The sequence below is a fragment of the Miniopterus schreibersii genome, assembly GCF_964146895.1.
Source record: "Miniopterus schreibersii genome assembly, chromosome: 4".
NCBI classification, from domain to species: Eukaryota; Metazoa; Chordata; class Mammalia; order Chiroptera; family Miniopteridae; genus Miniopterus; species Miniopterus schreibersii.
In genome coordinates, this window is record NC_138105.1 from 89,863,189 (window position 1) to 90,007,367 (window position 144,179).

General features: G+C 39.8%; 1 protein-coding gene across 2 annotated transcripts; it reads left to right on the forward strand.

The window, feature by feature from the left end:
• Positions 1–20,823: 20,823 nt before the first annotated feature.
• Positions 20,824–95,080, forward strand: GABRG2 (gamma-aminobutyric acid type A receptor subunit gamma2). 2 transcript variants are annotated; one of them, XM_081134738.1, is made up of 10 exons: positions 20,824–21,445; positions 43,051–43,202; positions 44,669–44,736; positions 47,041–47,261; positions 50,252–50,334; positions 53,082–53,219; positions 86,620–86,772; positions 88,517–88,722; positions 91,183–91,206; positions 92,626–95,080. In XM_081134738.1, the coding sequence occupies exons 1-10, from the start codon at positions 21,339–21,341 to the stop codon at positions 92,899–92,901; spliced, it is 1,428 nt and encodes a 475-aa protein (XP_080990864.1). In that variant the 5' UTR covers positions 20,824–21,338; the 3' UTR covers positions 92,902–95,080. The 2 variants fall into 2 exon arrangements, with proteins under 2 accessions (XP_080990864.1, XP_080990865.1); XM_081134739.1 differs by lacking the exon at positions 91,183–91,206 and having other exon boundaries at positions 92,626–94,600.
• The last annotated feature ends 49,099 nt before the right edge of the window (positions 95,081–144,179 follow it).

The window sequence follows — 144,179 nt, forward strand, 5'->3', positions numbered from 1 at the left end:
ATTTTCTAACTATCTTCTAAATTAATTTCTAGTCTAATTCCACTTTGGTCTGAGAAGAAACTATATAATTTCTACCTGTTGAATTTGTTAACGCGTGTCGCGCGGCCTAACACCTGGTATCTCGGTGGCTATTCCATGTGAGCTAGAGAAGGGTGTTCCACAGGGGATTACTCCCCAAGCGTCAGTTATTCCAGCCTGACTGGTAGCGCTGTGCTCTTCATTTATACTCTGACCAATTTTCCATTGGCTTGATCTATCAATTACTGACAGAGGGGAGGTGGAGGTTTTCAACTATAAGAGTGGGTTTGTCCATTTCTCTTTTTATTTCTGTCAGTGCCACCTCCCGGAGTTTGACATCTGTTGCTGGTCATACACATTCAAGACTGCTATGTGTCCTTGGAGAATTTACTGTGCTTATCACAGGCAATGCCCCTCTCGAGCCCTGATAATTTCGCCTACTCTAAAGTCCTCTTGTATTAAACCAGCATAGCTACTTGAGCGCTCTTCTGATTGTCAGCATGATGTATCTTCCTCCATCGTTTCACTTTTAACACAGCTAAATCTTCATGTTAAAAAAACGGGTTCTTATTAGACCAGGTATAACTGGATCTTGGCATCTCTGTTTTTGTTTTTACTCACTCTGACACTCTCTGTTTTTAGACATTCGCATTCAAAATGATCATTGCTATCCTTAGATTAATGCCTACTGTATTTGAAGCTATTCTCTGTTCTTCGTAACTATTTTTAAAAATAATTTAAAATTTCAATTACAGTTGACATTCAATATATTACTTTTAGGTGCACAGCATAGTGGTTAGACATTTATGTAACTTATGAGGCGACCCCCCAATAAGCCTAGTCCCCACCTGGCACCATACATAGTTGTTACAATATCACTGACTATATTCCCTGTGCTGTCCTTTCCACATAAAGTGTGTCATTCAATTAAAACAGAAATAAACATCACTTCTACTGTAAGGCTCAATTTCCTCCTTGACCTCAAAGGCAGATTTGAGGCATAAAGTTTAGAGAGGGGGTGGAAACGAAGGCAAGTGTAAAAAGAGGTGGGGGAATCTTCATTTATTGTTTTGCTTCAACCAAACAAGTCACATTGTCTCTGTCTCATTTATGTGAACAGCAAGTATTTTTGCTCAGGGCTTTTTAATTTGATTTGAATCATTTCTCATTCGATTAACAGCACACCTTGGATGTACTCTAATCAGAGAAATATATAAATATCTCAGAGCAATATATAAATAATTTGAAGCTTGCTTGAAGTTTGAAATTCTCTAAAGTATTTCCCATTTCCATTAACATATATTATTAAGAGGTACTTGATTGTTAGAGGCTGGGATAGTCTCTTGATTTTTTTCCTACAAAAAAAGAGTGTCTGTACTTAAGAAAGCATTGGAAATATGCCTTCTGAGAGTGTTCTGTTCTCGGACTTAAATAATAACGTTTCAGAAGAAAAGTTACTTAATTCAGTTAATTTAAAGCTCAAATATTTTAGGATAGGACTTATTTTCTTTCAGAAGAATATTTCCTAAACCCAAAGAAAAGAAAAGAAGAGACAGTGTTTCCTAGGTAGTTAGCGAGTATTGGGAAAATAACCCACAAAACTTAGAGGCAATATTTATGTCTCAAGGTCATGCAGACAGTCGAATTCTGACTTAATTCAGCTCACATCCTTCCCTCCACTTGGAAGCAATGTCTGTGAATGTTAAAATAAAGCCAAGCGCTTTTGTTTACCAGAATTGCATCTGTAAAATCACAAACCTATTGCAAGTAAATGTCCTTGATTTATAATTTACTTTCAGTGAGCTCAATCCAATATGAAGAACACTAACCTGGCACACCCAGACATTCCCCGCTGCAGCTGCCTGAGGTATATTCGTGCAGAAGAAAGCTCCGGAATGTTGCCAAAATACAGGCGGATAAATTGCCTCTGAGAAGAAAGTATTTAGAATCTCTCTAAGTATCATGTCAGCTCCTTGCTTGTCATATAACTGATGTTCCCATTCTAAATATAAACTCTGACATGCAGAATTAAAGCTTAAAGGACATGAAGAAAAATCCTATTTGACATTTGCTGCAACTGATAACCTATGAACAGATGAATGCTCTCTGCACAGGAGGAGGAGCCCCACAGGTTTCCTTCTAGAAACCCCAAGAGTTACAACTTACTGAGCACTTCAAACAGTGTCAAACACTTATTCCATAGGTTACTGTTTTAACTTCCCCAGTACGTTATAAAGAATCACCTCCATTTTGTAGCAAATTAAACTGATACCCAAGATGGTTAAGTAATTTGTCACAATTCTGAGAGCTAGTTATCGTGAAAGCAGTGTTCACCCCAGGTCTCTCTGAATCTAAAGTTAAGAATTTCAAGGCCTCTGCCATTTTGCCTCCAAGCTAATATGACAGGTATGCAAACTTAGTTCAATAAGTTTTTGGACCAGCAATTAAAAGATACGCTTAGAGAGAGAGAGAGAGAGTCTACTTCTAATCTATCTCAAAGTGATATTCATTTCCATTACTTTATTTGGGCATTTATTAACTCATTTCACAAATATTTACTGCATTTAGAGTCCTTGGACATTAGAAATTTAAAAAAAGACAGATAAAGTTCCTGCCTTATGGAAATCACATTCTAGTGAGGATGACTGATATAATAAAGATGAAAAATAAATAATATCCAATAGTAATAAATTCTATGGAAATAATTAAATATAGCAGAAATGGAGTTCAATTTAACTAGGGTCAGCGAGGGAAGCACCCCCCCTTTTTAATGGAATTAACATTGGAGTTGATAAAACACATAACTCACTCTCAACATTTTGAAGCCTGGATTCCATACCTGTCAAGAAGCCTGGAGACTGGTTAATTCAAATTCAAATTTGCTCTCCATTTCTTTAATATCACCTCCGAGGAAAGGTTATTGAGCTCCTCGGATAGAGATGCATCCTTCTGTTGCTAATATCCTTTGTAATCACAGATATTGCGTTAGAACAAGAACATTTTTTGGAAAAGAATAACTGGCTCCTGTGATAGTGTAACTTGAAAGAAAAGGCTCCTTTTCCATTGCTGCCCCTCACCTTTCAAAGGGCCGTCTCCCTGTTAGTCACTGGACATGTTCAGACGGTGAGCGATCTGCTCTGGGGGGGTCAACTCCTGACACGGTGGGGAGCTTCCCTCTTACCCAGTATGTTAGGAAGAGCCTCAATCAGCCAGGGGAAGGGGCACTGTCGCCAGGACAGCCAGCAGACATTCGGGTACCATGGTTTAGTGGGTTTTCCTGAACCGAATGACCGTTCACAGCTTGTAGGAACCGAACACTTCCCCAGCGTTTACCTACAATGCAACCAAAGACAACAGAGGCTAAAATTACAAAAGTTAAAAATGCCGCAAAACTCCTATCATCATGACACACTGCTCTATTTATTGTCTGCCCACTTTATTAAGGTAACCTTTGAGTTACATTTTTATTTGCAATGCTTCCTGATAGCATCAAATAAAAACTCTGTTTCTAGAGGCAGTGAGAAACCTGCCTAACACTGGGAGAGACGGACCACTCTTGAGAAAGGCTTTAAGAATATTCTTTGTTTGGAGGACAAGATCTCCAATGCCTATTAAAACCCTGAAATAGCATTGTAAATTGTAATTACATATTGTTTTCCTATGGCAAACTATGATTAAAAGAATATTGATATTTTTATTAGCAAAAAGGTGCAGCACATTTTTCTTTGGCTTCTTGTTAATTGAAGTGATATCATCTCTAAAGGTGAGAGTAGAGCCATCTGCTCTCTTCGCTCCCTTTAATTATTTTGTGTTAGCAGAGACAAAGTGTTATTGGAGATTTATTGCAAACAATTTCACTTCTCTGGAGCTTAGGCCTGACTGTGTAAGCGTGGCCAAACCTGAACTCTCGGTGGCTTCTGTATATCATTTTGAAATAGCTGTATTTCCTACACAAAGCTCAAAATCCATAAAAAGGACAAGATGTGACAGGTGCCATATACAAGGCATGATTACTGAAGGCAAGATTTGGTAACCAAAGTTCCTTTTTTGTTAACTCTTTTTTATCTTGGCTGAATAATCTTTCTATCTCCCTGAGTTTTCATTCCCCAGATGTTCAATCCTCTGTTTCTCTTACGCCTTCTTTGCAAAGTCCATTAGGGATACTTATTGGAAGAATAAATGTTTCCTGCCCCGCCCCCTGTCATATGCAGTCCTGAACTTGTATCCTTCCACCTCATTAAAAATGAATTATGCACACATTCACAAATTATATTGAAGCAAAGACACTATGATCTCAATCCTGTAAATACAGTGAGAAATTAAGGTGCTAATTTAAATGTGTTTATTATTGTGGGAAACAACTTTTTATTTTTCTGTGACTTCATTATGAGAAATTATGAATTTCCTTATTATTTAAATAAACTGAAATCAACACTCTGTTAATTTGCAGCCCCAAATAGCCTGATACTATATCTCAGCAATTTTCAACGAGTGTGCCACAAGAATTTTTAAAACATGCAATATCTGGCTATTTAGTCAGGGGCACTGACCTCTTTTCCCATAGATTGTCAGTTAAAAAAAATGACAACAGCCAACACAACAATAGCAATCTGATGTGAATGCCCTGTATTGATCCATAAATCTATAGGTCACATAATAGAGTTGGATCTTATCAGTCATTTTGCATAATAAGGTTGCATCGAGTTGGTTAATTGTTGGTACCAGAAATCCTTATATACAAGAATAGGCACATGATTTTTTAAAAAGTCACTTTGGAGCAAAAAGTGTAGGTAATTACTATTATTATTTTTTTGTAAATCAATCAAAATTATACCTATTTTTTTGTCAGATTGGCAAAAATATATTTTTGGTGTGCTGTGGAATTTTAGTAATTAGCTTATGTGTGCCATGAGATGAAAAAGGTTGAAAATTGCTGTTCTGTCTCAAACACTATCAATGTAATGTAAGTCACTACGGCACTTTTTGGATAATTTTCAGAAAGCAACTTTAAATATTTTAAAACATAGACCTCCTTTGACCTTTGAACTACTAATACCAGAAATCTATCCTATGGAAATAAAGTATAAAATCATACACATACATATAAGTATACATATATCATATATAGGAATATTTGTATGTATAAATGTTCATTGTAACTTGACTTGTAAGTTGCAGGTTTTTCCATCGCTTTTGATATAGTGCATCGTGAGGGTGGTTGGATAAATACCCATTTGCCCACCTCCCATCTGTCGAGGTCTTTCAGCTGTACCAGCTGCCATTAGTTGGTACATATAAAACATTATATGTGGTATAATAACAGATGGGTCTTTAATTTCTTCAACAAGGAGAGATTATGTTGCATTATGGTATGTTTTATGAACATCAGAGAGCAAATCCTCTCTTTTTGTAAATGAGAAAAATAGACCTTCTAAGAAGGAAAATGATGCACATGAGACTTATAGGGTTTTGGCTACACAACCAAAAAATTATGATTGAAGGTCAGCATATTTTAGATTCCTTCTCTCCATCACTGCTTTTCTATACAGAAAATTTTAAAAAGATATATCAAATATGTATAGATTTGAAACATTAAGTAGATCTAGAATATGAAAATATTTTAAAATAAGCACTTATTTATATTAGGATCTAGGATAATACCTAATATTTAGTAAATCACTCAATCCATGGAAAGAAGGAAGGAAGGAAAGAAGAAAGGAAGGAAGGAAGGAAATATTCTTAACATACATTAATTATAAGGTATACCAGCTATAGTTGAATCATTACTTCATTTAAGAACATATCTATGGCTAAAAAGACTTAAGAAAACTTTAAAAGTATCAGCTCTTTTAACCTCATTTTAAATATATTTGAATACAGAGGTCTTTAAAGCAAATAAATACAAAGGAATACTAATTGATTGTGATTTTTCCCATGTTAAGTATACATGCTTGCCAACCTCACATTTTCATTTCTCAATTTGTGTCTTTTGATTTTTAGGGCATATTTACTGATCAATAATTAAATATATCTCAATCATTATATATAGTACATTCATTAAATGAATGATACGTTATGATAAATCAAATGATACATTAAATGAACAAAGGTTATACATGTATCATGGGAAGTTCGCTCCATGCACTCACAGCAATTTCTGTATGAATATTTTGTGAGGAACGTGTGTTGATGGATGTAAATGTTTTCTAAATGAGGGGACAAGGATTATGTTCTTAATCACTGATTAGAAACTATAAAGAGTATGTACTTAATCATGGCTTAGAGACTATCAACGGGTAATCTTTTTTTTTTTTTTTAAATATATCTTTATTGATTTCAGAGAGAGGAAGGGAGAGATAGAAACATCAGTGATGAAAGAGTCACTGATCGGCTGCCCCCTGCACGCCCCTCACTGGGGATCGAGCCTGCAACCCGGGCATGTGCCCTGACTGGGACTCGAACTGCTATCTCCTGGATCCTAGGTCGATGCTCAACTGCTGAGCCACACCCAGCCGGGCTCAATGGGTAATCTTAATACCTCTTTAAAAAATCCTAAGTAGATAATATCAAATTTCAGCAATAGTATTGAGCTACTAGAATATATACTGCTTGTGGGAGAATAAATTGATGTAATAACTTTGAAAAATAATTTAGTAAATACTTGAGAAAGTTGGATTTGCACATGCCTTGAGGCCTAGCACTTCCATTCCTAAGTATATTATCAATCCTTGTATATGTGCACCAGAAAAGTCTTTAAGGATGTTTATAAAATAATAATTTGAAATAGGAAAAAAACAGTGAATTATCCAAATAACCATCAATATTAGAAGAGGTCAATGATTTGCAATGTATCAGTTCAAAGGACTATTCAACAGCAAGACAACAACTGTATGATAGCTACATAAAATAACATGGATGACCCACAATATGTAAATTGAGTGAAAAGTACAGAATACACAGTGTAATCCCATTAGGATATATTTCAAATGAAACAGAAAATGTTTAGGGATATAAACATATACAACTAAAGAAAAGCAAATAAACAATAAAGAAATCCAACACAGTGGCTATCTGAGGATGTACAGAAGGTGGAAAGGGATTGGGTACAGAAGGAACTTCAGACGGATGAAAATAATCTTTTAATTAAACAGAGTGATGTGCCCACAGGGGATTAGCATATCTTTATTCTTAACCCTTTACATTTATTTTGTAAGTATTCTTTTGTATGTACTCAAAATTTAATTTAAAAATCATTTAGCCCGGCCGGGCGTGGCTCAGCGGTTGAGCGTCGACCTAGGATCCAGGCAATCGGGGTACGATTCCTGGTCAGGGCACATGCCCGGGTTGTGGGCTCGATCAATGACTTTCTCATCATTGATGTTTCTATCTCTCTCTCCCTCCCCTTTCCTCTTTCTGAAATCAATAAAGATATATATTTTAAATAAATTAATTAAAAAAAAGAAAAATCATTTAATGAAGAATGAAAGAAAATGGTGTAACAGTTGTGTTTAAAATGGGTATTTATTTTATTAAATAAGAATTCAAACCTCAAACAAAAATCTAAAAGAGATAAAACAAACAGTATTTCTTGATATCCCTGGTATTAGCTACTATCATTATTACCTCTTTGTTACACGTGATGTGGTTGAGGTGAAGACTCAACCTTTGCCTATCTAGATCTTATTTCTGGCATATACTACATTAAAAAACAAAACAAAACACACACACAAAAGAAAACAACTGTTAAGAATTAGAATTGCTGCCCTGGCTGGTGTGACTCAGTTGAGTGTAGTCCCAGGCACCAAAATGTCACCGGTTCGATTCCTGGTCAGGGCACATGCCTAGGTTTCGGGTTCAGTCTCTAATTGGGGTGCATACAGGAGGCAGCCCATTGATGTTTCTCTCTTTCACATCTATGATTCTCTCTCCCTCTCCCTAAATCAATAAAAATATATATTTTTAAAAAGTAAAAAAAAGAAAATTCACATAAAGCAAGCTACACACACACACACACACACACACACACAAATAATTAGAATAGCTATCATTTTGATCCTCACAGAAGCCAGGTTTGTAGCCAAGTTTATGTCTGTATTTTTAATTGGCTAGATGTGTGTGTGTACACACGTACGCACGCACACACATGCACTCACACACCACAAGCATGCAAGGCACTGAAAACTGTAACAAGTTCCACACTTCGATTCATTAGAGAAGCCAGCCTTCCTCTCAGGAGCTCTGAAATATGTTTGGTGAATTGACTGCAACCTGATTGTTTGATGGTGTATCACTATTGCATTGTGAACTGTCCCTCACAAGGGAAGTCTACGCAATCAGGCCCCAAAAAGAGCTGCAGGAAGTAGAAAGTAGTAACTTGAGCTCACAGAAGGTTTTCTTCCTATATTATGTGTGAAACGCCCAAGGGCCACCTCACTGCTTCTTCAACACCCAGGAGTAGCCAGGGCTCAGTTCTTTACCATAAAGTTGGTTCCATCTAACACTTTCTGTAAAATACGTTTTCATGAGAAAATAAGTTTGGGAAATACACTGTCAAACAAAGATAATAAGTTTACTACAGCACAGTTTAGAGGATGTGAAACCCTAACCTGCAATTTGATTTTCCTCTGAGTGGGAGACACTGTACACGTTCTTTCTGAAATTCATTTGATGATGATGACATTTTACCTCCTTGGGGGATCATATTATGGGATTAGTAATTTGTGTAACAGACTGAGAAATGCTGCTCAAATTTATTCTGTTCTCTACCTTTTCCTAAAAAGGTATGGTCATTAGACAACTTAGGCCATGTCAATAGATGATTAGAATTTACTAGGGATGGCAGAATGGGCAGAGAAGCCCACTGAAATGAAACCGATTATATATATACTCTTATTAGAAAAAACATTTTATTAAAGCGTACTTCATATATTTGAACACATAAGGTGTTATTAAAGGTTGCCTTTGCCTTTTTATTTAATATTACCTTTTCATCCCATTTACCCCCCACATCTAGATCTTAAAGTGATTAATTAAATTTAATCTGGCCTCTGGAGTTGAAAAAGTAAAAACAGAAATCTTTGGATAGACTCACCTTCTCTTTGATCAGGCCAAAGAATTTTCATTTTAAATATAGAAGTGTGTCTCACTCAGGCTTCTTTACAAATATCATGGGACCCACTTCCTACTTGGTTGTTTTTAGATTCTTAGTTCTCATAAAAGGATATGACCAAGAGGTGAGAAAAGTCAGGTGAATGTTCTGAATGGAATGGAATAAAACATTATTTTACACTCCATGGAACTAAGCTTTATGTAAGTGTGAAATTAGGCTAAAAATAACCTATCATGCTTTTATTATGACCTTATGAGCTCTCAGAATTTTAAAGTTATTTCACACCCACCAATTTCCTCCACAACTTTATCAAGGCCATGTATATATAGGATTATTATTTTGGTTTCTATATAATGACTGGAAATGGGCAAGTCAACAAATTCAGATAACCTGTAAAAAGTCACAGGGCATAGTGTGACATTCATAAAATGAGAGGGTTGGATTAATTGAACATTAGGAGCTGGTTTTAGATATAACACTATTGGATACTATACTGTAATAATGCTATTTCTGGTCACACTATAATTCAATAACACAAGGAAATATGACAATAATGAATACAACCAAGATCATATCTCAGGAATTAGTTCTTGATACGTTATACTAATCATTTATCACCTTGATTAATTTTTAAATCAGCCATTGACCTTCTGGTCAAATGGGATAGCGTGTGCTGTGTTACCTGAGGTTCATTTGCGCCCTACCTGCCTGAGAATGGGTAGGCAGATATTATAAACCATTGGTCTACAGTAGGTAGAATCCTGCCTGGTACAAGTGCACAAAACAAAATAAAATGACATTCAGATGCTGGAAAGATTAAATATATTAAACAAATATAAAAAAATAAGGCAAATAATGGAATGCCTGATTCCATGATTCACGGTTTATTAATCGGATGAGATTTATAGTGTTGCAGAACCAGAGAACTATCACTCACAATGGTTCTTTTGTATTTTACCCATCAGTCCAAGTTTGTGCTATGAAGTCTCCAGGAAACGAAGCTTGGTGGTAACTTCCCCCTGAGAACCTGAAGCGAATCTTTGGTTGCTATGTGCACCTCTTAAAGAGATGAGGTGGACACTGGCACTGCAGATCCGCAGGGTGGTAAATTCCAATGTTTCCACATGCTTACATGTTACTTAAGTCTTTGAAACTGTAGTTACAGAATACGCTGATGGTGATGCCCATTGTATACAACAGGAAACAATACCTCAGGCAGGCTAAGGGGTTAAGTAAACTAACAGAGACTTAAAAACCGGCAATGACCAAGCCAGAATTCCAACTCAAATGTTTTTGATTCCAGCACCCCAGATCTTAAGCATTAAGGCATGATGTCTCTACGGAAACTAGAAGCATCCCCTAATGTAGAAGAGGTGTTTTCTGGAACCCTGAAATAATATTGCTGTGGTCTCCCCCTATGTGGAAAGCCAGTCTGGCCTCACTCCCACATGTCTCTCACCATTACGGACAAATTTAGCTGCACGTTGTCGATGTGAAATTCAGGATGCTGAGATCTGAGGCAAGTCATATAACCGGTGCAGAACTCAATTTCCCCATTCATATAATAGGAAGGTTGGAGCAGATGATCTTTAAGATTCCCTTCAGAGTAGACCCTGTTCAAAATTCCATCACAGTTTTCCCTATAAGCCTAAGATTTAGAAACTCTTCTAATGCATGATTCTTTTGGGAAATGGGATCATGCTACAAATAAGTAAAGAAATAAATGTATTGACATTAAGAGTTTTCGCCCTAAATATTCATTTTAAACTTTGTATAGTACCCATGGAACTCTATGGTATTCAATAATACACTAAGTTTATTTAGTTATATATCTATATGAAATCATATAATGCACACCTCCCTAATCCTGTTTACTTATTTAGCAAAATATCACCGACATTTTCCATGTCTCTTAATATTATTAAACAGTCTTGGTGAAACATACATATTTCCCTGTTTTTAAGATTATCTTACCTCTTTTATCAATAGTGGATTGTGCTCATTTTATTTTCTTGTCACTTAACCTGTCTCAACACAAATTAATATTTTAGTTTCTCTAAAAAACACACAGAAAAGCATGGCATTTTACCCAAGAATTATTCATAAAACAAGTCAAATGTGGCCCTGAATTTAATTCTGTAATCATAAATTAAGTATAAATTTATGAATACATAATTCATTTAAAAAAAATAGTGCCTTTAAGTAGCTACATATCACACAGAGTTTGGATTTTTCAGGAACATTTCATTTATTTGAAACTGAAGCTCAAAGTCTAAAATCAAATGATAAATGACTTAAATGGGTTCTCCTTGGGCAGATGGAGGTGACAAGGTCAATATGATCTAAAGACAAATGAAAAACGTTGCAAAGCGTGAATTATTTTTGTTACGAAAGAACATTTTGTTTTTCATTTTTCTTTGCTCTTACTTTATGCCAACCTAGTTGAAATGAAACTTGTCTCAAACAGAAATAAAAATTAAAATCGCTGCTTACATTTCTGTGCACGTAAGGCACACAATGTACCATTTAAAAAGTATGCAAAATAAAAGGGTTGGCTGTCAGTTCACTAATTACCTGGGCGGAATCAAGATTTCAGGAAAGAAATGAAAGAAGACGGTCTGAAGGGAAGAGCAGGAGGCTGCGAGTGCCCCCAACGCAATGGTTCAAACCAAGTTGTCTCAGGAAGCCGAGCTGTAGGCCCAACTCCACCGACCAGCCCCCAGGCCTCGCGGTAGCGCTCCCTGCTCCTGCGACCGCAGTGTCCCAGCTGACAGCCCCACACTGCTCTGTGGACGAGTGAAATGGCAGGGTTCAAATAAAGTGGGTCATCCCTGACGCCGGATGGAAGAAGCAGGGGACTTCCTCACATACGGCAGGTAAGAGCTGCCCTGGCCGGGTGGTCCGCTGGCTGGAGCCTCATCCCATCCACCAAAAGGTGGCGGGTTTGGTTCCCGGTCAGGGCCCAGGCCAGGCTGCGGGTTCGATCCCCGGTCGGGATGCATAGGGGACGCAACCGATAGATGTTTCTCGCTCACATTGACGTTTCTCCCTTTCTCTCTCTCGTTTCCTTTCTTTCTCAAATCAATAAAAACATATCTTCGGGTGAGGGTTTAAAATAATAATAGTAATAAAAAGAACTGAAACATAAATACTTTAAAGCGATCATCTTTGCCTTTGTAATAAACTACAAATTGAAATTTTCATGGGGGTAAGAGGCTGTGTGTGGGGTGGGAGGTAGATGAGGCGAGAAGACAGAAAATCTGCATTTCCCCCATCCTGGCTCTGTTACTAATTAGCTGAGCAACTTGGGATCAGTCATTAAATATCTCTGGACCTAAATTCTCTTTTTTGTACAAAGAGAACCTTTGGTTGAATGTTTTCTAAAGTCAGTATCAGGTCTAACATTATAACGTTTTCACTGAGTAATTAATTTGATATTGATTAATGGAAATGTGGGGAGAGTAACAAAAGTATGCAAGGATCTAATTTCACAAATATAAAATAAATGATAGTAATTTCAGAAAGTTTTAGTAGGTATTCTATTCAATACCAAATCCCACAACCAGCCATGTGTAATCTCTTAGAATGCCAACAAATATTTCAGCATCTTAATCATTTTTCAAAAATGTGCATATAGCACCTTAAAAGTGAATACCAGGTGGCCTTCCTCATGAAACTGTGTGAGGCTTGAGGACAAAACTCATGCCTTAGTCACTGTCATGTCTCCAGCACCTGGCACAGTGTACGACACCGTAGTCGACAACTGGCCGTATTTGTGAAATGAGTGAATGAATGAATGGATAAGTAGACTTGATTTGGTTTGCCTAGGTTTCTGGACGTTAAGTTCAAAATGATTTCTAGTGGAAATAGCAAGCAAGTAGAGAGAAACTTTATAAAAAAGTGAAGTCAGCAGCTGCCTTACTAATATGAGTTGAGTTGATGACAAAGGAATTCTCTCTCCTACTTGTCATGTGTGTAAGCATCACCATCTTGATAGAGTCCACATGAAGGAGAAAGATACTGAGATCTACTCAGAGATGCAGGGGCTGAGGGAGGCCTTCACCGCCACTCAGGTGCATTGTCAGCGCCAGACACTGCTTTTGGTGGCCTGCGGTGGGCATCTCCTAGGAACTCTCAAAAGAGCCTCACAAGAGAGACACTGACAGTGTACCTGAGGCCCTGACACCAGGTAATGTACCAGGCAGGGGTCTCTTCTCTCCTCCCCACCGTTGTTGAAGAGCAGCTATAGGGTGTGTACGTGTTGGGTGTGCATGTGGCAGTGGAGGGGAAGGGTCCTATGTTAGGGACAGAGTGAGGAAAGGTATACAAAGGACACGAAGAATGGTCACTTATTTCCCCCTTCCCTTATCAGGTTTCTTATCCTGAAGTAAATCTTTTCAGTGCCAAAGGCATGTCTTAAATTGCAAAGTGTTAGAGTTTTATGCTACGTTGAACTGCACATGTTAACACTTGGTAGCCCGGCCGGGCATGGCTCAGCGGTTGAGCATCGACCTAGGATCCAGGTGATCGGGGTTCGATTCCCAGTCAGGGCACATGCCCGGGTTCCGGGCTTGATCAGTGACTCTCTCATCATTGATGTTTCTATCTCTCTCTCCCCCTCTCCTTTCCTCTCTCTGAAATCAATAAAGATATATTTTTTAAAAAATACTTGGTAAATAACCTATTCATTTACTAGAGGACAGGGCCAGGCAGAGCTGTGGGATATGCCTGGGATCTCATGAGGGAGAAAGAAGAATCAGTCCACAGAGAGACTTGAGATGACTTTTCGTGAGAAAGATCTTGTAAGATCTGTGTCTTAGGGATACACTGAGTTAGTTTTTCTGGGAGACTTCTAAGGGAAGGGGTCCACTGGGCAGTTGGATATTTGTTTACGAAATACAGAAGAGTGTTGGAAGAGGGCTTACTTTGTGCTCCCTTAAAAATGAAGATGGTAGAAAATTAAGTTACTAAACTATTATCTCTTCAAGGGCAAGAAATATGTTTAATGAAAGTTTAAATGATGCCTAGAGAGGCCTGGTAACAATTAGGTACTAATAAATTTTGCTGAATGTTGTTAAATAATAGAACAATAAATAATAATAATAAATAATATTTTTTAACATTTCATATGAGCCAGAAATTTTATAAATTATTGACATATATTAATTCATTTAATCCACAGAGCTCTAAGAGCTCAATATTATTATTATTAGGCTATATGCAGATGAGACAAATGTACAAAGTCTTTATCAGTTGTGACTCAAGATACAACATTAAAATTTCTGATAAGACTTAAAAAGTGAATCAATTTTCTTGCTGAAAACTTTCACTTTTTGACAGAGTAGAATTTTTTAACATATTTTCTATAAATTTAAAGAAGTCCTGTTTAAAGTATTAATTTGAGATGTTGACATTAGTTTCTGTAATAAAATGGCCTGATGGTTTTAAACTGAACGTCTTCCGACGTTTGGTAGGTCCATATTGTATTTTCTGTTTTCACATTTGTTTTCTGCTCATGCCAACTGTGTCAAATAAATAGAAATGGTTGCAATAATGATTTTATATATAGTCATATGTGTTTTTTACCACATTTAAAATTTTTAAAAATGAAAAAAAATCATTTAAGAACTGATTCACCTTTCAGTTGAACTATAAAAAGGGAAATTATTTTAACGTATTCCAGGAATATTATAAATTACCACTATAATAATTTGCTTTCATTTTCATGTGTCCTTTATTTTATGCTGCAGTTTAAAATCCTCTTTTAGGGAGTATTTGAAGGGATCCTGAAACCAGTAGAGGAGGGAATTCATGCCATGGTTCCGGGCCTGTCTGTCCCACCAGTCCCATCCACTAACAATGTCACACTAAATGACACTCCTGTGACTCCAAAGCCTAAAAGAAAGTCCCTAGGAGGCATATTATTAGCAATGAGAGACATTTGCCTGGGGAACGTCTGCTTCACCATGTCATGATTGCCTAGAACATCTGAGGATCATTACAAGATAATTCACAGCCTTGATGAAGTTCTTACATCATCTCTAAATGTTGAGAATGCCTGCAATTTCCAGACCATAATTTGACATTTTTAAAAAAACACACAAAAGAAACTATACCTAGTGATTTCAAAAGATTGGTCAAATTAGGATCTTAGGATCCATACACTGTTATTGCAAATGTATAATGACATGCTTCTGGAAGATACCTTATAAGATTGAACTTTTAGATTTCAACAAATTTTCAATGAACATATACTGTGCCAGGTCCTCTTCTAGATGCTGGGGAAAGTGCATTGAATAAGGCAAGTAAATAGCCTCTTGTCGTGGAGAACTGATGTTCTTACATGATAGCAAGAGCATTAAAGAGGACTGGAGATGCCTTTCGAGGTTCAGACTTCAGAACTCACACATACATTCATTCTACTGGACAAAGCAAATCGTCAAGCCAGTCCCCATTCAAACCTGGGGAAACAGACCCCACCTCTAGTTTGGTTCATCTAGTATCCTGAGCAATTAGGCATTTTCACTCTCCCATGAGATCTAAGATTAAGACAGATAATTAAGCCGAACTTTTTTTTTCAGTTTAGATATCTCTTCCCAAGTCACTCAAAAGGAAATGCCATTCAAAGTATAGTCACTGACTGTTAAAAGTGAAATGTATCTTCCATCATTTTATTGAAGAGAAAATAAGACAGAGAAATGAAGTAATTTCCCCAAAGTCACAGCGTTGGTGACACAGCCAGGATTTCTGACTCCACACTGCATGCTCTTTGCATTACATCATGTTGCCTCTAAAGGTTTATCAAAGCAGATGATTAAAGAAGTGGATTAATAACTATGTTATTTATTAGCAGAATAATATTATTGAGAAATGGTTTACAACCATGCTTAAGAGTTCAGTTTCTTATATCAGGTTGCCAGGATTTAAAACCCGCTCTGCCATGAACTATATAATGACCTCTAAAGGCTATATTGGGCAAGTAACGTAGCCTTTCTAACTTTAATCTTCCCATGTGTAAAATGTTGATATTAACAGTACGCACCTTGTAGTTTTTTAATGAATACCCGGTAAGGCCTGTCACACAGCGCTGTGCCCGACAGAGATTATGCTTAGTGATAAGGATAATATTTATTTTATCAATGGAATTTTTACTAAGGTGAAATTAACATACAGTGAAATGCTCAGATTTTAAGTGTATAGTTTCATAAGTTTTATCAGTGTATAAGGCTGTGTAATTAAGTTATAGAACACTTAATTTACTCCAGAAATTCCTCTTGTGCCTCAGCTAGTATAGGCAAACTCTGGTCTTAATCACATAGAATTCTTTTGCTCTCCTTGAAGGCAATATAAATGGCATCATCACACAGTATGCACCGGTTTTTTCCTGGCTTCTTTTGCTTAACATAATATTTTTGAAACTCGATCATGTGGTTGAATGTATGTATGTATATGTATGTTATATATGTATATGTGTGTATATATTTATATAAGCAAGTTACTCATAACATTACTGCTGAATAATGTGTTTTTTTAATTTTCTAAAAATACCCTGTATTCTAATTATCTATTTTTCTATTGATGATATTTGGATTGTTTCAATATTTAATAAATCTATACAGAATTGTTTCGGGCTTTCTTTGGGGCACACATTTTTATTTTATTTTCGTATATTTGTTGAGGTTCCCTATGGTACACTCGTTGATCATATAAACATCATAACCATTTTCCTTGAAATCCTTGAACTATTTAAAATAGTTAACTGAATGTCTTTATTTGTCAGTTGCATTTCAGGTTTGGTTGGTTTATATTGACTGCTATTTTTAATGTCTTCTTATATTGCACTTTTTATATCTCATTATTTTTTTTACGATGTGTCAAACATGTTATATATTATCAACATTCTGATTTTTAATACTCTTCATAGAATATCAATATTTGTTCTAACAGGAGTTAAATTATTTACAAATCACCATGATCTTGTGCAGGATTAGTTTAAAAAAAAAAAAATCTTTATTGACTTCAGACCGAGGAAGGGAGAGGGGGAGAGAGATAGAAACATCAATGATGAGTCACTGATCAGCTGCCTCCCGCGCCCCCCCAACTGGGGATAGAGCCTGCAACCGGGCATGTGCCCTGACCGGGAATCGAACCCTGATCACGTGGATCCCAGATCCATGCTCAACTGCTGAGCGGCGCCCGGCCAGGCCATTATTAGTTTTATACCCCTTCCAGGTTAGTTTCAGTTTTGCCCTTAGGCTTCCAGCAGATTCTTAGCCCCAAACCAGAGAAGGATTATGGTCCTTCTGGGTTTTAGAGGAAAGTATGGCATGCTTATTACCAAGACCCTCTGTTGGGATTCAAACTCCAATCTCATTAGATCCTGCAGTGAGTGGCTGCTGAAATGTTGGCCTAGCTTTTTCAGTATTTCAGGTTTTGCCTTCTTCCGGGGCATCTTAGTGTCTTTTCCCTCTTTCCACCCAGAAAAAATCATCTAAGGTAAGTTTGCATGGGATTTTGGAGTTTCACCTCTTCTTACTTTCTTTGTTTCTATGATTTGTCCCGCAATTTGAGCTTCCCTGGCAGCCCCATACTCTCTTAACACTCAAACCAGTAAGATTGCTGCCTTCTGCTGATTCTAGCCATCCCACACTTCTGGGACTGAGGGGGTCGCAGGGATGTGGGATTTTCATACTAAAACCAGGAAAGTTTCAGGCAAACGGGAAAAACTTGGTCATCCTTGACGTGTTCTCATGGGAAAAGCTACAAAATCTTAGGCCTCATGCAGTTCAGGTTTTTCTTTCGATGCTCAGATTTTCCTCACTTTCTGCATGTTTTTTGGTAACTTTCTAGTACTTCAGTAATTTAATATTTTGTCCATCAGTTATCATTGTTATCTGCAGAATGATTAGCTTAGTTCATAACTGCCAAACCAGAATCTAAGTTGTATATTTTAATTTCCCAAATGATAAAAGATCTGGTATCAACAACCAAACTGGTCAAACTTTTGACCTCATAATTCACTTCTGGGTATAGTAATAGTAATAGTAATAGTAATAGTAATAGTAATAGTAATAGTAATAGTAATAGTAATAGTAATAGTAATAGTAATAGTAATAGTAATACAGTGTCAAATTAAAATTAAAAATAAAACTTTTTCCTGAGAAAAATAACCTGCTAACCAGTTCTCCAACACATTGGCAATGGCTAATTGGATGATAGGATATGAATGGTAGGTTTCTTCTTTCTACTTTTGCATATTTTTAAAAATGTAATATAAATAAATACACCTATATTATTTAAAATTAAAATATAAGTATCATTTTTATCAAATAATGGTAATTTAAATGTTTTATAAACATGCCTTCTTAAAAGTGGACAAGAATAAATATAGCTAAAAGGCGATTATAAAAGAAATTTAAAGGTTAGGTCTCTTATGATTAACAGTGAATACAGTACAGGGTGGGGCAAGTGGTTTTACAGCTGAGTGCACGAAACACAGAGACTGTTCTTATATTATTATTCATTGATTATTGTGCTATTTTTCATATGGACAACTGTAAGCCTCCTTTTGCTCCACCCTATACATGTTGAAAAATCTTAGCAAATATATTAAAACACTTTTTTTCGGAGATTAAGCAACCAGAAGGGAAAGACTGACAAGAGACAAACTGAAGCTTACTAGTCAGGATCAAGCAGCACAGTCAGCATTGCACCTGGATGTGATAAACAGCTAACTTCCCTCTATGGATTGTATAATATGCTGGGAGCTATTCTGTTATTGACATTGATTATAATTCATACGATCACTAGGGTACTGATAAGGGACCAGTATATGAATCACTACTTTGCCAATGCGATAGCCTTTATTCTCACTTCAATATGTTTGTCACTAACTCAAGGAAAAGAAACTTACTTGGAATATTGAAAATGCTCTGGGTGATAGAAGATAATTGTCACACAAATTCTCTGCACGGTATGAAACAATATTTGCAACCTAATGGACCGCACATCTGCTTGGCTTGCCCTCCGTTGTGTTTCAAAAATCAGGACATTGCTCATAATTTTATTTCCATTTCCTCTGGAAACTCTGGCTGGAACAGAGCAGTGGCAACTTCGGTGAGTGGGGTGTGGTCGCTTTGGCATAAACGTTTTCTACCATTTTACTGGTTCACAGTCAGCCCGTTTCTGTGGTTATCTCCCTTGCTTGGTGTTTGTAGGTGTCTGAGTAGGTAACCTTGGCCTACAAATACATGATCAAGAATTTTCACTAAAAAGAAGTATAGAGCTATAAGCCACCTAGGGTGGTTTTTGTGGGGGTTTTTGTAAAACAGAACAGAAGTGTAAACATAAAGAGGGCTACAGTTTCTCACAGTGTAGCAAGGTCCAATAAAATTACAAAGAGAGGGGTTGATATTTGCGTTGCCTCCGAGTCAATCATTATAGAAAGAAGTAAATTTACGGCAGCGAGTGCTGGTGTCCCTTTAATCGGGCTGTTCCCTAACCCCACAAATAACTAAGGCAGGATCCTGAAGGCTCGCAGGCGCCCAGGTGCGCCTGTTGGGCCACTTTTGCTTCCTAGTCAGAATGTGTCTCCTCAGCGTCTGCCATAAGCAGAAGCCACCAGGAATCCTGTGCTCCCCTCGGGTATGTCTTGGGGTTGGGATGGGGTGTGGACCCACTCGCCTCGGGTCCCATCCCTGTGCCTCCTGGACTCCTTCCTCACGTTGCCTCCCTGGGAGACGAGTTCATACAGAAAAGGCTCTGGTTCTGATAGAACCCCCTGCTCTGCTCCGGGAAGGGGCCCAGCCGGTTCTCTTTCCCTGCGTCTCTCCATGAGCATCTCTGCTCTGGCCTGGACTCCGCAGGAACCTTGAGACATTCCTCCACCCTCTACTCCACAATCAGCAAGTGGAGTTTCCTCTGCGGTGGAGGAACTAGGCTGTCATAGAGGGATGTCTCCCATGTATCAGTATCCATGGTAACATTCCAGGCAAGAAGAAAGCATGATAGCACCACTCATTCACCACAGAAACGTTCAGGATTGTCACAAAATAAAATAATAACAATAATAATAGTAATAATAATAATAAAACTCAACCCTACGCAGCAAATAGAAATCCCTGTATATTATTAAATGCCCTCTTGACCCTCCCCCTTTGCCCAGCTTCCCTTCAAAAAGCCCCCTTCTGTTTTGTGGTTTATATTTTTTACCCAGGCAGCTACCTCCGTGCAATTATATTCTTCAACCTTCAACTACTTGGTGCCTCTACATTTTCACTGGGGATGGAGAGCTGAAAGGGGGTGAGCGTGTCCTTAGGAGCTTAGGGTTTCTCCGTGCCTTTTAAACCTATCAGTGTTTGCTCCCTTCGGTCAGATTTAAAATCCATCAAACCTGTTTTCAAACTCCGGGATGGTTTTACAGAGAAAAGGCCCTTCCTCCCCCGCACTCCGCTCCCCTTCCCCCCACAGTGGGACCAAGATCTCTAGGGGAGCAGGGTTTTAAATAAGAATTCTCGGCAGATCTGAGGAGACGAACCTCCAGTCATTGGTGCACAGTTTACGGGCTTGCTAAAGCTCCTCCTGGCTTTCTGGCAGCCAGCCCCTGGGTGCAGCGAAGGGTTAACAAGCCCTGGAGAGACACCACGCAAGTGTTAATTCGGCTGCAGCAGCGGCGAGCATCCTTCCACTTTGACCTCACAGTTAATCTGCGTGAGAGTTGATCAGGCAGAGATTCTCGTGATTTTCCTATTTCTTTTAAACGCACACACTCGCACACACGCACACACAGCCCTGCCCCCTCAAAAGAAAAAGAAAAACAAAGCAGACAAGCAAGCCTGCACCGATGGACCTGGGCGAGTGTGCGTGCGTGTGAGGGGCATGAGTGTGTGTGTCCCAGTGTGCGGGCCTCCCCCCTATTTTGCTCTGCGCGTCTCTCCCTGTGCCCTCCCCCTGCCTCGATTATCTGATTCCCCCAGACTGGGAAGCCGCTCCCTGAGCTGACGCTCTGATGGTATCTGCAGGCGTGTGTGCTGATCTTATTTCTGCCCCCGAATATTAATTCCTGAAGCGGTAGCGATACATCTCCCGGCCGGGACCTACGAGAGGCGGGCGGGGGAGCCACCGCCAGATCATAAGCATAATCATAATACGAAGGGGAGGGAGTCTTCTGCAACCGGAGGCAAGAAGCAGAGGGAGGGAGGGGGAAAAAGCGATGAGTTCGCCAAATACATGGAGCACAGGAAGCTCCGTCTACTGGACTCCTGTATTTTCACAGAAAATGACGCTGTGGATCCTGCTCCTGCTAACCCTCTGCCCAGGGTAAGGTGCGCCCTTTGGGGCTCCGTTTTGTTCCGGGGACGTGGGGGCAGGGGTGGGGATGTGGCCCTACGGAGACCACCCAGATTTAAAACACTCTTCCAGGATCTGGGGCTTTGTGATTTGGGGGATGTGAATGTGGGGAAGGGAGAGGGGGGAGGAGAGAGGAAGGTCACTTTCCTTCATTTATTAACGCATCGCCTTGGTCCCTGTGTGTTGTGTCTCGGCGTGGGCGCCCGAATGCCATGAGGACTGTGTCTGGGGAGCAGGGTTCTGATGTCCCCGCAAAACCATGTCGAGGTGGCTGTGCGCGGCACGCGGCGTTTGAGGCCATGTTGGAGGCGTCGGGGTGGGGGTCTGCAGGAGAGGTTGCACGGGAGGTCCTGGCACAGCCGGGAGGTGCGCGCCTGGGGAGGGGCTCGCCTCCTGTGCACCCAAGCATTGCTGGCACCTGGGCTTGGGCACTCCTAAGGTCAGCTTTGCATCCGCCCGCTGACCCGGCGGCAGGCCCCCTGACGCGCAAGCACGGTTCAGCACCAGGGACAGCAGCCCGCAGGGTCAAAGGCAAGGAGGCTGGTGCGAGGCGCCGGGTGTACACGGGGCACCCGGACCCGCAGGCAGAAGGCCAGCAGAGCCCGGGCACCGGCCGGGTCCCAGGACCCACTCGGATGACCCCTACGGCCTCCCTGCGGCGGGAGGGGGCCTCGGGGCACGGGCGAGGGAACCGGTTGGGGCATGCAGGGAGGAGCGCAGGTCTGGAAACGAGGTGGCCTTGGTGCAGTATTGAGAAATGTGCCGAACCGGGAAAGGGGACGCCAAAGCTGTGGAGCATGCATTCATGCCCTCGAGCCTTGACTCACTGAGTAGCAGGGATGGGAAGGGGGGACGGATGCCCCCAAACCCTCAGCAGGTGTGTGACAGGAGTGCTTTCACCTAAATTTTTTTTTAACTTCCTTACACCAAAAGTATCAGAGGAATATTCCTTCAACTATACTTCACCATTTATCTACCCACCTAAACATCCACCACCCCCAGCTACACCCCAGGATTTCCAGCAAGGACCAAAGGCAGGTTAGAGACGCACTATTTATACTACTTGCTCTCTCCTATATTGCTATTTTGAAATAAAGCTCTGTATTTAGGGTAATTCTACCCACCCCCCTACACCCAAGAAAATAAAAAGTAGCTATAGAATTGATCAAGCAATTGCCCTAAGGTTTTTGTGGGAGTTGACACTCTTATATAGTAGTTGTAAGGAAGAGATAAAAGGAATGGAGGTTAAACTGTCATTTTTTTTTTTTTTTATTTAAATGTACAAGTTAACTTCTCTAACGCCTCATTCTTTAGGGGAGGTAATGGGAGATGCAGGTTTCTGATAAAGAAGAGACTCAGGCAAAACAGGGAGTTTCTAAGCAGAGAGAGGGCCTGCCTAATTCTCCCAGCATTCTTTACACCTTCCTCCTCAACTACAAAAACAGTGCATTTTCATTAAGAACATCAGATTAAGTAGCTTTCTTAGAAGAGGAGATGTCCTTTGACTGGAAATGGTTTGTGGGCAAATACATTTTAGTGGGAGCCTGGAAAAATATTTTTCTATTCCAAATTTGCAGACATGTTTTTCTGCCTAATGTTGTGTGTAGCTCTTAATTGGTTCCAGATATTAGAGAGCTGATAGTTGCTTTTGGATAGAAAATATCATGCTCATATTCTTACTTTTTATGAAACCTGTGGATTAAAATCTACACAAGACATAGGGAAATATGTCTTTCCTTCCCACTCACCTTACATCCATCTTAGTAAACAACTTGGCAACTAAATAGAGGACATCCTTATGTATTTCATCTCTAATGGTCTTACTTTAACCAAAAACAAAATGTGTAATTTTATTGTTATTTGTAATAGTATCATATCTAAGATGTCTTACTTTTTGCAACAGTCCTACTTTTTCTTTTCCAATATTGTATAAGAAGTAAAACTTAGAAATGCATTTTAATATTCAATTCTTGGCATAGTGGCCTAGAAGAGCATTTTAAATAGCTTTAAATAATGGGAGTCGTGTGTCATGTGAACTCTCACATAGGAGTGTCACATTTTCTCAGTAATGACAGAAACAAGTCATTGCAGCTCCATGCAGAGAATTCGATCAGAGTTTCAGTTTGCTGCAATCCCATAAAAAAAAAAAAAAAAGCCATTTGTGTGGCTGCATCAGGCTGGCTGTAAATAGGAGGTTTGATCTGAAGCTGATCCTAAAGAAGGACCCCACGTCACTGGGAAAATGTGGGCTTCTTAGGAGACAATCTGAAAGGGGCTTTCATGGTAAATGGCAATAGAACCACCTAGACAGTTGAAAGGAAAATTTTAAGACATTTAATTGACTTTTTCATTGACATAACTCCAAAGAATAAGTCCCCCTCCCCCTCATTAAACAGACTAAACTCATTAGGTTGTGTTTATGCAAAAACAAAGAGGAACAGAAAGCATCAGAGTGAAAATATTCACCGCTAACATCCCTTCTTACGTGTGGAATAGTTAATTTCTAAAACTCGAAAGCCCCGAAACGGTCGCCTATCTTGTATACAGCCCTGTCATAAGCGTCGCCTGGAGAACTTGCTAAATGCAGATTCCTGGCCCAGGCACTGGAAGATGCTGAACCGCTGTGTCTGGGGTGGAGCCCAGGAAGGTTCATCTTCAACAAGTCCCTAGGCCGCGGTGACGAGAAGTGGCATGTGCGCTAGTCCCTAGGCCGCGGTGAAGAGAAGTGGCATGTGCGCTAATTTCCCAAGTTTACTTGTCACCCTACTACGAGCGCTGTGATGACGGCCACTTTGTTAATGGCCTGAGCAGAAGGAATCGGTTGCACCTCCCAAGTTTTTGCCTGTGTGTAAGTCACTGAGCACGTTACACCAGCCACAGAGAGTCAGGGACAGCTCCAAAGGATGCTAATAAACCGCCTCACGTATGAGAAAACATTGGCTGAAACACAGACAGAGGCCTCTCTTTAAAGGTATGTATGCATGTGTATGTAATTGTATTTTCAAACTACATACACTCTACATACATATATTCAGACATAGAGGTTTTAAAACAAACTTCCTAATTTTATAAACTCTTTTGATGTAACTAAATTCCATCTCAGAGTAAAAAGTGCCTTAAGAAGAAAGAAGTAAACATACAACAAAAACTTATTTAGAGTAAACAAGAGTAAGTGCTAGAAGTAAAGATGTTTTTTTCCTTAGAATAAAATTAGATTTCATAGTACACTTTGAGTGATAATTTTTCAAGGGTAGACTGAGCAGGGGTGAATTTGATTAAATTTGTGATAATCCACCTGTACTTTGAAGTGTTAGCACTTAATTTAAAAAATACATTGAGTTTCAAATTTGTAAATATGCTCTGTTCTTAGCTGTTGCTTGAACAGAAATACTTCAGGTGACTTTTCTTATGAGCTGCTAAACTTTTTTATCCCATAACTAATGTTTCAGGAAAATATTGTGACTCTTCATTGTAACTCTGTTTGCTTACAGAATTAACCTCTACAGACAAGCTTGTTATTTCCCATCTTTCCTAATGTTCCACCTGGTTTTATTTAGAAGAAAAAAAAAAAAACCTGTTCCCTCAGCATATTTAATTGCTTAGTTGTAGACATAATATTGCAAATAGTCTACACTCAGGCAAACATCTACCTGAAGAAAGAAAAAAAATAATCACCAAATATTTCCCAGAATCCAGCTGCCCACCACTCTCTAGACAAAAGATCTGGATCATAAGCAGGAATTTCAAAATTGGCTTTTAATTTCAATAATTAGTGACATAAATGTCTGCTTATATCTTAGACTCAGTTTAGAAGGGCTGGGAACTAATCTGCTCAAAATAATTGAATTACCGAATATTAAATGACTTAAGTCTCTGTTCTACATATTTTAAAATGTGTTTCATGCAAGGATTTCTGCTCAAGTTCAAATGAAGCTAAAACTAACTTTAGAGACTTTATCTTTACTGTAAATAATACATCACTAAGGTCCTGGCTTTTTCTCACTGTTACAATTTCCTAGCCTTCCAAGACAGACTTTCCACCCTTTAACTACAAGTAGACTTCGCTGGAATGACATACTTGTGGTTGAAAGAAGAATTTGCCATCCAAAAATGTGTCTCTTTTGCATAAGGAATATTTTGGGCTGATTATTTTTAAGAAACAGCAGATGCAGAAGCTCTGAAAGCCAGTAGAAGTTACCCTTTGGGAAGAGGCATTTACATTTACAAGGGAAATCTCCATGTGTAAAGGTGTCTCCCTCCCAGTCCCCGGAACAGGAAGGCTAAATCTGGAGAAACTCTTATCAGTGGAGAAGGCAGGGGCTTAAATCTTCATATAACCATATCTCCAGTTTACTCTGCTTTGCTTGATAACCTCCCACATCTGCCATCCCCCCAACGTCATCTTTTGCCTTTAGCTGGAGGTGGTATTTAAGGTGTTGGACTGGACATTCCGGGGCGTTACTCAGTGTTCCTGGGTATCTCCCATGGATGCAGGAGGTTACCCATCTTGTTAAAAATTTCTGTTTGTTTCTCTCCTGTTAACCTGTCTTTTTATTACAGCCAAGAACCTAGAAAATTAGAGGGAAAATTATTTTTCCTTCCCTACATGGTTCTCCAAAGTACTTCTGCTAAAGTCACAGATCACAGGAGATTGGCGAAAAGTTATAATTACCACAGTTCAGGAACTGGTTGATCACCTTGGGTGTCAGCACAGTTTAAGGGCTTAAAATTCAGGATTTCAATTGGTATGGGCATTCCAGATATGATCACCTATTCAGACAGATGTAAAGAGTGTATCCCTCCACTACTGGCTTATAAGAGATCTATGTGACATCTTCAGAGTTAGTGTGGGCGATGAAGGAATTTTCCTCTGCTCTCCTAGGTTCTTCCAGCTGGTCTAAGAATTAAATCTACATGAGACAGATTAAGAGGAGAAAATAACCAAATTTAATTACATACGTACGCATGGCAACCCCGCATACACGAGGGAGTCAGAGACCCCACACACATGACAGCTTCCGAGCCAGAAAGGGGAAATGCGGCGTATGTGATATTCTTAACTAAGGGCGAGATGAGGCCCTCGGGCTTCAGAGAGCACTGAAGGGTGACACAAAGGGCAGACGTTCAGTAACTGACAGCGTGCCCTGCCATACAAATAGGTCACAAAAGGTTACCTCTGATCATTTCCTATTAAGGGCAAGGCCTCTAATTCAAATTCTTCTAGGTAACTGGGGAAAGCGGGGACAGAATTTCTGTTGAGCCCAGAGGGTCACAGTTTGCTTTAGCTCAAAATAATCCACATACCACAGAAGCACATTTTGGGGTGACTTGTTCTGAACCCCTATGTCAGAAATTAACTAGTCACAACAAAATATCAATTTCAGACATTCAAATCTACTCATGTCATACATGCACACACACACTGAACGAACACTTTACATATAAATATTAAAATGTATTTTAATTAATATATATAAATTATGTTTCAAATATATAAAATATATTTTAATGAATTAATACATAATTAATATATATTACATATACTTAACTTTCACTAACATCTGTGAAGTAGTTATTGTCAACCACATTTGACAGATTAGGAAATCAAGATTATTGACAGATTAAATGACCCGCTTAAAAGCAACAGATAATTAGAAGTATTAAATATATGCTTTATAAAATAATAAAGTAATAAAGGAGCATGTGTATGGATAGAGATAGATATAGATGTCTAATGATAAAAACATATATTTGTGCGTGTGTGTGTGTGTGTGCGTGTGTGTGTGTCTCCTGGGCTTCCAGTCCCCTGTCTGTTAATGGGTGCCCTCCAGGTACCAGAGCGCAGCTCCCACTTGTCAGTAGCACTGAGTCCCCCAAATAGTTATCAGTAAGATCACCGTGAGTCCCTCCCCGACCTGTCAACAGTGTTGATTGACCTGAAGTCTCTCCTTCCCGTGGTCCCCACCACTCACTCGCCCAGCGCGTCGCACTGTCTTACCCAGACCCCCTTCTCCTCCAGCTGGGCCTCAGAAGGTCTGTCACCTCCTTGCTTTATCTCTTGGGCCATTGCCACTCTTACGTCAGTGTGTTCTTTCTTAAATATGCCTTTTTTTGTATAAAGAAAAGGTGACTTGGAGTTGTCACTCCAAAAAATATTTAAACAAATATATACACACAAATGATCATGAGAACTGGTTATGTTTTAGATCTGTCACTATTTTCTGAAAATTTTGACCAGTTTTTATCCCATCAACACTGTTTTCTCACAAGAGTAGCTAACTCGTGGAGATTATCTATATTTATTGGCGTTAATTTTTATAATTATTTGACTCTATCTTCGGACACTAGAATCCAGAACAGATACCTTATTTCCAATAAGCCCATTGAACAAATTAAAATAATCTATATAATAGCATGTTCTGAGATTCTCAGTCTCCATCAAGCACACCATTCTTAGATTTATCTTCTTATTTTTATTGAAAGCTCTCAGCAGAAATGCTTAAAAAATAATCTGCTGTTTGGTTGTTTTTAAGAGTTTAAAAAAACATGTTAAATGGCATTATTTAGATCCTGAACCAATATTATGCTTAGAAAATACATTTTCTTAATGGTTAAGTCTCTGTATATAAAGCATAGCTTAATCTGCAATTCAGTCATTTAGCTTCTGCATGTCATCCCATTTTTAAAGAAAAGATCTTGCCCCTCCATTGAGCAGATTTATAGGGTAATTTGCTGCACTCTTCCTACACAAATCCTTAGAAAAGCGAAAGACAAAATCAAGGCAACTATATTGAATATTAAAATAGAAATAACATTACTACTTTAATATCTGGATATTTATATCTTCAATAAGTAGATATTTAAGGTTAATATTTTTAATCACCTCAATTATACATGCAACTGCTTGGATAACTTTGGCATGTGATCACTTACGATCAAGTTTAATTTCTAGAGGAATAAGAAAATGTAATTTCTAGAAACTGGGGCTTTAATTTTTCTGAGAATGCAGGCATGGGTGCTCTTCCTCTCTATAGCCTTGTGTGTTAGGTGAAGAGGGTATTTTATCAGCCTGATGGCTATAAAGCATGAGACAAAGAGCCGAGGGGACTTCCACAGCTCCCCGGATATTATCTGTGAAGCAGGATTTAGCCTCCCCACTTTCATTCAGTCTTATGCCACGCCACACAAGCATGGTCACCCTTTTCCTTTCTAAAAGTAAGAAAATAATTAGATTGTTTTGAGATATGAAAGACCCCTTCAGTTTGCTTTAGTGGAGTGTTATTTGCTATTCATTTCTTTATTATTCTCTAGAATAAATATCCTTTAAAGGGAAATAAAAAGTTCTTTTAAATTACACATTAGAGTAAAAATAAAATTTAACTTCAAATCATATTAACCTCTATAGTATTATGATATGGGTGCAAAATATGGTAATAATTGTATATCATTATAAAACTCATTGTACAACTCTATAGATATAGTGCCACGTAAATGCTAAATAAGTAGTTCTGGTATTACACTTTTTATCCATCCATAAAGAAAACCATATGAATACCAAATAACATAATAGAAGGGAAAAGAAGGAATTCTTTTTAAGCAAAGATCCTCTGTAATCATTGAAATCCTGCCACAAACCCAAATTTAGTTGTACAACCAAAGTTTACCTAGTGAGACAAATATATACTGAGTTCTGTAATTTATTTGGACATTAATACAACGGCCCAAACAAACTGATTATAACTTGTCAATGTAATCTTGGTAGAAAGAAATAAATGAATGACTCTCATTTATGCTATTTTTGGAAGGTTATCAGTCCTTTTTTATAAATTGCTTTTGACATATATAGAGAAAACTACTCTAGATACAAAACGTATTTAGGTATAGTGTTTCAGCTGGATCTGTGCTAGGAACTGGATGTGTAATTATGGGGAAGCAGAGGCCGTGAAGTCTGCCATCGTGGAGGCTGAGTCTCATGGGATAGCAGTGATCAAAGAGGTATACAAATAATTATTAGATTTTCACTCAGGTAAATGCCACATAAGAAAGTCACATGGTTCTCTAACAGCTCTCCAGCAAAGCGAGAGCAAAGGACAGAGAAACATTTGATAATCCTGCTGAAACTGATCTACAGCCATCTAATTGATTGATTTTCATATTCCAACACTTTTCTTGGCCATAATAGTTTTTGCTGAATTTGTTGCCCTCAGTTGCAGAGGTTTTCACTTGAAAATGAATGGTATTTTTTTGAAGAAGAAAAGTGGTGGAAATTTTTAAAAAGTGCTCTGAAAACTATTTTTCTTCAGTATTTTAAGGAATTACCCATGTAATGAACAAACAACATATTAAAGACAATTAAATAAAGCAACATGGTCATATATGACATTATTTTAACATAGACTAACTTTACAAATCAATGGCCAGTCGATGGCATTTTGCTCCACTTACTCCCCTATCCTGTAGGTTTTCAAGTTATATGAGCAGAAATTGTCTGTTTTCCCACCACTGCCTGCAACTGATTTACCTTCTCTGAGTCATTGTCAATCCAATATAAGTAGTCAAAATATAGGGGTAAAACAAAACAAAACAAAACATAACCACCTTAAATATACACATCAGTTGTGAGCTTCAATTAATTTCAGAAATATTAGGGCATGAAAATGTGGATGTAATAGGATCAAGAAACACAGTGAACATTTTGAAGCTTTTTTGAATTAAGTGCAAACACACTGTGTATGGCCTATAAAAATATGTACAGAACAATATTTTAGTGCCTCAGTGATTTTCAATATACATTATAATCTTTGGCAGGAGTATAGATCATAGTAATTATATGCTAATAAATTACCAACTGCTTTTTAAAATCTATTTAACTATTTTCTTCCAGGTTCCCCCTTCATCCTATTCTATTAGAATAAGCAATCATTTCATTCCTTTTAAAATAATTACCATTCTAAAAGCAAGGTGTCCTACCCTCGTGCATGTGCGTGCAAATTTGCAAACCTGGGTATTTAATTAAAAACTTTACAGTCTCTTGCATTTTAGCCATTATATTGGGGCTAAAGTTGTATCTATCAGGCTTGGGGTTTTGTTTTATTATATTTTATTTTATTATTGACTTAAAGAAGTACTTCATGAATTTTAAGTAAAAATCCATGTCAGATATGTGTAATGAAAATATTTTTCCCGTCTTTGGGTTCTTTATTTATTTATTATAAAGTAAAATTTGTTATTTTTTTTATTATGGACAGCATTTTCCCCCCTGTATCCTCTAAGAAATTTTTGCCTTCCTTAAGTTTGCAAAGATATTTTCATACATTTTTTGGAAGATTTATAGTTATAGTTTTTTCATGTAGCTCTATGATCCATCTCAAATTATTATTAATTTTATTTACTACATGTTAGAAGTTAGTATGTATTTCTCCCCATGCATTTATCCAATTGTTTCAACCCCAGTTTTTAAAATGATTTTCCTTTATCCATGGGCATTCCTCAGTTACTTTGCCCAAATGTTTTTAGCATACATGGCTAGGCCTATTTCTAAGATATGTACTCTACTCCATTGCTCTACTTGTCTATGCTCATGTCAGCACTATATGACTTGGATCACTTTACATTTACAGTAAACCTTAAAATCAGGTAATAAATAGGAAATACATTCATGTGTATTCTTTTTTGTAAGACCCATTTGTCTATTTTAAATCGTTCATACCCTTATGTTTTAGAAAATTTTCCAATTTATATCAAAACAAAACAAAAAATGTCCCACTGTATCTTTGTTGTGAGCTTCACAACATTTGTTGAAATGGTGTTGGATCAATAGATCAGTTTAGAAAGTATTCATATTTTTGACCATTTTAAGTCTTTCCACCTACAAACATGGTTTAGCTCTCCACCTGCTCTGGTTTTCTTTCCTTCCTCTCTCTAACTTACTGTGTTTTTCAGTGTCAACATCTAGCACATTTTCCTTAAGTTTATTCTTAAGTACTTTGTGTGTTTCATTCTATTTTAATATTTATTTTCTGAATGTTTATCATTATAATATAGAAAAGCAATTTACTTTATATATGAATGCATAACCTGTGATATTAGTTCTAGTAATTAATTCTAATAGATTTTGTTGATTCTTGGTGATTTTTACATATAATAGTGCCATCTGTAAATAAAAACCATTTCACTGCAGAATGACTTCTTAAACATAAATATGGGTGTTATATTGTTATATTAAAGCTTTGCAATAACTCCCCTTCCTCCCATAAGATAAGATCCAACTGTCTTAGAGTTATAGGCAATATGACCATATATTTATTGTACAAAATGGAGAAATTTTTATAGTGAGAGAGGGCATCATTACGAATGATTATGTCAGAACCACAGGTGCCAACTGGAACTTTCCCAGGCAAACTGGGCATATGATCACTCAATATGGTCCTTCCTGATCTGCTCCCCGACAGCCTGTCCAGCATCAGCCCCTGCGCCCGTCGGACACACGCCATTGCCATCTCACTATATCTCATCAGGTTCTTGTAAACATCAGTCTCATTTTCCTACCTTCTTTCCAGGTACCACTTTTAGAGACTTTTCACCCTTTTTCCACTTTCATTTTCTTTTAAACCTTTTAGTTCATTAATACAGAAATTTCATCTGAGAGATGTTTAAGGATCTGTGAGATATTTTTATTATAAATCTTTCTATTTGTAGTCAAAAAGGAGAGATCACAGTGAACGAGTTTAACTAAGCTAATATTTTTGAAAGCATGACAAAATATTCAATATGAAAAGTGACTCTAAATAGATTTTTAAAAAATTTTCCAATCATATCACATGTCACCTCACCCAAGCTCTTTTATATAATAAAATAAACAGCAAATAAATCAACTCAGTGCCATAAAAAAAAAAGATAAAAATAAATGCAAAGTGGACAAATTTCTCTCCTTGTGCTTCAGGCCCTCCTGCCATAAACACTTATTGAGTTCCTAATTCTTGTTTTGCTCTGTACCGGAGATAAAACAGTGAGAAAAACAGACATCTTCTTAATCCCCCTGCACCTTGCAGTGTGGAGACGGGCAGACAGCAAACAAACAGAGACACTTCTAAGTATGATCAATGCTAAGAAGTAACTAAGGAAGTGTGGAGTCATGGAGAAAATCAAGAAAAAAATTTACTTTAGATAGACGATCAGGAAAGTCTGTTGAGTAATGGATAAGAAATTTAGATTATAAGGAAATGAAAAAATTCAGCCATGAGAAGACTGCAGGGAAGTCCTTTCTCATCACTGGTACAGTAGGTACAAGGACCCTGAAAGGAGTAAAAATCTGCTTTTTTTTTCCTTTCAAGAATGTCAGGTAAGTAGAATCGTATAGTTCACTTAGCACAGAGCCTTTAGATTTATCTAAGTTACTGAGGGGCTAATAAGCACATTACAGGATGTTCGACACTGTCCTGGCCGGGTGGCGCTGCTGGTTAGAGCATCATCCTGTGCGACGAAAGGCTGCAGGTTCCATCCCTGGTCGGGGCACATACGGGAGGCAGCCGATCAATGTTTCTCTCTCACATTGATGTTTCTCTCTCCCTCTCTCTCTAAAAAAAAAAAAATTTAAAAAAAATGTTCAACATTATTAGCCACAGCCATTAGGTAAAGCAAATTAAAACCATCATGTAATACCACCATTCGCCTATCAGAATGGGCCACGAAAAATCAGCATTGGCAAGACCAAGTGCTGGTAAGGACATGGAGCAACCGGGTCTTTCTCACGTTGGGAGTGGAAATAGAAAATGGAGAAACATTTGGCAATTTTATTTAAGAGTCAACATATACCCAACGTATTACTTATTTTCAATACATTTAGAATATTTTTGAATTTTATATACTTGAATGAATATGCATCTGAACAGATGCGGACACTTCATGCCATAGAATCAGCCCTCATTTTCATTCCCTGGCTCTCGGTGGCCTTTAAACTATCCTAAGTGTGGGACAGTTTCCCCTTTTGTCCAGGGACCATGAGAAATACACAGAGATTCTCCCGTCCACCTGTGGCCTCCCTACAAATAGGTGAACTCGTTTGTATATTTGTATGTACTATCTTACCTTCTACTTGCTGAAAGAGGGAACCAAAAGCTTTATCAGTTCCCCAAAATGTTTTATGTTCTAGAGAAAAATATTCCTCTTACATAGAAATTGAAATTTGGAAGCGAACACGGAGGCACGCCGACAGCACTGACCTTAACGCCAAGTGGGAGATACTGGCAGAGGAGATTAGTCATATTCCACCCTGTGGCGACGTGTTTTATTATTGCCCGGTATTGTCACTTAAGTGCTGCGTTTTTCTAGCTGCTCAGGTATTCGCCTCCTTAAGTAGACGGGAGGTGTTGTGATACCAACACTGCAATTGGAATGTCTTCCCATCTCTGACTGCTCCTCGCACAAAAGCATCTAAAATACATGCCGATCACCTGAAGCACCAAGGAATCGAAATCTGTAAGGAACTGTCTCCCAAATTCGGCCACCTTCACAGTTTTACTTTTCCAAACAGAAGACAGCTAAAAAGTAAATACAATGAAACTAGAACAGTGTTACCATGCTGCAATTATATACTGTTTTCTACCAGAAGTGCTGAGCTTGATGTTGCTGTCCTTAGAAATCAGGTTAGCAAATTGAAAAACGTGGTTAAAGGCAAATTACAAATATAATGAGACTCTGTCCTTAATATAATTGGATGTGCTGAAGAAAATTTAAAAAGGGAAACATTTTCTAATTATATGTTTTCCAGTCTTTTGATGCTATGATATGTGACACTTAGAATTGTCTTGGGAGCCAGGGGCAGGTATCCTCAGCTTTGGGGAACACTAATATGGGGTGATCTTAATAGTACATAAGTATTGATGGCAATCACATGATGGTACTTTATATAGGCAGCTCATTTTAATATTAGCTATAATTCTTACATACGCATATTTGTAAAGAATGAGTCTTACCAAGATAATTTTCACAAACATTGAATCTTTAAAAATAATCCATACTCTCATTGATTCACTTCATACTCTGAGAAACATTCATGTCTAATCAAGCGCCAGGCACTTGCAAATGTTTGGAAAATAACACTGTTGAAGACAAAAACACTTCTTGCCCTTGGGGACCTAATAGTGTTCTACTTTTAAGGCTCACACCTAAACCTATTTTTAAAAAACACTTTTGCTGTTGTTATTATTACAGGGTAAAATGTATAAAAAGTGCATAATACATAAATATGGTTCAATGAATGATCACAAATTGAAACCAAAACCTATATAACCACCAACCTCATCTGGAAATAAAATATTACCAGCACCCCAGCAAACATCCTCAGGCCCATCTCAGTTCCTTGCCTCTTTCCCTTCCCTTGAAGTGACCATCGTTCTGACTTTCAGCTCTGTGGTTCAAACTGGCTTGTTATTAAAATTTACAAAACAGAAACACACTGCATGTGTGCACGCGCACCTGCGTGTAGCAACTTTTGCTCAAATGTTTAGTTTTCAGATTCATTCTGCTGCATGTAGCAATAGCCCGTTATTTTGTATTGTCATATATTTCAGTGTGTGAATGCACCGTATTTTATGTATCAATTCTTCTGTTGACTTGGATTCCATTCATTTCTATTACCAGTAATGCAACTAGGAACGTCCTGTGCATGTCTCTGAGTAGACATATGCACGCATTTCTTTTTAGCATAAATCTAGGGATGGCATTCTTCACATATAGGATACCCCGGTGCTCCGCAGCAGCAGATAGTGCCACAGTGTTGTCCCTCCAGCAGTGTGGGAGTGCTAGCTGCTCTGCATTCTCCCACTTTTTTAATTAAGAAAGGTTAAAACAAACCAACAACAGCAACAAAGCTACGGTGCGCTACTAACCAGGAGAAAGGGGCTTCCGTCATAACCCTAGAATGTGACCTGACATGGATTTTTTTCCTGTTTACACCCCTTGGCCCCGTGGATGTTGTAGTTGCCTTCTCCACATTCTCCTTCCTCACTGTCTTCATTATCCCGGTTTTCATTGGTATTTGTGAAGCCCATGTGCTTTTCGGGGGTGACTTCATCTTTGATACTAGTGGTGGGACATAAAATTAGACTAAAATAATTAATACAGTCCCATTCTGTAGCAATACATATCACTTTCAAAGTATTTGGGCTAATGATACACAAGATGAGACTCAGGCTTTAAAATTTTATATGCCAGTGCCTCCCAATTTAGTTTGAATGTTCTGATACATGCAATAAAATTGATCTTTGTTAATCACACGCATTTATTTTATATGGGTCATTGGTGATGGCTAATGAGGTGAACAGTTTGCATTTTACATATTGGAATATATAATTCTGATAATGGACTGAGTCAAATAAATACACTTGCCAACAGCTATCCTCATATTTTAAAAGATGAACTAGGTCTGAGCTAAGAAAGTCATGATGAGTAGGACAATTCACTCTCAGAGTGGATACTGAGCGATGTGCTTCCCTGCCCTGACTGTACTGATTTGCACGCACACACTCATCTGTACACGCCTGGGCACTGAGCACCCTTCCCCACAGGTCCTGGGCCGTCTATACATGTCCTCGCTGGGAGGTATGGGACCCTGAAGGCCACTCCAGGCCCTATATGGAGGAGCAACGGGGACCCCAATGCTCCTACTCACTGCAGTGTCTCTCAAGAGCGCCCAGTCCTCCGGACAGTACAGGCAGGGCCCCTTCCTCCCGATCGGACACTGCGTCCCCTACGACCTGGGATGACAGGTGCTCGCTTTACACACCTGCTCCTGTCCTTCCCACCACAGTCCCCCTCTGGCAGCGGCTGGAGGAGCCCTGTGAAATGACCTCGCCTCCCTCCCGCAGCGCGCGTCGCTTTCCAAGCCCAGAAATGGTCTGAGGGAGGCATCTGATCACATCCGTTAGGTTAAACTGGGAGCTTTGCTTTCGAAATCTAATCGCTGGTATCTGCAATGGCAAGCTTATGAAATCTGAATGTTATTAACTTGGTGCTGAAGATGCCATACTTTTATTGAGCTCGGGCATAAACTAATTTATTGTCCTAAGGGAAAATGAGCTGGAGCAACCATTTATTTTGGTTGATCCTATTTTTGATGAATGTACAGTGGCAGATTCTCTGGCCCCAATTCCCGTAATGGTTTAACATTTTGGTTTTGGCAAGCTAAAGTGACTATCGGTAAATATCATTTGTTCCTTCAAACCCACTGGTGTTTGGTATCCTAAAGACAGAATATATATGTATATTTCTCTGACACACGTAGGTAAATAGGGGATAATTATAGGAATATCAGTGCTTTAAGGATTATGTGGGAGAATGTATGTGAAGTCCCTAAAGTTATTCTTAGAACACAGTGAATATTTCACAGTAGCCAGTGTTGGTTTTATTATTTACCTTAAGAAAACAATTAGAAAAAAATAAAAAGAGCCCTGACTGGGTAGCTCAGTTGGTTAGAGTGTCGCCCAGATATCTCCGGTCAGGGCACTCAGATATGAAAATCAACTGATGAATGCATAAATAAGTGGAACAACAAATCTCTCTCTCTCAAAAATCAATTATTTAAAAATTATTCTTTCCACAAATCTTAATCAAGCGTGCACTCCTGGAATTTATAGTCTAGTAACAGAGACAGGCAATGAGCCGGTCAATAAATACACATTCTGTTCAATGCTAAGAAGCAGATAAGGAACTGCACAGAACGCACAAAGGTGGAGAAGGTGGCACAGGGAGAGGCGGTGGCAGACGGCCGCCCTGAGAAGGCAAGGTTTGCGAGGAAGCTGAAAGGTAGGAAGGAGTGAGCCTTCCAAGTGCGGTCTTGGAGGGCGGGGAAAAGGGAGGCTGTCGGCAGGAGGGACAATGTGTGCAAAGGTGCTGGAGCGGGCCAGGTCTGTGGAGCTCAGCAAGCGCTCAGGCGCCAGCGGGGAACACGGGGAACACGGGGAACAGTGGGGAACACGGGGAACACGGGGAACGCGGGGAACAGCGGGGAACACGGAGAACACGGGGAACACAGGGAACAGCGGGGAACAGCGGGGAACACGGAGAACACGGGGAACACGGGGAACAGCGGGGAACACGGGGAACAGTGGGGAACAGCGGGGAACGCGGGGAACGCGGGGAACAGCGGGGAACGCGGGGAACGCGGGGAACAGCGGGGAACGCGGGGAACGCGGGGAACAGCGGGGAACAGCGGGGAACGCGGGGAACAGCGGGGAACAGCGGGGAACAGCGGGGAACGCGGGGAACAGCGGGGAACAGCGGGGAACGCGGGGAACAGCGGGGAACAGCGGGGAACAGCGGGGAACGCGGGGAACAGCGGGGAACGCGGGGAACAGCGGGGAACGCGGGGAACGCGGGGAACGCGGGGAACAGCGGGGAACGCGGGGAACGCGGGGAACAGCGGGGAACAGCGGGGAACGCGGGGAACGCGGGGAACAGCGGGGAACGCGGGGAACGCGGGGAACAGCGGGGAACGCGGGGAACAGCGGGGAACAGCGGGGAACGCGGGGAACAGCGGGGAACAGCGGGGAACAGCGGGGAACAGCGGGGAACGCGGGGAACAGCGGGGAACAGCGGGGAACGCGGGGAACAGCGGGGAACGCGGGGAACAGCGGGGAACGCGGGGAACAGCGGGGAACGCGGGGAACAGCGGGGAACAGCGGGGAACGCGGGGAACAGCGGGGAACACGGGGAACAGCGGGGAACACGGAGAACAGCGGGGAACACGGGGAACGCGGGGAACAGCGGGGAACGCGGGGAACACGGGGAACAGCGGGGAACACGGGGAACAGCGGGGAACGCGGGGAACACGGGGAACAGCGGGGAACACGGGGAACACGGGCACCCGCGGCTGCAGGGCCAGCCCCTTCCGTCCCCGGGCCTCCAGGCTGGGGGGTCCCGGGCGCCCCCTGCGGCGCGGCGAAGGCAGGAGCGGAGCGCGTCAGGCCGCGGGGACGCGCAGCGCAGGGAAACGCACGGAGCGCAAGCCCAGGCTCAGGGATTTTCAGTGGAAAACTTTCAGAAGGTTTCATTTTCTGGCATATATGTCCTGGGAGATTTATTTTGACATCTAAAACATTTTGCGTTTGACTCATTGCACCGATAAAATAAAAGTAGGCCAAAACTGTACCAATAAAAAATATTAATGAAATTAATGGTTCAAATGAATCAAATACTAATCATTTAAAAATATTTCAAGTATAAAAATAAATGAATTTTTTTATTCAACTATTTACCTACCTGTGTCAAAGAATATTTATCTATATCTATCTATTTATCATCTATCTATCATCTATCTATCTCTATATCTGTATCTATCTCTATATCTATCTCTATATCTATATCTATATCTATATCTATATCTATATCTATATCTATATCTATATCTATATCTGTCCCTATCTTTTTGAAGCCAAACAGCAATGGATTTAGAGTTACTTGAGTGAAATGTTTTTATATCTCATCCAAATGTTTGCTGTTGTACTAACCTGGGAAAGTACAATGACTAGACTTTTCTCTCACAAAACTTAGGGTTTCATGGAATCTATGGGAATCTGAAATGCTTGGATTAAAATTTAGGATTCCATAAACTATATGATTAATCTTCACAGTGGCAAATATTCAGAATACATATCAAAGTTCGAATATTTAGAATCTTCTAGATTAATGAGAGCAATCTCTCATTAACCTGTCGTTCCAGGATTCATTTTGTTTTTCTAAGCCACTTATTTGTCCTAAATAAAATCATTCTTTGTTTCTGATTATAAACATGAACGCATTGCATGTTTGTATTCATGCATAAATTTAAATCATGCATAAAACTGTAAAAATGAAAATAAAAATTAATAACCTAACTTACAACATGGCGATTCAGAGTCAGGTCTCAAATAGGAATCTGGGGCCCTGGCTGGTGTGGCTTAGTGGTTTGAGCATCGGCTCATGCACCAAACGGTCGAGGGTTTGATCTGGGTTGAGGGCATGCACCCGAGTTGCAGGTTCGATCCCCAGACCGGTTAGAGCATGTGTGGGAGGGAACCAATGGATGTCTCTCTCTCTCTCCCCCCCTTCCACTCGCTCTAAAAATCAATGGGGAAAATGTCCTCAGGTGAGAATTAACAAAGACAAAATAAAAAAAGTAGGAACCCGGGAATCTCTATTTTTAAAAGAGCTCACCCCGGCACACACACACACACACACACACACACGCACACCCCAGAGGAAGACCACTGATTAAAACATTTTTATTGAGTTTCTCTAATTTTAATATGTATATGAATCACTTGAAGATCTTATTAAAATCAAGATTCTGATTCAGGAGTCCGGGTAGGGCCCAGGGTTCTGAATTTCTAGCAATTTTCCAGGAGATGCTTATTTGGCTCTCCAAAGCTCCCAGTCAGGTGGCTTCTAACAATTTTTTAAATGTTTTCAAAAATGGAAGCTTTACAAGATTTTCTGCACTTTCAGAAATTATCATTCAAACTACAAAAAAAAAAAAGTTCCCATTATGATAACTTAAGAGTAATTTCAATTTCAGTTCTTTCCCTTGATAGATTATTTTTTAAACTAAAGGACCCAAGAAGGAGTAGTCACTTTTAAAGGCTATTAATTTAAATAGGTGCCTTTAGCTGGAAGTCTGAATTTGTGTTTGTTCTTAGCTGCTCAACTGTTAAGTCGATTTTCTTGACTCTATCAAACTGTTTCCTCCCTGGCCTTCTCATGAGGCTCACGGTTCTATGGATGCCTTATCTAACGGTCAGACCTCATTACCCCTCGATTGTTCACCTGTAAATGTGGATGTTTTTGACTCCAAAGAATTATAGAGAAAGAAAGAGCCAACACTGAATGAGAGGTTCTTTTTTCTTTTTGTAAGACAAATCTGGACACAATCCCAGATTATGCATCAGCCCTATTAATTTAGACCTCAGCTGGGAAAGCTCTAGAGGATAATAACTCCATTTATTTATAATGTAAGGGGCTCATTATTTTTCTTCCTGGAAAACATCTGTTTTCAGTCCTCCTCAGCCTGTATTAGATAAAAGCCTGGAGGCGGCATCAGTAGAATCAGGTTGTAGTTACAAGGTTGGAGCTGTTGTTATAAACCTCGCAGTGGCCTCTTTATAATAATAATTATCATAAACCTATTTCCAGAACTATGTGTTAGGCACTAGGCTAAGCATTGAATAAGTATTATCTTAACCTTACACAAAAATGCAATGTGGATACTAGCCATTAACTTTATTTTGAAATGAGAACGTCGACGTTTAGCCAGGTTAAATAATTTGTCCAAGGTCATAAAACAGTGACAGAGACAAGACACAGATCCAGCAAACAGACCTGGTAATGTCTAATTCCCAAGCCTATGCCCTTAGTTTCTCCACTCTGTTTAGCTCTCTATGGCTAAGCAGGTATCCTGAGGGGTGAAAAAAATCCATCGCTGACACTTTTAAGTGAGATCAATTTGGTTACTGTCCTGGCATCTAATAGGAGATGATATTGAGAGAATTACTGGTACAATTCAGGCAAGTGGCCCTCCTTCTAAGCAGGCATCCCTTATCTCCTCTTTAACGCGTTTTCCTCCCAGTCTGTCAGATAATAGGAATGTCAGTAACATAGCACCATGAGGCCTGGGTCATTTATTTCTCAGGATGAGCAAGTGCTACAAACAAGCAAACCAAACAATATATCAGCTTCCCCTGAAGAACCTTTAATAGGGAGCTTCTGTCTGCTAGAAAGAGACAGAGAGACAGAAAGAGAGACAGACACAGAAGGAGAAAGGGGAAGAATGAGGGATAATGCTTTTTTTTCTTGAAAAGGCCCTTTGGCGTGACCAAATTAAACAGTAGTAAAATTCCATCACGATGACATCTAATGGGCCAAACATATTATTTTCTCAATGACTTACTGGAGAGATTTCTTTTCTAATTAAACCAGTAGGACCTGGGCCACAGGCTTAGAGCTCCGTTACAGTTCCATGAGGCAGAGTTCACAGAGCTCTGGAAATGAGCTGAGGCCCAAGAAGGCCTTTCCTGGCAGAGAGCTGGTCTCCGCTGGCTGAAGCTTGCCCGGCCTTCATGGCCTCTATAGGTATGCTATGAAATTCACATTTTGTTTAAAGCTTCCATGCTACCGAAGTGCAAGACGTAAAACACGGCTACCTAAGGTGTTAGGCAGATGTGTGGCTCAGTTTAAATGTTCCCTTTTCATGAAGCTTTAAAGGGATATAAAAAGAGATCACTTGCATACTAAGCTGATTCATGCCCGTGATTACTCTTAACATTTCATCTCCCTTACTCATACTCAAACCAGACTGATCACTTATCAGTTTTCTTCTACCATATTTAATCATCTATCTACCTATCCGTCTTCCTATCTCCAAGCTACATATATAAAACACAGTCATATATATGGCTATGACTGAAGAAAGGTGATAAATGTGGTTTGATAAGTATATTGAGTATTATATATATTCATTCAGGGCAATGTAGCAGTGATTTAAATTCCGACAAGTTCCAGTCTATACTATATATTTAGGGAAATGAACTGAAGACGGGGTGGGAAATTTTATATTTTTCATTTATAATTTTTTCACCATAAAAATGAAAATGGCAGCTTTTGCAAGGTTTTGCATTACCCCTAGATCTGGAAAATATAATGATCTTGTGTGTGGGGGGGTGTGATGAGGGGGAACAGAATTTGGAGCAGGGGAGAGACAAGCTATAGAAATTCTAATATCTTTCCAAAGTCAGCCTTCACTTCCAGCCCAGTTATGGGGTGGGGGTGGAGGGCACATAGGAAACAGAGTCACAGCATAGTACGTGGCTTTCTGATCCCTCAAAACAGGTAATTTCATCTCTATGGTTGTAGAACATTAAGCAACAGGAACTTCCCAGTTTCCAGTTTAGGAGCTTCGGCTGTGGTGAAGGGCGGGTGAAAGTCTGCAACATGCTTCTTCTAGTACCAAGTTCTTAAGGCTCAGAGATCAATGAGCCGGCCTCGCCTTCAGGGCAGCGAGGGGAGAGTACAGTGCACCCAGCCCAGCCCTGGGGGGGGGGCAGGGGACTGAGCTCTCAGCACTTCCCCAGGAGGGAGAGGCTAGGCCGAGGCCTGGGGGGCTGATCTAATTACAGCCTCGTGCTTTCATTAACAGGCTGGAGCTAACTTCTCAAAGGAAGCAGCAGACATTATGCCTGCATAGGGTCATGTAAGCATCACTTCCAGCAAAATCGTTTTTTTAATCGGTCCTTCATGAGGCTGGGCAGGTGCACAAAAATAAGCACTATGGAAAAGGGAAAGTAACGGGTCACACAGTCTCCTCGCAGGCGGGAGGGCAGAGTGTTCTGGAAAACTGGAGAGCTCGCTCTTACAGATCCTGCCCTGCATCTGCGCAGCTCAGGGAGCGGGCCTGATCCTCGGGTGAGAATTCCCACGCACTGCACCCCACTTGCATTACTCCCGGGATCTGGTTTCACTGCTCCTTTTCGAACCAGTAGTCTGGGGATGAAAGGTAACTGGGATGCAGCCTGTATGTCCCTTAACCAGTATTTCTGTCTTCTTAGCCTTACTAGACAAAAATCTGATGATGACTATGAAGATTATTCTTCGAACAAAACATGGGTCTTGACACCAAAAGTCCCTGAGGGCGATGTCACTGTCATCTTAAACAACCTCCTAGAAGGCTACGACAATAAACTCCGCCCCGATATAGGAGGTATGTGGAAGAACTCGGAGCGCGGTGTAGACAGAAACCCAGAAGCACGCCGACCACAGGAGGAGAAAACAGCGGCGCGTTGCAATAACCAGAGCTACTGAAATGATACATTCACTCTATGTCATAAAAAGGGATTAAAAGAAAGAGAAATGGCATTCTGGATCGAGGGTAGGGGGCACTGATAAGTTCAAATGAAGAAAGATGATTTTCAAGTGAGACTTGAGAGCTAGAAATGCCATTTGTGCCAGATATCCCAGACAAGGGCTGCGGAAGAAAAGTGACAAGTCCTGTATGAAGTGACATAAAAAACAAACGAGCAAATAATGATAAAGGAAGGACATACTTGTTTTATGTGTGTGTGTAGCAAACAGGCACAAACTCTCAGCGGCAAATAATGACAGGCACTCACTTAGCACTTGCTCTGGGTGGTGACTTAATCTAAGGCAAGCTGGCTGCTCATTAGGGAAAGCTGGGCTCTCAGTGTGCGGCCGGGCCCCAGAGCGGCTCCGAGTGTCCCCCTCATGGTAACAGGAAGAGCAAGGGACAGCCTCGGAGCTCCTGAGGCTTAAACGCCTGAGGCCAGAGCTAGCGCGCCCGCTTCTGTCTATATATTAACCAAAGCAAGTCAGACAGGCAAGCCCAGAGTTCAGAGGACAGAAGCAGCCTCCTTGAGGTGACAGCAAGATTGCAGACACGGGGACCAGTGAGGAATGAAGGCATCGATACAGATGAGACAAATGCTGAATCGAAGCCCAGAATGATACGATGAGACCTGGTTCACTGAACGTGAACAAGGGCATTTGGTCACGGATGGGGCACTTCATGATTTTTCATATCGGTCTCTGTGACACACAGGTGTGTGTTGGGTTTCCGTATGGTTCCCTCTTATTATCTGATGAGTCACAGACTCCACGGAGTCCTGAGGAAGATTGATTTAGGGCTGGCTAGCGGCATATGGGGACTAAGCGGTCAGCAGAGGAGTCAACAAGTGCAGTGTTTCCAAAACCGATTCACAGGACCTGTTGCTCTTTCTATCTGCTTCATGTTCCTCGTGCATATTTTTCGAGGTCACTATGTAGTTAATTTTCTCTATATGGGGCAAGTCAAGGTACAGTGTCCAAATAGATTTCAGGGCTTGAAGGAAAAGTGGTAAAATTTAGGATATCTAAGGAGAGAAAAAAAAAAAAAAGAAAAGAAAATCTGAGTTGTTCTTATTTGTTCATTTTTATATAGTCTTGAAAACATAATCTGTTTCAGGCTCTACTGTGTTTAGTTATAGCATTTACTTGCTAAATGGAGATACTTCTTTGAAAATGAAGAGTTATTTAAAAAAAGCAAATTAGTCACTGGCGCCAAGTTAGTTGTAAATAAATCGCTTCTAAAGTGGCAAGGTAAATGCTTCTGGAATGCCACAGATTAAAGCGCTGCGGTCCTCTGTACACACATCTCTGCGGTTCTCTTTCCAGTGAAACCGACGTTAATCCACACAGACATGTATGTGAACAGCATCGGCCCGGTGAACGCTATCAATATGGTAAGTTTCTAATAGCTTGTCTGTATTACTAACATACTAAGGGTACGTGTGATAGGATGCAAAGAGCAAAAAATATGCCACAAAATTTCAGAAGGGAGACATAATCTTTAAGAACCTTTTTCTCGCTCTTGAAATATGAGGATAATTTTTAATGATTTGTTATGAGAATTAAATGTGATCATATGTATAAAATTAATTCATGTAAAAATGCTATACTCAAACTTCAACAATAATTGCTTACTTGGTAGGGACTGCTTGCTACAGAATAAAATACAGCACTCCACTACTTTTTAGAATATTGATGGTGTGGAGAAGGCATAGTTTGCTTTGAATCAGAATTGTTTCTCAGGGGAAATAATTGATTAGATGTAACAATAAATGTAACTTATTATTGTATAACACTTTCTATCAGAATCTGAAATAAGAAACTAGATTGGAGTCTATAGTAGAATAGAATAGAGTCTCACATCACATAACAGAGTAATACTAAAACTTTAAAGTGGTGTTTACTAAGCTAGCAATAGGGACACTCTGTGGACTCAAGAGATATGAGAAACTTTAATTGCTCTCAATTGGGGTGATTAAAAAGTATACTACTACTTGCATAGTTTGTGAAAATAATTTTAACCATTAAACAAATGCCAACATGTCTCTTCTTTACAGCTGAAGTTCTCAGAATATTTAGCATTCTGATACAAACTATAAATATCTAAGAAGAAGGCGGCACAGAATCTTTAATTTCCAGAATACTAGTCCTCAGAACTACTATCCCAGGGTCATAGTCTATGAAATGCTGGTCTGAATAATCTTAAAGCTCTTATTTTTAATTTTCCTTATTTATTTGTGCGTTTTGCCACAATGTGCAACAGAAATTATTCAGTTACTCTATTTGCTGGCACATCACTCATTAGTTGACAAAGAATTTCACAAGATAGGTTCCCTTCTCATTACGTGTAGACTGCAAATATGGAATCAAATGGTGAACCGAGAGGCACGGTTTACCCCAGTGGAAACGCAGTCAACTGCACTGCGACATGGCAGGAGGTGCAAGGAGATGACACAGAACAGTACCAGTGAGGCACACTGGTAGGATTCTAGTCTGATCCTGACGGGCTGTGTATTTTGGCTCAAACAAACCACCTTCTGTCTTTCTGTGCTCCTCACATATGGTGGTGGGTTAAGGAGATTGGACTGGAAAAACTTCGGTGTTCTTAGAACACGAGAGCTCCATCCCGCAGCTCTCATATTCTAAGAACGCTGAAGTTTTTTTAAAAAAAATTCTCATTCATAGGCATGATTAAAATCAAAATTATAAAATAATGCTAAATAACACTTAAACATGAGAGTCCAGCTAGAACTTGGGTGTTCTGATGCCAGGCCTAATGGTCGGAATTCACATCATAGTTTCTTCTCTTTGATTAAAGTCAGCTACTTGCCTCCTTAGTGGCATATGCTTGAGGGCGATCATTCGAGAGGAATCTATCATCGCAGCACGCTGGCACTCTGAGGATATGCTTTGTGATAGAAATTAGTACAGAGTTAAAATTTATTTTTAATTGGTTCATTTTCTCTTGTTTGGAGGAAAAGACAACAACTATAATAGTTTTTTGTAAGGTTACCTTGTACATTGGATTGGTGTTTGCTACCTGCCAGACACAATGTAAAGCACCTTACGTGTGCTCTCGTTTTCTGTCCTCACACTACCTAACACGATAGGTTCTTTAGGGTCCCCCATTTTATTTGGAGGTGACCGAGGCTCCACAGCTCCAGTTTAGGACTATTATAAAGATTCTAGAGTTTCACTCTACGGCATTGGTTGTTATCACCCCAGGTGAATGTTTTCCTTGAGACATTTAGCAATGTTGAGAGGTATTTTTGAGTTGTCACAGCTCAGGGGGTGAGGGTGGTGTTGGTGCTACTGGTATCTAGTGAGTAGAGGCGAGGAATGCTACTAAGCACCTTAAAATACAAAAGACAGCCCACAACAGAAAATTAGCTCTACAGACACAAATGCAAATGATTGCAGCAGGGCTACGATCTTTTGCCAGAATTATTTAGAACAGTGTTGTTGGTGGTTGTGTGTGCGTGTGTGTGTGTGTGTGTGTGTGTGTTTCACAAAAATATCAAGTCATCTATAAGAGATGGTGAGTCTCCTTAGATAGTCTTTGCTTTCTTCTAGACTATTCAAAGCCAAAGTAGCTCAAAACGGCAGTGAGAACAAAAATGGCAAATACCAAAAAAAAAATGCTCTACAGTATAACCCTACTGTATTGCAAATGTTTTTCATCTTTCTCTTTATAACAGGAATATACAATTGATATATTTTTTGCCCAAACATGGTACGACAGACGTTTGAAATTCAACAGCACCATTAAAGTCCTCCGACTGAACAGCAACATGGTGGGGAAAATCTGGATTCCAGACACTTTCTTCAGAAATTCGAAAAAGGCGGATGCACATTGGATAACCACCCCCAATAGGATGCTGAGAATTTGGAATGATGGTCGAGTGCTCTATACCTTAAGGTATTCTTTTAGATGAAAAACAAAGAAGTAATTGCTGAGAATTAAGCAAAGATCAACCATTCTCTCTTAAGACAAAAAAACAAGAAAGAGATTTCAAGTCAACAGCGGGGTTGTGATGTTTGATTATAACAGTATGTGGCACTACAAAATGAGTTTTCCTTCTGTTGTCAATGAGCTTTTTCAAAGACTAGGACTAGGTGAAACAGTTTCTATGACCCATGGGAGAACTCTTTTTTCTCTCTCACAAGCACATAAATTTTCCTTGCCTTTGTAAGATCGCCTGATCTTTCCATCAATCTTGGCTTTTGTGTGAATGTCTTGCTACTTTAAAATATGGAAACTAAAACATAGTCATCCTTGGGACCACCGGTTGTTATGCCTGAAGATGTCTCCGTTTCCAAGGAAACTGTTGCAAAAGGAGATTTTTTTTTTTGATGTGGAAGTCTCCCGTATGTCTTTCTCTTTTTAGCTACACAATGGCAAGAAACTAGAAAGAATTCCATCTCCCAGCACCCACTCCCCACTACACTGGTAGGCTGTTTGGATTAATTTATTGCCTATTTTGGAAAGACATCTTTTGGGAAAACTTGGAGCTAATTTTATTTTCTGAACTTAAATATTAAGTAACATTTGGGAGGTTTTTCTACTTATTTTATGCCATTATCTTAGCACTTTATACTTAGATGTATTTAAAATATTTTTATGCTGAAGCTTTTCATTGGTGAGCATATATTATTAAACAACATAATAGGTAAGTACATAGACTTAAGAATCAGACAAACCTGGCTAGCTCTTAGCTCTATATTGTACTATCTATATGCACTAGGGCTACTCTCCAGAATGTCTATGTACAGGACTTGGAAGCACAGGCCTTAGTGCCAGAAGACATATCTCAAAGCTTTATTTGTATAGTAAGTTTGATGTTTTTACGTGGTTACATTTTTATTTAGAGGAATTAGGTGGGAACTGACGGGGATTATTGGGAAAGAAGGCAGGAGCACCCTACAACACACCACCCACACAAATGAGCTCTTACCTTTAATTTCTATACAATAGAGACAATGGTTCTTATCTTACAGATTTGTTATAAGGTCTAAATGGGGTGATATATAAGGTGCTTAGACACTGATATGTAGTAAGCACAGCAGATACTAAATTTATTTGCATATATTTTTAGTAAAATATATAAAGATGATTCTTCTAGGTCTTAGTAGCCTAGAACTTTTAGCTTCAAAATGATTCATGTTAAATGCCCTTGTGACATATACTTTATGCCTTATATAATATTCAACATGCAAAATAAAATACTTTAAAGTGGCTTCAAACCTTTTTATCAGTTAAACAGAGTTATATCAGTTACTAGGAAAAATGACTACAATTATAGAAGAAAGTCATTGCATATATTTTGAACTCATCATGAGTTTTATTAAATTAGAGATAAGGTAATGCCTGGAATTGAAATCTAGTAAAAATCAAAGGCCGTCTGATAAATCAGAGCTCAGTCTAGTTTTTGAAGTATTAAGTCAGTTATACTAGCTCAAGTCCCTTTATATTCTCATAACATTATAGTCATTTTTTCACTTCCATTGATTTGCAGAACCACTATACAAGTTTTAATTATAGAAACCACCTCAAAAATGTCACTCATAAAATTCAATCAAAGTTTGAATGAGTTGCCAGGCTTGCTGAAAGATGATTTTATTCTTGTTATCTATAATAAGTTATGAATGTGTGTGCGCATAGATATGTATGTATGTATCTATCCTTGTTTCTGAAAACTATATTTTCAATTTTAATAATTCCAGTTTAATTTGGAAACATAATACTAAAATATCAAATTTAATTATGATTTCAGTTATGGATAAAGCTAATCTATTCTTTGAACGAGCACATGATCATTGAGTGACAATGGGGACACACAATCTTGGGTTCAGATCTCAACTGTGCCACTAGCTTTGTGACTTTGGGCAAGCTTAAGCACAATAAAGCCATAACAACGCTTATTAAAGGAGAAAAATTCACTTTTACCCAGTGCCATATAAACAATTAATGGCTCAGTGATTATTAGTTACATTTTAAGATCAGTAATTACTCTATTATACTATAGAAAAATAAAATCTCTCCAATTAAAAAGCCTGATAAACTGCAAAATCTTTTAAAGTTAACAAGTGTTCATAAAGTAACATTTTTATTACTTCAAGATTGATATCATTATAAATATAGCTGACAAATATGAAATTTCAAAAATTATCAATCCATCACCAGTACAATTTTAGAATATGTTCATACTTCTCCAAAGGCAATCAAAACATCTGACCACCTTTAAATTTTCTATCTCCTAGAGTCCCAACCCACTGAGATCTAGAAAACCTGTATGTTTAATAAGCACCTCAGATGTAAGCTGTTTGAGACTCATTAGCAGACATATTTCTAGCATGTCTGTGTATGTTTATTTAACATTTCCTGTTTGCCATTAGATATTTTTCTACTCTAAAACATCACAGTGAGTAGCTTCATACTGTTCCATTGCAAGAATGCGGTATTTTTAAACTCACATATAATAATTTAAAGCTAACAGCTAACAAGTAATTACAAACAGAAAGTTCTACTTTAATTAGCAGATAAGATCTGAGAATTATCAGCATTCATTTACTCGCAAACAGTATGGGAGCTCAAGTTCTTAAAACAGGTTGTTCTGTTAAGTTAAATACAGTCACTGAGCAATCTCACTTGTGCAATTAATTTACAAAAAGCTGCGTGATCCCAAGTTTTGAAAAAATGGAGTTGGGGGTCAATGAGAACCTGTTGTTTGGTTTGTGAAAATGAATGGACCATGTTCAGTCTTAAATACTTTTCTCCTGGACTTGGTGGATTTCTTCAGTGAGAATCACCATCCTCTCCAGGAATAAAGATGGTCATTAGAAATGTAATGTACATTTTTAAAACTATGTCTACAATCTTTCTACTAATATTTCATATCTTCTATTTAGGTTGACAATTGATGCTGAGTGCCAATTACAGCTGCACAACTTTCCAATGGATGAGCACTCCTGCCCCTTGGAGTTCTCCAGTTGTAAGTAATACTCATTCTGCGTTGTGTCCCCTCTCACCAACGGTCTAGTCACATGCCAATTAATGGGGAGATTCACAGAGAGTGCAAAACTGCGTTAAGCAATGTTGTTGACTTTGACGATTTTGACAGTTTTCTTTCATTGTAACATCAGCTTGTCCCTATTAGAGTGATTCTTGTGGAAAGGGGTCTATTTTACCAGGAATTACAAATAAGTTTCATTGAGGTATAAATTTTTAATAAATGGGAAGAGGTTGCCCGGAGCCCTTTGTTGAGAGGTTGTAAAGCCAGGCCTGGACTGAACAGAAAGGAGTAATGGTGGACCATACCCTCCCTCCCTCCCAGAAGAGAGTAGCCGGACACTGGCTACGTATTTTCTCCCTTACCTGTCAGGATGCATGGAGATCCAACAGTGCTGTCTGCACATCCCAATTTTGTATATCTGTTAAAGATAACACAATTGATAATTACCTCTTTCTCCTGGAGTTCTAGTAATACCTAGAACTAGTTATCCACCAATGAGTAAAAGGCTGATTCTTGGCATCTTATAGGTCTAGTGCAAATTCCAACTCTATCTCTATAGACTTGAGCAAATTACAAAATCAACCAGATATCTGACAGAGATGGTAAGACCTGCTGCGTCACAATATGGTTTTGTGGATATAATATATGTAAAATGCTTGGTATGCTACCTCAACACACAAGATCCAATAAAAAGCTTTATTATTTTTATGAATTATTATCATCAGATATCAGACAGTAGTAAGAAGGTCCGTGATGATTCTAACACAAATTACATTAAGCTTTAGTAACCTTCATAGGTATTTCCAGCTTGAATAAAAAGCAAGCCTCAGTTTCCCCCAAATGTTTGTGTCACTACGTGTTTAGCATACTCATTAGGTTGCTCAGCGCCTCCTTATTTCTGGTCTGTCAACTGTGCAATAAAAACTGATTCTGAATTTTAAGTTTTTATGTTCATAAATATAATTTCCCAGCCAGGGAGTAAGGGAGACTCTTAGAGCCAATTAAATCATAATAACCATAATTTTAAAAAAAAAAATCAATGATGAGAGAAATAATTATTTGTTTATCACTACATTAATTCCAGAAGGAACCAAAGAAAAAAAATCACTGTATATCATATATACAGGGTGGGCAAAAGTAGGTCTACAGTTGTTCATATGGAAAATGATACAATAATTAATAAATAATAAGACAAGAATAAACTGTTTCAGGCCCTCACAACTGTAAACCTACTTTTGCTCCACTCTATATTTAGAAAAGGTTTCATTATAAAACTTATTTCTAATGTTTTACTTCATGTAAACATGGAACATTTTTAAGTGAAAGCTCCCCCAGGCTTGAGGAGACTACACTGGTTTTCTTTTCATTTTCTACCTGGGATCACGCCTCCTCTGAGTCAGCTATAAGGACTGGTGATTTCTATGCTACCAGGTCACCGGTTGACAACTGTCTTCTGAGCCCAAACACAACTGAGTATCACTTATTGCTATCAAAAAATTAAATCACAATTCCATTCTGCTCGGGAAGTCTCCTAAGAGCATCGTTCTTTTCCTCAGTTTTCAACACACGCTGCCCCCCCCCCCCCCCGGCTCCACAGTCACCAGGGGATTGTTTCCCTTCCCTTCTTCGCAGTTAGTGAGCACACAGCAGACCCAGAGGAAAAGCAAGAAACATAAGGGTTTTATTCTAAGTAGTGAATCGGCCTCCATAATCAAGATTTATCTTTTCACAGCATGTTAGTAGACAAACAGTTGAGATGCTTTCTGGTTTTTTAAATCTTTCTCTATTTAACTATTTTTTTTCCTTGAGTTTATTGTAGTTTACTTAAGAGTAATTAAAGTATATTAATTAAATATACACTGGCCATCAATTTCATGAAATAAATATGAGCATAATCACCATAAGGAAGCAAATAATTTAGAAAAAAAAAATAAGAAACTTGTCTAGGGTACTGGGCTAGGAAACGGCCCCGAAAGCCACTGCACTATCAGTGCGCTCCCTCTTCCGTGAAGGCTCTCTGTTCTCTTGGCTGAACGAGACGGACCCTTCGGCACCTACACAGCGCTCATTGGAATCTTCCCCTTGATGCTTCTACTTACTACTTTCATTGTAGATTTCTGTATGTATTAAAATAAAATCCCAACAAAATGGGGGGGGGGAGGGAGAGAGGAGGGGAGAGAGAGAGAGAGAAGAGGGAGGGGGGAGAAAGGAGGGGGGAGAGGGAGACTAATGTAAGTATTTGAGGTCCTTCCTCCCCACCGCCTTCTACTGAGGCACGCTCGGGAGAGGAATTTGAGGGTGCTCTTCTCCCAATAGTGTCTCTTTCTGCCTGACTCTCCAAATCTTGTCCTGGTTGACTCCCCCTCATGATGAAACAATATCTTACATATGTACTATTTATTTATACTGACCACTTATTACATCTTACCCCAGACAATGTAAAGTGTGCCTATAGTATATATTAAACCATGTATAGTATACCTTTTATGGAATTTAAGTGACTTTCAAGGGTGATTTTGACCTCATGATCTTTAAATCTACCTTCCCATTGGAATAGGATGCCACTGTATTTATTTTCTCTATGGTGAGGCTTTTTAGTCCAGGATCCTCATTAAGTCATAACTTTACCTCTCTCAGCACCTTCTCAGTGTCTTTTCCTGGAAGGAACATGCTACGTATGTTCACTTATTACCATTTTAAACGTGTGCTCTCCCATCTCGTGGCAGATGGCTATCCACGGGAAGAAATCGTCTATCAATGGAAGCGTAATTCTGTTGAAGTGGGCGACACAAGATCTTGGAGGCTGTATCAATTTTCATTTGTTGGACTGAGAAATACCACTGACATAGTGAAGACAACTTCTGGTAAGATGCACTTAAACAGAGTTCTAAGTGACCCTGTAAGAGCTAAAATTCTGGTGTATGTGATTCAGAAGGCTTTTCAATGCCTGTCTGCAAGTGACATTCAGAAAATGAAGTGTTTTAATTTACAAGGGAAAATTATAGTTGGTATTCTTGTATAATAGATATATTAAATGGATATTATCAATCTGAAGCAAATTGAATTCAAATTGGATTAGTAAATTATTTGCTTAATTTCTTTAAGCAAAAATAAGTGGCAATTATTTAAAAAGAAGAAAATATTTATTAGCTATAACTATAATGCTTCTTTTAAGAAATGTTTCATAATATATTGAGATAGAAGCATTTAAAGTAATTATACAAAAAAATTAACTTTCCACAAATGTAGAAAAGTGATCATAGTGAACATGGACTAATTCTCCATTCGATAAGCTAATAGTTTGAACTGACTCCATCACTGGATAAGGGACTGGGCTTTGGAATGAAACAGGACTGGGTTCAGATCCCAACTCCAATTACCAGCTGTTGATTTTGAGAAAATTATTGAGATTCTCAGGACATCAACTTTCCCAGATAGCCAATGTGAACAAAAACATCTGCATCACATGCATACTATGTGTAGGAGAAAAAACATAAAATGCTTCCAACTTCAAATATAAACCCTGGGCTCTCAGCTTACCTTCGATTAAGATATGTCTTTCCATAAATTGAGCTGTTTCTATTGATTCACTCACACATCCCTGACCCCCACCCCCCACCCCCGGAATTTGTAAGGCATAGTTTGGTGCTGACTGATTGGGAATAAAGCCTTGGTCTTCTGCACAGAGAGAAGCCAATTCAGGACCTACACAAAAATGGAAACTTAAGGTTCCACCTTCATAGAAACCATCCTTGAATTCAAAGAGCCGTGCGGCCCTAACATTGTTTTTGGCATTTGCAGATTTGTCCTAAAAACTCTTTTATTTTTAGAAAAAAGAACCTGAAAGAGGGTCAAAGAACCCAGTTGGGCGTGGCTCAGGGGTTGAGCACCGACCTAGGATCCAGGGGATCGGGGTTCGATTCCCGGTCAGGGCACATGCCCGGGTTGCGGGCTCGATCCCCAGTTGGGGGCGTGCAGGAGGCAGCCGATCAATGACTCTCTCATCATTGATATTTCTCTCTGTCTCCCTCTCCCTTCCTCTCTATGAAATCAATAAAGATATATTTTTTTAAAAAAAGAGGGTTAAAGAAATGCTCAAATATATATATTTTAAAAGGGGCCTTCTGCTCCCTTATTCACTAAAAATCCTGACCATCCAGTACTAGAACAGTGTTTCATTTGGTGCCAAAAAAAGATTCAGGATTGCCTCAGAAGTAAAATCTCCCATCTGTGAAAGGAGGAACATGTGTAAAAATAATCTCCGAGTATGCATGCTCCCAGGATGCAAAATTGGACATCAAGTTCTGTTGTATGCTCATATTTCTATAATTATTCCAGCACCCTGAAACAGAACCCGCAAATTCATGACTAGCCAAACTTTTGTTCAGTCATTTCAGCTCAGAGTAGCAGTAAACCCAAAAGGTGGCGAGGAAGGGTTGGCTTTATATCAAAGGGCCAAACACCACCCCCTTCCCACTGTCTCATACTGAGAATGACCTCGAGTAGTTACTGTCTCTTAAGAGATACTGCCAGGAGAAAATGACCCACTTACTTAAAACAGAGCAAGAAAACTCACCAAGGGGTCACAGAGCTATTAATCCTCCTGGGGAAACCAAAGCGAGGCTGCACTGATAGCAGGTTAGACACTGAGGAGCACCCTCTGACCGATCGCTGCCACTCCTCGCGGATTCTGGCAAGGCAGCTGGCCTGCGCCCTGGTCCGCTCGCCCATCCCTGCCCTTGCTGGTGTGTGTTGTGTGTGCAGTGCTATTTCAGCTGCCTGTGTGAAGGGGAGGGCTGAGACGAAACGCAACTCCAGTGCTGAGAGGCCGATTCTTGCGGTAGCCGGCTTTGCAGTGCCTGGGATTTTCTGCACGGTCTTCGGTTGGATGCTGACGCCATTCCTATCTTCAAGCACAGCTCCACAGTTAGTTAATGTTTACAAAGAAGTTATGTTAACAACTTCCTTGGGAAATTGTGAGACGGTCAGATCTCTAGTGCTTTTTCATCTCAGCCATCGCTGCAATGTGGTTTTCTCCTAGACTTATGGGAAGCGGTTTCCTTTAAGAAGCCCCTATGGAAACGGGGTGAGAATATCGCTTAAAGGGGCACCCAGCTTACTGCAGGGGATTCCTAGTCTTCAGTCATTCAAGGCTTTCATGACTTTGCTAAGCCAGGTGACCCTACTGCTGGGTCCTTAGTAGTTGCTTCTTTAAATTGATACATTGTTTTTAGTTTAAAAAATATTTTAAAGGAAAGTTTAAATTAGAACCATAATTATACACCAGGAGTACTTGATATAAATAGAAACTGACATCAAAATTTCATTAAAAACAAATGTTCTTAAATTATTTTTAAATGTTCTTAAATTTTAAGTGCATATATATTTGTGTTCCCCAGACTCTGAGTATGTTGACCAAAAAACAGATATTAGAAAAATGGGACAGTACGGCTAGTACTAAAGTAAAAAAAAATTAAAAAATTCTTTGATGGAAACAGGACAGAGGGAGCATTTCGGAGGAAATCATTTTCTCACCATGGAATTGAATGCTATTTGACAATCCTTGAATCTAGCACCCAGATCATCTCCTTACCACCAGTTGGGTGTGTATCACACTTGAGAAGAATATTGCCTTGGTGACAGATAGATGAAACCTGAAGAATACCTTTAACCCACAGTCAATACACCAAAAGAGATTCTGGGTCCATAGCTTCTTCGCCAAATCCTCATGTATGTCTTCCTGGTTGTTCCGTCTCTGGTGAGAGCGAGCCGGGCATGAGCACCCAAGGAGTCCCCTCTCGCCTCCCACATCCAGTGAATCACGGAGGCACTTACGCCTCTGAAACGTCTTGTGTAACCGTCCTCTTTGCAGCTGCCATTGCCACTGTCCTAGTTCACGATTTTGTCTGCGATCACCTGGACGGCGGCGGGAGCCTATTAAGTCCCGTCCCTGCTGTCAGCCTCTCTCCCCTGCGGCCTGTGGGTCACACATTATCCTAAGAGCTGGCACCTCTGAGTACTAGCTACACGCAGCAGGGCAAGTGTGTTCTAGAAGCGACCCGCTTTAATTCCCACTATCGCAGTCGCATTGACTATCAGCAGCCTTGGGGAGGCGGGGACCGAGACGGCGAGGGTCCCCTCCCCAGCAGGGATCACTACGAGACGGGATGCAGGTGCCAGAGGCCCGCTCGCACGCGCAGGCTCTCCGTCACCGCGCTGTTATTCCCACGGTGGCCGCTGCGTCCTTCTGAAGCTCGGCTTCCATCCCGCCTCAAGCATTCAGTCCCTTCCATCAAGCGCAAGCCACTGTCCCTACTGTGTGAGCGCCTGCGCTCAGCAACTCCCCAGCCGTGTTTTCTCTAAGTGCCCAGCAGGTGACAAAACGGATGGGTGACGTCTCCCTGAACACACCCAGCCAACCCCAGGCGCACACCGAGCCTCGGTCTCCTTTCCCTCTGGACCGGCCTCTCCGCTCAGCCCGCCGTCTTTGCGGCTTCACGCTGTCAAACAAGCAGCGCCCCGCAGCGAGGCCTCCCCTGGCCGCGCCGCCAAGACAAAGGCAGGCTCCTCTTAAGAACATGCACCCTTGGGTCCGGGCAGCTCACGTTTGAATACTGACCCGTAGGAATTATTCACTATATCTAAGTTCAAAATCACTAACATTTCTGGGCTGCTCCGAGGATTAGGCGAAGCACTCCACTGAAATGAGTAACATTTGCCTGGCACATGGAAAGGACTCCATATGTGAACCGTATTATTATTACCATCATCATCATCTCATTAATTCCCCTCACAGCACTTTCACCCCACTCCTGAAAACATCATTTCTGTCTCGTGTTCGGCAGGCATGCATTTTCCTCCCTTCCTGCCTCTTCGCCCAGGAAATCACAAATTTCAAAACGGAAGCCTTTCAATAAGCATCTCGGTATCTCTGATGCTAGTAGCGCGGCTTGCCCAGGGCTGTGAATTAGCAGGTGGCTGTAGAACTGATTGAGGGAAAATGTGAGTCTTATCAATGTAATTGTCATATTTAATAAGCAATGCAGAATCCTAGTATGTGTTTTTCATCACTCATCATTCTATTCTAAAGTAGAAGACTTTGTTCTTTTGAGTTGGGCTCCCATTTCCAGTCCGCCAAATTATCTACCCAAATTTTTAGTATCAGCCAGAATTTTGTTCTTTCGTGTTTTCAATGTGGGCTAGAAAAGTGGGAAATTAGTTTCTTAGGGGAACCTGTATTCTTGGGATCCAAATGCCATTACTAAAAATAATATATCCCATTCTTACTATATTAGAATACCATTAAAAGTCCCATATTGTCTTCAGCAATGCAAACATCAGTGTCCCATGAAATATCATCATATTTTTTTGACGGACCCACGTACTTGAACTATTATTTACTTTCCTTTCGACTTTAACATCTTTTTGGCTTAGATTCCACATCCTATTTTCCTGATTTCCATTACAATAAATGCAGGAATATTCGAGTGAAAAGTTCACATGCCACTAAATCCATCTTAGTTTCCAACAGTGACATCTAGACCACAGTTTTAGAAAAGTCAGCTCCATGGGTGAAGGCCCTGCTCACTGCTTGACTCCTAACCTTCCCCGCTATTCTCCTACCAAGTGCAAGTCCAACCCTCTCTTCTTATGAGTGTACGTACCGGTCAAATAATTCCAATAACTCTCCAAATAAGGGAAGAAAGAGAAATTCCCACCTTCTAGGTTGTGTTTCAATTAAGATGATTTTTACTCATCAATGAAATAAAATAGTTTGGAAGAAAGAAAAAGGACATTTTTAAAAAGATACAAGTTAACGATAATTTTTTCACTGTGAAAAGGTTGAAAGAAAAAAATTAGAAACCCTAAATGATAGGAGAGAAATACATAACTGCAGCATCAATCCTATAGTCTCTCATCACTTCTGAGTCACAGGAAGTTGTGAGCCCATTTTAGTCAACGGTAAACTTTTAAAACTACTTGAAGCAACATAATATCTTAAAATAAATCAGTGGAAGGCTGCTTAGTAATAGATTTTCATTTTCTTTATATTTTAATTTATAAAAATTACTATGGTTTCAGGAGAGAAGAATGTATGAATTACAAAAAGAGAGCTGGGCCAGGAACAGCCATGGGGAAGACACTCGAGATGACAAAGTTTCTTGTGTTTAAAGTAAATGCATGTAACTAGATGTTCCTTTAAAGTCTTTGTCCTTAGAGCTCTCCATGACCTCTGACGTAACCAAGGTTACACAATACATGTCTGATGTAGGAGCGACTTTCTTTATAAATTAATGCTCTCCTAGAATGTTTTCCTTCATTAAGTTTTCAACATGTTTTTAAAGTGAGGCAAGTGCAAAACCTCCTTTAGGTTTTTAATTTAGAAGGAACGACACTCTCACTCCATATATATATAATAAATATAATACATATAATAAATATTATAATATAATATATATATTATATAATGATAGTTATCATTATATAATATATAATATATAATATATTACACATTACATTTACATATTATATATTATATAAAAGTTTTATTTGGTATTTTTTTTCAGTTGCAATACTTGAAAATTCATATATCACATTAAGAATCTCACATTGGACTTTTTTAAATTTCAAGGTTGCTCTGACTTTACCCAGTGGGGAGACAGGGCTTAGGAGGTAGAGAGAGGTTGCAGAGAAGCCCTATGAAATCTAAGGACAATTATTTGGTGTCAAGGTGACCCACTTCACTTCTGCTTATCCCAGTGCAAGAACTAGTTGCATGTTCCCGTGAGATGAAATGGGGCTGGGAAGGGGAGCTCATTTGTGTGCTAGGAGAGGACAATGGGTTTTATAACTTCCTAGCATCTGTGCAATGCGCATGGTATCATTTTATTTCTCACAACAAACCTCTGAGAAAGATACTGTTTTTCCACGTACAGATGAAGCAACTTAAGTTGAGAGGGGCTGAGTAACTTGTTCAAGGATATTCTATCAGCAGCGTTATTTATCCAGATCCCAAACTGTTAGCCTGCTATCTCTCATGCACATATTAGGTAAAAAGATGAATTAATTAAAAGTTATTTCTAAGCTTTAGAATAGCTAATTTTACAGAGGCAATGAAACGAAGTAATAGCACTTCATATGACAAATTCGTACAGGCGTCAACAAAACGTTAACCTGGAGGAACAGCAATTATATCTACGCGTAGCAATAATATCAAGTGAGAAACAATTTAGCAACGATATCCTTTCATTTTTCAGAAACATACTTATTGCTTATGAGATATTATCATTCACTTGCTAAGTGGACCGATGGGTCACCACCCAAATAAGGCCTTAAGAAACCGTTGGAGCCATCATATTTGCATAAAATTGTTCCTCGCAGAAAAATCTCATCAGAAAAAAAACATAATAAAAGGTTTGCATGACTACTATTTACTGTAATTTTGAGGATTAATATCTTATTTTCGCAGTCGATCAAAACAAACCAGGTCAAAACAACATTAAGTTTTACCCAAGTTTTTGGTGTTTCCTGGCTCAATTGAAAATCCTGTTTTGCTAAATTCAAAAGACCCGCTCATCAGTGTGACTGATACAACTAAGAGAGCCCTCCTGTCCAGCTGCTACCCCAAAATAAATCTAAAACAGCTGACAGTTTAAAAAACATAGAAATGTGAGTGAGATGATGGAGACTGAGTCTACAGACATCATGCTGTACATTCAGACTCACTGAAGGTTCCTTTCACTTTATTTGACACAATTGAATAATTTCTTCGTCTTATTTTTGCATTTTCAGAAAACAATGCTATTGAGCATTGCAGAGATGCAAATCTAAGCATGTCAGACACTGAAATGGGCAGCAAAGAGCAGTAAGAAAAGCAATGTTTTGTTTTGTTTTAATTTAACTTTCTTCAAAAGGAATATAGTAGGAGGATCACAGCACACAGCGGTGCTTAACAGCCCAGAAGAGAATTTGCTGGGCTACAAGCTGGGACTGACCAGAGCTTGTTCAACCCCTCACCTGCCAGTCCTGTAATCTATTTCCTTTAGAAAATCAAATGGTACATTCAATAAGGGCAGAAAAGATCAAGGAAAAGCCAACTGACAAATATGTTAAACACGACTTAGTATATTATTTTTTGTTTACCTTTATGTATATGGGTGTTTCTGCTGTTCAAGAAATTGGCAATGCTTCACATTTAGCATATAAACCACATCATAAACGTCTAATTTTTCTTCCTATGTATCCACCCTCAAATTAACTACTCCTTGCTATAAATCATCTTTTAGAATTATTACAAAAACAAATATTAACAAATAGGGGTTTTTTAAAAAAAATTACAGTTCTCCCATCGCTACCACAAATCTAATTGTTTTACCCATCAGTGCTTCTCTATCAGCAATATATCTCTACTTATGAACACTTAAGTGCAATAAGTGATATTGCTGATCATATGAAAACTTTGGTGTAGAAAACAGATTTTTTTGGAATAATTTCCAAACATGACTTTTGATCTGCCTGTGCTCATATCACTTACCTTGACTTTCATCATTATATCTACTGTTCACTGCTAAGTGGGGAAGAGCTATGCAATATAAAAGGCAATGTGTAATTCATGAGCTGTGCAATAACTGCTTGTTAAAGAGGTAAGAGCTAATGCAATTACCGGCAGCAATGTAACCCTAATATCTACATTTCCTTACTCGATAACTTCTTGTTACCAGTATCAGTGACAGAGAGTAAAATCAGATTGATAGAAAAAGCCCAATTTTAATTTTACTTATAGAGAAATTACTCCAAAGAGGCAAAGTCAGTTGTAGCCAATTGTCCAACTCTAGCCTAGACTGTGGATCATTAGACAAGGACAGAGTTAAATTTTCTTTCTTTTAGTCAACATTCAACAATTAGAAATGTCCCATGAAAATCTTAAGCATCTTTCTATCTTCAGCACCTGGGTGGTCCTTTGCATTTGGAAATGATCGGGTAGAGCTGAGCTGTCACCTGTCCCAATAGGTGAGGAACAATCTCCAGCTTCCCAGGGTCCCTACCACATTCCCTGTTGCATTTTCAGGGCTATATGTCTTTCTTCTTAAATAACTGTTTCCTTCTTTTGGAAAATCATGTGCCTCTATATCTCTACCTAAATATGGGGAAAATAAAAGACAATGAGACCAAATGAGTGCACATATATGTCTGTGGACATAAATACCATTTTACCTCTAATAGGCAAAGGGGGTTTCTATCACAAAACAACACTATAAGAGGTGGATGTGAAAACTATTACTCAACCAAGGTGTGCTTGAGAACATGCAGTGAGTTACAGAGACGTGCCAGAGCCTGGCTGTCCGAGGCCTCACTTGATTTTTTCAGTCTAATATTGGGTTTACTTATCATGAATATCTAGTATATACAATTCCAATTGATTTTAAGTTCATTCAGTTTATGTCTATGACCCACTTTCATGGAAGATGGACTTTAAGAAACAAAGTTCTGAAGTTTCGTATACAGACATCTATGCATCTAGTCTTCTCTGTATTTGCCTCTTTCAGCTCCTATCCGAGCAGCTAAAACTCTGTTGCAAGTTTCCTGCACATGACTGATTAGCAGTCTTGCAGAGCCAACTAATAATTTTCCTGTTGTACTTTTCTGAAGATAAATACAGTTACTTTCTGTACTAAAACCCTGTTCTTTGATGAATTGAGACAGCTGGATATAGAGCAAAAAGCCATGACAGTTATTTTATTTAAGAGTGGCCTCTGTGGTCATGCGACCGCATAGGTGAATGACCTTGAGCTAGTGATTTTCATCTTTGTCCCTCAATTTCTTCATCTCAAAATAAAAAACAGACTAGATGGAAACTGAAGGTCCTTTTTACCCCTGAAATGTTGTGTTGTGTTTCCTGATATTTAGCAGCTCTGTAAAACGCAGACTTCTGGTGGGTATTTAGGTTTTCTATGTCCCCATGAGTTCCTAACAGAAATTTCCTCTGGTTCTCTCATCCTGTGAAACCCAGAAATTAACACATCTATTTTATCTGTCATGTATAGAGCACTTTGGTGGCAATTGTGGGGGCAAGAGGCCCAGGGTGTTGCCATAGAGATGGTTGATAAGTTAGGTAAGGTCTGAAAAATTAATTTGGCACAGGAAAAATAGGCCCACTGTGGGTGTGAGGAGCGAGGGTGGATGTCAACTGAATTTACTGTGAATGAGAAACTGGGAGAGCGTCAGGATAGGACAATGGTTATGATGATGCTTTCAAGAGGAGAAAGGACAGACACTCAGTGACCTTAAATAGACAGAACACTTGCAATCAGAAGTGATTAGCATAACCTTAATTTATTATTTTACTTTTAATAGCATAATTATACAAATATGACTCAAGTGTATAGTGCTGTGAGTTGGCAGTCCATTAAAACATGCAGTACTGATACCAACCCTCTACAGTAATAATAATAATATGATGAGCTGGCATTTGTAAGCCCTTTCTGTATCCATCATCTCATTCGCTTTTCACAGTTATTCTACAATGTGAGGCTCTGTAATGCAATGTTGTCCAGGTGAGATTACCATGCACAAGCCATCTTATGGAAACGTATGGAGAGATGGTAAGGGCCTTGCTCAAAACCACAGAGTAAGTGACTAACAGACACCCACGTTTCCTGACTGACAGGCCAATTTTCCAATCTAGTGAAGACTTGAAAGCTAGGGCTGTTTCTGAATTTGTGTTTAAAGAAAGGCTTGCCCTGGGCCATTTTTCTTTATCTAGTGTGTAATTTGGTTTCTTCTGATTGTTATGATATTATTCTGCAAGTCTGTCTGTCTGTCTGTCTATCATCTGTCCATCTAAAACTGGTTGTATGCAAGTATGGAGAATTAGACTGTGTTGGCCAGTTTAAGCAAAGAGCCCCCCAATCTTAGTGGTTTAAAACTAATATATGATGTTTTGCTCTCCCACCTGTTCTTTTTCATTCTGTGGCTTGCCATTCTCATTGTCAACGGGGGAAATAATGAAAAAGTAAAATGATTGCTAGAGTTTCTGTTTTGACAGGCATGAGTCACTTAGCTCACTTTCTATTTGCCAAAGCAAGTCACAGGGGCTAGCAAAGGGCCACCAGGGAAGGTCTCTGGAGGTATGAACTTGGTAGAAAAAGAGAGCAAATATTTTGAACTATAAAATCATAACCAGAATTTACCATTAATTAATCTAACCCTTTATGCTATGCATGGCCCACCTACCTGGCCACATAAGTAAGTGTAGCTCAAGATCCTATGTCAGGATGTTATCCCCAGCAACGGAAAGGCATGACTTACTATGAACGAAAACAAAGCCCAGGTATAAAATGTCTCTCTCTCTGAGAATTATCCTCTTAAAAAAAGACTGTTTGGGGTTAAGCCTGCTTCACTTTGTCAATGACCTAGAGCCATGATTTCCTATTTATGTAAAATTGCCTTCAGAAGAAGAGGTGAGAAGACACAATGTTAACACGAAAACAACTGTAGGGTGATGGGAACTGTCAGGTTTTATCAACATGGGCAAGATTTCCTCTGCTTACAGCTGGGACAGCTGTATTAATTACAACAGAAAACAAGCCCATAAATATTGGGCCCGTACTAAATTCAATTTTACAGATGTTAGGCAGTGGTGACTTCTAGGAAACAATAAACCAGGATCATCCTCCTGTCAGTAGAACAAAGTAATTGAACATGATTTAATAAAGAATGGCCATAAAATAGTGAAAAGGTCAGGCTGTCTTGATTGCTGTTACTTTTTGCATGGAAAAAAACCCTGAACGTCTCTAACAGTCCCGTGTAAGAAAAGAGTACAAATAGAGTAGTTGTGAGTAAAACTTAAAAGCTTTATTTTATTGAATCATAAGGAGCTAAAATTGTAAGCCTTTCCTCTATGAAACTTTCTTAAAATTAACTGTTTCTCTATTTTAGTACATAAAGTACATATAGTACATAAAGTCCTTCATCTATCAATAATTTTAAATTAAACATTTTTTGCGCCCAGTTATTAGTAGAACTAGAACTAACCAACAAGCATTTATGTCCCCAAGCCACTGTCTTCTTGCCACTACCCAAGACTAATCTAATATAAAAAGGAAGGTCCATTTCACTGGCTGTCAGTGAGTCAGTAAGTAGTAGGAGATATTTTCGTACTAAAAATCTGCCACTATTAATCTACACACAGAGAAGTCTTGTTGCTAATGGCGGGATTGCGATAGTGCGGGTGTTAAAGCCAGCTTTTATTGGGAATTTCACATCCATGTGAGGCACTGTGCTAGGCACTTTTCAAGATTCATGTAAACATGCAACAGAGTTTAAAAGATGACATATGTCTACTGCTATGCTTGCTGGAAGACCTGGGCATTCAATGCTTCTGTAGAATAAATTTCATGTGCCTTAGCATTTGGAAGTGCTTGTAAATTGGTCATTAGTTACAATATCACGAAGATATTGTGGTGAAAGGAAAACTTCAGTATGTCTTAAAACCCAGGTTCCACTTCCAGCCTCTAACTTGCCTGCCTCTGACTTGTTGGCATTACCTTGGTCACATTATTTTTCTTGTAAGTTATACACGACATTAGCAGGGGTCTCCTCAGAGAGGCGCAGAGAGAGCCAAATGAGACAATGGGTGCGAAGATGCTTTATAACAAAGCATCAGTGTCACTGCTTTAATATTACCTATAAGGCCCCCGGAAATCTGAAGTCTAAAGCCTTGGAGTTAAGACTTAACATAGGAAGGAAACAGAGAAATGCAAAAAAAAATTTTTTTTAAATGAATCACTTGTCCCAGCTCCAGAAGGAGCAAGCCTGGGCGTGTGACTCAGGTTTCTGCTTGTCACTCTTGGGCTCTCGTGATGAGATTTTGTCATCAGCACTTAATGAGAATAACAATCTCATAACAATCAAGGGTATTATTAAAGCAACACAAAAGACAAAATTCTGACTTTTTTTTTTTTTCTACTCTTGGGGGGGGCCCGGGGGGGTGGGATTGCTATTCAAAAATCAGGGCTAACTTTGGAAATGAGAGGGTATAGAACGTCATGCTCCGAGGAAGACAGAGCGTGGAATCCGGATGGCGCTCAGTTAGACGCATTTTCACCTAAAGCCAAGAAAGAACCTGTAGCACTTGACAGCTCTGAGGTCCCTGCAGGTTTGCAAGAGAGCTGAGCAGGACTCAACTCAGTCCTTTAACTTTTCTGGGACTGAAATGTTAAACCTTCAGATGAGAAATGTAGGGTGAAAAACATAGAATTCATAGAGAGCTTTAGAAACTCATTTTAAGAGAATCATGCTTTCATTTTAACACATTCAGTGTGGTGTCTTGCCTCCAGGGATGCAAGAAAAATTGCAAAACTTTGCATGAGTGCTGGTCTCTGTTCTGGTTGGACCGAGAGAAACAAATGCTTGGTTCTTCTTTAAAACTGATGGCCTCCTTGAACATTTCTCTGGGGATAATTGCTGTCTATTTTAAGATATTACAGTTATTCAATGTTGTAATGATTAATAACAAGATTTGCTTATTGAAAGCCCATTGTTTAGCAAACTGCCCATGGCCATTTCTATGAAGTATATCTTTCAATCCCCATAAAAACCTCCAAGCAGATATGATTACTACCCTTCTTTTAGAGATAAGAAAACTGTAACTCAAGAACATTAGCAAGTGGTCCAAGCCCTGACATTCAGAGGAGAAATAAAGGATTTGAAACCAGAGTGAACCACGGTTTTGTTCTGTTCTGGAGAGTTCCTGATGGGGATGCCTTTGGTGAGGGATCGGGGATGAACAAGTAGAGGAAAAATAATTCTGCAGCTAACATCTGCTTTAGAAACCACGGTCACCCGAGACCAGCAAGCCTACAAGGCGTATGCCAAAATGCTACTACTTTTTGCCAAAGGCAGGTTCCACAGTGCTCTTTAGTTTCTCAATCATGTTCTCTCACCATATGTTAACTAATGAAAAGAAAAATTTTAAAGGTCATCTCACAGGCACCTGCATGCGTCAGCTTCCTTTTTCTTAGAGGCCTATTTACTGTTGAATTCCACCAACTCTCTAAGTAGTCAGAAACACAATATACATTAGGGATGTGTGCAGATTAGTGGGTAAACCCACTCAAAACATATTGGACAGAAAAATGGTTTCTTCATTATTTTCTTTTAACTAGCTCAGGATTTTTATTGCTTTAAAGAAAATGTCCCTTGCTTCATTAAAAAAAAATTTTTAAGATTTTTTTCGCTATTGAAATAGTAGTACCAATGGTGTTTAATTCTCTCAATTACCCCATGCAGTGGGTATTAATACAGTCATCTTACAAATGAAAAAAATCGATGTTCAGAAAGGGGGTGTAACTTGCCCAAGGTCACATGACCAAGGGATGGAACAGCCAGGACCCAGCCCCAGCCGCGATCGATCGCAAAGCCCGCCGGGGCACCGCTGCTCAGCTCTACCAGGAGTGGTCAAAAGCCCTGGTGAGCTCCTCTCTTTGATGTCAGCTAAATTCACTTCATTAGTGATTCATTCAAGGCCTCCTATGTTTCGAGCACCATTAATAGGGTTCAAGATGATAAATTTGACATGGTTCTTGCCCTTGAGCAGCCCACAGTCAAATGGGATGACAATGAGCTGCATCTAACAGAATTTTAAATAATTTTTCCATGAATCTCTGTGACAAGTCTAATGGAGCATCACCCACAGAAAGCCATGCTTTTTACTGCAGCAGAGCAAACTCCTGCATACGTGCCTCAATAGTATGTCATCTTCACTCTTGTTCCTTCCTGAATGAAGAAACTATTATCCTAAAAATATCTCCGATTTTTAAAATGCCTTAGTATATGTTTAGAATATAATTTGAAAGTACTGGTACAGTCATTACCCAGTTTGAGAGCCATTGTAGTTGTTACCTGTGACTGCGCCAGGGGCTTATTTTTGCCGGTCGCCCACCTCCACCCACCTTCCTGGCAGTAGGGATGGATGCTCGCCCCCACGCCTGCAATGCCAGGGCCTGCCAGACAGAGGCTGGTGGGAAAGAGGTGTCTGCAGAGACCAGCTGCCAGCACAGCACCCTGAGCACTGGCGTTTGCTTGAGGAGCCTTCACCAAAAACTCGCCAAGGTGATGTTTCCGTAGCTGTGTCAGCATAATGCTGAGTGAGTGAGATGCTGTATGGTTTCTGCTCGCCTCCCTCTGCCTTTTACATTGGATTTCTGGCCAATGGAAGTTCCAGGAAAGAGCTTTGCATCCAGACCATTCTCATCTGTCTGGACCTCTAGATCTGATGGTCATCTGATATTACAATCAACCTTCCAGTCCCCCATTAGTCGCTCGGGGGTCCTCTCTGTGGCCTAGAAGAATAAACTAGATCACAGTCAGGAGAGTATGGAGCTCTCCTTGAGATCCATCCCTCGAGGACCGAAACTGCATGTCTGTGCAGTGGCGATATTAGGAGGTTGCAATCAGCGCTTCAGCGCTGGAGCTTTGACTCGAACGATGCATCTTCCTCACTAAAGAGGTAGACCTGGGGAATTGCGGTGAGGAGGCCGGTAGCCTGAGTCTGGCACCATCTCTGCAAACTGCATGGACTTGGGCAAGTTTCTGAGCCAGTTCCCATGCTTATAAACATGGATTAAGATATTCTATTTAGTCTTTAGAGTAATTAAATGAGATTAAAATAAGTGAAAATGGCTTTGTGATTGCAAAGCACTATACAGGGTAGGGCAAAAGTAGCTTTACAGTTGTTAGTATGTGAAACAGAGTTTATTCTTGTATTATTTATTAATTATTGTATTTTTTTCCATTTGACCAACTGTAAACCTACTTTTGCCTGACCCCATATATAACCCTATAGGGTCATTTACACAACATTACACAAGGGAACTTGCCAGTTTATATTAAGAATTCCTATTAAACATGGTATAAAATCTAGCATTGCTTTCATTAAGCAAGGTATTCTTCAGTTAGTTACTCCGATCATCGTTCATTTAATATTTCCTGAGTACATCTGACAAATAAAACACTGTGCCAAGAGATAACAGGTTAAAAGTAATGAGAGGCATGCAGCTCACTTTCAAGAGGCATAAAACTAGTTATTTTAGTTAGTAATTCAAATGATCATAGAAATGTAGAAGCACTCTTTACTCTCTTTATTTAATTCACTTCAAACTAGTCTTCACAAATACCCTCTCCATGACCACTGTGGAAACTACTGACCGATGTCCAAGACGATTTGAACACTTGAGCCCCACAGGCTACGTTATATGTCCTTAAAATTCTGTTGAATTTAATATTTACCCTGAGTCCGATGAATTTCTGCCCAGATCTGTTTATAAATATTGAACTATTGTAATAATATATTAAATACCACACAAAGTCATAAATTTAGTTGTGGGCTAATTATAAATTATTATAAAATAATAAATATTTTTAAAAATCTTACACTTGATATTTTTTAGGTGGATGAATTCAGACATGATTTATATATGAAAAGTGACATTCTGATAACAAATTGGCAGATTCTTATTCAGAGAAAAAAAAGCTTTGGGTCTATTTTTTTTTTAAATGGTGGATAAAGTATACATTTTGTGGGGGTTTAGTGTAAAATGCATTTAACAACATTGTAATGTCATATTTATTAATACCTGATAAAAGATCACTTCTGATTGACTGGCCTACTGTGGACTCTCTGTATTTGATGACGGAGCTTCTCCTTTGTAAGACTGAATGCAGATAAAACGCCAGGGTAGTCCAGCTTCACTGCGATCTCCCTAGCAGCCAGCACAGGACCTGGCACGGAGTAGGTGCTCCACAACTCTCTGTTGTAGAATTAAAGGAAATGGGCTAAAAGAAAGAATTGTGGATACACAAGCACTTGACTGAATCTTGAAGACAGGGAGCAATTAGGTTTGATAGAGAGGTGGACAGAGCAGGAAGAACATCAATGGGTCCTCTCGTGAGAAAGGGGTTATTGCTTAATGTAATTTCAGATTTGTAGGCATATTTCCAAAAATGATTCCCAATTCTGGGCTTGCGCTTCTCACCATTATTGGCCTTCAACAGAGACCTATAGCAGGACATCAGGAAAATTAATTCCTGTTTGTGCTGAAAGATCTTAGTTTGGCATTTGGTCGTCTGTTCCTGTAAAATGTGGAAGAGCTGAAATGGAAGGGTCACATCGAACTATGCGCATGAATAAATGAATGCTCTCCCTGGCTTCGTAATGTCTTAGGGTCACTGAGGGCAAAAGTCAGGTTTTATAAAGTTCTTAACTATAAATTACACAAAGGCACGTAATAAAATTTGTGGAATTGAGATGAGTTTAATATTTATCTTTCCTTATGACACTAGCCTAGAGCTTGGAATATTTTGCTGAGTTTATAAGGTACACACACACACACACACACATTTATTTTAAAACCTGACAAAATGTACTTACATATTTTGAAGTAATTCTGATTTAGGCAGAGTTAAAAGAAAGTTACATTGATCAGAATTAAGCAGAGTGTTGAATATTTCCGTGCAACTCACAGATCCTGCATCCTAGTAACCATATGAGTTAGATCTCTACCGCAATGTTGTGCCTATAAGAACCAAATCAAACCAAACCAACATAAAACCACTGGACAACTGTTCTATAAAATGGTTAATATTGTCTACATCACAGGATTTTCACAAGATGCCACGGATGCGCTCAGGAAATGGCCCTTCCCCGTAGCTGACTGAGTGGACCATGGGGCAGTGTCAGTTCCCCTCTGCCATCCACTACAATTCTATTCCCCCTCCTTAAAATCTCAGCCCCTTCTATGGTCAAACCACACACAACCGTTCAAACCCCACATCTAGTGACGCCGTGTGCATGACATTTTCCCAGACTCTTGTTTCATACACTGCTGTTTTTATTGCACTTACAGTCACTACCATGCAGATAAGCACTTGTGTTTCCTTAATTATTACACATTATTTCTTGCCTCTCCAAATACAAGGTGTTCCAAAAAATAGTATACATCCTGTAGCAACTGATAGAATGAAATGTATTTTAATAAACACTGCCTTTATAATTATTCAAAGTGTGCATTTACATTTTTTGGGACACCTACAGATTGTAAACTCACTGAAGCCAGGTGTAGTAAATGCCCCCCCTTGTGGCGCGACTTTGAGCGGATACGTGAGGGAAGCCCAGTGCGCACCTGGGAAGGTCCTAAGGCCCAGCTGGTCACTGGTTCTACTCAAGAAAGAACAGCCCACATTTTCCAAGTTATGTAAAAATTCTCATGTTCCCTTTGTCTCAATGCAGCCTAAGCACAATTCACTTTTAGCATCAAGATAAGTGTCAGACAGGGTTATTTAAGTCACGAGTATTAGAATCAGTAACTCAAAAATGTTTACCGAAGACCTGGCTTCTGTCTGCGTCTTTCATCCTTTATCCATGGTTTCGGCTCCGTCCTCAGACTCTACTCAGTGCCACCCTGGAGATCCGACTTCTCACTTGTGGCAGCCCAATGGCCCCAGTGGGACCAGCCCTCGTCCCTTCCCCCCACACTAACGAAGAGAACCTCCCCGGGGTGCCCGGTGTGTCTCTCCACTGGCTCTGAATGTGGCCTGGTCCACACCCTTGGATCAACTGCCCTGCCATGGGGTTCGGATCCACACATTAATCCTGATCCTAAGATCGCGGGGAGGTGCTTCCCCAAATTCAGTGAGAAAGGAGAAAAGTAAATTTCCAGAGGGAAATTAGGGTATTTTGGTAAAAGGAAAAGAAAAAAAAATGTTAAGATACTGAGTAAATGACCAGTAAACTTCCATTACAACTGGGCTCTTTTTCTTAAACCTGGAGAAGATTAGGGTGACATCTCACTAATAGGAAGAAAAGTAATCATGAAACTCAGTTTTAAAATAAGGTGACATCAAATTCATTTTTTCTTAACATTTCACATTAAGCTTGGAGGTTCAGGGCAATTTGTGGTATCAAACCAAAAATATATCGGAATTTATTTTCTTGTATTCTGTTAACAATATACTGTTGGTGGAAATGGCCCAGGGGAGGGAACAGTGGTAATGGCAACAGCAAAATTATCACACAGCATCGTTAACTGACGTTTACTGTGGTCACTTTACAGACTGGGGATGGAAACTGAGCTAATACTGTAGGTGCAAAGCAATGGAGCCGGGTGAGAGCAGACTAGCGAGCACTGTAACCATCAGGACGGTGCTGCAGGAGCAGTCACATGGCCTCGCCTAGCACGTGGGGGGGGTTCCACCAAGGCCCAGAAAGGCAGGAGAACGGCATGATTTGTGAGCTGCACTAAGAATGATGTGGATGCATAACAATTAGTAAAACATTTTAGGGATTAATAAAGAGGCCATAAAGTTGTATTCCTGTTGGCACTGAAGCACATTTTCCTGTCTTAATTTAGCAGTGAACGAGAGGATTTTTGAGCCAGGCAGTACAGCGTGGGGTAAAGGATATCATCGGCCTTCGAGTCAGATCAGCCATGTTCGTATCCTGGCTCTGCCACTCCCTAGCCTGTCATTGAGCAAATCATTTTAACCCCCCTGGCCTCAGTTTCCTCACCTTTATAATGAGAGCAATACGACATTTTTTTTCATAGGAATATCGTGAAAACAACAACAAATCATATGTAAAACGCGATACAATGCAACCTAAATACTAAATATTCTATAAACTATAGCTATTAGAAGTCCACAGTGTCTCATCCACAGTAGTCAATCTCAAGTCACAGTAGTCATTTGAAAATTAAAGCTTCTATTTCACTGTCATAAAAATAACATGATCTCAACTCATTTGGCAGAAAGGAATGACCTGAACAGACACGAAGCTTGTCAGAGACTTTATCCCATCTAGTATGAATATTCATACATTCTCCTGCAGAAACATTAACATTTTGATTACGGCTGCTGTCCCAGACTCTTCTGAATTGTCCCAAAACCCATGTCATAGGCACAGAGTTATCGTTTTAAGATCATTTTGAAAAAGGATTTCAAAAACACACCTATTCCTCAAGAGGTGTGGAATAAAGGATTTTATGTTTGTACTTAAATCTCTGGAACTGATCCAGATGGCTGTGTTATCCACACCTGTCAGTCATTAAAATGACTATGGGGACAACTCATTCTCTTCCCCTTCGCAGCAACGATGGGGCTCGGGAAGAGACAGGCACGCTGGGATCCCTCCACTGTTGCTCCACTCCACATCTCTGCGCACTGCTCCTCCACCCCTCTGATTTTTTTTTTACTTTATTTTTATTTTTTACACTAGTACAGATGTTCCTATTTTCCCCCTGATTATTTTTAGAGCATAATTTCTCATAGGAAGGTATGAATACTTCAGCATCATTTCTGTTCTTTATTCAAAACACAGGTCCCAGGCCCCACCCCACTCTGTGGAACTAGAATCTCCAGAAGCGTGGCCTTAGAATCAGCATTTGAAACAGGGCCCCAGGGTGATTCCTAGGCATCATGAAGTTGGAGAAGTGCTGCCTCAGCTATTAAGGATACACTGGGCGTATTATTTCCTCTTGCATATGTGATTCAGTCTCCACGGCCCATTTCTGCCCATGTGACACTGCGTGACGCACTGTTTCCTATATCCAGGGGTACCACTGGGAGTCTGCTGCATTTGATATGCTTCTTAGTTCCTGGCAGACTTAGCTGTACCTTTCTTATTGCCAGTGGTTGCCATGGGGGCTTAGTTTCTAAGGAAGAGGTCTTGAGACAGATCAGAAAAGGAAAGAGCATTAACCTTCTTCAGGAAATTAATCCTGAGAGAGCAAGGGGCACTAAGGAAACTCTTGCACTCCTTTTAGAAATGGCAGGGATGTAACAAAAGGTGTGTTTCTTTCTTACAACATCTCACCAAAGTTTTTAACAGGCATGTGGTGATGAAGTGGTCTCCAGGGTAAATAATACTTCGGAGCTTCAGGTGCTTCCCAGGGAAGCCTCTAAGTAAACATTAGTTTGTTACCTTGGAGCCATTAACTTCCCAGGCCGTGTGGTTCTTCGAACAAGCGTGAGAAAAATATGGCTCAGTAGTCGGAAGAACTGAGGTTTCAACCACAAACCCACATGAACCAGTTTAGTGAGTCAGTGATGTAATCTGTTTTTAACAGACATTTCTTCATCTATAAAATGGAGAAAATATATACCACGAGGTTTACTTGGATTAAATAAGTAGAGGGCAAAAAAATACAGTGCTTGACATTTATTTAACAGAAGTGTTTTATTTAACAGAAGACTATCTTCAACCCATTCTAGAACTGGATTTTTTCCTTAGGAAAATATCAGATAAGAAAATCAAAATGCACTTGTGAACATCCTCAGACCTAGCACAAGTGGAAGTTCCTAGCCTCAAGAAAACAGAACCATCGAACTATTTATGAATGGCCTCTGTGGGTATCAGTGAGAACATAAATGATAAAGGGGAAATGACTATGAGCTTAGAGGAATAAACTAGTTTAACTGGCAGTTGTAGACTCTGTTGGACTCTTAAACCTAAACTCAGCATTCACAACTGCTTGGATAAGCTTGGTCCCTCCTCCTCTGGGCTGTCATGTGTCTCTGCGCCTGTACTGGGCACCGCTTTAACTCCAGCCCTGATCTTCACGTGCCACTTGAGATCCAGTCCTACATTTCCATCTCTTCTTAAAAAGTCCCAGTAGCAATGACATACAACTGAAACACTCCACGCAAAATGGCTCAGGAGAGCTCATGACTCGCCTAGAAAGGGCATTTCTTAAACATGAGAGCAGTCTTGACGTAAATAAGATACACGGCTCTCTGTTCATTTCGCAGTGGAGGAATGCGAGTGTCCATCTGCACCTAAGTGTAGGAAAAGCTTACATGCAAGACAAGGTTTCCCAGCTTGGATGATGCTATTTGATTTTTTTACTATACCTCATCTGCGTTGAGTAGTTTGAATAAATAAATCTGGGAAGATAAGACCTTGGGATAAATATGCCGAATCCTGAGATGTCAGAGATGTGTACTTTTTCGTAGCGAAACAACTAGAGGAACCTACTGCCTCTATTTTCTTTTCCTTCTAATTCCTAAAATCTATGTCTGATTTGCTTCCAGCTGAACCTCTGGGCCAGCTATATTTGGTGCTGGAGTCCTATTTAATCCCTTGGGTAGTCAGTGCTATCTTGCTGTTTCCTCATGTATCCTTTCTGTCATTAGCGTCTGTTTTTACAAATCACTTTAGATTTTCTTATGAGGGTATAAAACCATCAGTGCGCATCTGGGTTGTAGCGAACAAGCCGATTCCCACCAGGACTGTGGGTGACACCGACCCTGAGGAGGCCTCCGTGCACACACACAGAGCAGCCACAGTATAAGGTTTGTGGAAAGTCAGGATTCCCCGATTTCTAGATACTACCTGTTGATCACCTCGAAGTTACTAAGGCGAGAGGATGCCTGGAGTCTAAGGAACAGCAAGGTCAGCTGGGCCTGGAGGTCTGGGATTCACCAAGGAGGCCGGACCGCAGGGAGGGACCGTGACACAGAGGAGAGCTGAGTGTAGATAGGAGGAAACTGAGGTTCCAAGGAGCTAAGCAACTTACCTGACATTATAAACCTAGTAAGAATTAGAGTCAGGGCGCACTCCCAGGTTTGATCTCAAAGCCTGCTCTGTTCTCACTGCACAAACACGAGTCGAGCGCAGAGCACTGCTCTGGGCCAGCGGGCCAGCAGGGCCCGTGGGAAGCTAGGCGGGGGCGGGAGAGGAGATGGTGGGTCCGCAGGACAGAGAGCGCCGCGAGGCCAAACAGCAGAGAAACGGGAAACATGACATCAAATTCAGCCTTTCTCATGCTTTTGCTTAGATCCCCAGAACTGACAAAAAAAGGGGAAAGCCTCACTTTCTGATACCGGCCGCGCCGGCTGCCTGCAGGCCCTCCGTTCCCGGTGATGAAGGAGCGTGGCTCCGCGCCCAGCCACACGCTCTTCTGCTTAACTGTCCCGAGTTCTGTCCCTTGGCTGAGACGCAGCGAGGAGGTGTATTGATTTCAGCTCAGATTTGCATCAGGGTCACTCAACCTACACGCAGCAAGTGGCTTTCTCTTCCGCAGAGAGGCAGCGACGCTGGCAGGGTGTCCCTGGAGGGCGGCTGACTGAGCGCGGGCCTGTTTGCTGGCCTCCCTTCCCTGCCTGCCTTGTTTTACGTAACAGCCGGCCGCGGCTCTTCAGAGAACAAAGCTGGAAGCGGCCCTGGCGCCCCTTCTCGCCACAGATAGAAGCATGGGCGCTGGCAAAGTGCTGCTGCTCCGAGCTCAGTTCTCAGCAGGCAGGCGATCCATTTTCCCCAGTGCCAAGCTCCTCTCCCTCTTCAGCTCTCCCTCTTCTGCCACATTACACGTGGTGCCTATGACAAGGACACTGACGCTGTAGGAGGAAGGGTGGGGAGTGAGGAGCCTCTCAGGTTGGGGTGAAGGAGCTATACAGTCCTGTTAATAAATTCTACAGAGTGCACATCCTGTAGACACTGCTTGAAAAGAGAGTGAGATTTTTCCCCCCCTTTAAGGAAGGCTATGGAAGAAAGAAAAGTACTGTAATGTCTCACTATTTAAACACCCCAGATTCCAATAGGCTACAATTTCACTCGTGCCCACATGAGATCCTCCTTGAGAAATCTCTCCTGATCAGCTGGCGCAGAAATTGTTGTCTCAGTGCTGAGGGGAAAATAGCACTTTAGCAAATAACATAGCTTTTTACAATGAAGTACTATCATTATTCTTCCATGTTATTCTTTGCAAATCATGTGAGCAGTTTACTCCACACCAGGGATTGGCTAACTCTGGAATGTAGTCAGGAACTCAAGCATGGGAAAGGGCAGAGAAAAATCTAATTAAATATTTAACGCATAAAACCATAGTTCAACTTTACAACTCATGGTTTAGTTATTTAAAGGACAGTATTAATGGAAATAATAAAGCGCTCAGTGGGGTACTGAGAGACCCAGCTTCTGGTGCAGGTCCTGCAGGGTAAACGGTGACCTGTGGCAAGCTCCTGTGCTCCTGAGAGTTCTACTTTCTCACCTGTGAAACAAGGAAACTGGCCTGATCTCTAAATTCCCTTTCAGCTCTGATACCTGGAATCAAAATCCAAATTCTAATTCAGCAGTAATAGCACTGAAAGCTCCCTACGTAATGAGTCTGAAGGCAGCTTCAGTGGTGAGCAGAGCATTACACCATTGTTCTTGATGCTGATGAGACGCGGAATACCATCTGTGAAAATCAAGCAAGCGCCAACTCAAAGAAAGGGAGGGAGGGATTTGGAGGGCTTCTGATAATCTCCTATATCAATCCTGCAATAGCAGAAGCCAGATGTGAGGCCGATGCCACATACATTGGTTCACATGATCCTTCTCTGAATGTAGTTGCTCCCAGAGGCCCATTTTGCTAAAAACAACAGCAGCAGCAACAACAACAAACTGTCCACATCCTCATCTTGCCTGTGGACAGAGAATGCTGGACATCCACCTCCTGGTCTAGACTGTCCTTTATAAAATGAAAGCGACACAACACACCATGAGGCCAACAGGCTGATGCTAGAATTCATTCTTTGACACAGAAATTAAAAACCAACAGAGCCTTGAGGTTTGAATCCCAAGCGTAACAAGAAAATGGATATGGTTGCCTGCTTTTCGCCAGATCCATTATCTAATTGAATTAGTTCTATTGTGTAAAAAAGAAATAAAGGGAACCAGAAAGGAGAAGGGATTTGCCCCAGATCACACAATATCATAGCCAGGCAGGAATCAGAAGCCAGGTCTGCTGACTTGAGGCCAGTCCTTTCTTCATCAACAGAGAAAGTTTTCTTATTCAGAGAAGTTGAGCTTTTTGAGAACCAACTCTTATGTAGTATGACGTGATTTACAAATACTTTTTTACAATAGTAATGATTTTTGACAGACATCTTAAAAATTACCTTGAATATGACAAAATGCAAAACTTCCTGGGTGAGAGAATTCCAGCCAAGAAAACCAACAAAAAACAACAACAATCAAGCAAACAAACAAAAACTTTAAAATTGAGTGCTTGGGCATAGAGCAAAGAGCAAGTGAGGTCAAGTTTTAAAGCCCATAATTTTGCATGGTGTCCCCAGGAGTGATTTCATATCTCAGGGAACATTTTGTGATTTGACCTTTTGCAACTATTGCCTGCAGTTGACTAAATTTAAATGTTCTTTTTCCAGCTGTTTTCAAAGCCATTTTGGTGTTCTGATAACATTAGGTTTCTTAAGCTCTATGGAGTCTTTTCTTTAAGAAAATGTCAATGCTAGGGTTAGATTAACCAGGTCTTACTTCATACACAAACTTATGCCAAGCCCATAGAAAGAGTGAAAATAAGAAGAAAAGAGTTTCTATTAATATGCTTATTTCTCCAGAAAAGGTTTCTGGGTTTTGAGTTATAACATTTCCCTTTTTGCCTTCTGATTTTGGAACTGTCTGTGAGATACGTTCATAAATTCAACAGATAGAGTTTAAATACCATCTTCATTCCTAGTAGTATTGGTTTGGGAGATAAGTCTGCTGTCACAGATGGGGTTCTGATTCTTCCTCCTCCAAATCTAATCTCTGGTATTAATAACTCAAAGGAAAAGCATACTTGCTTAGAATAGCTCACTGGCACCTATTGAGTACCTAGAGTGGGGACTGAGTGAGACAAACTTTTAGATTAACTTTAAAAAATTAGCCCATGCCTTGACTCAGAAGAGCTTACAAAACAGATGCAAGTGATTATTAGATCCACCCAGTAAGAAAACACCTAAGTGGCCAAATGGTCCAATGTTGCCAACTGGATAACAGAGAATAAAGTAGGAGAGGGTCAGAGTGGAACCTTTTCTCCAGTACTTCTTAGGGTGGAAATTTCTGTTTAATGGGTCAGAAAACACTGAGGGAAGATGAAGGGAACTGTGGCCTGTGGCTGTCCGTGGCTAAAGACTACATTTTCCAAGGAGCATTAGTGGACCTATGCACCATGACTTTCCTATTAGGGAATCTTACTTCTTTTGGCAGGTCATAAATAGGATTTTCACTCATTTCTGCCATGAACTGAAGTGTCATCATTTCTATGCCAGAATGGCAGAATATAACATATTGACCCCCTTCTCTGTGGCCCTGGGATAACAACTATGACAAATTGGTTATAATCTCTAATTCCAAGGAGCATAAAATCCTTCCTCAGCTGGCACTTTTCTGTGATTGACTGGAGGTAAATGATTGCTATCTTTTGTAGGATTTCTCAGATTTCTATTTCTATTAACCCTGTCAAATTTTCTTATCAAAGTTGTATCAAAACAGATGTAGCTATACTATTATAATGTGCTCCTTAGTGGTATTTCTTTTCTGAGCTGTTGGAAACATTTTCAGTAAGCAAACTTAGAGCCATGAGAGCTAAGAGTGGAATATGAATTCACATTTTAAAGTTTTTCCTAAAAGGGGACTTCTGAGAGAGGTAAGTTAGGAGATCTACTGGTGTCACAATAATACTCTAAAGAGAGATTAACCACATGTCAAAGGACATTTTGTTGCCTTTGACTACCATGTTCATATGTAATTCTTCTGTGCGTCAGGGTCCAAGTTGAACAAAAAAGAATAAGTAATTTTTGTGACACAATCTTGAGCTATATTTAAATGATGGCATTAATGGCTTTCATGGATACGTTGATGTTCATATAAACAAGAACAAGATTGACTGCTTTACTATTATTCCTGACAGTTGCAGGTAGCCTTTTAACAAAGGCTTAAAAAAAATCACTCAACAGGAAGCTTACCTACTAATGTCATGGAAGCTATTTTGCAAACAACTGATCTTAGGAAGATACAAATACCACCTCACCTATGCATTGTCTCTGAAAGATTACAAAACACTTTCCCTACCACAGCAAATGTGGTTTTCATAACAGCCTTAGCAATCAGTGTGATATCCCTATTTACTGGAAGAATATAACTTACCCAAGTCTTTGCGCTTTGCTAACGTCACAAGTACCTGAATCCTAGGTCTGAATCTTGCATATACTTTCTGCAACCATGAACTACTCTGCACTTATGTAAAAATATGTTTTAGTACCTATTCAGATGTTTGTAGGAGTTAGATTTAATTATGCTGGGAAATAGCATTCCCTTTGGATGGATCAAAGTGGCAAATGCACTCATTTGTAGCTTCAACTTTAGACTGCTGAGCCAGAGTTGCTTTATTTATATAAATCCCAAGGTGAGTTTATTCTTTGCTGCATTGTTGGGATTTGATGATAGGCTCAAAATAATGAATTGTATTACAAAAGGCCACATTGTGATGGCTTTTTCAGAGGGTGAGGAAGAGAAGCTATTACACTAATAAGCTTCTCTAGCAAACGGGTAGAGAACTGAGATAGTAGCTAGTATGTAGTTTCACTGTGTGAATCTGAAGAGAACCACAATCTCTGGAGGCTGTAAATATTGAGCTTCCTTTTGTCTAAAGCCATTCTCTGAAAGAAAAACTCCAGTATGGTTTGTTTAGTCAGACAGGCTGGAATTCCAGACAAATGAGTTTTCAGCCTCCTAAAGGTACTATGTCTATTATATAAGATTCAAGAAAAAATGAAAAGAATTTTTCTCTTCGTGGTTGGGGTTCCCAGTTACCCAAACCAGCTTTCTGTATTAACCACATCCAATAATTACCCATCTTTCCACTGTTCTGCTTTATATTTAATGATCCAGGCTGTTGACCCCAGAAGGAGTACTGGTTTTGGAGGCAGGATTCTTGAGTCTGCCACTAGACAGCTTCATCTCTTAAGATAAAACATACATCTTCTTCGATGAACCTCAATGGCTTAATCTTTAAGAAGATAGAATTGGTTGATATAGGTAAATTCTAGGACCTACTTTTTTTTTTTTTTTTTAATGTTTGAATTGATTTTAGAGAGAGAGGAAGGGAAAGGGGGAGAGAGAGAGAAACATCTAGGTAAAAGAGAAACATTGATCCGCTGCCTCCTGCACACCCCCTACTGGGGATGGAGCCTACAACCCAGGCATGTGCCCTGACCAGGAATCGAACTTGTGACCTTTTGGTGCATGGGATGACATTCAACCAACTGAGCCACACAGGCCAGGGCTAGGACCTTTTATAACTTTTGTTTCCTTTTGAACGTTTAGTAACATTTCTTCTATGCACCAGAATGGTGTTAATTACATAACATAAATTACACTAGTTTGTACTAACTGACTTTAATGGACCTTTTACTATGTCAGAAATTATAGCAGGCACATTATATGTATGAACTCTTTTTACATTCACAATAACCCTGAGTTCTAATAAGGAAGTTGAGACTCGGAGAGTTAAGGAACTTGCCCCGAGTCACACAACCAGTCAGTGAAGGACTAGAATTTCTGAACCTCGTCAATCTGACCCCACAGTCCTAGCAGTGGACATTATTAATATCCATGATCGTCTCTGAGCTGCTGCACCCATTCCCCAGGTGCTTCAAGGGTTGGCTGCTCATAGCCCGCTACTGACCCTGTTTCTGGAGAGTTGCCTTTGGCCACCACAGAACCATCTCAAGCAGGGGATTAAGGCCACCCACCTCAGCCTCCAGAGTACAAGCGGCTGCTTCTCCTGTCTCGAGGTGGGACCAGCTCTGTGGCGCAGTGTGCTCCCAAACCTCCTGCAAGCTCTCCTCCTTAGGCCGAAGTAAATCACGCTTAGCTTTGATCCACTGACCTTTCCTGCTTCCCTCAGCCCCTTCCCTGACAGATCAGCCCCCTACAAGCCAGCCTTGCAAGAATTCTGGCCTCCAGCTCCGCTTCTAGGGGGCCTAACTGAGGCAGCCCCTGTGTTTCACACCATTCTCTGCTCTCGCCCCACTGGGGATGGATTTAGCCTGGAAAGAATTATAAATCATACTTTTTATTTTTCACTGTATCTCCCCAATTGTTACTTTGTTCTTTTTTTTTTTTTTTTCACATCTGAGCTTAAACAAGCAACAGATGAAATAGAAACGGTGCAGTTCCGAGATGAAAACACACCTACTGGACTTGCCGTGGCAGACGATCGTTCTGCTCCAGCAGCAGAGCCCTTTGTTCTCGTGGCGCACTAATTGGATCTGGCTGAGAAGCTGAGATCACCAATCGATTCTTTAATAAGCATAATGTAGCCACTCGGATGCAGCCGATTTCCCTTCCCTCTTTTCTTCTTGGCAAGCAGTTAAGATTGCTAACAGCTCCCTGTGACTTATATGCACATCTCTGGGGTTCAGCAAAGTATCCAGTAAAATTATTTCCAGAGGCAATACTTTCTAAAGGAAAAGTTTAATAATTTAAAAGCCCATGTTGATCTCTGCCTCGATCTTAAATGCTTTTGGTGTATAGTTCACCCAGGATTTTCTTCATGGCCTTCTTAGCTAAATCACTCATTCAACAAATAATTGTTGAGCTCCTATGTATCAGGCACTGTACTAGATGCTGAGAGTAAAACCAGCGAGAAAGTTAGGTACAGCTACTTTACTCATGCAGCTCACGGACTAATTATAAACTAGAGCGTATTCCAATATTCACACCAGTCATATACTTTCAGTTATAATCGGCTCTCTGATGGTCATATGGTGTTGTGAGAGCTTACTGAGGGCATCTGATCTAATAAGGGCTTCTAATATTGAGATAAATTGACATCTCAGAAGAACAGAGTTCATTGAGATGGTGGTATTAGAGTTTGAGCCAAGGGAACCATCATGTGGAAAGACCCTTGAGATAAGAGGTAGCAGGGGACATTGGGGGAACTGTAAGAACTCCAGATGGAGTGTGAAGAAACGCTATTTAAGATTAAGGCTAGAGATGTGGTCAGGGAAAAGATCATCCAGAGAGTTATAGGACAAGTAAAGAATTTCAGTGTGTCCTGGTGTCAACGGGCAATTACGGAAGGGTTTACAAGTGTACGTGTGTGACATGATCAGGGAGGCAGAGAGTATTCCAGAAACTCAAGGGAACTTTGCACATGAAGACAGAAGAATGAAAGGACCCCTTGGGAGGGCATAAGGTAAATCTAGTTGGGTGGTCATAAAGTGGGGATGATCACAAATGATGTGAGACACAGCTGGGATGGTGCAGTAGGGACCGGGGAAAATGGACTGGAATCATATGGTAAGCACTGTAGATTCTATACTGAGGAACTTAAAGGGCAGGAGCAGAAGGGCATTCTAGAAAGATTAATTTAGACCAGCCCTGTCAGATGGAACTGCCCACAATGAAGTAACTTTTCTATAATCTGTACTACTACACTACAGTATTCACTAGACATGTGTAGCTACTGAGCTCACAAAATGCAGTTTGATTAACTGAGGAAATAAATTTTATTTTATTTTATTTAGTCTTAGCACAGGTCTAGTTACAGTGGAGAGTACATATGTCTGGTGGTTGGGGGGGAGGCGGTTGGAAGGTCGGAATGAGAAAAAGGAGTGAGGGGATGAGTTAGGGATCTGGAAGAGATATGATTCCAGGACAGATAAAGAAAAATGATAGAAGCATGCAATAAAAATATTTAGTTTACTCTGTCTAGGGCTCCAATAACATGGAGTAATGAGAAAGAAAGATCTAGGTTAAATTCAGGTCACAGGCAGTCTTGCACGCCAGGCTAAGGAGTTTGGACTTTCTCTGCAGAGGAGTAAGGATCTCTTTAGGGTTTGTGAAGACTGCCTGTGTTTAATGAGAACTTTCAGAAATGCGCTTGCCAGAAACTTCCTCCGAGCACAGCACCTCAGATAACTTAGCCTGTGTACGTTTTATTAGAATCTTTGCACCGTTCACTAGCGCTGATATATTGACTTGTCTTTCTTAGCCCGAGGACTCCCTGAGGGCAAAGGGTACAGTTCAGGTATATGTTTTCCTCTCTCTTGACCTCACAGGGCCTAGTTGTTGGAAGAATGCTGAACGCAACTCCCAAAGAGTTCACAGGAGCCTAAGCCACCATGGAGAATGGTGGGCAGCTGGTGAAGCACCTGAGGGTGGCACGCAGAGAACTTAGAAACTGATTAAATAAGAGAGAATTTCCTCCCCACGATGCTCTGGACTCCTTGGGCACACAGTAGACCTTGAGGAAAGCTTGTGCCAATTGAAAGGCAATAGTTTAGAAAACATGTTTTCTTTTGTTTTCTGCAGTGTTTAGTCTAGGTATCTAGGAGCACAAAATGTTTTTTTTAATATATTCCAGATTACCATGTCTGCACATAGTTGGGCCACATCACTGGTAACTGGAAAATAATTATTTCTATGATTTTAGATGTTCAATGGAGGGGCAGACTTCTCTATCATAGAATCTTCAAATTTTTAAGAGGAGATAGTTTCATGCATGAAATACAGCCTAAGCGCTCTAATAAATCTGAGTTTTAAAGCTTTTGTGTGGTTTACGTCACACTAAAGAAATAATCATTGGAGTTCATTGTTCACTGATGTTGAAGGTCTCTTCCTAAAACTAGACCTGAGAAGCTTATTAAAAAACCCAAAAAAACAAAGAATGGACATTAATGGGTGTTATTAAAATTCTATGTCTTCTCTCCTCGCCATAGCCTGTCTATTATGTTCTAAATTGGGACAAAAGCAGGGAACACACTAATTTATAAAATGCTATGACTTTAAATATTTATATTAAAATAAGTCAATAGAAAGAATGTTCGAAGAGGCTGAAACAACCACCTTTGACTGGGTTAACACTGAACTCTTTGGGTTTGGGGAATGACTGACATAATACCTTCAGGGTATTTGAATTCACAGGCTCCTCTGCCCAAGAATTTTTAAAAATGCAAAACATGACAAGGCCTTAGAGATAAGACAGGGGTCAGGCCATCGCTGTGAAGCTGCTTCCCTTTTAAATGGCCTGTTCCCAAGTCTGGGTCTGTACTCTAGTGGTAGAAAAGCTTTGGATTAGCTGGTAAAGATGAAAGATGCTCAGAAGCCATTTTCTTAAAATAGAAATTGATAGATTAAAAGGCTATGGAAGTTTAGAATCTGACCTAAAGGGAAGAGGAGAATTGAATCGAGATAATTATCTTGTTAATTTAAGAAAAAAATTAAAGTTCACCTTTAAGAGAGTCAGATCATTAATGCCAAAGTGTAGATTCTCTTTCATTTCCATGATAAGAGGTAAAAAGTTACTAAAATTGTCCAGGTTTATTTAAAATATTATAATTTGTAAAATGTCATTTGACACATTTAAAATACACAGAAAAATCTCAAGGGTTTGGAAAATGGGGAGGGAAAGTATCCCCTGAATGTTATTATTTTAAAAGAATACCTCTTTCTTTGTTTTTTCCTAGCTTGCATTTGCCTCTGATATTCAGATCAGAGAAATGGGAAAAAAATTTTTAAAAGGTAGTCATTAGTAGGGATCATCTCAAATTAAATGTCTTTAATCCTCAGTCATAACCTGTGTATATTATATTGTAAATTAAAACAAAAGCAGGGACGAAACTAATTTATAAAATGTTTTGACCGTAAATCATTTAAGTCCAGATAAATCAATACAGAGAAGCATAATCTCAGGGAACTAATCGAAATCTAGTTAACATCAATAAGAAATTTGTACCTTCTAGGTTTGAGAGATAATCACTAAATAATTGCTACTTATTGATCTCTGAGAGGAAACTGATGTTGCAATGGGAGACAAATCCCCCAGTGTCCAGGTCACCGTCACTGCCTTCACCAGGCCTGACTCAGACAAGTAATAGCCTCTTAATCCATCAAAGGCAGCGCTGGGAGCGGCCCATAACCCCACTTAGGGAGGAAACCCTGCAGGGGAGGGTCTTTACTTCCCTGAGAAGGAGCCAGTGAGGGTTTTCTGTCTCGGCAGCTTGGAAGGATGCAGTTAAGCTTGAGGGTGGGAGGAAGGACTGGACTGAGCAGTAGTAGCTCATCCTGCTGAGCCATCTTCTCTGCAGGAGGCTTCTAAAGCACCTTATTTTCAAATCAGGTCTAAATCAGCCAAGTAAGCAGAGAAACATGGGCATGAAGCCAAATAATTAAAATGAAACACATAATTTGGATTTCATTCTCTATGCGTTTGAGGACAAATTATAACTTAGTAAAGAAAAAAGAAGCAATATTTGAAAACCAGTCTCTCGTGTGTTCACCTCCCATTGCAAGAGCAAGTACAGTCTTTAAAACTGATGTTCTCTAGGACTATAAAGAAAATACAAATCTCTGATAACTGGGATACATCTCCACAGTACATTTTCTAAATTCAAAAATCAAAATACCATAAAATTTCACTTGGAACCACACAAAATGAAGGATATGGACTTTTCAAAGCAATGCATGAATTGGTTGTAAAAAATCAGAGACCTCAAATCGTGTCCCGTCCAATTGTTCTCATATAGAGCTACACAGTTACTCCTTGACTCCTTTATGATTCTACTCTGGATTATTTCCATAAGCTCCCTTTTTTAACCCAAATGTTCCAAAAATCAAATACAGCCTCTTGATTTCTTGTGGGGTTTTTTTCCTTATGTTTAAATGTATAAGTGTATTCATTTATCTGATCATTTATTCAACAAATGTTGCGAAATGCCTATTTAGAATCAAGCAGGATGCTAATTACCAGTAGTGTAATGATGGACTAAAATAGGCAATTTGTAGACTCAGATAAAGTCCAATGGGGGAGACAGGCACTACAAAAATAACCACACAAATAAAAGAGAAATTACGAATTGAAATAACTGCTGTGGAGGAAAACCATATGACTCAATGAAAACATGAAAAAAAAAAAAATGTTGCCGCATAGGAATTTCATTATAAAATGAGTAAACCAGTCATTTCCTAGTGTTAAGCACCAGCATGCTACTCTCTGGTTTGTATGGAGACAGGTCCTGTGAACAAGAGCTAATTGTTACAAATCTTAGGATTCAGTTTAGGCAAGTGAGGCAGAGTGTAAAAACACTGTTCCCTCCCTCCCCACCAAACAAACAAAAAAAGTATATTGTATGTATTGAGGTAGAAAAAGCACCATCAAAAATCACCTGAAAGAAGAAAATATGATCAATATGCTCAAAAATGTTTTCTTCTACCTAGTAGTCTCATTGCTTTTAAAAGGATCAGACTTCAGTTTGGTTTGGGCTTTGCTTTTTGTTTTTGTTTTTATTTTTTCTTTAACCCAAGTGGGTAGAAGATGGTTTTTAACATACCCCTTATAGAACTCTCAGTTTAAATGTGAGAGGGTTGAATACATGCTTATTTTCCGATGCTCTCCGGGTTGTGATAAGGGGTTGCATGGCGCTCTCTTTGCTCTGTTCCAGGAGATTACGTAGTCATGTGTGTCTACTTTGACCTGAGCAGAAGAATGGGCTACTTCACCATCCAGACCTACATCCCCTGTACACTCATTGTTGTTCTATCCTGGGTGTCTTTCTGGATCAATAAGGATGCTGTGCCAGCCAGAACTTCTTTAGGTAAGACATGGTTCTCCATGTCGTAGTACTTACCCAAGATATGTACCCAGTGCTAGCATATTAAAAAGGAAAAACAGTATTTAAAGTTTCCTAATTCTGTTTTCCTTAACTTAATAGACATTTTTTATAGTAAATTATTTTAATAAATTTAAATTAATTAGAACAAAAAGATCTTAATTTCAATGGATTTTTTTGCTTTGGTCTGGGCAGTTCTGTTTGCTGCAGCTGCTCACACAGGCTCCTGAGCGCTGATCGTTGGTCCTTTCCCAATGGTGTGACCAGTGATGTCACACTGGCAGCTTCACGTCAGCCAGGGTGAAAGTATTAACACCGTAGAAATAGGCAAATGCTAAAAATCACTGCATTCATTTTTTTCTAGAGTCATTTGTTACTACATAAATTCCCTAAGAATCAACCTATTGAAAAATGAATTATTAAACTATAATCCCTTCATCAGCTATGAGAAAATTCGAACCACATCTTTTGTTCGGTCTTTTCTGGAGGGGCGATATCACACAATAGTTAAGAGCTGGGGGTTTGAAGTCCAACAAATCCGAATTGCAACCCACAGTGGCAGTGCGGCCTTGGAAATGCCCTTCAATCTCTGTAAATCAGTTTCCTCACACGTGAAACACGAGTCATTTCCTTTACCTAAGGTGTGGGGTTTTATCAGGTTAAATAGGTATTCCATGCAAAGAGCACAAACCATGCTAAGACCTAGAAATGTTAGCAATTGTGGTCATTTTCTGACAAAATCATCTGTACCAGGCTACTAACCCTGAGGGAAGAGCGATTGCTGGGAAAACTTTTTAAAAGGTATCATTTGCATATCTCCCCTCTTCCAAATCTAATTTAGTCTCCCATCTGTTTCAAAATAGAGCTCTTTTGATTTTTTCTGTTATCTGTGGTACTTTATGTTACAAGCCCTATTCAACAATTGTAGTGTCTGATGCTACATGCTGAAACAAACCCAAAATATATTAAGCCTATTACTTTAGGACGATTAATTGTCCCTGTGAGTAGAATGTGTTACATAGCCCGCTAGGTCTCTCTCTCTCGCCAGCATGTAAACATCTTTTTTAGTCCCAGCATAGTGCCTGGCACAGAGCTGGTCGCTCACTGATTATTCGAGTAATACACGTGCACTTGTGAATAAATGGAACAGAGAGATTGATAAATTCCAATCTCTCCATCCCACAAATATTTCAAGGAAAAGATTTCAAATCGATTTCTTCTCCTGAGGTCCAGACTTCTGCTGGTCAAAATCCCTCTTCTGGCCACTCTGGTAGGTCCCTTTAACTACTTGCTAAATGAGTGCTCACTGGCAAAACCCATGGTGGGAGAAGATACGAAGGCGAGGGAACTGAGTAAGGGGTGAGGGAGAGAGCCCCGAGCAGAGCGGAGCATGTCCCGGCTCGTCGATCGCTGACTACAACCCAGGCATGTTCGATACGGTCCCCAGGCCTTCTCTACTCCTCATAACTTCGGCGTGCAGAAGTTGTTAAGGTTTAAAAAATCACTACATTTTTTTCAGAGTTAAGGAAGCAGAGGTGCTGCAAGGTTAAATGACATTTAAGAGGCAATAAGCATTTGTGGGCACAGTGAATGATTCCAATCATACTTCCTTTCCCATTACCGAGGTTGCTTATCAGAAGTCACAAAGCAAGTTCAGCCTCAGTAGTGACTGAGTTACCCAACTTGCTGATGTGGTCACATGATCTGTTCTATGGTGTCTCTCCTTCAGGCATCACGACAGTCCTGACAATGACGACCCTCAGCACCATTGCCCGGAAGTCACTCCCCAAGGTCTCCTATGTCACAGCAATGGATCTCTTTGTATCTGTCTGCTTCATATTTGTCTTCTCTGCGCTGGTGGAGTACGGCACCCTGCACTATTTTGTCAGCAATCGGAAACCAAGCAAGGACAAAGATAAAAAGAAGAAAAACCCTGTATGTATCTGTTCCCACTGGGACCACTGAAATTTTTTATGCAGAAAGACTGCCTGGTTTTGTTTTGGTTTTGTCTTGTTTAGCCTATCTACAGATTAAGCCTCAACACTTTGGGCTCCAAGATGAAGAGAGAATGTGTGAGTTTGACCTAAGGATGCACTGCAGTCATTAGTTGAGAGAGACCTGATTCTCTGAGACAGACTCTTGCTCTCTTCATTTCATGGGGAGTATAACCACTGCTGAGAAATGCATCTATTTTCTAGCTGCTATTATCCTGGGTTTCATTGATTTTCATCTTTCTGTCCCTCTACTATATTTTTAAATTATTGATGTTTTAAATTAAAATTTTTATCCAAAGCTTTCTACTACAAAGCCATAGATTCTTAAAACTTCAAGGATCACCACACTTTTGCAATTAGTTTAATTAATGTCTGTGTGTATGTGTGTGTGCATGTGTGCGTATTTACACTAGAGGACTTGTACTGGTTTCATACTCAGTGTATCTTTTTATTTTAAAGGAAATGTCTCATCTATTGTTTGGGCAAGTTACCTAGCCTCCTTTTGTTTTCGTTTTCTTATATATAAAGTGAATATTATAAAAATCACATATGTTATGGGGTTGATATGAGAAATAAACAGAATTAAAAAGCATTACCTAGTACCTTACACATGGAAGTTCTTATCATTACTAGCTGACAATGATGGTTGATGATGATTTATACAGGTACCAACCTAGATTGATTTCAGTGATTTGGAAACAGGGAGTATGACTTCACCTTGCCACCAAATTTTAAATAGAGATGATGAAGCACAAATTTGAATGCCTAAAACCATTGTCTTTTATCATTAATGTTGAAGAGAGCACATAGCTACCCATTTATCCACCTAAACACAACATCTGGCTCATAGGAGGCCCCATGAAAGTTAAAGTTCGTTCCCTTCCAAGACAGGGGCAAAGGAATTCACCCACTTTATAGCCTCCCCTGGTCTTCTGCTCTAAGGGCCACGAGGGCCGTGATAGTGGCGAGCTGTCTGACCATGGACTATGTGGGGCTGAATTACAGTGAGGAAATCTACCGACTCCAGGCTGTATCCTGATGCATCTCCCAGAAGGCCAGTGAAATTTTCTAAATGGTATATGTTTATTTGAATATATAAGAATTTATAACAGGTAAACAAAGAAGAATCGTTTTATATGATTAATAGAAAAATAAATGCTTCTCTCTAATTTCCCAAACACTCACTATGCTTCACGCAGTCCTGCCCTCCCTTCCCTGTCTGTCCCGCCTCACTCGGCCGCCACCTTCTCTGCCCATGTTTCAGTCGCCTTGCGCTGGTTCTGGTATTCTTCCTCACCTTCCCTTTCCCCCTCATTTCCCCCAAGAGGGCGCTTCTGCTGACACTCGGCAGTGCCACCCTCCAGCAGTGACTAGCGAGGGGCTGGCTTCCAAGCAAGGCTGGAGAGCCCTTGGTTTTTCTTTTCCCCCTCCCCCCTCCTTCCCCTCCCCCCTCCCCCCTCTCCCTCTTCTTCCCCCTCCTCTTCCTCTCCCTCCTCCTTCCCCCTCCTCCCCTCCCCCTCCTCCCCCCTTTTCTTTTTTTTTGGGGCGTCCTTTGGGAAGGCCTTTGCCCTCTCTAGCAGCTAGCAGCTAGGTCACTGCAGAGTGCCCCTTGTTCCAGAAATAGAAACACGTGGATTCGTCACTCTAGGGCCATAAAGATGACAAGAAAAGAAGGCAGAAGACCAAGAGGGTTACGGAACAGGACATGAAGTCACCTGAGCATGTCATGCACTTTAGAAAGTCAATCAGCCCGGCCGGTGTGGCTCAGCGGTTGAGCGTCTCCCCGTGAACCAGGCGCTCCCAGTTCAGACCCTGGTCGGGGCAGGCCCCGGGCTGCGGGCTCCATCCCCACGGGGCGTGTGGGAGGCAGCAGATTGATGACTCTCCCACCACTGATGTTTCTCTCTCTCTCCCTCTCCCTTCCTCTCTCTGAAATCAATAAAAACAAATTTCAAAAAAGTTAATTAGATGATTTAGCAGAGCACACACGCAGGCGCCTAAGGTGCGAATGAGAGGCCCAATTTCATTTTCGCACTTAATATGCCCCTGGTTCCTCATGTCAGGATTCACCTCCTAAGACTTTCGTAATGATAGTTAGAAAATAAAGTAATAGAAAGGTTCCTCACAAATGAGCAGCAGTGGCTTTTGCCGTTAGATGGTTGTGGATTAATTTATGGAGGATTTCTTTGGCCATCACCAAACTCCCTTTTCCAACTTTAGGCGTGTACTTTGTTCCATGTTCAGAACTGTCCTTCTGTGTTTATAATTTTAGTTCATTTCACTTACTCTGTTTTCAAAATGCATTTTTAATTTATCTTATTTTGTCTCTTTTTTCTTTTCTTTTTTTCCCTTCTTTTAATTAAACAAAATGCAATTCTCTTTTCTGTCTACAAACCCAAAGCTTCTTCGGATGTTTTCCTTCAAGGTATAATGTTTTTGGAATGGAAATTCGCTGCATGCAACTGCTAAATTTAAGTATTAATGCTTACATGGTGTGTGTATTTTTTTATGAGCAGACATTTAAGCATTCTACTAATGAGGACACATTTAAGATGAGAATGTTTTGTAGATTTCTAGCGTTGATTCCACAACCCTACACTAACTCACAGAGGTTTTGACCTACATGAAGCTAAAAAGCCCTCAGCACTATGAGATGTCATTAGTAAAGAGGGCTTCTTTACACACCAAAGCCAAAACTTACCCTCTCTTCTCAGATGAAAATGAAATCCAACTTCACTACCTGCATCTACCACATACCACATAAAACCTACATGCCCTTAAAATTTAATTCTGTAAATCTTAATGCAAAACAGGATTGCTTATCGATAAGTAAGTTTAATAATCTCCATTGATCTAAGCTTTACCTGTCAGTTCTGTAAAAATAATGCTCTCTTTAAAATGTTTTCGTTAAAACACCTACCCATCCCTTCCTACTGGGGTGACCCAGTAGCCTTTTGGCTCTATCATGTAATATTATAAGATTTCTATTCCCAGTTGAATTCTGACAGCTGATTCAGAAACACTGGGATTTATGTTTATGTTATCCTAAAACTAACTCATCCAAATTAATATTAAACAGGCTATTGAGTCTTATAGCAATTTTACAATTCATCCGCAAGCAAAAATTAGATTAGCGTTCAGTTAATCAGTACCAGTTTCTTCTCAAATGCTAATTAATGTTTGACAGGCAGTAACATTTTTTTCTGAATTCTCACTCACAAGCAGGTAAACATTGCTGACATTCTAAAGCTCCTGGACGGTGAATGTTACACAAAGTACCATATTCCTTTAAAACACAAGTCATACTATTGTCGTATAAACCCAGGAAACGTCCATATTTATACATCTTTTAACTTTTTATATTAAAAGCATTTAATACATTTGCTCAGTGTAATGGGGTTTACTATTTGCCTATGGGTAAGCATGACACAAAATTTGATTTCAAAATTGATGCGTTTTTATTTCTCTGTTCTACTCACATGCAAAACCATTAAATGCCTTCATGTAACCGACCTCACATCTACTACTTACTAGAACAAGATTCCATGTAGTTGTTTGATTTAAATCTTTAAACTTTGAGTTCTTTTGGTGTTTAATCCTCTCGCTCTAGCTATTAGCTTGATGGTATTATTTTCAGCTGCACTGCTTAAGCTCCAAATTCAAAATCTGCAAATGTGCTATCCTTCTGAGCTCGATTTTACCATTGTAGATCACAGTGTCATAGCAATTCCCCGAGCACTCATTTTCAGATTCATCATTCACATTGGTAACACTGTGCAGAAATAGTCTAAGGCTTATCAAGTATAATACCTCTGATCCCTCTTTGTCCCTACCCTTGTCTCAGGCCCCAACTATTGATATTCGGCCAAGATCAGCCACCATTCAAATGAACAATGCCACGCACCTTCAAGAGCGAGACGAAGAATATGGGTACGAGTGCCTGGACGGCAAGGACTGTGCCAGCTTTTTCTGCTGTTTTGAAGACTGCCGGACAGGAGCTTGGAGACATGGGCGGATACACATCCGAATCGCCAAAATGGACTCGTACGCGCGCATCTTCTTTCCCACGGCCTTCTGCTTGTTCAATCTGGTGTACTGGGTCTCCTACCTTTACCTGTAAAAGGGCACGGGCTTCATCGATATGGGTCTTACTCACTACATCTCATGGAGAGAAGATGGCCTTTCTAAGTCCACTCAAATAACCCTCTGTGTGGTTCACAGTGATCTGAATTTGTTTCCATGTTCTAACCTGGCAAATTGTATTAATGTCCTATTGTTCACACCCAGCTCTCCTTTGGTAAGTGTCATTGAAACTATGATGCTTCTGTGTTGCACACCTGCAGGGCAAAGTGAAATTAGAGCAAGAACACTGAGACCAAACACGATATTTCCTTCCAGCTATAGAACTGAAATAGAAAAAGCAATGATCATTTATAGTGGCGGTGTCCTCACTCAATTCCAAATATGATTAGATGCAAAACATTCCAAACTGTTCCCTACAGTCATTTGGGGTCAAGTTGTGGTAAACTGATCCCAATAGAACATCTCCCTCATTTGAGACAGATCACAACCCATTTTAAATATAAGAACCTAGACAAGAAATCTATTATACCTCTATCCCAAGATAGACAGAAAATTCCCTCCACATCACATGTACAATGATGTAAATATTTCAATAACATAGAATGCTTCGAGTTTAATGCATGCATCTCTTCAGCGCCAAAATAAATGGATTGAACTTAACATCATAAAGTATTGTCTTTTAGTCTTTGTGTCTTTGGGCTATAAAAGAATCACGAATGTAATTATAAGGATTTGGGATTGGAACTGAAGGAGAAATATCCACTCATTTTTCCCTCACGCATAAAGATCAAAACAGCTTATGTTTTCCTCGTATGACATATTGAGACACTAAGTAAAACACAGACTGAATATTCGACATTTGCCACCTGTGAATACGCCCAGTTTCATGGAGTATAAAGTGACTGTATATGCTTGCCGTAATTTTTTTTCTTCCTTTTAGGACTATAGATTTTAACAGAACTCACTCTCCATCTCGAGATCTGCTTCTAGTGATTGTGAGTGCCTCCTGGACAGTATCTTGGCATTTTCTCTTTGGGTTCTCAGCACCTGGCACAGTGCCTGGCACACAGTTGGTGCTCAGCAAGAATGGTTTGAAGTGAACCGGCCCCGTATGCTTCTGGTGAATGTCTCTGTGCTGCTTGGAAACAGCGACGCAACTCTTCACATTGGCATTGTCAAGAGATATTTGATCTTGTAGAGATACACAGAAGGATCCAAAGAACTTTGGCTATTCATGTTCATTCTCAAAATTTATTTTAGCCAATCACCATGCTCCTTCAAAACAATACTTATGACCTATATTTGTATACAGAAATGAGCCTTCTAGGAATAAAGTTTGTGTATAAATTCTTCATATTTGGGGATGAGTCAACCTTGACCCATCCACAACTGTGCTTGAGGACACATGACAGGCATAAGCAAGATTCATAGCTGACTAGTGTTTAGAATATAGTATTCTATATTCTGTGAAAAAAATTTAAATGTACTGCAGATTACATTTTAAAAATGAAATAATGAATGAATGACTTACAAGGAGGTTGAACGTATGCTTGTCGCCTCATTCGAGTAGATTATAATCACATGAAGCAGTTGTCCCAGACTTTGTGTAGAGTTCCATCTTCATGTACTCATCCTGAATCTTTATTTTTTCTAAATTAACATCCATTGTCAGTTCTTCTTTACGGCAATCATTGCTCTAGGTCAGAAATCAATCACAGCTAGTAAAACTTTATAGATAACCTAAAAAAGAGTAGAAAAAAAGAGACAGTGACTTTGTTAATAGAAATCCATGTAAAGTCATCATCGAGTCATCTGGATGAATCTTGAAACACATTTAGCTGCCAATTTTACAAACTTTTAATATATCAGTGCTCTAGTATATAACCTCAAACACATGTAAATAGAATAAATTATTTTCTTGTTTAGAATTGTTAGCATATTACATGTTGACTCTTTGGGAGAGTTGTTGGCAAATTTTCAATGGTGAGAAACATGTTATTATTGTCAACTTGAAATGTATTCCATAAATGGGGATACTAAGAAAAGCTAGCTTTGCAATGTGTGCATAGTATTAGCAATATAAATATATATTATATATAATCTAATTCTTCATTATCCGCTGCTCCTTGTCTATGTATTTGAAAACCTTTTGGCAAAGGGGATTGCCTAATATGTGGACTTTTACAATAAAAATGCTGCATTCTAATCCATGGGGCACCCCAGTGGTCTGGCTGGACTTGTTTGTCTTAAGGATTGTGATCTCTCTTCGCTGGCTCATTCCCCAACACCGCCTTCCCTTCTGTGAGCTTTATTTGTGAGCAGCGTGCCCACCATGGTTGGCATCATCATGCTCAGTTCAGAAGAATTACGAGATGCACCTGGGGTGTGCAGTGGAGCTGGAAGGTAGAAGCGTCATGAAGTAATAAAGCTCGAGCCTTCTGTACCTCAACGCTTGTGGTGTGGTCAAGAATGTGGAAGCAATGTCACACATAATTGGGGTCCCAACTCTACACTTACCAGTTGTTTGACAACTGTCAATTCAGCCTTAATAAGCCTCCCTTTTGCCAGCTATGATAAGCTAGGTATGATAACGCCACCTCCTGCAGTGTCACCCAACAAAGGGGCAAAGCCCCCTCCCTCACGTCTAGTGCTTACAGCGCCCTGCTAACCATGCACCCCTGTTGATCAGCACCCCTAAAGGAATCCAGCCTTCATGTGACTCAATGGCACGACGTTCAATTTTTAAAGTTTGGCATTGCAAACTTTCTTTAAAATCTACCTTGAAAATCCTTTTTTTTTTTTTTAATTTTATTATTGTTTAAAATATTACAGATGTCCCTTTTTCTCCCCAATGACCCATTCCACCCCGTCCCTTCCCCCTCCCCAGTCCCTCTCCCCACCATTGTCCGTGTCCTTGGGTTGTGCATATATGCACATAAATTCTTTGGTTACTCTCTCCCCCTCCACCCACCCGCCCTCCTCCCTCCCTCTGACATTCATCAGTCTCATCTATGCTTCCATGTCATTGAATCTATTCTGTTCATCAGTTTATTAAGTTCCTTATCCAAGTCTCCTGTTGAAAAAAATGTCACACATTAGATTATTTTTAAAGAACCCTTCCTGTATCCCTGAAACTTAAAAACATAGAGAGCTATGCTTCAGGAACCATGTCGTATTTTCTTGAAGTCCTTTGAAAATTTCAAAAGATAGAAGTAGCTTCGTTTCTTACAAACACAGCTGCCCTAACCTTCCTCTGCCTGTCATTATCTCGGCCCCTCATGGCTTCCTGCATCCAATTTAAACATCTATTTCTCACCTTCCAGACATGTAAAGAAAAGCAGTGTTCACCTAGGCCTTGTCTGCTCTCTGACTAATGCCCTTATCTTCAGCGGAGTGGGAATTCATTGTATGGCCTTCACCCCTCCCCCTTTTCTTAAAGTAGTAATATTATTCTGCCAAGTTGCAACAATTTTTATATGTTGAAGATCAAAGTAATTAATCAAATAAAGTCCTCTTTGAGAATTATGTAAAAAATTGCTATCTCTATGCTTTGTCATTATGGATTTCTGTGAAATGTGTAGGAGAAAGGGAGACTGACCTAGACCAACAGATCTGCTGTGTTTTTTTAATGCTCATTGAGTTTCCAAAGCTCACACAGCCAGTTAATGGTGAACCTGAAGAAGCCACCTGAGCCTTGCTCTTTCTACTGAACCTCATAATGTTTCAGGGTTTGGAACTAAAATTCCAAAACACTTTATCCTTGTGTTAATGCTTTAGGATTTACCAAACTTCCCATGGCTTCTTTCTTTGATCTTGACCTCACTTTAATTATTTTAATTTCAAGGAGACTAACTTTAGAATACTTAGCAATAGAGATAAGTTGATAGGTTTTTCATTTCTATTATTCTCTAATATAATAACCAATCAATATTTAATGCTACCCACTGCTTTCAAAATTCTGTTTGAAAAAAGGGATCTTCAATTGTCTGAAAAACTGCGGACCCAGAGTTTGCCTTCGGCTGGTCTATAGGCTCATTCTTTCTACTGTATCAGGGAGTGATCTATATCATTAATTCTGATAGAAATTACAGGCTAGTTACAAAATCCAGGTGTAACCTGCTTTTGTCATATTTTGGGCAATAAAGAGAAGTTTTCCCCTCTTATTGCTAACAAAATGAAAAAGCAGAGGCTTTTGCCCCAGATTACCTGGGTTCAAACCCTGGAACTGCTAAGACCTACTATCCAACTTTATTTTGCCTCAGTTTCTTCATCTGAAAAATGGGGATAATGATGGTTCATAACTCAGTTTTACTTGTAAGGAGTATGTATTAATACTAAGGGGTGTCCAGCGGCGTGGCCCAGTAGATCGGGGTTCCATTCCGGGTCGGGCACATGCCCGGGTTGCGGGCTCGATCCCCAGTGCAGGGCGTGCAGGAGGCAGCCGATCAATGACTCTCATCATTGATGTTTCTCTCTCTCGCCCTCTCCCTGCCTCTCTCTGAAATCAATAAAGACATGTTTTTTTAAAATAATACTAAGGGATGATTGGATGTTAGTAACTTTTCCTTGGCACAGATAGGAAGTGTCAGAAAAGAAAGGGCACAAGAATCATAGTTTAACTTGCTCAAGAATAATTACTATTTATGAAGTTAATGACTACAATTTTCCATGTTGTATGGATGCATTTCAATAAACATCTTTCCTGACATCATGCCTTACTTGGGAGATTTGCGTACATAAAGGAAATTATAGAGCTAAGTAACTATTTCCAAGTGGAACAGTGTATCATTTAAATCACTATATGTGACATCTATGAAGATACAAAAGTAGACTTTTAAAAAAAATAAAAATTATGATTTCCCTTAAAATATAGAAATGCCTAATTGAATTGCTAATCAAATAAATGTAAATAACATTATAAATACATGTGTAGTTCTATTTTAATGTAGTGGTTTTTGCAATAACTAAGTAAGTAAATTATTGTATAGCTAAATTTGCAAAATCCTTAATGAAATGAACATGAAGATGCTTAATCATTAAGGACTCTTCCCATAAAATAATAATAATGATGATGATGATGATGATGATGATGATGATGATGTCACTGGACCAGAGCTAGATAATTCAAGTCACACCTGGGATTTTCCTAAATATCCCTATCTTGAGAAACTCAGTCTCTCGCATGGAAATGAGGGTCTAAGGTCACTTTCCCTTCTGACATGTCTTTTTCTTTTTCCTTTTTTTTACTGAATTTATTGGGGTAACATAGGTTTCGTGGATACAATTCTATAATATATCATCTGTACGTTGTATTGTGTGTTCACCACCCCAAGCCAAGCGTCCTCCCATCACCACTTATCCCCCCTTTTCCTTCTTCTGTCTCCAAATTCTTCTGCTATCTCTTAGTTCTGTCGCTCCTCTGCTGTTTTATTATGGCATGTTGTCGACCAGCATCTGACAGTCAGACTCTCCTAAACTCCTCCGTATCTTTACAGTGCTATCTTCACTGGTTTGGCCTATTTTGTCGTTCGGGCTTCTCCAAAAGAGCCCCACACTCCTAGGATGCGTCTCCCTGCTCAACACGCCGGACAGTCACTGAGTAGAGGTCCCGCCTGGCCCATGAGACTTGCCGGTTTCACTCAAGGACAGGGGCTGTTTCTTCCCTTTCAGTATTTGATGTGATTTTTGAGTAGCCTAATCCAAACGTTTACCTCAGCTAAGTACTTACATTCATCCAATCCTCTTAGTAAACACATTTTAAATGAATAATTCTGTGACAAGAATATGATATAAATAATTCACTATCCACTTGCATCTCAAGAATCTTCTGTGTACCTCCCAGCTTTATAATTTTGCCTCATAATTCTTTCTGTTACTTGCAATTTTTATGGGTCTGGAAATAAGGCCCTAATCAAAGCAGCTTTGATTAAGCATCTTTAAATTCAATTCAGTATAAAGCTTTCCATAAACACATATTGCAACCCTCACATATCTGCACTATGAGAGCAGGACAAAATAAATTTCAGGGCATTCTCTGCTCCAAGATGCCCATAATATGATAGAGGAGTCAGATACGAATACAAGTAATTCTAATGGAGCTGCACAAAAATAGTTGTAGGCAGCAGAAATTATTATTCTGTGAGTAAAACCAGGAAATACTTTTTCTGACATATAAAACACTCCATGGTATGTGAAGAGCTCCCATTTCTGCTTTAAAACTTTCCAACTATAAATGAAAACCTTGTAGAAAATTTAAAAAATCAAAAAAAATCATCCTTCATCTACTAGCAGGATTTAACCACTAAAAGCATCATTTATCTTTTCTCTTTTTTCTTTCTCTGTATATTTAAATAGAGAGATACATAGATAGATGATAGATAGACGACAGATGATAGATAGATGATAGATAGATAGATGATAGATAGATGATAGATAGATGATAGATAGATAGATAGATAGATAGATAGATAGATAGATAGATGATAGATAGATAGATGATAGATAGATATAGATGATAGATAGATAGATAGATAGATAGATAGATGATAGATAGATGACAGATAGATGACAGATAGATAGATAGATAGATAGATAGATGATAGATAGATAGATAGATAGATAGATAGATAGATAGATAGATAGATGATAGATAGATGATAGATAGATAGATAGATAGATAGATAGATAGATAGATAGATAGATAGATGATAGATAGATGATGATAGATGATAGATAGATAGATAGATAGATAGATAGATAGATAGATAGATAGATAGATAGATAGATAGATGATGATAGATAGATAGATAGATGATAGACGATAGATAGATAGATAGATAGATAGATAGATAGATAGATAGATAGATATAGATAGATAGATAGATAGATAGATAGATAGATAGATAGATATAGATAGATAGATAGATGATAGATAGATAGATAGATAGATAGATAGATAGATAGATAGATAGATAGACAGATAGATGATAGATAGATAGATAGATAGATAGATAGATAGATAGATAGATAGATGATAGATGATAATAAAGGTACAGGTATAGAGATACATCTGTTTGGTAGCCTGACTTTTTCACACAACTATGGATGAGTGTAGGTACATATTAATATAAATATTTTCACTTTCTGTAATTCTATTATTATGTCATACAGCGGCACCTATTCTGAAAATTGGCATTATTTCTTATTGTTGTTTGAATAATGCTGCAGTGAATATCTGTATGAGTCTCAGGCACTGCACATAGATTAGTCCCTAAAAGTTGCTTTGTTGAATAAAAAGTTACCAACATTTAACCGAGTCCTGGCAGAAAGCAGGTGGTACATTCAAAGAGATGAATGAAGACAAATTAATGAAGGGGTTATTTACAAAGACACGGGCGAGGTTCTGGTCCACCAATAAAAAGACCGTGTAGTATCATGGGTCTAGCATCAGTGGGAAGCCATAGCATCTGGTTAGCGCCCTGATGCCACTGTATCAAGTTCCCACAAACTTAGTGGCTTAGGAATGTTCAAGTTCATAATCACATCTGAAATGCGAAAGTCTCACTGGCTAAAATGAAGGTGTCCTCTGGGCTGAGTTCCTTCTGGAGGCTCTGAGGTAGAAGCTATCTGTTCTTTGCTTTTTCCAGGTCCTAGAGGCCTCCTGCATTCCTTGGCTAGGGGCCCTCTTCCATCTTCAAAGCCAGCATCGCATCAGTCGAACCTGTTTCCTTCCTCATGGCTCCAGCTCTAGCTCTAAACTCCGACCTCCCACTCACGAGAACCCTTGTGATTACACTGGGCCCACCCACATAATCCAGGATAGCCAACTCACATCCAAAATCTTAATTTAATCCTGTCTGCAAAATCCCTTTTACTAAATAAGAGATTATATTCACTGGTCACAGAGAGTAGAACATGGACATCTTTGGGGCCTATAATCCGGCCTACAACCCCACTCTAGTCCTGAAAGTGCAAAAAGAAGAAGCAGTATTGGGACCTAGAAAACGCCGTAGAACTGAAGCCACCCCACAGGATCTGTGGCTTTAGACAGATGATACAGCCACGGCCAAGCAGTGGCCAGGCAGGGACAGAGGATGCGAATAAGTACTCAGAATTCTCTCTTTTCCTACCTAAAGTGTCCCATTGGTCAAAGCAAATGGAAATTAAAGGGCAAGGAAATCCTTTAACTAGTGTGGGCCAGAGAGCTCAGCCTCACGGGACATTCCGCGTGGGAAGAAAGATAGAGAATGGACCTAGAGAAATAGAGAAAAATTATTCCAAACAATTTCTCTAAACATTAGCCCACGCAGCGCATAGCAGAGCCTCTTTATGTGCATGCTAGTCCTCATAACCCTGATGATAAAGGTAAAATTTAGATTTTCCATTGATTCCTGTTCCATGGCGGGGGGGGGAGTAGTCTTTAAAAGTAATCCCATTGGAATACTAGAGATCTATATATTTTATACCCTGTATTCTGCTCCACATGAATGACTTTCCAATTGGTTTTGTAAGGGTCAAGCGAATGCCTCCAGAAGACGTCTTCTGGGAGTCAATGTGGGTTAATAGCCACGGCCCTCGGGGGAGCCCCACGCAGGGTGCAGAGTCAGTCAGGGATCTGCAGTCCAAAGCCTGGAGCTGTTTTAACAAAGTGGGGGGGGGGGGCTTTCTGAGCCCGTTCCTCTCATCTGCTCAATTTAAAAAGAGAGGGGGCTTCTGAGTCAGTGGGAGCCCAAGGGTACAATTCTATATTGGGTTTAAGGCTGAAAATGGAAAAGTAAGAGTCTTGTTTTTGTAAACAGTATGCCTATAGGGACAATTAAAGCTTAACTGGCACAACGTAACCTACAGTGACTGTAGCCGGACCATTTGGAGAACAGGTCGGCTCAGTAGACACTCCGAACCCAGTGTCCAACAGAACGCCAGGCTCTGCCTTCCTCCTGGAAGACCCCCGCTCCCATCAAAGTCAGGGGGAGCTAGTCCTCGTTAGGACCCGGTCTGAATTCTGTTGAACAGAAGGGTGGGGCAATTCTACCTGGTACTCAAATTTAGCTGCTTTCCTCTTGTAAGACTCTGGTGACTGTCTCTCCCCTTCCACTCCCCCTCCCCCCAAAAAGCCTTTGTAAAGTAACAAAGATGTGATTCGATTCAATTAAGTATATTGAGCACCTACCCTATGCCAAGCAGTGCACTAAGCTTTAGAAATATGTTAAAAACTATTGGTTCAGGCCTTGTCTTTACAGGTTTACAATACAATGCCAAAAAAGTATTAAATCTGAAATTCAGTAGGTGGTGAGAATTGTTATTACATAAGTAAAGATGTGGCCATAAAATAATTACACCCTCCCAATGCTATATATATGAGGAAGTTTCCTTAAACTGGTATTTCATTAATTTTAATATATTTTTATCTTACAAATAAATAAAAAATAGCTTAAAAGTGATGGATCATTGGGTTTCCCTAGAATAATACATTTTTAATTTTTAAAAAAATCACTATAATTATTCACGACACTTGTTAAAGACATTAAGAAATACTTTATTCAATAAAAATTTTAAAATACTTAAAGGGATATATTGACACAGATATATTTTCTACATTCATTTATATCTATCTACAAACACTATCAATCCTTTGGCTGTGAAGCCATGGGGCACAATACAAAGAATGTTAATTAAAAAAATCAAATGAATTTTAGTCTCTGTTTTTCGACTAACCAGCATTGTGACCTCAGGGGAAACAATAGCTGGCTCAGAATTTTCTCATGAAGGATTTGGACCACATTACCTCCAGGTTTATTTATTTTATATCTTATATAAGCTATGTATAAAATTTCACATAAACATCCCAAGCCTTAGAAAAAGAATGAAGAGAATATATATAGTCTGCTGAGTATTAGGAGACCCACTGTTATGTTTATTTAGGTTTATACTAGCTCACTTTACAAAGTGCATTTCATAGGTTGATCACAAGTTTTAACTATGCAATTGCAAGTAGAAATTAAAACAATACTTTAGTAGTTGTAAAATATTCTGTAAATGTATAAACAGAATAACTTAACTGTGAAAAATATATATATGTATTTATGCATATATATTCATTCATTCATTCATATTCATACAGTGGCCTTCATTACTTGGTTTGGGAGAATCATGAAGCCTTATTGAATGAGGAAATCCTTAATGCTATTTACCCTGATACATTTGCTAAGTGAGAGTTTGGCACATAAGAATTAATTGCCCTGTGACATGCAACCTGAAATCACTGTCTTCTCTATTCTTGGTCTCAGTACCTTTGAGCTTGTGTCCCCTGACCCTCTAGCTGTGCCTAGATCACAGCCGCTTTGAAAGTCAGCTCCCAAGAGAGCTCTCCGATGAGAACCATGAAGTCTTTTGCCACCCATCTGAGAACGAGCTACGAAAGTCACTCACATTTGAAGCAAATCATGACCTGCAATCTCTCTGGGTTTCTAACCCTGGGATCCCCAAAATAAATTTTAACTATGCCACCACATATATTTTAAATCAGAAAATCATAAAGATAACTTCCAAATTTGGTACATAGATGAGATAGATGAAAAGATACATAGATGATAGATGATAGATAGATGATAGATAGATAGATAGATAGATAGATGATAGATAGATAGATAGATAGATAGATAGATAGATAGATAGATAGATAGATAGATAGATAGATAGATGATAGATAGATGATAGATAGATAGATAGATAGATAGATAGATAGATAGATAGATAGATAGATGACAGATAGATAAATGATTGATAGGTAGATGATAGATGATAGATAGATAATAGATGATAGATAGATAGATGACAGATAGATGATAGATGATAGATAGATAGATAGATAGATAGATAGATAGATAGATAGATAGATAGATAGATAGATAGATGATAGGTAGATAACAGAGGGACAGATAGATACAAGAAAAAATGCTAATAATATTTATGCTGTTTGGAGCATTAGAGGTTATTGGTGATTTTCTTTCAAAAATCCTTCACTATTTTCTAAAATCCTCGGTTGTGCACATTAATTAATTTAGTAATCAGAAAAGGGATATGATATTAAATTAGAAATTTCTATGATAAAAATATGGATTTAAAAAAAAACACATTATATGTGGTTATTATATGAAAGAGCTTAGAGAACAAGAAATTCTACCTAAAAAATTACTACCAGCAAAGCAGACCTCAGTGGTACATATACACATACACAATTCTCACACACACACACACACACACACACAGAGTAAAAATTTTGTGTTTTTTTTTTTTTAACGTTAAATGTTCTAGAAACCATAAATAGAGTGTGTTCACTTTCTGCTGCTGTTTAAAGGAATTCCCACTGTCCTCTGCTCCAAGCCCTTCCTGTTTCAGATGGCATTTCAGGAAGCTATTTGAAAACTCAGCCCCTCCCACACCCACACCTCCACTTTCAATTCCATTTTTTTAATACAAAAGATATTCTTGGGGAGTGTTAGAATAATAGATCTTTACATTTCTGTCCATGGAGCTCAGGAGGCACTAGTCAATCTATGTTGCCCCAGCCCACAGTGTGGTTTTAAATGTTTCTCAAGTGACAGGACCCCCGGACTGGGTCATGGTGGCCCTCCTCCAATTAGTCACAGCGACTCTGCTGTGAAGCTGATGAAAAAACTCTGCAGCATCCTTCCTCCCTAAGGTGGACCAGTTAAGGATGATGAAATACTGTGCTCTGCTCTCCACAGGGCCCATGCCAAGATTATAAAGTGATGTGTTTCAAGAGAACACTGTGCCAAGGTGCCTATGGATGTTTTTTAATATTATAAAATCTCACAGCTTACAAGAACCTTAAAGATCATTTACTGCATCCAATGAGAACTTTATTCAATTAGTCATTCATTCAAAATATTTATTAGGTGCTACAAATGATGCTACACACTGAGGATTAAACCATAAACAAGTCACAGAAACTTGCTCCTTTCTTTTTTTGAAAAATAAAATCACTTATTTAATAAATATTTTTGACTACCTACTATGTACCAGACACTGTGAGGCATTAAGTCTAGAACAGTACACAAGGCTGTAGCAAGTGCTATGAGAACCATAGCGACTTCATGTCCAGTGTACACCAGCCCAGCTCTTAAATTGCTTTACTTGGGGGCTTTTGTGTTATTGGAGTTAACTGTGCTGTCTACACAGCAGGCTAGATGTGTCAGAGAATCAATATCCTCTCCTCCAGTCATCTGCCCTCCCCTTAACTGCCTTCAACCAGATAAGAGCTGGTGGTAGGGTGATTAGCTTCTCCGGTTTGTCTGTGACCCAGGGGTTACCCAGGGCCAAGGCTGTAACTGTCGGTGGGGCCAGGGCAGTGTGTGAATATGCTAACTCTCTCCCGCGTGGAGCACCTCCGAGGCCCCAATTTTATTAACCTGGGACCCAGAGCGCCTTCAGCACACTAGGCTTTGCTAACCCAGCCTGGTAACGCGCTTGAGCACTTCCCCAGCTCCCCGGCCTCACCTCTTTACGCTCCCTCCAGTGATTACTGAGATCGCCTCCAAAATCATTTGCAACTGAATCCTTCCCTCAGGCTCCACTTGTGGAGAAAATAAAAACTAAAATAAAGTCATGATGGCTACTCTTGAAGGGACCTAATAAAGTGTAGTGACAGAGTCAGGCAAGCAAATGGGTAATGATGATGCACTGTGATGAATCTCATGATCAGGAAATCATTACGCCTCCAGCGCCCTGGGAGAACACAAGGGGATCTCAGTGGGAGTGAGAAGTCTTACAAGAGGATGTTCCATCTGAGCAGAATCATGAAGGATAAGGTACAGTTAGCTCATTAAGTGGAGAAAGAAAGATACAAATTTTCAGCAGGACAAAAAAATAATTTTTAAAATCTTACAACTAAAATAAAAGCACAGCCTGCTCGGAGATCAGCAAATAATGTCCGTTCAAAGATTGGAGCCTAGAATGACATGAGTAGTTTGGATAAAAGAAGCCATAGATTTGGAAAGGCTCGGTCACGAATAACCTTGCATGCCCTGGGTTTGGACTTGTTCCTGAGAGCAGTAGAATGGCATTGACAGGCTTTAAGTAAGCAAGGAAATGACATGATCAGATTTGACTTCAGCAAATCATTCAGACTGCATTGTGAAAAATGGATTGGTGGGGCTATGACCTGCAGCAGGAACACCAGTCAGGAAGCTGCTGCATTGATTCAGGAGAGGGTTCATGGTGTTCTGACAGTGGGGGTAGGTGGAAAGTCCTCTATGCTTAAGGTACTAAGGAAGTAGAAGTTATTTATTTAATTTTTAAAAATATATCTTTATTGATTTCAGAGAGAGGAAGGGAGAGGGAGAGAGAGAGATAGAAACATCAATGATGAGAGAGTCATCACTGATGGGCTGCCTCTTGCATGCTCCCAACAGGGGGATCGAACTTGCAACCCAGGCATGTGCCCTGACTGGGAACTAAACTGTGATCTCCTGGATCCTAGGTAGATGCTCAACTGCTGAGCCATGCTCAGCCAGGCTAGAAGTTATTTTTTAATAAATTACAAAAATTTGCGATTTATTATAGTCATAAGACAAAAAGTCCAGTTTCTTAGTTGTATAAATTGATTCAGAATTTGAAAATCATTGTGATAGTAAGTCAAATGAAAGATATTAGTTTAGGGCCTGTTGGGTTTGTGTTTTTGTGGAGAACCCCTGTATATATGTCATTAGAAGCAGTGTAACAAATGGTTAACCACATGGGATTAGGAATTAAGCGCATCTGGATTCCAGTTGTATGCATTGAGTACTTCATTAAATATCTCTAAGCCTCAGTTTACTCATCTTAAAATGGGGACAATATTTGAACCTATTTTTTTAAGGTTGAGATGACTTATGAAATGGATATGGCAGAGAGGTTAGTCCACAGCTATTTCTCAATAATTATGATCCTTACATTTAACAAGAGTATTACCATCCAGGTTTTGATATGCAGTAGAGACTTGCTACTTAGATTGGGGCAAAGAGAGAAATCTAGATTGAAAATATCATCTAAATTATGTTGATGAAAGAAACATCCAAACCTGTAAAGATTTTTCTAAGATTTTATTTGAGCTAAACTGACAATAATTGCCCATAAGCAAGATCTCAAATATTCCTGAGAACCCAGTTTTGCTGTTTCTTTTATGTATTTGGAATTAAGGAGGGGATGTAAGAAAGATTACATGAAGGTGGGAGAAAGCAAGGTGGGGATTGGGTTACAGGATAGTTAGCAATATTATGTGCTCTTTTGAGGATGGTTATTTTATTTCAAAGGTGTGTTAACCTAGATACACAGAAACAATGGACAGGACTTGCTTAAGGCAAAGATAAACCTTTTACATGTAAAGAAATTACATGCCTGGGGCTTGACCACCCACAATGACTTGCCCAGTTAGGAATTTATGATCAGATCACTCTGTGAGGTTACTTCCTATAGAACCCATTTTTCATCCAGAATTATTAGGATATAAAATAGTACATAAAGATCAGAAAATGGATAGGATTGCTGAGGGAAAGTGTTTAGAATGAGGGAGGGAGGGAGGGACGGAGGGGAAAGAGAAGGAGGGAGGGAGAGAGACTGTAACTATGAGAGGGGAAAAAAAGGAAATTTCAATAAGAAGGTTCAGAAAGACATAGCAGTGTGCGGTGTCACAGCACTCCCACCTCCTCTAAAATAGAGTGCAATGCAAGGAGAAGTTAATGAACAGATTAAATTCTGCACAAAGGTTAACTAAAACTAGGATTGAGAAGTTTCCATTGAGTTTAGTAGCAAAGAAGTCAATGGTGATTTTATCTACGACAATTTCAGCTAAGTGGAGGTGGCAGAAGTCAGATTGTAGTTGTCTGAAGCACAAATGGAAGGTGAAAAAATGGAGACAACAATTGTAGACATCTCCTTTAAGACACCTGGTATTGAAGGGAAAGAAGAGAGATAAGAAAATAGCTCTAGGGGGTCTAAAAGAGGTGAAGGGAAATATTTATCTTTTAAAGATGGAAGAGAATTTCATAGGCTTAACTGCTGCTGGGAAGGAGTCAGAGAAAAAAGTTTGAAGATAAAGAAAATAAGGTTTATCACTAAGATCCAGACTCTTAAGGAGACTGACTGCAATGGGATCCTGTGTGCAGGTGAAGGAAAAACACCTTTAATATCATAACTCAAGAAGTAGTAAAAAAAAAAAAATGGGTGCAGATATGCTGAGATGTGAAGGTAGTTTGTCAAGAAGGCAATAACATAACTGATAGATCTAGGAAGGAGAGTGAAGGCAGTAAAATACTGATGAAGATGGTTACAGTGAAAAGTCACAGAATAAATCTAAATCATACAGATTTCCAGACAACAATTCAGATCTATAGAATTAGCACCTCTGAATGTTTCACCCAAGATTGTGCTTTTAACAAAATCCCAAGTAATTTTTGTGAAATTAAAGTACTAGATCCAATTCATGAAGAAGTATTTGGGAGGCAGTCACCTAGTTCGCATTAAAGAATAGGTTTGAGAAAGAAATAAAATCATAGACCTGAAAGATTAGAGGAAATAGATCCAGATAACCACTGGGTCCAGGTTATTGGCACTGATTGAAGGTCAAAGGTCATTAGAATTGATATGTCCAAAGGACAGAGGCTATGAGTGATCTATACAGATGTTGAAGAAACTGAGAAATTTTTTAGAACTTAGAGTGAAGAGCAAGACTTCAAGTCAGATGTTTAATTCTCCAGTAAATGATGGGGAGCAATAGAAAGATCTATAAATGTCACCAATGAGTAGAGGTAAAGAGTGACATAACTGAAAGTCATGCTTCTCAAATAAATGTTTTCATTTTGTTTTGTTTTATTTCTCTATAGTTTAGCAAAGAGTAATTGCCTAGAATGGTTTTGAGATTTAAGGTAATTCTGACCTCACCAAGCAAAGTTATTAGTACAGAAGAATAAACAGAACCACAAAAGCAAAGTGATTTTTCTGCATAGCAGTTCTGTAACAGGGAATGAATGTGCTATACTACTCATATTAGTCTGACTAGCCATAGAAAAATGAGAATGTAGCAATAAAGGAAGCTTATAAAAGAACTTATATATAAAGCTACCTGTGTTAATCTGAGTAGATGTTAAACCCAGCTTGTTACTCTAACCTGATTTTTCTCTCAAAACTAGAGCTTGCTTATCAACCTTTTTTAGTATAGTTTCAGGAGTTTTCATTCCTGTGTGAACCTAAGAAGCAGCCTGGCCTCAAGGCCTGGTTGATGTCAACAGCTCAATCAACAGGAATTCAGCTGTCAAAAAGCTCAAGAATGGTGACCATAAAGATCTATATCAGGACCAGCAAGAACACTGCTTGCACATCCACAGCTTCCTCCCCCTTATTTCTTTGTTCTTCTTTCCTTCTACTTCTTGATAAAAACCTCTGCCTGCAGTGACATATTAAGGTGGGCTTTGGGATGAGAGTTCCCCACCTTCTCAGGTTGCTGGCACTTGAATAAACCTCTTTCCTTCCTAGAACCTGTCTCACAAGTTTGGCTTTTGTTGGGACAGGCAACCGAACCTGGGTTTGGTTACAATTCTAATTCATTTGATTTCTGCTGTAATTTGTTCTTTCTTATATCATCTCTATACATTACAGATGAAGAAATGGAGACCCACATATTTAAGTAACCTGATTCAAGTAAGTTACAAAGTTACTCATTGATAAATTATGATTAAAATACAACTTTCAAATGTGCTTGCCAAAATATCTCACTGATTTATATGAAATTTCTAGAATCTTCCCTGGCTGTAAATGATAACTTGCAATGTAGTCAAATTTGTCAGGGCTAGTTTACTGCAGTTGCATGGATTGGTTACTATGGAATGAAGTAAAATTAACCAGCATCTAAGGCACAAACATTCTTTCCAGTCACTTAACCTAAGCACATAGGAGATCCTAGCCATAGGAAGTTAAGTTGTTTCCACCTTGCAATAGTGTTTCCTAGGGCTGTCACAACAAACTGCCATTAACTTGATGGCTTAAAACAATAGTAATTAATTATCTCACAGTTCACAAGGACAGCTGTTCAAAATCAAGATGTTGACAAGTCCATGCTCCCTCCATAGTTTCTAGGGCAGAATTCTCTTATAGCACTTGTCTCTTACAGTTTTCAGTGGCTCCAAAGATTCCTTGACTTTGGGCTGCATAAATCCAATCTCTGCCTTCACACGATTCTATTTCCCCTGTGTTTCCCCTTTATGTGTCTCTTATAAGGGCATATCACATCAGATTCTGGTCCCTCCTAGGTATTTCAAAATAACCTCAGCTCGAGATTCTTAATTTCTTTAGTTCTGCATAGACCATTATTTCAAAAATTATCATATTCACAAATTCCAGCATATGGACTTATATTGGGGGGTTCAATGAATGGAGGTCCATTCAATCCACTACACACCTCATGTGCCAGTTCCAGCAACTTAAAAATGATTCCTTGAAACACTATTAAGAATTCACGTCTACAAAAAAGGCAATTGGGGATGGGGGGATGATATATCATATGCTTGACAATGCAAATTCTTTTCATTATATATATGACCTGAAATAAGATTTTACTTTTTAATTAACTTTTTAATTAACATTTTAGAGAGCTTTCAATCAACAAATTTACCAACCCAAACCAGTATCAAGACTAGTTAATATTGTCAGTGTCTTAGTTTGTTTGGGCTGCTATAACAAAATACCATGGATTAGGTGGCTTATAAACAACATAAACTTATTTCTCATAGTGTTAGAGGCTGGAAAATCCAAGAACAAGGTGTCAGCAGATTTCCTGTCTGGTGAGACTGCTCTTCCTGATTCAAAGCTGGCCATCTTTTCACTGTTTCCTCATATGGCAGAAGGGGTGAGGGAGTTCTCTGGGACCCCTGTTATAAAGTCATTAATCCCATTCCTGAGAGTGCCATCCTCCTGACCTAGTCACCACTATAATATTCCATCTTCAAATACTATCACATTGAGATGTTTGATTTATCTGAGGCTCATTATCTTCTGCAAAGAGAAATAATGCCTCCTAGGGTAGATGTAAGGAATATATGAAATAATGTATCTACAACAAACCAAATGCTTGAACCATTTAAGGAAATGAGAAGTGCTAATAGCATTATCATGAAAATGTTTTTCATGGAATACCAATTAAGCAAATTATTCAGTAGTGTCCTTTTCTGACCTTTAGTCTTTAGTATGCTAGATACAGTTAGAAGATTCAGCTTATATATAATTATTAATATAACATTTAAAATTGCATTTTAAGGTGTTTGTAAACTCCAAATAACCAGCTGGGTGAATGCAATCTATTCCTTTGGGTAAATCAGATTCAAAGTGAAAATCAAAAAGTTCAAGATTCAATTCCCTGTGAGTACTACATCTTTTTGTGTTACTTCCCGTTGGCTTTCTCCCCCTTCTAATAAATAAATTGTGTTTGTCTCTATAATATGTCTTCTCACACTATCCACAGAAAAATGGAAAACAGTGAGATTTTTAATATAGGCTTTTTTGCTCCGCAGAAATTGAGCTAAAAGAAGGTGAGAATCTATCAGAGTTGCCAAAAGAGAAATGTTTGGTGATAAATTATCTACCTGTGCATGTACAATGGACATACAGGATATTCTGAAACTGTCAAATTGAATGTGAGCATGATTAGAATACAGTTGTTCTGTGTCAGGGTCTTGCTTAAATAAAAGTGACAAGTTCTGACAGAATTTCTGCCTGGTGTGAATGATTGACTGAGCGAGCAGCATTGAGATGATTTCTGAAATAGCGTTTTTGTCAAGGAAACATTAAAAAGCCAAAGTTTGTCTGCTCTATACTGTCTGCAGACAACAGTTTGGAAATGAAAAGCATATTTTCCCAGAAGCCACACTTTTCACTAGTTCCAATAGTGTGGTCTTTCTCCCTTCATCACTTGCAGCAGGACTTGGTCTTTGATCAGCTATGGGTAAAATGACACTATGGTGTCCAAAAATTACATGGGCAAGCTAGAAGAGTCAGATAACATATTTTTAAACTATCACATATGGGTTGAATTCTGGGAGGGTGAGGAGTCAGGGTCACAGTTTTGCCTCTGGCAGTAACTAACTGCCCCCCTACTCCTTCCCTTGCCAGGCCAGAATCAGTTATATTCTGACTGAGTTAATTTTGTTGAAATATATGTCCCAATACCCAATGGCTAAGTATGCCTCTACGAAGGCCCTGTAAGTACTGAGATGAATTTAAGGGTCCACAGAGATCAGCTTTCATTTTCTTGGATGGTTTCACTAACACTCATGCAATATAAAAATATGATTAGATTGTTTTCCAGTCCTTTATTTGTTCATTCTAGCCTTTCCCAACTGGTGTTTTTGAACGCCCCAAAGGAAACTGATATTGTACCCAAGAAAAAACAGAAACCAGAGACATTTTTTTCCAATTAAATATTTGTTATAGCTTTAGCTCCTGTTTCTGCAGCCAGAGGGGAAACTAAATTTATTAAATAAGAAAATCCCCCTCCCTCTCTTTTGCAATATGTTATTCTCTTTCTCTCTTAACATGTGAAAACATTCAAAGTAAAAAGTTATTTCAATGAGGTCTCCTTACAAATATGACACACGGATTGATCCAGCACAATTGTGCTTTCTGGGAGCTAAAAAAAAAAGTCTAGTTAAGAATCATACTATAACTATCCCCATCTTATCACTGTGCAGCACTTCATAGTTCATAAATAACATTGCATATGTGGTTTCATTTCAGCTTCATTAAAGACCATGGGAGAGGTAAAATAGTATTGATCCTTTCATTTTACACATAAATGGTAACAAGCGGATGTTTCATGAGGACTCAAGTCATTTAACTGACAACTGAAAGATACTTTAGAATAGGTTACTGTTGAGAGGGGGGGGGGGAGATTAACAGCAACTATCAGGTCACAACAGATACCTGATGACCTGGTGGAACCCATACCAGGTCCGGGTCTTCTGAAGCCACACAGCTGACTCTCAAAGAGAAGACAAAGCTCCTACTTGAAACAAGAAAAAGAAACTGAAGATGTTTTAGGTTGGTGAATCATGGCACTGTGGAGAATTTTGAGCTTAAAACTCGCACTTCTTCCTGAAACTTCTCTATTTTCTGGGAAACTAATCCATCTTGACTACAGTCAAAAGCATGCCAAAACAAAAATAAATTAGTTAGAAAGTCTTTGATCTGAGTAGTCTATGAATTTATCCCAGTAGTTCTCAAACTTGAAAAAGAAAGCACCAGAATCACCTGGAGGGTTCCTCAGAACACATACTGGTGGTGGGGAGGCACCCATTCCCCAGGCTGTAGGATTCAAGAGCTGTGGGGCAGAGCCCAGGAGTTTGCACTTCTAACAAGTTCTTTGGTGATGCTGATGTTGTTGGTCTGGAGATCTGACTTGAGAACCCCTAGTCTGTTCTATTATTTCTATATTCCTTGAGTTCTCCTCTGACCTTGGCCCCCTATCCAGTATCTGTGCATTGCCTTCTGGTGCCTTCAACGCTGTCCCTACCTAGGGTGACCTTTTATTTTATCATGTAAACTAGGACACTTTTCAGAATTAAGGAGGCACTAGTAATAACTACACTGGGATAATCTGGGTAAAACAAGCAGAGACTTATGTAGCAATTTAAGCCAAAGCAGTGATATATGTTCTAAACCCTAATATCACTGCTATATATACTTAACATACATATTTTTAATATATGTATTTGTACATAAAAATGGATCATGTTAAGTTTTTCTTGGACAATTTATGAAACCTCTCTAGGCCCTAATTACATCATCTGTAAAGTTGGAAAAATAACACCAACTTCTTGCTATACTGTGAAAATTTAAACAAGAAAATGTTCATTAGGTGTTTAGCCCAGATTCTGGTATATTGTGGTAGATTCTCTGAGGAGCCTCTTCAAGAGGAAAAAATGAATTTATTCCCTTAGCTTCTGGCTGAAGACAGCTAACTGTGCTTTCAGGCCTCTTAGGAGATTGCCTCAGTTCTAGCAGACTCCCGCACCCAAGGTCATGTCTCACCCAAGGGCAATCTGAATAAGTGACTGATCAACACAGGATATACAGGCCCAATTTCTTGTCCCAGTATAGGGGAAACTCCACAGGGCCATCCCAGCTCCCGGGAGGCATCTGGGGTTGGCTGACGCATTTGCTGAGACTATGTCATATCTTGACTGCTGTTTTCCCTTCCATAAGTATTGATACCAACCGATGTTTGGCACACTGATCTCTGCCTTAGAGGAGCTTCCTAGAGCTCAATCTGTGGCATACATTATAAGCATTCAATGAGTATGAGTTACCCTCATTACTACTAGTAGTACTATTAGTACTACAAGCACAACTATTTTTTCCAATTAATTGTCTATGACAGTGGCGCTTAATGCTTAGATATTATACTACTACTTGATCCATGACAACTACTGAAATTCCTACTGTAAGTTCTATAAATAACTAGACTTCATAGAGTTTACATACTGTCTACTTGGTAAACAGTGATAAATGCTTCATCCTGAAGTGTGATTAAAGCCTGCCCTCATGGGGAAGCTACATCTGGAAGTATCCACATGATGATATTCTCTTATAATCATTGTTTATATCTGTAATATCAATAGTAATCTCCCCTCTATCATTTTTTATTTTAGTTATATTAATTTCACCCCTTTTTTTTCTTAGTTACTTTAGCTAAAGGTTTGTCAATTTTGTTGATTTTTTCAAAGATCCAACTCTGTGTTTGTTGATTTTCTTTATTGTTTTTCTATTCTCTATTTTGTTCGTTTCTGCCCTAATCTTTCTTTCTTTCTGCTAGCTTTGGGTTCAATATGTTATTGTTTTCTAGTTCTGTTTAAGGTGCAAAATTAGGTTGTTGATATGAGATCTTTTTTTAAATTGATTTTTAGAAAGAGAGAGAAAGTGAGAGGGAGAGAGAGAAACATTGATGTGAGAGAGTAACATTGATCGGTTGCCTCCTGCATGCCCCCCACGGGGGATCGAGCCCACAATGCAGACATGTGTCCTAACCAGGGATCAAACCAGCAACTTTTTGATGAAAAGGATGACACTCAACTAACTGAGCCACACCAGCCAGGACTGAGATCTTTGTTAAATCTATTTATAGCTATAAATTTCCCTCTTGCCACTGCTTTTGCTGCATCCCATAAATTTCAGTATGTGCCATTTTCATTTTCATTTGTCTCAAGATATTTTCTAATTTACCTTGTAAATTATTCTTTACCCAATGGTTGTCTAAAAATGCATTGTTTATTTTTTACATATTTGTGTATTTTCCTTCTGCAATCGATTTCAATTTTCATTCTGTTACGGTCAGAAAGACACTTAATATAATTTCAAACTTCTTAAATTTGTTAAGATTTGTTTTATGGCCTACCATGTGGTCTATCCTGGAGAATGCACCATGTTCACTAAAGAAAAGTCTTTATTCTGCTAGTGTTGGGTAGAGTGTTCTGATTATGTTTGTTAGGTTCATTTTGACTATTGTGTTGTTTAAGTCCTCTATTTCCCTATTGATCTTCTCTTTGGATGTTCTATCTACTATTGAAAGTGGGGAATTGAAGTCTACTAATATTTTAGAGTGCAAATGTAATTTTGCATGGCATCTGTTTCTTCTCAGAATTTGTGGCAAGATTTGGGAAAAAATGTGAGAGGTTAGTAAAACAAAGTGGTAGGATTATAAATTTTATATTGTAAAATTTTTAAAAATTAATATTTTCTTTCCTGCTGCCTCAACATCCCCACAAGCAGGCTTGAGCACTCTGCCCAGGTGATCAGGTGTACCAGTGTGATAAAGTTGGCCCCAGTCATAAGTTCTCTTTCTGCCCTCTCTTGACGGTGACCTAGTAACATTCAAACACATCAATGGAATTCCCTCATGACTTTTTTTTATGTACTCCATTCTGAACCCAATAAAGGCACTTACTCACAGGTCCTTGGTCTCCGTGCTCCACCTCTCTGGTTGAGTTATCTCCCTTCATGTTCCTCCTGTGTGATCCCTCTTGGCCTGGAGTGGTTTTATCCCTTTAAGACCTATTAGTATAATAAACTTTGCTTTTCTGAGCCTCTCTTGTGTCCTCGCTTGTGGCCAAACATGACTGACTATCACCTAAAAGAATGCAGAACAAATTTCTAGAACCCAAAATGACAACAACCTAACCAAACACACCACTGTAAAGCAGGAAAATCTGACACTATAAGGATTTAAAAATCTAGCCTAAAGTAACACAGTGACTTGTAGCAGAGTTGGATCTAAATGGGAGTGGTTTTATGTTTCATCTTTCATACCAATTTTATTACATGTATAGTAAATTCCCACAGTTATGAGCTAAGAAATATTCACCTGTCTTGTCCGGGCTCAGTGGAAAAGAGATTCGTAAAGAATTAGTTAGTGTCTTCCAAAGGCATGTTATGGGGTGGGCAATACATATCCATGTGTTTTTAATCAAGAATAAAAAGGTCTTATGATTCAGAAACCAGTGTTTTCTATAAATGATCCTAAAACGTGGTACATGTTCCATTAATTCTATCTCAGCTGATATTTGGATAGCATAATATTTTAAAATTTGTGTCTATAAATACCTTATTTTAATCAGCATTAGGGGAATATATAACTAGTATTTGTAATAACAGTAAATAAAACTTAAAAAAATAAATGCAGGCATAGTGAACTATTTAAGAAAAGTATTTAGTAGTTTGATAATACTGAGAAGTAACATTACATATTTAAGAACTTAAACTCTGGGGTCAGACTCTAGTTTATTTCTGGCTGTATCACTTAACTTCTTTGTGCCTGAGCTTATTTATGTATAAAATAAAGAAAACAACATTTACCTATAGGATTATTGGAGGTTTAAGTTGGTAACACAAATAAATGCTCAGAATAGTGGGCAGAATATTGCAGGCACTGTGTAAGTATTAGTGTTGACTAGATGTGGCATTGGTAACACATACAACAATTATGAAGGTTGTACACAAACAAATGAAGTTTGAGGGAAACCAAAGGCAAGCCTATTTCTGTGTGAAGGAGGCTTAGAGAGCGAGCATTCTAACATTAAAAAAATAAGATAGTGGGCTTTGATGAAGATGGTCATCGAAGATTAGGTTTGCAGTCTAATCTGCCACTTACGAGTGCTATTACCAGGCACTAGTGCTGAATTTTCCCAGACGTGGCTGTCCTATCACATGTTTAGATACAGTGGAACCTACCTTGTGTGGCTGTTGAAAAATAGAAGAAGATAATACAGATAAAGAGTTAATAGAATGTGTAACATAGTTAACAGTAGGGTTCAATAAATGTTAAGGAGATGGAGGTAGATGAGGGCGACAAATAGCTACATCCAGTGGAGAACAGAGTCCGGAGTAATGAAACACCTTGTAAGCCATTCATGGGGGAGGGGGAGGAGAAGGGTGGCCAGAAACATTCCATTGCTGAACATTAGGACATTGCTAATGGATGAGTCCTTAATGACATTAGCAATGAAGCTCCCGGAAAGCCAAAAATGGAATTATCCAACCCATCCCTGGTTTTATGATATATCAGATATTTTAATCATATATGCCATCATTAAACAAACCTTGTCAATCCTATGTGCTGAACATTGTGGAAAGCTTCGAGGAGAGACCAGTGAAACATTATTCTTTCATTTTTATTGTGTTATTTTCCAGGAAGAAGGAGAGCATCTCCAAATCTAATAATTATTGACCTTAAAACTTTTTCGAAAGATAAATTTAATGTTAAGAACTTACTTAAGTTATAATCAATATGTATTTATTTGGCACTTCAAATGGCAATTTCTAAAAAAATTAAATCAGCATTTATATAACTATCACCATTATCAAGTCATACCAACCACACCATTGACCCAGTCTTCCTCTCTACAATTTCACTGCCACACCCCCCACTGCACATCACCTATCCTGTGTCCACTGCAAGAGAAGTGCCAGCAGCAGGCATGCCTCCTAAATATATTTAGCTTTTACTGCTGGTTCTTATTAGTGCTAACTCCCACTGGGCAACCAACCAAAGATCCCTAAGTCATTTCTTAGCCAACTGTCCCCATGACTGCCTCAGACATCATGGACACTTAGGATATTTGGGCTCCTTTGATTTGAAGATGATTTTCAATATTCTGTCTTTTAACCTATTTAGCTGCTTTCGACAGAATGCTTACTTGTGAAGATATCTGCACCCCTATGTTCATTGCAGCATTATTCGTGGTGGCCAAGACATGGAAACAACCTAAGTGTCCTTTGACAGATGACTGGGTAAAGAAGATGTGGTATGTATAGACATTGGAATACTACTCAGCCCTAAACAAGGATGAGATTCCACCATTTGTGACAACGTGGACAACTCTGCTGCATGGAATAAGTCAGATGGGAAAGGACAAGCACCATATGATTTCACTCACATGTGGGAAACAAAATATAAAGTAACAACCAAACCAAACCAACAAACTCACAGACACAGAAAATATGGCAGATCCCAGAGGAGAAGGCAGATGAAGGGAAGAAGAAGAGGGTAAAGGGGGTCAAATATGTGATGATGGAAGGAGACTAGACTTTGGGTGATGAGTACACAATGCACTGAATAGAAGATTATAGAATTATGTACCTGAAACTTTTATGTTATTAACCAATGTAACCAATTTAAAATTAGTAAATTTAATTTTAAAAGATTCCATTTTAGAAAAATAAACAAAGATGAGAAAAGAGCATAACAACAAGCTCTTCTGCAGATTTTCTAGCTACACAGTATCATCTTGGGGTCTTGCTGACTACCCCTTACCTCCCACCCTGTCCTCACAGGAACTGCACTGGGGCATCATTCATCTCGAAGGCTTCTTGGGTTACTCTGTCTAATGAAAGGAAGGTATGTGTCTGCTAAGATCCATGAAGACACATTAAAATTAATGCCAACCTTCTTCCTGTAAACCTCAATCTCCTGTGCTGTACTCAGCTGGAAGAGTATGGCGGCATTGATCATTGCCATTAGTTCTATTTTTATAACAGTGACCGAGCTGGATTCTCATCAGCGAACCTAATATCCTGGAGATAGTAATATAGTGAGAGGCAAGTCACTGGTTTTCATCATTACTCTTGTTTTTAAACCTCTGAGCCCTGACCTCTCATTACACTAAACTGGTCAATCTCAGGAAACCTGTTCTTTGGATAACAATTAGGTGTGTCTACCGTTTGGCTAGGTATTGGGACCTCTCAGTTGGATATAGTCCCTTTTTAGCACTTTAGGGGCAGTTTAGATCATGGAAAAGGCACAGGCTTTTTGTTTTTTAATTTATTGAGGTGACACTGGTTAACAAAATCTAGCATTGTTTTTCAAAGTTGGGGACACTGAAACCAATTCAAAAGGAGGAAAAGAAAGAAGTTGTGAAGGTTGGTGTTTGGGTCCTGTGGTTGGTATAAGGCATGGAGTGGGCTATGCAATTATTTGTGGTTTCAAAAAGAGTACTTTTAGAAACCTTGTAAAACCAAAATAAAGGGACCACGATGTTAGTATGTAACTAGAAAAGCAATCCAGTAGTTCTAGCGGATCCTTGCTGGACTAGCTGTGACTTATGAAATAGAAGGAACCTCTCGCTGTTAGTTTATGAATTATTCAAAAAAAGCTATTCAATCTTTATTTTGGAGATAGGAATACATATATTTATTTATGAAGTACTTTTCTCACCCAGCACAAAGATGCATATTAACTTAGCCTTCATTTTTTATTCCTTAACACATAACTTCATTAAATACAGCTTTATTTTTTAACTTTTTATGTGGGAATTCTCTTTCAAAATTTTTATTGGAGTGACATTGGTTAATAAAATTATATAGGTTTCAGGTGTACAATTCCATAACACATTGTCTGTATACTGTAGTGTGTGTTCACCACCCCAAGTCAAGTCTCCTTCCATCACTGTTTATCTCTCCTATACCCTCCTCCACCTCCCCCCACTTCCCTTTCCCTCTGACAGCCACCATGAGTTTTGTGTGTGCGTGTGTGTGTGTGTGTGTGTGTGTGTGTGTGTGTTTGCTTAATCTCTTTACCTTTTTCACCTAGAAATTACCCAGTGTTGCTAATTTTTGAGATATGAACATGTTATTATGAGTCAGGGTGCCAGCAAGAAGCAGATGGCACACTCAAATGAGGGAGAACTCCACGGGGTTTACTAAAGGGCCTATTTGCAAAGATGCGGTCAGGTCACCACCAGGGCTGTTTGCGCCCCTGAAGGAATGAGTAGGCAGGGCATTTATGGATATTCTTAAAGACAGTCACGTCGAGATGGCCACCTGGACAGGAGATTTGACCTTTAGTTAAAGGGTGCAAGCAGGCCAAGGAGAAAGCATAGAGCCGGGACCCTGAATGACCTCTCTCTCTCTTTTCAGCTGTCACCCCATGGAAGAGAGCAAGGGATCCATAAAGGTGGGCCTTTCGGAGGCAGAGAGGAGGGCAGTGGGTAAAGATGGTCCAAGGGCGTAAGAAAGCTGCCCAGCACAGTGTAGCTGATGAGGCAGAAAGGGCCAATTCACATGCATCCACTTAGTTATTGTCTAACCTTTCATTCCGTACTGCTTATGAAATTCTTTACAAATAAGTGTTATGAAGGAATTGCAATTATTAAAGAATTCTGTGTGTGTGTGTGTGTGTGTGTGTGGTGAGGGGTTCAATTATGCCTTACTACTTTTTCTGAGTCTATATTACAGTCATCTTAGCTGATCTATTCATCCCCACCAGGGAAATCATTGGATGAGCTGAATTAATTTTAATCTCCTCTTCTGCAGGATTATCGTATTTTAGCAAAAATATTGTAGACCTCACCAAACAATGAAATTAACCACCAGGAAATGCTTTATGGCCCTATAAAACTGATCTAGCACAGCTAGTATTATTGCTAGATATTACATATTCATAATCTATGTCTGAGGACCCAAGCCAGGCAGCTTCAAATGGGGACATTCCATGGCTACAGAATGAGAGATGCCAAGCACAACACTCGGACTGGAGCCAGGGACAATTTCCTATTGGACAACTCCAAGGTTCTAAATTTGATCTTCACCTATAGGTTCCTAGTTTAATTTCAAGGCACACAGAGCCAGTCCTACATTAAACAGACACTGATGTATTTCAACAAGCAGGTCAGAGGCTCTCCCTTTGGTTCTAGGAAACATTAACCATAGGGCGTCACTCTGAAGGGACAGTCTGGCTATTGTAATAGAAGGTGGCCAACATTTCCCATTGTCCAGACCGTAAGCTGAGTTCAGTGCATTATCCCTGACACACAATAAATACAAAATAAACGTTGCTTATTGTTATTATATAGCAGGTTTTAAACTTCCTCCCTTGTACATACCCTGTTCATTTCCTACTCTTATATCTTTACCATATCTTGTCTTCTTTCCACCATGATAAAGTAAACAAAGCTTATCCTAGGGCAGAGGCATTGTCTTTATTTCCTGGGGGAGTCATTCAGGTTCCTGATCACTAAATTCCAGTGTGGAAGGTGTTTCCCCTCAAGAATTCAACTCAGTTCAGGCACTATCTACCCAGAGATAGCATTAGATTTCACAGGTTCAGGGTTCAATTTTACAAGACTGCAAACCCCCTCTCCCACTTCCAGTTATGATGCCAGTTGCAAGCCCAGGCTGTTACTTGTGTTTCTGACCGATCTGCTATAAATCAGAGGTCCCCACGATTCTCTTCTCAGATTTGATTAATTTGCTTGAGCAGCTCAAGGAACTCAGAGAAACATTTTACTTACTAGATCACCAGTTTATTAGAAAGGATATAACTCAGGACCAGACAGATGGAAGAGATGCATGGCACAAGGGCAGGAAGCTTCTGTGCCCTCTCCAGGTGCACCAGTCTCCCCAAATCTCCACGTGTTCACCAACCCAGAAGCTCTCCAAACCCTGCCCTTTTAGTTTTTATGGAACTTCATTACACTGCACAATTGATTAAATCATTGGCCATTGGCAACTGAACTCAATCTCCAGATCTTCTCCGCTCTCCAGGGTTGGGATTGTGGTAGGGACTGCAAGTTTCAACCCTCTAATGACATGGCTGGTTCTCCTGGCTACCAGCTCCCATCCTTAGGTGCTTTGCAGAAGTCACCTCATTAACACACACACACACACACACACACACACACACACACACACACCCTTTATGGATCTCAAAGGCTGAAGGTCAACAAAACCATTCCATACATCACATGAGATACCAACACCATTTGCCAATGAGCTTTGTGTTGCCCAACTGTAATTAAATCTAGCAGATGCTAAGAAACATTACTGGGAAGCTATCACCTCCTTGTTTATGAGAGGACTTATGAGAAAGATTCTCAGGATTGCCTTTAAAACTAACAAGATTAATTACACAAAATGAAGTGTAATTATCCTCCATTCACATTTTTTAATGGATTCTTTTCTAGTAAATTTTGATTTCCATGGTGTTAACTAAAACCCAGCTTTAAAATATTTCCTTTGGATTTTGACCGAGCACAGCCTGGTAGTAAATTAGAGAAACAGACACCTTTACCAACAGGACTGTCATCATTTTGTCAACAACTTTCTCTTCCCTCTCCCTCTTCCTCTCCTGTGCCCTCAGCATCTTCCTGTCTCCGCATCAAAGTGTAATTCTCTTCAAAGCCAGAAGCCTCGCAGTGATTGCCTTCTCGAGATTCTGAAATTGTTATGACTCTCCTTATGTATTCAGTTCTTTGGAAATAACCAGAAATTCTTTACGCAACCAAGGAAGACTGAAATCTCACACTTCTGTAGCCTTTGTTGATAAACAAAGGTTACATTTTCTTTATTCTTGAATTTAATATTTAGGTCTGAATGTTTTTAACTTTGTGGACTTTTAAAAAATCTGCATTCAAATCTTCCTTTCAGGATAAATTTAATTATCATCAGTATTATTAATAATTATTTCCTTGAGCATTTCTCCTCCTCTGTGCACTGTTTCCAACACGGCCCCCAGCCCCACCCCAAAGCAAGTCATCCTCCCATAGAAACCAGAACTCCTGTGGCCATTAATGTCCTTCAACTATGATATCACTTTATTCTTGTCTTGTGGGTCTCAGTAAGTACCTCAACTTTGTCTTCTATACTTGCTTGACTTTATCTTCATTTGTAATTTAGTAATTACGTTGCTCATCAAATGTATGTTTCTAACTTTAGATTTCCCCCACCTTCACATCTGCTTGCTCTAATTTCAAAGATTAGACAGCATTTATGACCTCTTTTTGTTTTGAACAAGATCAATTTCAGAGAAGAGTCTTCCTCTGATTCTTCAGGATTTTTCCTTTCGGGGGGCTGTGATAAATACTTTGCATAGGCCCCATGCTTTTCCTCTGTAGTAAGAAGCTGACAGGAAGTTCCACGCAGTGATACTGAGCTTACTGTGAACAAGCAGTAGCTGCCGAAGCCCGCTGGGAACAGGTTTCCACTTTTGCAGCATCTGCTTTGAGACAAAGCACTGCCATTCTCTTCATGCAATTCATTCAGTCAGTAAAAACTGCATATCTACTAGGGCCCAGATGTGTGCAACGGAAATACAACAGAGAACCAAGTAGGCTGTTTTGCTTGGCTATCTGCCCCATAAAAATAAAGAGAGAGAGGGAGAGAGAGAGAGAGAGAGAAGACATCCAAAGGACTAGCACATCTCAAAGGAGTAATAATGCCATTATTATTAGCACTGAAAGTTCTCTCTCTGCCAGGCCGGCTGTGATAGTCTTTAAAAAGGCAAAGTGGAGGAAACAAGAGGTCAGCCATCCTTTCCACACACGGAGTGGAAAGGAGTCTTACTTCCTGCCAATATTTTTATTGCTCTGGTGGCCCTTTATTATTGTTTTTAAAGCCTGATCCTTGCCAGGGTCTTCCCTGAAATCAAAGCATATTAAACGATACAAGTAGGGAGGGGACGGCGGAGACTTACCTACATTACGAATTATGGTATTGTGTCCTCAAGGGGCCCAGAGAAAGAGAAAACTTCTGGAAACTGCTAACATAAACTACAGGGTGAGCGAGCTGTGCTTCTAGGAAGTCATCTTACCATTCATCAACTAAACAAAATAGCATCAGCGGAAACATTAGGATCTTAGCCACCTCAGGGGAGAAGAGCTTTATCTTGCCTCTAACAAAGTAAAAAAAAAAAAAAAAAAAGTGTTTTTGAAAGATATGAGCCAATTACTACTACTGTGAATTATATTGACTGCTTTTAAAACTTCAGGTTCAAGTTTAACAAATATTTTCTGAGTGCTTATTATGTGCCAGGCACTATGCTAAATGCTTTCACATTACTGAATTTTTAAAAATATATATATATTTTTATTGATTTCAGAGAGGGGAAGGGAGAGGGAGAGAGAAACATCAATGATGAGAGTCATTGACCGGCTGCCTCCTGCACGCCCCCTGCTGGGGATCAAGCCCGCAGCCCAGGCCTGTGCCCTGACCAGGAATCGAACCCGATCTCCTGGATCCTAGGTCGACATGCAGCCACTGAGCAACACCGGCCAGGCACATTACTGACTTTTCAAACGGTTACAAAAATTGTACAAGGTAACATTAAATCTCTTCTTACTACAGATAAGAAAACTAAGGCTCCAAAAAGACAAGACATTTCCCCAACATCATAGAGCATGAGATTTAGGATTTGAGTGCACTCCTAACGCAAACCCCTTAACAAGCCCAACACAAAAGAAGCCACAGGAACATTAAGCATCTAAACTTGGAGGTGCATTGTACGTACACTCTCCAGAATGTGTTCGTGAACTGATCTGATGTTCTGAACTATCAGAATATCATGTTTTAGCAGTAACTTATACTTTACAGGATGTTTCTAAATACACTGGTTTATTTAAGCATCAAAACCACTCATCAAGAAAAGCAGGGCAAAGACAGTTAATAATCCTACATTACAGAGAAAGAAGCTGAAGTTTTGAAAACTGGAGTGTCTGACACCAAGTTTCCTCGAATAGCTGGGCTCGGGGCTCTCTCTTGCGTCTGTCACTCTGCATTTTACCAACTGCCCTCAATTTGTCTTTTATGCCTCATCGGTCAATGCCTGGTAACCTCCTCTGTTACCAGAGCTCAGGAACTTCTATGATGCAGCCTGGAATGTGTCTAAACATAAAAATTGAGTAATATTACACATGGGGAAACGAGAAAGGGCTGCATGGGGACGCGCGAGTGGCTCTCTCTAGGACCAGTCCCAACATCGGGAACAAAATCATCACGGTCTAGGTGGACAGAGAAAGGAAAACTCCAATTTTCATGATAGAGGAAGATTTTCCCTATTCAGAAAGGATCCCAGTGGGGTGAGAACTTCTCAGAAAGGATTCAGACAGTTTAACAGGAAAACACTTTCTCCCAATTTGATTTGAGTCACGAAAAATGAAGGAAGGGAAAAGGAATATATGTTGGGCCCACATATTCTGCTGTTTCATTGGCAAAGTAGAAAAAAATTCAGACTGACATATGCAGAACCGGCCCGAGTCTGAAAATTTGACAACCTTGGCCGGAACTAAGCAATCCCAAAACACAGAATCTTGACGTTAAAAGGACCTTCAAAAGTTATCCTTTCCAACCCCGCAACATCCCCGAGACATGATGTCCCAGCCTCTGTTTGAGTCTCTCTGAAGGGGAGAAATCCATTAAGCCCTGAGTAGGTTTATTCGCGTGCTGAATGGTGCTCATTCTTAGAAATTCATCTGTCCATAAATTGCATCCGTGGTTCTCAGTTACCTCTCAAGAGTCTCACTGAATAAATATAATCAGTTTTTACTCATTAAGAACCTCGGGTGTTTAGATATATACTTCTTCCACCCTGAGTCATTTCTCATTCAAGCTAAATAGCTGTTATTTTATTAACTTTTTCTCATGACAAAAGTTGTGGCTCCTTTCCATCTAAGTCTTTGCTTTTTCCCCCCTTTTACTTTGTTGATGCTCTTTTTAAAGTCCTGCCCGTGTGTTCCGATGAGGGTGGGAAACGAGACCATCACCAAACAAACCCGAAAAGCAGGAGGTTTCAGGGAGCTGCTCCCTCCGTCATCTCTAATGTGTAGGACTCACTTGCATAATGAACTTATTTATAAATCATGAAGTTTGCTCCAATTATAACAACTTATCTAATTAGTCATTTTCTGTCTGCTTTAGCATTTCACTCCCAAAATAGAAATGCTTGTGTTTCATTCCTTTCTTTCTCTTTCCCCGACCTCTTACTCACGTTTATATCTTTCCTCTGAAGGGACCCTTTCTGACACATGCAATTACACTTGGGTGATAATTTGGGAAATCCAGTCCCCAGCCTCAGTAGGAACCTATTGCTTTGCTTTTCACGCTTGTACAGCAAGGCCTTGAATAAAGGTTCATTTGGGTTGTTTTCTCCGAAAGTTAATGAGATGCCCCAGGATCTTAACTCTTATTTATATCAATTAGCCCATGGTAAAACTGGTTTCATTAATACATCATTTTACTTAAACTGGTAGAGCACTGAGGACTTACTGTACTTTGTCTCATTTTCTCTCTCTTTCTTATTTCAATGTCATGCACCAGCATTGCTTGACTTCGTATACTCAGGAATAAAATGTATTCTTATATTCAGGAATGGACTAAATCATTCATTCAGCCAAAAAACACTGTTGATTGTCTACTATGTACAGGCATTGCACTGGGCATTAGAAATCCTGGAGACACCTAACCAGAGACTTTAAGATCTGAATTTTTAATTAATACATCAAATTAGAATAGCTAGTGTTTATTGTACATTTAGTATATGTCAACACTGTGTTAAGCATTTTCATGCCTTATTTATTTACCTAGAGAGTGTTACGCTAAGTGAAATAAGCCAGTCAGAGAAAGACAGGTGTCACATGATCTCACTCATATGTGAAATATAATGAACAAAATAAACTGATGAACAAAATAGATCCAGAGACATAGAACCATGGAACAGTCGGACAAATTTCAGAGGGAAAGCGGGGGTGGGGGGTGGGGCGGAGAGATTAATCAAAGAACTTAGATGCGTATATGCATGACCCATGGACACAGACAATAGTGCAGAGAAGGCCTGGGGGTGGCGGGGGGGGGATGCTGGGTGGAGGGGATCAATGGGGGGGAAGAGGGACATCGGTAATACTTTCAACAATAAAGATAAAGTTTTTAAAAAATCACCCTTGTAAAAATCTTCATGAATTTAATATTGTTATCTTTACAGATAAAGAATCTAATGCTTAAAGTAGTTAGAAACTTGTCTTTACCTCACAGCTAGTAAGCAGAGGGTTTATAAACCAAGCCTAAGATTATCCAAGGTCAAAACCCACTCACTCCCAACCAGAGTATGGTAAACATATTGCATTATTTGAGATGTCATTTCAGCAGTCATTGCTACTTCTCCCTCTTAGCCTGGTCAGTTTTAATATATACATACATTTTTAATTATCTGAGTCCATTTAAGGCAAAGGCACATTGTGCATTTTGGGGAAATGTAGTTTATCCTGCCCAGAGGTGGCTGTCTAGTTGACTACCCACTTACCCAGCTAAGGACAGGGGTATCTGTCAGTGTTCTAGGCAGTCAGGTGCCTCTGATTTGAAGTAGCTTAGAACATATTTTGAATTTCATTGAACAAATAATGCACCACTTCATAAAACATTAAAGATCGTCATAGGCACTCAGGAACACAGCTGAGTGGAATACAACAGCAGTTTAAAAGACTCTATACAAAGTAGAAACAAAACCACTGTGTGCCCTCTCTAAAACTAATATGCTGGGGGAATTGATTTAGTAGTTGTTGCCTTATCTGATGAAGTATAAGGGTGTTGTTCGCACCAATGCAATGCAGTGTATTAGTTTTTTAGATGGGATCCTCTAAATGCAAGCTAATTGCAGAAATTGTTCTAAGGGTTGGGAGGGAGTGTTTCAAGGGGCACCAAAGAAACTGCTGCAGCCTTGTAAGGAAGCTATAGGGGCTTAGCTCCAGGGAGGCCTTTAGAAAGAAACAGCTGCGGAAATAATTAACTTTCCTTGAAAGAATGAATGAAAAAGCTTCACTGTCTAGTACTAGGAAATACTCCTGGGTTGAGCCTTAGGGGAGTCCATGACTCCATCACATTAGTCATTTGGACAGGCGTGAGTACTAGGGGACATGCCTTTGTTACTTATCTAATCTCCTCCCAGGGATTTTGTTTTCTTTACTTTTTTTTTTTTTTTTTTATAGTACTAGTGTTTAATAGATACGTTTTCAATAGAAGGTAGAATCATGTAGGATATAAAATAAAAACACATCAAAGTTTGTATTCAACTCATTAATTAAGGAGAGAACCAGTAATGTGTTAATTTAGATTCTCAAAGAAAAATCTAAAGGGAAGGTGACTGTATTGGGCCATCAGGAAGGCTGAAATTAATGTACTTAAATAGATGCAGAATTGGCAAAACTGGCCAGTCTCCACAGGGTTTAAATCAACTGAATCTCCACTGGAAAAAATTATGGACAAATGTTATGGACAAAAGTCTTCGCATAATTTTCAGTCTCCCACAACTGACAGACCTGTAACATGGTTCAGAAACAATGAAAAGCTAGATATCATCTGCAGAGTAGTACTAGACAGGACACTCAGGAATCTTTTTGGTCCATTCAAACTCCTTCACAATTTTCCCATTAGAATCTATTTTTTTTTTTTTTAATATATCTTTATTGATTTCAGAGAGAGGAAGGGAGAGGGAGAGAGAGAGAGAGAAACATCAATGATGAGAGAGTCACTGATCGGCTGCAGCCCGCAACCCGGGCATGTGCTCTGACAGGGAATTGAACCCTGATCGCCTAGATGCTAGGTCAACGCTCAACCGCTGAGCCATGCCCGGCCGGGCTAGAATCTAATTTTTAATACCTACATTATTTTATTTAATGTGAACTTATCAGATATTAGTTTCATCTTCTCCATTTTTTAGGTGGGGAGCTTCAGGCCAGAGAGGTTGATTTGGCCAACATGACACAGCTAATGACAGCGTGGCTTAAAACAGGTTTGTCTGAATTCCTACTTCATATTCTCCCCTAGACTACATCGTATTACTTATCTAAATCGAATCTATCCTCTGATAGAATCTAATTTTAAATGAAGCTTCGCATTTTATGGAAATGTCCTTGTGCACCTATAAAATGTTTTTTAGAAGTGTGTTTAATATAAGTTTGGCTTCTTCGGAAATATTTCCATTTCGTAGTGAAAAAGTGCACCTAGTCTTTTTTTAGTTGACTTCACTAGAAGACTTGCATCTGTGAGGAAGGGGAAATTTCCTTTTTTCCCTCTTAGTTTTTCTGACTGGTCTACTGATCAAATTGACATGAGACAGATTAACAAAAAAGAACCAAATTTTATTGAGCACGTGTGTACTGGGGCTCCATACGGATACGGGGTCCGAGGGCAAACTGGGCAGTTGAGGCTTGTAGGCCATCTTGAGCTAAGGAGAAAGGGTAGGGGCTAGTGGTTTGGGACTTCGAAGGGGAGGGAGGCAATTCACATGGAGATAAGAAAGCAAATGTTTGGTAAACAAATGTCTGCTGGGCCAGCTTCAGCAGCAGGGCACGGAGGGGACTTGGGTCCGAGCCCGTTAGTCGTTCCCTATGAAGCCTACTCATAATGAAGCACAGTCATCCATAATGACAGCTCCCTTCCTGGAGCAGGTCTCAATCTAAATTCTTTCAGGCAGTTGGGGGAAGGTCAAAGGTTCTCTGAGTCTTCTGTTTCTTAGACATAACCAGCTTAAAATAATTTCTTACAAAAGGCATATTTTAGGGCCAACTCTGTTCTTCCTCGCATCCAAAGATAGATTCATGTGTTAACATATATATTAACTGAGTACAAGTTTCTTCAAAGGAGAAACCAAATTAGCCTGGGCAAAAGAAGTTCATTTAATATTATTTTTCAGCCTGTCAGAGCAGATGCTAGGTAAAGAGAAAGGCATGCTGAGTTTAGTCTCTAATATTCCAAAGGGTGTCCTGCTGCAGTTATTCCCAAACACGAGCGGGCAGGCTATTTCCATCCTGCTTGCTAATTCAGAAACACGAGATCCTCCCTCTCCTTAAATCCTTGGTACTCCCTGAGCTGAGGATTCATCCGGAACACTCGCCTCTTGCCAAAGAGGCTTCCTAATAGCATGCAAATTGTGAGAGAGAAAACAATTACATCTTCGTAAAAAGAAACCCCAGGAAGCGTGCCAACAGCGTGAGATGGCTGATAGCTAATGATGTACTTTCTGTCTTCCATCGAAAAGTTAAGGACATCTAACCTTGAACTCTTTCTTCAACCTACTTTAGCAGTTCTCCAGCGTCTCAGGATTGCCCTTTTACTCTGGGCCGTGTTTTCCCCATCGGTATATCTAATCAGCATGGTTTTATACATTTAACAAATACCTGTCATGGGACAAGCTAGGGGACATATAGCATGAGAATATATATTTACTCAGCTTTAAAAATGTAGAGATTTCCTCCAAATAAAGATACGTATCTGTGCATTTTAGATATGCATTAAATTCATTCATTTAACAAATATTTACTGAGCCTTATTTGGTTAGTGCAGGCATAATCCCTGACCTCAAGGTTGCTACAGTCAAATGGAAGAGACAGCCACAGTTGTTACTTAACTGGAATTATTGCTTTAAGATAGAGGCTTTAGCATTATTTAGGTATGATGCGGTGACTGCTGCTGAAAACAGCAGCCCACAGGGGGCCACAGAGGGAAGCAATGGGTGGGACAGGTCAGGGGGCAGAGGGAGAAAAGAGGGAATGTGGGCAAGACCCTCGGCCATGGTGGTTTTCAGGGGATGGAATGGGAGAGGCAGAGGAAAGACGTGTAAGATTGGATAGTCTGAATAATTTTAGAGGGCTCTAGGGCACAGGGACTGTCACTAGCCATCTGGTGCCTGATCCTGAGGTGACTAAGGCAAGTGGAGAGTGGCCCAGAGTGTGAGAGCTTCATAAAGAACACGGCTGAGGATGGGCTCTGGACGGTGGTGTGCACTGGAAGAGTAGGCTCTCGGGCAGGTTGTTTACTGTCTCTAGGAGCTGTAACCCCGGGAGGCGCAGGCCCTCCAGGGTCAGCACGACCTTGATGCCAAAGCCTCAGAACACAGACAATAAAATACACGGTTAATACACTCATACTTATTTTTTTTTCCTTTCCTTTTTTTATAAATTTTTAAATATATCTTTATTGATTTCAGAGAGAGGAAGGGAGAGGGAGGGAGAAGGAGGGAGAGGGAGGGAGAGAGAGGGGGAGAGGGGAGGGGAGGGGGAGGGGAGAAGGGGTGGGGGAGGGGGAAGGGGTGGGGGAGGGGAGGGGGAGGGGTAAGGGGTGGGGGAGGGGAGGGGGAGGGAGAGGGGGAGGGAGAGAAACATCAATGATGAGAGAGTCATTGATCGGCTGCCTCCTGCACGCCCCCTACTGGGGATGGAGTCTGCAACCCAGGCGTGTGGCCTGACCAGGAATCGAAACTCGATCTCCTGGATCCTAGGCCAATGCTCAACCGCTGAGCCACGCCAGCCAGGGTATTTTTTTCCTTTATGCTCAGTATCAAAAATTGTTAGCCCTACAGGCAGAGAAATGGGGATAATTCAAATGATCAGAGGAGGAAGAAAATGAAGAATGCTAAGCATCACAAATGAAACAAACCAAAGCAAAGCAAAGGACAGAAGCCCCAGTGCCCCTCCCCAGCTTCTTATGGGATGACAAGAGGGACCAGCCGCACATGCTGTGATTCCAGAGGAGACGGTCAGCGGCCACAGCTACTCGGGGTTTGCGTGTCAAGAGGAAGCACTAACTGGGCGCTCTGCGTGTCGCTACTTGAGCCCTCCAGCAGCTCTAACAGCCTTGGGAAAGGGAGGCTTACACAGTTTAAGCAACGTTCCCAGATGTACACAGCAAGGAAGTGGTAGAGCTGGGATTGATGCTAAGATCCGGTGGTCTCTAGGGTCAGATCTCTTAGTTATTCATACACAGACACACTTATTTATACAGGCATGTGTGTGTGTGTGTCCGCATACCACAGAACCTTTTATTTGAGGAAAGGGTTAAGACTTTTAAATGTATCATTCAAATTATACACTGTAAGATTTCAATTTTCTAGAATGCTTTAGAAATGGGGTGTGGGAATGAGATAATAAGAGTCTTGAAGAGATAACTATAAATGTCTTTCTTTCAATAATTATGATTGAAAAGGCTTCACAAATCATATAGTTTTAGCATAACGGAATTCTCCTAAGGAATTTAACGTTATCTTTGATGGTTAAATACCCGAACAAGCCTCAGTGTCATCACTGCGAACATGAGCTGGGACTGGATCATCCAGAAGAACTAGATGTGAACTTAAAGGAACTGACTTTCCCTGAGCATCATGAAAATTGTATTTGTTGCTGTGGCTGTGATTTTCTTACCTCTGGCTCCTAAAAAGGTCACGACAGGAAAATCTCTACCTTGTGAACGTAAAACACCTAGTACGGTGTTTAGTACAAACTATTTAAGCATTCAATAATCCTTAGTCAACGTCGCCACCGTCAGAGGCTGATGGGCCTGCTGAAGTTAAACATCCAGTTTGCCTTTGACACCCTTCCTTGCCCCATTCTCAGTTGAACGGCCACATCTCTGTGGGAACCAGCACCCTAGGAAAGGGCTTCCTCACATTCAAGTTCCTAGGCCGCCTGGGACCTGTCTTACCCATCAGTTTCCAGAGGGGAAAGCAACTTCTAGCTGAAGGGAAGCAGAGGGTAAAGCACATCAAGCCTCAGGCTCAACAGGCAGGCACAGAGGATGAGACAGAAGGGTGCTGAGGCAGAGTGCAGGGAGCTATAGCTTAATTGGCTCCGGCAGAAAATGAGATGCTAATTGGTCTGCTCCTGCCAACCCAAGGGACTTGCTTTCTCCAGTTCTTATCAGATGGTCCCTTGGGTCCAATTTCTTTGGAGGAAGAATCTTGCTCCTGATAACATTCTCACAACAGGAAGGTGACTGCTCAGAACCTCGGAGTTTGGTGCAGAGTTGGCTGCCTTCCCCGATTGGGAAGTAAGCAAAGTTCTTTAATTGTCTGAATGTCTGTTGTTTGGCTTCTGCGGTCCTCACGGATACCTGGCCCCTTCCGATGCGTTCTTTCCCTCCACACTGACCCTGCCCTGGAAACCTATTAATTAATTACCAACTCCCAATTACATATCAGTTTACATTAATAAACATAAGGATAAGCCCAGCTTTCTGGTAGTCTGAGAACATTTTCTTGTGAGAATTCAAATTTAAAAGCAAAATCTAGGACGAGATGTGATGATTTCTTGGGTTATGGATTTTCTAATCACTTCGCTATATTAGGCCATATTTAAAAAAATACATAGTGAACTTCATATCCCCATCAGATTCTGCCCAAATGAATCTCCTTTTTAAAGATCTGCCTGTGTGATGCCTGGAAAGAGAACCTTATATAATAATTTCCCCCATTTTCTGCCAATTCCTGATAGAAACAGGAATTTGACTATAAAAGAAGGGTGATATTGTAAAATACATTCCTGGCATTTCTCTTTAACATGTGCCAGTAGCTGACACCCTCCCTGGTGAGTCCAAGGCATCCAGCTATCACAGAGTAGTGTCAAGTTGATGGTAAGTAATTAAATTTTCATAACAATATTCACAATAATGAAAGGAGAAATTGTTAATATTTTGCTTCTGATATTAAGACAGAAGGATGGATGAAATTCTGAGCCTATTGTTTCTTAGGGACAGCATTTCTGATCACATACCATAGACATCCTAAAAAATAGTCAACCAACGATATAAAAGACATCATCATTGGTGGTGACCACCACAAAGGGAGATGGTTTTTGGGTAACACATGTAGGATCTCTTGGAATTGAGGGTCAAAGGAAATAACTGAACATTCATAACTTGAGGACATGCCAACATTCTCAAGAGCTGAATGGCCCAAGGATTTATATTATTGGCTCAGATTTATACTATTTGTTCAAGGAGTTCAGGAATGGGAAATGTCATAAATTGTTGATGAATGTGCTACATAATTATTTTTTTCCCTTGTCTTATGTTTTATTTCTTTTAGGCCATCATATTCCCAATACTAAAATTTCAACACTTTTCAACCTTTTTAATTACAATATGACCCTCAAATACTATAGCATTCTTCTAGCCAGCGCTTAATGTGAATTAGGCCTAGTTCCAACAAACAAGGATGGCTTATTTATACAAACAAGAATGGCTTGTTTAGAGAGTAAACAAAGAATTTATATGCATATATGCACAACCCAAGGACACGGACAATGGTGGGGAGAGTGACTGGGGAGGGGGAAGGAACGGGGGGGGGGGTGGAAAGGGTCATTGGGGAGAAAAAGGGACATCTGTAATACTTTAAACAAAAATAAAAATTATTAAAAAAATAATAATAAAAAAATAAAATAAAATAAAATACTGTAAATCCATCATTGCACCAAACAGACTACCCTGGCTGTGCTAACTGGTTGTCTTTTAGCTTGTTCGGTGCCCCCTAAGAGGTGAGTGCTCTAGAAAGTACAGATATAATACAGATAAACCACATGTTCTCTACACATTTGTGTTGATGGGCCAAGACCCTGCTATATGGAGCCAATCTGGACTAAACAAATCCACTTTTTTTTTTAAGTTTGGAAACAAGATACAGATTAGCTAACCAGGTGGCCTGGTATACTGGGACACAGACCAAGATCCTTCTAGGGCTGTGAGCTTATGAAAGGGGAAACTCTATTATCTCAGGGATTTTATTCCCAGTTGACTTCTATTTATCTTGCATCTTCAACTTCTCCCTTTCTATACTTAGCTCTTATCTTAAATATCAAATGTACAAAAAGGTTTTCCCTGACTCCTGAATATCAGAAGGAACCTAATAAGTCATTATTATAAAATCCTGTTTTAACTCTCTGTTTAACAGTCTCTTTTATCTGAGATTTTCTTGTGTGTTTACCTGGGTATCATCTGTCTCTCCCCGTTTCCTGGAACAGCAGCTCCATGAAAAGGGGAACCTCACTGCTAATCATTTTGTGCCTGTCTCAGCCTATAGATAACCAGTATTGTGGATGGACTAGCCCTTGTGGTTCTTATTATCATTGAAAGACACTTTCCAGCAATAACCATTATGAAACTTTGAAAACTAAAGGCTTATTATTTATAGGTTCTGGAAATTACATGGCATACCTGGGGCCATAAGCAAGGTGATGGAGAAAGGGGGTGGGGGATATTGGTATGGGCCTGGGATTCTACTTTTACTGGGTTCAAGGGTTGGGCCTAAGGTGGATTCACTCTTCATTGATGAATTTAAAACATAACAGCAGGAATTTAAAGCTTGGGAAGAAAAAAAAAAAGAAACAAGTGACCCAGATGGTCAGTTATGAAAGCCAACCAAGATCTTTAAAACAAAGGAGCACTGAGGGTGGTGAAAGCGGGGAGATGCCTGGCCTGGCTCTTCAGTTCCAGGCGGCTGGCCACGTGTCTATTCCAGGCAGCCCTTGTGAAGTGGATGCACTTAGACGTGGAAGCAATCAAAGCTGAAGAGCTTAACTCAGGCGCTTGCTCTACAAAACAGAGAAAACCTAACTGTCAGGGCTTACACCCTATCCATGTACACAGGGGGATCCCATGTACACATAAACGTTTTGGCACATAGTAGGTGCTCTAATAACTATTTGCTGAATATGTTTAAAATATTTTAAAAAGTATGAGCCAAGTGATCATATAGCCTAAGGGGAGAAGACACAGGAAGAGCAGTCTGCTCACTTTGCTATTTCCCCCGAGGCCAACATTTTTGTAATTCTATATTCTATTCCTTAAGATTCCCCCCGTCCTAAAGTTTTGTTTGGCTTCTGCTCCTTCCAATCAAATGCCTGAGCAAGCACTTGCCTTTCCTAAGCCTCAGTTTCTTCATTTTTGGAGTCAGAGTCGTTCGTTTTACAAGGAGGTCAAATTGACCCAGAGAGATTAAATCATTTTGTCACACTTGCAGAAATTGTGTGGTTTCTGACTCCACTCTGTTTGGTCCAAACCTCCCCACGCATTTCGACCTGAGGGGTGGGGAGGTGACTGGCCCAGAGACCTACGTCCAACATGCTGCAAAGTCCCGACTCCTAGTTTAGCACATTTTTATATTACAGTATAGTTTGCTGCCTCCCATTCTTACTGAATTAATGAGCTCTATTCTGTTTTAACGAGTATGTTAATGTGTTAGTGTTGGTCTCAGCCTGACCTTGTATATGTTTGTCTTTGACGCTCTGTTTCTATTTAAACCGCAAGGTCTTGCGAGGGGAAAAAGATGCCGATTTCCTCACCCCACTGCCTCGTGCTCCGGGATGCTCAGCAAACACCATTTGGTGGTGGTAATGATGACAGACTAGGCATAATAACATTCCCCTTGCTCTCCAGGGAACTGTGCGGTTGCCTTATTTTGCATTTGGAGTTATTTCATTGCTGCTCCAGAGATCAGTACTTCGAGTCTTCTAAAGGCCAGAAATGGAGGCAGCATTTGCCATCAGCAACTTTTCTCACCAGAATTCTGAATTGTCCCCAGATTTGCAAAGGGAAACTGAAGTGTGAAACCCAGATAGAGTGCGGAGTGGAGCTGTCGTTTTATATTTGTTTTCCAGGACACTGCTGAGCATAGCAAATATAAATGGCAAATGCTGCGTTTCATTTTCAGGAGAGCAGGTGGCACCTGAGGCTGGGGAATTGAAGGAAGGTGGGATATGCACCAGAGACACAACCAGCCGAGAACTATGGAAGCCGAGGAGGTGGCTGAATTACCCTCCTCACTGCACCTTCAGTTACGCCCCTGACGTCTAGGGGGGCAAACAGGTGAAGATCCTTAACGCGAAGAAGACAGCATGTTACTGGACACACTCACACAAACTCGGGCAGACTCATCACTTGCATGGCAAAGGGACCGCATGAGGAATGAAATTCAGGCCTCACACTCTTGGCCAACCTGTATTTCATGCTCCTGTATAAGCCAAGAGGAGGTGCCTTTTTCTAATTCGTGTGCACTGAGGAGCAGATAGATGCCTTTTTCTGATCGCTCGCAGGCACTGTATATGTGAGAGGCAGCCTTGCGCACACAGCCCAGAGTTTAAACAGTGTTTACATGGTTTCAGTCCACACGGAGTCTGCTCGCATGGATGTCAACGCGCCCCTGCTCTCTGATCTCCCCCTTTTCTTCAATCCCTTAATTTCCCTTGGAACCCTGGACTCCTGCAGGAAAGCGGTACATCTATAGTCTCCAGAGAGAGAGATGGAAATCTTACAGATTTTTCAGAGCAATTATCTGTAAGACAAAGCAAGCACTTGTTTCTCTTCTTTAAACTTCATCTCATAGTAATTTTCTGTGTGTTCGTATGCTCACAAATTTGTTTTGTCTTTAGCCAGTCTCATGCGAGGACTTTTAAAATGGATTAAAAAGAAGAATTAAAAACATCAACCCTGCCCCATAAGAATGTCTCAGGGCATTAAAAGGGATTAAGGGGTTGAAAAAAAGGAACAGAATATTGCCTAACATTTATAAAATACTTCATAGTCGCAAAAGACAATCCGCGACAAAGGCAGTGCAGATGTGGTTACTTCCACTTTACAGATGAGGAGATGGTGGCTTACAGATGCTACCTTGACTTACCCAAGGTCACCTAGTTAATAAAGAAAAGAGCTGGTTCACTCTGAGAATAAGAAAGTTAGCGCTACTTCTACCATGACCTCACATTTCCCTTTGAAAATTAATCTGAAACTTTACAATATGCCTACTATTCACCAGGTGGTGCTGTGTGTGTGTGACATATATACACATATATAATTTTTTTTTACATTTATTTTAAACTAGGAAATGCTACCTCTTCTAACATACCTTTGAATACAGACTTAATGTTATATCCCCTCAAAGTTAAATTCCTATTGAAATCTCTCGTATGGTATCCACCACAGTCTTTGTGGACTATTTTCTAGAATGTTAGTCTCCGTAGGTATGTTTTGGGGTGAGGTGCGCAGTTCTGGCCGCAGTTACAGCTTCTAGGATGGCCATATGTCTCACACTGGATCAATTAGAGCTCCCCCGGAAACTTTTACCACAGCTGTCATTAGAGATGTCATCTTTTTCAGATAAGGAACTATATGGAAAATGGAGGTTTGTGACTATTTGTGGTCCCGTAGGACATATGAAAATTATGTACCTGAGAAGAAAGACAAGCAGAAAAAGCAGAGCTAAGAGACAAAGAGAGCGAGCTCTGTTGACACAAGTTGAGCTTATTAATCCAGGTGAGCCTAATGAACTTGACTTTGGACTGTCTGTGCAATGGGCACATGGATTTCCCTTTGGGTTTAAATTGCTTTGAGGTGGATTACTGTAATCTAAAATTACTTTTAATCCATTTAAAAATATTAAAAATTTTAAAATATTAAAATAAATAAATAAATAAATAAATAAAATTTAAAGACTCGTGAGTAATGAAGTAGACACAATATTAAAAATAACTGTGGAACTGCCTGGAGGCAATGGCAATATTTCTCTCTCCGTTGCCCACCTGACTTCATACTGTTCCCCTCCCTGACGGTGCAGCCTTGGCTTACTTGGGGTTCTTTAGTTGGTTTTCCTCCCTCAGGGTGCAGCACCTGTAACCAGGGACCGTACTTATACGAGTGATTGAGTCAGCTTAGACAGGAAGGTGCCTATCTGACCCTTTTCACAGAAAGCGTAATGATGATTAATGAGGACACCTATCTCGTAATTCAAAAGCGACTGAACAGGGTGGCCTGTGTGGTTAGAGGGAGAGAAAGGAAGAAGCGGTTTGTGAGTCCCCAACACCTTAGACTCGGCCAGTCCCACAGGAAGGGGACCTACATGCCCTGAAAATAAGGGAGGCATTCAGCAATTTGATTATGATTTGTTACGCGGCAAATTTTAACAGCAGAATAAACTGTTCTCTCAATAAAATAAAGCTTCTTCTGAAAGATCATAGAATAATCAGCCTATAGCTACTTTTACCACTATCTCATAATTTAAAAAAAAACTCTAGTGTTTGCAAAATATCCAATATGCACAGGTGGTGATAGGTGTGTGTGTGAATATTGTCTGTCTCTAAGTGATCTAGAAGCAGGAGCATTTTGATCTAAATACATAAATAAGACCAAAGATCTGAATCAATAAGATTCCTCAATATGCTAAATTATATCCAGACATGCTTTTTAAAAATTCATGCTTAATCCCTCTTTCATAGCTTCTCCAAGTGAATGGAAGATTATAAACATGCAGACGTTGTCTTTTACATGTACTGGCTATATTGTTTTAAAAAACAAAACCAAAAAACTTTGTGTACTCAACCAGAAAGTTTGAAGATATTAAATAGAAAAGGTGATTTTCAAATTGTTAAACACATAACTTTCATTCAAATATGCAAGCGGGTACCAAAGTTGTACTTGAGCTCTTAATGAATCGCCAGAATGGTAAGAGATGGTGTACAAAGGGTTTGAGAAACTGGCATATATGTTTATTGGGAAAGGACTGCTCAAATAAGGTTGCTGAATTAGACAACAATTAACACTACCAAACAATAAGCCACACTCTTGGGAATTATCACCTCTGTTGAAGAGGGTACAAATCATTAGTTGATACCAGTTTCTACAACTTAATGGCTACCTCGGGAGGCTGCAAAGCATCCAAGGTCAACCACTGGCCAAAGTTACACTTTCTGGGAGCATCAGATATTGGTCGGATGGGCTTGTTAGAAAGTAATCTAGCCTCATATTGAAGTCACATAATCAACATTTTGTTTTATTTTATATTTTGTATACTTTTCTTATGAAGAGATAACTCAGCATAAGGGTAAGCCAAATTAATTGATCTTACCTAACTACAAATGGAGTTTCTGAGATAATTGAAGGGCCTCGTTGGTGTTTTTTTCATTATTATTTCATGCTAAAAAACAACACAATGTAAATTTTCAATTATTCTTAGCAAAAATATATCTCAGATTTTTTTAGATTTGCTACTGGATACGAAACAAACAAGTTAGAAGCTCAGGCACATATATTGAGGAAAAGAAACAAATTGCTTATAATTAAGTACAGGGAGGGGAAAGTTTAGCTCAGAAAATTAAACAAATAATGAATGCAGACTGTTTCTAAGGAACTAGTCAACAGTGGATACATTAACATTAACAAGACATTATACATAGTAATTTTACCATGAAGAATTTATAAGATTTTTTTCTCCCTGAGTGGAAAATTTTTTTAAGATTCCATTTTTACTCACTTTTCCATGCAGTATTTGAAATGTCACACACCTCCAGAATTTAAATAGGGAGGGAGGGAGGGAGGGAAGGAGGGAGGGGGGAGGGAAGAAACTATAAACCTTAAATCAAACCATCGATTTTAGTATTTAGTTTATCTCATCATCATTATCATCTTAGAGTGCTCTCATTTACTTGTCCAAAGCACTTTATTTTCCTAAAATAATTAAAATCTGATTAAAAATACAAATCACAGATAACATTGTTTATTTAATTAAAGGAGACGGTTTTTTTTCCTTTGGATACACTGCCTCCTAAAGCCCTTTCTTGCCCCTTGTCTTGGGAGGTCACTCAGTACCCAAATATGCATATGCATGTAAATGGGGATGCATAATTCTATAAAATATTGTACAATTATTTTGGCATAGACACTGATCAATCAAAACAGACAGTAGTGGCAATGCTAGAAAATACTAACGCATCAGGAAACCCCTTAGGGTGTTAAACTCTGATGAGCTCCAATCCGGGGAGCCAGGGGGTTGCTATCCCAGGGTACAGAGAACAGGATGGGGTGGGAGTCCCCGGCCTTTTCCTATTACAGACAAACGCTTCACTAGTGTAACAACTGGTTCAGCAGATCCTGGTGTAAACTTACTAAATACTAGTACTCAGAATATAAACAAATACATGTTTTTAAAGATTTTTTATTGATTTTTAGAGAGAGGAAGGGAGAGGGGGAGAGAGAGAGAAACATTGATGTGAGAGTGATCCATCGATCAGCCGCCTCCTGCACACCCCTTAATGGAGATCGAATCCACAACCCGGGCATGTGCCCTGACCGGGAATTAAACCGGCTGCCTTTCAGTGCACAGGACGTCACCCAACCAACTGAACCACACTGGCCAGGGCTAAACAAATAGTTCATAAAAACAGTAACTGTCTAACTGACAGGATATACTGATACTTCCCATTTTCTCATTACTTTCTCTCCCCAACCTGCCCCCCATTTCTTAATGTCGGCACCACCTACCGAATCAAATTAACTGAACACACTGCGCAGTTATAACTGACAGGCTGGTGAGCCCTGGAGTAAGCATGTATCATCTCAGTCACACAGGTAGGACTGATTCATACTCACAGAAACGGCCGCGCTGATGCGGGGCAGCTTCCTTGCGCAGCGTCACACAGCTTTGGGAATTTGACATAGTATCGGTGCCAAGGTGGAACCTACTCATGAGTGCAACTGTCAACTGCCTAGTATTTCTGATGTAAAAACTACTGAAAGACGTCACTAATTCAAATGATAGCATCTACCGACCTGCGTGAAATTCCTTCATCGACCAGGCTTTCTAGGCCTTCAGCATTGAGAGCCGGGTTTCAGCTCAAAGGCACTTTTCGGTGGGTCAGTAACTAAGTTTATCAGCCTTTCAACTCTTTGCACTCGCTCAGAGGAAGCACGCTGCAGGCGTTAAGCGCAGGCACAGGGGAGGCCCACAGGACTGCACGTTTTCTATCCATGAGGCTCTGGGCAATTTACTTAACTTCCCGAAGTTTCACTTACTTTCTGAAAAGTGGAAATAACAACAGTATGCAATGCGTGCAGTTAACGTGAGAATTAAATGTACGTATAGCACTAAGCTTAGTTGCCAGCATATGGTAAGTGCTCCGTGGATATTACCGTCAAAAAAATGACACCACCGATAGGTGCGTAATGGGAATGTTGAGCCCGGCCAGTCTTTGAATTTCAGAAAGGAAAGGGAAGGCCTGATGACTGGAAAAAGAAGGTCGAGGCTGCTTCTAGCTCTGGGCCAAAGTCTTCTGATTCGTCCTTCCTGCAAACTGCTTTGTCACCTTAGTTCTGTATGCGAAAAATTATCATTTAAATAGACTGATAAGTAAATTTGTTGCTTTTTTCTTAAGTGGATAGATATATAGCACACTCTAAAGAAGAAAAGCCGCCTGAAAAAACATTTTCAGTAAGATTTTCCAATTAAAGTGTGTGGAAGCTTTTGGAGAACGAGCTGGGTTGCTATTTTTAGACTGGAGTTTAACATTGTTGGGCTTTTAATTTTTATTTTTTTTAATTTGTATTTTCAATTACAAATTTGTATTTTCTTGAAGGAAATTGTAAAATGTTCTGAACTGAGCCTCATAAACAGGTACATCTGCTACATAGCAACTCACACATGCCGCCTCCTTGCTAAAATGCAGGGTTGACCTCAGCCTCCCTCAGGCCTGTCCAACGTGCAACTATCAGAGGGTGTTGGAAGCTGGCGTCCCAGACACAATCTCATCTGGAAGACCCAAGGAGTGGGGAGAAAAGAGAATACAGTAGTCCCTCTGGTAAGAAAAGAGGCATTCCTGCTTGGAAAAGAGTTGGAATGGCTACTGTCAGGATCGAACACAGAGGTGTCCGGTTGGTGTTTTTCTACCACACTGGAGCATTAATCTATTTGCGGCTGTAAGGCTATGCAGTTGGTGAAATAAAAGGATAGCTTTGAAACCCAGGTAGCGGCACTTTAATTAATTTTGTGTTTGCAACTAACCCTGGTGATCCTCTATTTCACTGAGCATTCCTCTGAAATACGATGCAAGAATCAGGTCACTGAGATTAATTAATCCCACCCGTCCTCACGCACGCGGGGTCACTGAGGCAAGCGTTCCCTGCCTCTGCTTATCTCCCAGCTTACAGGTAATTCGCAAAGTCTCAAGGAAAAGAAGATTTTTTTTTCCTAAATACATTTTCAAATGCCATACAGCAGGTTGGTATGGCTGAGACAGAATAAACATCCTATCTCTTCTCTTTAGAACAATTTGAAAGTCTGGCTGGAGTACATAAAACAATTATCCAAGAACTCAGAAAAGTCAGTAACAACTGGTGGGCTGGAAAGAAATATCAAAACTTGAAGACAGACAGACAGCAGCTGGCTCCCTTTTCTCTTTGTACCCTCCCATCACCCTTGGACTGGGGCAGTCTGGTTCGGGGACTGCATGGTGTAGCCTGGCAAGCCCTCTTTCTGGCCAGAGGACAGGGACAGGGCCTCTCTGGAGCCAAAGGAGTGGCAGGTATCCTCTGTTCTATTTTCCTCTCCCAGTGGGCCTGTCCTAGGGGCTCAGCTTCACCCCTGTGGTGTGAAATCGGTAGCCACAACTAGGTTCCCTTATTTGCCCAGGAGGAGAAATATATTTACAGATTTTTCAACAGTGTGGGGAATTTAGAAACCTGCCTTTCTGGCCAGAGAACAAGAGTAGGCTCTGCGTGACGGCGAAGTCAGGAAATTGTGGAGAAGAGGAGTCTGGTAAGGAGTCTGGCAGAGCCATAAGGACATCCTGGCTGTGCACCTGTGGAAAGGGTTCCGCAGCCAATCGCCCTGAGAACTGGCTTGACCCTCCTGGATCTGACGCTATCTCCAGGTCCACGGCGGCAGAATTGGGCTGAATTATGTAGGAAGTGTCTGGAGAGCCACTTGGTGATAACAACCCCATCCCCATAAATGCAGGAATTGGATCCAGGAGCTTTTAGTTGATGAACAGAAGAGGGATCAGAGTCAGAATCTTTTACCTTCAATTACCTTGCCCTACCTGACACATATAGAACTTTCACCTTAACGGCATGAGACTATACATTCTTTTCATATGCACATGAAGTACTCACCAATACAGAATTCATCCTAGGTCACATAAAAATATTCACAAATTCACCAAAAAAAATGAAATTATGCCAATTGTATCTTGTCATCATAAAAGAATTTAACTAGAAATCAAAAACAGAAAGATATCTGAAAAACCCCTTTATACTTGAAAATCAAACACACTTCAAAATAATCAATGGGCCATAAGGGAAGTCTTCAAGATAAATTCAAATATGTTTCGAACTGAATGAAAATGAACTATACTATATCAAAACTTGTGGACTGCACAAAATCAGGAGTTACTGAAATTTATAGCATGCAATGCACATATTGGAAAAAAG

What these genes read in the sequence shown, in the direction of transcription:
- GABRG2 (XM_081134738.1), top strand. Translation starts at nt 21,339, where the DNA reads ATGAGTTCGCCAAATACATGGAGCACAGGAAGCTCCGTCTACTGGACT. An exon ending in CGGTGAACGCTATCAATATG is followed by an intron (nt 44,737 to 47,040) that starts GTAAGTTTCTAA and finishes TCTTTATAACAG; the next exon opens with GAATATACAATTGATATATT. An exon ending in CATAGTGAAGACAACTTCTG is followed by an intron (nt 53,220 to 86,619) that starts GTAAGATGCACT and finishes GCTCTGTTCCAG; the next exon opens with GAGATTACGTAGTCATGTGT.